This window comes from Pelophylax lessonae, assembly GCF_965119305.1.
Source record: "Pelophylax lessonae genome assembly, chromosome: 4".
NCBI classification, from domain to species: domain Eukaryota; kingdom Metazoa; phylum Chordata; class Amphibia; order Anura; family Ranidae; genus Pelophylax; species Pelophylax lessonae.
Genome location: NC_138771.1, coordinates 656,566,578 through 656,710,756, shown reverse-complemented (window position 1 = coordinate 656,710,756; position 144,179 = coordinate 656,566,578). Strand labels below are relative to the sequence as shown.

The window sequence follows — 144,179 nt, the reverse complement described above, 5'->3', positions numbered from 1 at the left end:
TCCAAAACATCTGGGGTGCCAAGGTTCCCCATCACTGATCTAGGGGTTGTCTTTTTAAAATGTATTGCTTGAAGAAACTTTAGACAGGACAGAGTTTGGGGCATGGTAGCTCCAAAACATCTGGGGTGCCAAGGTTCGCCATCACTGCCCTAGACTGTGTTATTGGAGCCAATTTGAATGGACTTGCAACCTCTGTTTTCACCTGCTCCCCCCACTATTGGGGTAGCGCTACACACAGGCGACAACTCCACTTTTTTTCCCTTGTTTAAGTGAACCAGACCCATACCCCGTATTCAAATTCAGCCTGTGAAAGCTATGTTTGTTATTGCAATTTGGTTAGATGGGGGTCAAACTGTTATAATTGTCCACATTATGTAGATAATCTGCAGATGAGGTTAGGTTAGTGTTTTTTAGGTTAGGTTAGTCTTTTTTCAGTAATTTTGCCATAGAGAAACCAATTAAATAATCATCAGGCCTTTAAATGTTTTATTTATTGGTGGGACACTGGTACACAGATGTTTTTGCGCACTTGTACACTATGACAGATGTTAATTGTCCACCGGCGGACACTGACAGATGTTGATGTCACAATAGAACACTATTGCACTATTGCTGATGTTTTGTGCACTGATACAGATGTTCATAGGACACTGTGACAAATGTGATTTGGCACTGGTACAGATGTGATGGGGTACTGTGACAGATGTTTTGTGCACTGGTACAGATGTGATGGGGACTCTTGGACAGATGTTCATGGGACAGGGACAATGGTGACAGTGGTGCTTGGTGTACTGTGGGGATGCCTGCAGCATCCCCCCCCTCACTGAGCTCTTACTGAGTTCAGCAGGGAGAACTAACACAGGGACACGTGTCTCTGTTTACACTGTGAAGGCTGTGATTGGACACAGCCATTACGTGATCGGGTAGGCCAGTCACAGCGCCCATATACCGAATTGTGCTTGGCTGTGTCCTGTGATCACAGCCATCACAGGATTGCGCCGCTGCACAGGCACTCATTTTGAGTGACGTACCGGTACGCCGGCTCGGAACGACAAAGCTCCCACCCCGCCATTTATGTAAATTCCAGAATAAAGAATGGAATTTACCAGGGTTCCTCCACGGGTTGCTAGGGGTTCCTTGAGCAATAAAGAGTTTCTAATTTCCAGTAACCAATGATATCAATTTCCTTTTAGGGCTCTTTCACACGGGCGATCCGATCAGATCCGCCTGTCAGTTTTTTAGGCGGATCTGATCGGATCCTCCATGCAGCTCTATGGGGCAGCGGGTGTCAGCGGAGACACCTCTGCTGACACCCACTGCCATCCGTATCCGATCCTGTCCGTGAAATCTGGACGGATGGAAACCCTATTTTTCCATCCGTTCAGTAATCGGATCGGATCTGATGAGAGCGGACAGGCGGTCCGCTCTCATCCGATCCCCCATAGAGGGCAGCGGGGGCTGAGAAACCTCCCTCTCCGCTCTGCAAGCGGAGACAGAGCTGTCATCCACCGGCTCAGCGGGGATCGCGGATCGATTCCCGCTGAGCAACACGGATCCGCCTACGGAGGCGGACCGTGTGAAAGAGCCCTTAAGCTGTTTTTAAGGAGGGCAGTTTACCCACTGGTCAACAATGTAAGAGTGTCCTTCTCACACTAACCATTAGTATAAAGGATCCTTTTCCCATTGGTTACCAATGGATGGGACCACCAAACCGACTACCAATGTAAGAAGGTTGCTGGGGAGCCGGAAAAATAATAAAGGCAACCCATGTTAAAAATGATTATATCCACAGCTCATGGTACATTTGCGTGATCAGTACATTGTAGAAAGTTTCAATTTGAGAATAAAGAACATGTTTTACCTAGAGCAGGGTTTCTCAACCAGGGCTCCTCCGAAGGTTGCTAGGGGTTCCTTGAACAATGAAGAGTTTCTAATTCCCAGCAACCACTCATATCAATTACCGTTTTAGCTGTGTGTAAGGAGAGGAGTTTTCCCAGTGCTCAACAATGTAATGCAAGCCATAAATGATTCAACTCAAATTGTGGATTCCACTGGTGGTTGAAGGAAAGCAAATTGCCCAAATGCCTACCTCAGTGCTATTGTATTCTGCCAGCGAGGGAGCATGGGAAGCAGAAGGCAGCCTTCCTGGCTGGCAGAACCCAATGATTACTGCTAGTGGCTATGCCACCAACAGTAATCGCATTTATTAAAATCTGACAGGCTAGCTGTACCCAAGTCGATCGATGGATCAACCTGACTACAACCAGCCTGCCCATAGATGGTTTAAATCTAGGCCCTGCTTTGCCGGATGAGATTCGATCCATCTATGGCCAGCTTTAGAGTGTCATTGTCCCACTGACTATTGATTTAAGGGTTCCTTTTCCCATTGGCCACCAATGAATGGGACCACTACACCGACAAATGTATTCGGTGTAGTAGTCCCATGCATTGGTGGCCAATGGGAGGAGAACCCCTTATAAGAAGTCACTTTTCCACTGAGTACCAATATAAAGGGCACTACAATTTTCACCACTGGTGTTTCTTTGCCAATCATTATTATTATTTGTTCCATTTCTCAATTTTTACTGAAACAATTTTTTGCTTTAGTGACAAAGTGTTAAAAATCTATCCGCTCCGGGTATCAAATATGCTAGATACGGCACATTCTAAATTCTTAGCAAATATTTTGTGCTCAAGAACTTAGCAGGAGTTGCCCGAGACATTATTTTAAGGATTCCTTTGTTTTAAAAAGGTTGAGAAAGGTTGGCTTTGAGTATTTGACACCCAGGGTAGATCATTTTAATACCACCTTCTCAAATACAGCTATATTATTTTCAGCAATAATGAAATAAATAATGGTATGATGAAAAAAAAAAAAACACAGACCAGAGGCGTAACTAGAACCTTCAGGGCCCCGGTGCAAGAAACCATGAAGGGCCCCCCGGACCCCTGGCTGGGGACCTTCCCTTCAAGCCTGGGGCTCTTCCCACTGATCCTAGGGCCCTTTACTCTCGTTGCAGGACCCTTTATTACGGTCCCACAGTGGGACCCTTTCACAAGTTCTGCAGTAGGCCCCCTTCCTGCCATCTTGGGGTCTCCCTAGGTGGTGGAATGCCAAGGCCCGGTTGCAAGTGTGACCTTTGCGATCCTGGAAGTTCACCCACTGGTGTCAGTAGTTTTTATTTTTTGGTATTTTAATTGTATTATTTTTTATTTTATTTTTTTACAATGTCACTGACGATGACTCTGTCCGTCCATTCAGAAAAGGAAGGAGCTGGTAAATTACATATTTACCGACCCCTTCCTGGTTCTCTATTGTGACACATCCCCTGCAGCAGCTGGCAGGAGAGGGGAGGGAGCACAGTGGGGGGCAGCATAGTGGGGGGGGGGGCGACCAGGGGAGCACACAGGGGCCCAGAGACAGCAGAACACAAGTGAACTGGATAGGAGGAGTGGCAGGGGCAGCATACAGAGGAACCAATCTCCTCCATTTTCCTATTGCAGCTACAGGAGGAAAAGGGAGGACAGTGATTTCTCTACATGCTGCCCCCGCCGCCCCTCCTATCTAGGAGTACAGAGGAGCCGCATAGGCCCCCTGGAGCATGGGGCCGGTTGCAATTGCAACCCCTGTAGTTGCACCCCTGACACAGACAGTAAAAAATGTGGTGTCGGTGCAAAAAGCCTCATAGCTAGTCTTGTAGTGTTTCTGGAAGGAGATCAATTCACCATTGGGCTCTTCTCAAGGAATCCCAGCAAACTCAGGAGGAACCTGGTTGACTAAAGACTGGGCCCGATAATAGCTGCATGGACATGTTTACAGAATAGTATTATGCTTCATAGTGGCTAAGTGTAAAAAAAAACAAAGGTAATTACATTCCTCCCACGATTTTTTTATAACTAAAAATTTTATTGACTCAAATGTGCAATTAAGTGTGGCTTTACAACAGTATAACTGGGAAATGTAGCAACTTGCGATCCTTATAGGTACTATAAACCTGAGGTCTGGGAACAGTCACAAAATATAACACATTTAATACCGATGCTAAAAAATGGTCAAGAAAAGGCCACGGGGATAAAATAATTAATAGAGAAATCACAAATAATATATCTTAAAATGTCCTTTCATTGCACTAGATAACAGATAAAATTTGCTGCGCTAATATCTAAAACATGAATCAATGTAATAAAACCATACATGAAAAGCAGCTGACACAAAAGATATGAATACAGTATCTTCAAAGTACAATAGTGGAAAGGTATCACGCTAATCGCAATAAAAAATGGATCAATCTGACAATATAAAATTCCACGTGAGAAATAATGTCCAAAATCAATCCAACAGAAGTGCAGGGAGAGACGGATCCACCACCAAGTAGAATCACTAAACACTCTTACCAGCAGCTTAGACCCAAAAGGGTCATGCAACGCCCAAAGTACAAGTGTGTAGACGGCAGGTGAAGTCCACTCCCCTCTCTCAACCTCCTATTGCTGTGGTCTGGAATCAGCTTTGATAGCCTCGCCGCTCTCAGAAGACATAAATAAGATTGCCCCCTCATAGTGTAGCAATTCTCAATATGTTTATTAAGATAAAAAGAAAGCAGCTTACATTGTAGTATCCAAATGTCAGCGTTCAGTTGTATCACATAGAAGATCGTTGGTTTCCCCACCAACAAGATGGCCGCTGCGTCCCTCGTCTGTGCATGCGTCAGCCGTCAGCCAATCCCGACGTGTTTCGTCATAAAATGACGACGTCATTGTATGACGAAACACGTCGGGATTGGCTGACGCATGCGCAGACGAGGGACACGGCGGCCATCTTGTTGGTGGAGAAACCAACGATCGTCTATGTGATACAACTGAACGCTGACATTTGGATACTACAATGTAAGCTGCTTTCTTTTTATCTTAATAATCATATTGAGAATTGCTACACTATGAGGGGGTAATCTTATTTATGTCTTCTGAGAGCGGCGAGGCTATCAAAGCTGATTCCAGACCACAGCAATAGGAGGTTGAGAGAGGGGAGTGGACTTCACCTGCCGTCTACACACTAGATGCCACATCTGATGAGAGGTACTAAACTACAAAGCATAAGATCTAGTTAACCACTTTCCCTCTGCTCACATTGCTGATACTGCGGCAATGTGGCTCGTTATCGTCCAGCGACGTAGTGCTAGGTCGCTGGACTCCTCCCCTTATGGGCAGCGCGTGCGCGCCGCCGGAGGCTCGCTCCCGCTGTGTTCAGTCGGGGAATCGAGTGTGGAGATCCGCCCGCTTGTGTAAACACAAGCGGGCGGATCTCCTAAGTGACAGGCAGGGTCAGATTGCAGGGTTCAGCATAGCTGAACATCCGATCTGTCCCTGTGTCACTCATTCACCTCCCCCCACACACGTCAGTAAGCACCAGTCATACATTAACCCCTCCCTCTCCAATAAAATTAACCCCTTCCCTGCCAGTGTCATTTTTACAGTAACAGTGCATATGTATAGCACTGATTACTGTAGTAATGTCACTGGTACCCCCAAAAGTGTCAAAAATGTCAGTCAAGGGTCCAATCTGTCTGCCGCAATGTCGCAGTCCCGCAAAAAAAAAATCGCAGATCGCCGCCATTACTCGTTAAAAAAAAAACCAACAAAAATGACAGAAATCTTTCCCTTAGTTAGTAAACGCAATAACTTTTGCGCAAACCAATCAAAATACATTTATTGCGATTTTTTTTACCAAAAATATGTAGCAGAAAACAAATTGGCCAAAAATTTAAAAAAATTTTGATTTTTACATTTTTTTAGGGGGAATTTCATAAAAAAAAATGTGAAAAATATTGTTATTTTTTCAAAATTTACGCTCTTTTTTTGTTAATAGCGTAAAAAGTAAAAATCGCACAGGTGATCAAATACCACCAAAAGAAAGCTCTGTTTGTGGGAAAAAAAGGACGTAAATTTAGTTTGGGTACAGCGTCGCACGACCGCGCAACTGTCAGTTAAATTCGCACAGTGCCGAATCGCAAAAAGTGGCCTGGACATAAGACAGCAAAATCCTCCGGTGGTAAAGTGGTTAAACAAAGATAGTTCATGAAGCAGAACCATATGTTTTTTTTTTTTTTTTTTAATTCCCTGGTATGTCCATTATAAAGAAAAGCCTTATCAACAAAAAAGTGAATCCTGAAATGACAGCACAAGAGTGCTTTGGACTTTCTCAAAAAAGAAAGGGCCTCAATATCGACAGGACAAGGCACTCCACCTAGGAGAAGCCAAGCAGACCCCGATCCTTGGAGTGCAGCTGAAAATAGTCTACTAAGTACCTGGTAAGGGCTCTCCAAATAAGAGCCCAAAGTTATGGAGACTCATTAAGACCACAGATCCTAACCCAGAATATCAGGGTAAGCCCCCAAAAACTTGCACCCTCCTGTCATCTGTGGAGTGAAAAATAAAAAACAGTGCAATGCCAGTATAAAAGTGTCTCCAGGTCAGCCAGAAGGCCTGCCTTGGAAGCATGTGCAAGAAAAGTAGTAAGTGCCATGACCTTGTGCCATAGCCACACAGTGGGGTCCCAAATCCATAGTGTTTTATCGGGATTTCCCCACCAAGGGGCACATGCAATATGAGCACTTTGTATTCCCAACCCCTGAGCCCCATCCCTACCAAGTGGCATTAGCACAGGGGGACAGTCACATACCTGGTTGAGGTTGAGTTGATGAGAGGGCTTCCCTTACACTTGTCCAGTTTCCCCTGGGATGACAGGGTATAACAGGACACAGAGTGGCACGGGTGCCCAGTAGAAGATCAAGGCCAGGAGATCAGATGTGAAGATAAAGATCAGCAGCAGGCAAGCTGGTGGCTAGCAGATGCAGGATCTTGAGTGCGTGGTAAGACAGGCAGGAGACGACAACAATCTGGCGGCAGGGGTATCAAGAAGGCGGAGAAGGTACCGGAACAGCAGGCAGAAGAGAAGGTTGAGGTGACGAGCCAGAGTCAGCAACAGGGGTTCAGAAACAAGCAGATTCAACAAACCGGGTCTGGATATAGAAGTAGATGGGATGAGGTCACAGGCAGAAGGAGCTGAGGACCACTCGGCAATGATCCAGAGTCCTGACTCCTGAATGACTTTAAGGCCTCTGTGCACCAAAGTCCAGCAAACAAGCACACTAATGCTCACATGTATACGCATGTGCTCGTGTAGTCCCAATTCTGTGCACCGTTCTGCGCGAATGTGCATTCCTTATGAGCATGGGCTTAAGCTAGGGTGACCACATTTTCAAACTGCCATTCAGTGATGCCCCCTCCTTTCCAAAAAAAGGTGAGGGGGGGTGTAGTCTCAGGGTTGACGGGAAATTCGGTGGTGGGTAATTTGTCCAGTGAATGGCGGGTGTAAGCACTTAAATCATTCCAACACCATGCTTGATATGGTGTCAGGATGATCAAATCACATTAATTCTATTACTACATTGTAATATATAATGAAATTGTTCAACTCACCATAATGCAGAATAAGTCGGAGCCCTGAGTGTGTCACTTGCCACCAGATGCAGCGTGCCACCGTCGCCTGTCGCCAGATGCAGCTTAACACTTGCCACCATTGCTTGCCGCCAGAAGCAGCTTGTCACTTGCCACCATCACCTGCCACCCAGATGCAGCCTGTCAATTGCCACTGTTGCCTGCCAACCAGATGCAGTGTGCCACTTGCTACCTGTATCCTGTCACTAGATGCAGTGTGCCACTTACCACCCATAGCCTACCACCAGATGCAGTGTCACTTCCCACCCATAGCCTGCAACCAGATAAAGTGTGCCACTTGCAATCCATAGCCTGCCACCAGATGCAGTGCCACTTGCCACCCATAGCCTGCCACCAGATGCAGTGTCACTTGCCATCCATAGCCTGCCACTAGAGGCAGTGTGCCACTTGCCACCCATAGCCTGCCATAAAATACAGTGCCACTTGCCACCCATAGCCTGCCTGAACAGATGCAGTGTCACTTGCCACCCATAGCCTGCCAACAGATGCAGTATGCCACTTGCCAACCGCAGCTGTGTCACTTGCCACCCATAGCCTGCCACCAGATGCAGTGTCACTTGCCAACCAGAGCTTTATCACTTGCCACCCATAGCCTGCCACCAGATGCAGTGTCACTTGCCACCCATAGCCTGCCAACAGATGCAGTATGCCACTTGCCAACCGCAGCTGTGTCACTTGCCACCCATAGCCTGCCAACAGATGCAGTATGCCACTTGCCAACCGCAGCTGTGTCACTTGCCACCCATAGCCTGCCACCAGATGCAGTGCCACTTGCCACCCATAGCCTGCCACCAGATGCAGTGCCACTTGCCAGCGCCACCAGCAGCCTGCCACCAGTCTGACACACCAGAGCCCCAGAGCTCCCATCTTTTTGGTTATCAAACTGGTGGTTTAGATGTGAAACGCCTGCTTTTTACCATTTTATGTAAGTTGCCTACTATCTTTTATTAAACTTCTTTGAAACGTACTACACTATGAGAAGTGTCTTTCTGTATGGTCTGAGGTTAACACCATCTGGCGCATTGTGAAGAACCACGAGGGGACTGTTGGGGAATCCTAGGATTATACCAGCTGTATATTGGAGTTCCTGCTATATTGACCTTTGTAATGAGGGTCAATTCAGTCAGGTAAGAGGCTTTGCAATTGGGTGATGGTGGTGGTTCGTCTATCAGTCGCTGAAGATAGGAGCATCTGGACACCAACTCTGCACTTGTCTTTCCTTGTGGATATGGACTCTATTTGACACATTTTTTAATGCTACACCTATTTTCTATCATAAATAGACTCTGCCTAACCCAAGATGGCCAGATAAGTCACGTGGGGTGCCAGCGCCCAATCAGACAGCTGTTTCCCGATGAATGTGAAAATCATAGAGGAACCAAGTTCCTCAAAGCTCCCTTCCCCTTCTGCATTGCCGCTTCAGTTGAGCGACACCTGCCTAGAAATGTGGTTTAAAATATTAAAATTTATACATTGTGAAATTTATGAACAATATCCTACATTTCCAGACTGATCGTATGGACTCTTACTATTTATGCCTTTTGTACCTCACCCTATGGAAGCTGAGAGATATCAGGATACAGCGAGTTTCGGTTTTACGGTCATTCTGTAGGTTCCTAAGGTCTGTACAGTTAACGAGTACTGGAAAAATACTGCTTGGGTGCATTCATGCAAGCCTAGGCTGGTTTTTTGTAGTGTTTATGCTCACATCTGTTATGTATTGTTGTGCTGAAACTGCCATGGTAAGTGCATAATGAATAAATAAAGAATTATGAATAAAAAATTGCTTGTACACACAACCAAAACTGATGGCCTACTCTACAACAAACCTTTATATATATATATATACACTCACTATATTGTCAAAAGTATTGGGACGCCTGTCTTTACACACACATGAACTTTAATGGCATCCCAGTCTTAGTCTGTAGGGTTCAATATTGAGTTGGCCCACCCTTTGCAGCTATAACAGCTTCAACTCTTCTGGGAAGGCTGTCCACAAGGTTTAGGAGTGTGTCTATGGGGATGCTTGACCATTCTTCCAGAAGGGCATTTGTGAGGTCAGGCACTGATGTAGGACCAGAAAGCCTGGCTCGCAGTCAGGGGCTGACTGACAACTTTCGGCCCAGAGGGCAAGTACAAACCAGAAGCCCATGGTTCAGCGACTCGGCCCCCCTCCCACTCTCCCTCTACCTACCCTCCTCCTGACCCCCATTCCAGGCTGAAGCTCCACTCCAGGTACTCTCTACTCACCAGTCGAATCCGGGTTCTTGACCTGGCCAGCAGGGGGTGGTTGGGGGAGCTGGGGGAGCTCGGTTGGGGCTGGCAGGAGGAGGAGAGTCTCCAGTGGGGCATGGGACTGGCCTCTGCTCAGACACAGTTTACACCATCCATGCTGGGGGGTTGAAGGTCTGCGCTCTGTCCTAGTCTTTATCCCGCACGCAGTAGGTCAGTAGTGGGGACTTTTTACTTCTCTTCACCAGGAAAGGGGAAAGTGGTGCAGCCTTTTTATGGGGCATCAGACCAGCCAGGGGGGCAATTACCCCCCTGCCCCCTGGCCCAGCCCTCCCCTGCTCACAGTCTTTGCTCTAATTCATCCCAAAGGTGTTCTATTGGGTTGAGGTCAGGACTCTGTCTAGACCAGTGAAGTTCCTCCACCCCAAACTTGCTCATCCGCTTCTTTCCGGACCTTGTTTTTTGCACTGGTACAAATCATTTAGTGGAGGGGGGATTATGGAGTTGGGTCGTTTTTCAGGGGTTGGGCTTGGCCCCTTAGTTCCAGTGGAGGGATTATGGAGTTGGGTTGTTTTTCAGGGGTTGGGCTTGGCTCCTTAGTTCCAGTGAAGGGAACTCTTAAGGCGTCAGCAAACCAAGACATTTTGGACAATTTCATGCTCCCAACTTTGTGGGAACAGTTTGGGGATGGCCCCTTCGTGTTTCAACATGAATGCGCACCAGTGCACAATGCAAGGTCTATAAAGACATGGATGAGTGAGTTCTGGGTGGAGGAACTTGACTGGCCTGACTTCAACCTGATAGAACATCTTTGGGATGAATTAGAGAGGAGACTGCGAGCCAGGCCTTCTTGTCCAACATCAGTGCCTGACCTCACAAATGCGCTTCTGGAAGAATGGTCAAACATTCCCATAGACACACTCCTAAACCTTGTGGACAGCCTTCCCAGAAGAGTTGAAGCTGTTATAGCTGCAAAGGGTGGGCCAACTCAATATTGAACCCTACGGACTTAGACTGGGATGCCATTAAAGTGCATGTGTGTGTAAAGGCAAATATCCCAATACTTTTGACAATATTGTATATATTAAAGGATGCCTTGTTTTACAAGCTGGAGAGAACTGATATTACAGAAGCCAGCCATGCTGAAAATCTGCAACACATTTATCGCCTGAGTGCCATGATAAGATCAGCATAGACTCCCCCATTGTCTATGTGTGCAGCCTCCCATTGTACTGAACACAATACCCGAGAGGGATCATTCCTCCTTACAACCCATTCTTCATCTGGAAACTCAAACACCCATCCTGTCCACCTTTTGAGAGGGTCATAGAAAGTGTCATTAACATGGAACAATCCATGTCATACAACTTGGGAATGGAGGACTCTTCCACCAACAACAAACAGAACAGTGAAAGTGCGAAGAATGAGAACCTAAAAGGTTATTGATGGAGCTGTCACATCAAGGACTTTACAGGTGAACCTCCCTGATCAGTCTTTAGATAGAGAAAGACAAAGGTATCCTCAAAGTGACACCTGTTACAAATAGGAAATTCAAGATAATAAAAATATCACTTTTATACCAACCGATCCCAAAACTGACCCCAGGATTTTCAATTGTGGGGCTTTAGTGGAGATAATAGAGTGTAATGATTCAGTGATCTCTGTACAGCACTGCAGTATATGTCAGAGCTATATAAATGTATAATAATAATAGTGTGTGACTGTGGGGGGACATTAGAGTGTAAGCTCCCCTGGTGCAGAGACTGATGTGACTGTGGGGGGACATTAGAGTGTAAGCTCCTCTGGTACAGAGACTGATGTGACTGTGGGGGGACATTAGAGTGTAAGCTCCCCTGGTGCAGAGACTGATGTGACTGTGGGGGGACATTAGAGTGTAAGCTCCTCTGGTACAGAGACTGATGTGACTGTGGGGGGACATTAGAGTGTAAGTCCCCTGGTGCAGAGACTGTTGTGACTGGCTCAGCACCCTGCATGCAGATTAGGGGGCCGGACGTGTGGATAGGGGGGGCGGCGCCCCTGCGCCCCCAATGGACAGGTCGCCACTGATTAGAGTGTAAGCTCCTGTGGTGCAGAGACTGATGTGACTGGCTCAGTGTTCTCTGTACAGCACTGCGGTATATGTCAGAGCTATATAAATGTATAATAATAGTGTGTGACTGTGGGGGGACATTAGAGTGTAAGCTCCCCTGGTGCAGAGACTGATGTGACTGTGGGGGGACATTAGAGTGTAAGCTCCTCTGGTACAGAGACTGATGTGACTGTGGGGGGACATTAGAGTGTAAGCTCCTCTGGTACAGAGACTGATGTGACTGGCTCAGTGTTCTCTGTACAGCGCTGCGGTATATGTCAGAGCTATATAAATGTATAATAATAATAGTGTGTGACTGTGGGGGGGCATTAGAGTGTAAGCTCCTCAACATTAAATATGTGAACCCCCCTGACAGTTCTACTTTAAGAGGCATTATCCCCACTACATCAAATGTATGCACCCCCTACAGTTCTACATTAGGAGGCAAAGTCTCCCCAACATGAAATATGTGAACCCCCCCGACTGTTCTACTTTTGTAGGCATTTCCACACCCAACATGAAATATGTGAACCCCCCCTGACTGTTCTACTTTTATAGGCATTGCCCCCCCCCCCCAACATGAAATATGTGAACCCCCCGACTCTTCTACTTCTGTAGGCATTTCCCCACCCAACATGAAATATGTGAACCCCCCCTGACTGTTCTACTTTTGTAGGCATTTCCCCACCCAACATGAAATATGTTAACTCCCCCTGACTGTCCTACTTTAAAAGACATTGCACCCCCCCAAACATGAAATACGTGAACCCCCCCCCCCCCGGCAGTTCTACTTTTGAAGTCAATGCCTCCTCAATATGAAATATGTGCACCCCAACAGTTCAACTTTAAGAGGCAATGCCTCCTCAATTTGAAATAAGTTCACCCCATCCCCCCTGACAGTTCTGATGTCTCCTCAACATGGAATATGTGCTCCCCCAACAGTTCCACTATAGGAGGCATCCCCCCCCCCCAATTAAATACGTGAACCCCCCCCCAACAGTTCTGCTTTAAACAGGCAATGCCTCCTCCCCAACGTGAAATATGTGCTCCCCCAACAATTCTACCTTAAGAGGCAATGTCTTCCCAACATGAAAAATGTGAATTCCCCGGCAGTTCTACTTTAAAAGGCAATGCCCCCCCTCAACATGAAATATGTGTACTCCCCAATAGTTCTACTTTAAGGGGCAATGTCTACAAAATATGGAATAAGTACCCCCCAACAGTTCAACTTTAGGAGACATTGCCCCCCAAAATTAACTATGTGACCCCCCCCCCAACAGTTCTACTTTAACAGGCAATGCCCCCCTCCCCCTCCCCAATGTGAAATATGTGCTCCCCCAACAATTCTACCTTAAGAGGCAATGTCTTCCCAACATGAAATATGTGAACTCCCCGACAGTTCTACTTTAAGAGGCAATGCCTCCCCAATATGAAACACGTGCATCCCCAGACAGTTCTGCTTTAAGAGGTAATTGCCCCCCAATATGAAATAAGTTCACCCCCTTCCCCTCCCCGCCCCCCCCAACAGTTCTACTTTAACAGGCAAAGTCTCCCCAACATGAAATAAGTGCTCCCCCAACAGTTCTACTTTTGAAGTCAATGCCTCCCCAACATGAAATATGTGCACCCCAACAGTTCAACTTAAAGAGGCAATGCCTCCTCAATTTGAAATAAGTTCACCCCCCATCCCAACTAACAATTCTGATTTAAGAGGCAAAGTCTCCTCAGCATGGAATATGTGCTCCCCTAACAGTTCCACTATAGGAAGCATTGCCCCCCCCCCCCCCAACATGAAATAGGTGCACCTCCCAACAGTTCTGCTTTAAGAGTGTGCACTTTCATCCCATTTCCTGCTCAGGGCAATTTTCAGCTTTCAGTGCTGTCACACTTTGAATGACAATTGCGCGGTCATGCAACATTGTACCCAAACCAACCAAATTTTTAAAAAAAATTTCCACACCAATAGAGTTTTATTTTGGTGATATAAAGTCACTACTGTGTTTTTTTTATTTTTTGCTAAACAAACGAAAAAAGACCAAAAAATGTTCTTAGTTTCTGTTATAAAATGTTTCTCCCTCACTGATGTACAATGATGAGGCTGCACTGATGGGCACTAAGGGGCAGCACTAATAGGCAGCACTGATAGGCACTGATGAGACGGCACTAATGGGTACTGATGAGACGGCACTGGTGGGCACTGATGAAGAGTAACTGGATGGGCACTGATGAGACAGCACTCATGAGGCAGCACTGATGGGCACTGATGAGGCAGCACTGGTGGGCACTGATGAGGCAGTACGAATGGGCACTGATGAGGCAGCACTGATGGACAAGGATGAGGCAGAACTGATAGCCTGCACTGATGAGGCGGCACTGGTGGGCACTGATGGGGCTTCACTGAAATGCGGCACTAATGGGCACTGATAGGTGGCACTGATTTGAAACATTGATGAGCACAGATTGGCAGCACTGATGGGCACGGATCTGCAGCACTCATGGGCACTAATAGGCGGCACTGTTGGTCACTGTTAGGCGGCACTGAGGAGCAGCACTGATAGGCGGCACTGATTGGAAGCATTGATGGGCACTGATCTGCAGCACTGATGGGCACTGATTGGCATAACTGATGGGCAGCACTGGTGGGCACTGCTGGGGCTGCACTGATAATCAGGACACTAATAATCGGTGCCTTGATTATCAGTGCAGATCTCCCCTTGCACACTAGCCGATTACCGGTTCTCCGTGAGGAAAGGAATGCAGATAACCGGAAAGTGTGTTTACATCGTAATCAGCTGTAATCGAATGACACAGCAATCACAGAGCGCGCCGCAGCGGGCGTGATCACGGGAGAACATCATGTGACACCCTCCTAGAACTGGCCGACCATGCTGTAGCCGTCACTTTGCTATAGCGCGGTCGTAAAGTGGTTAAATAAGTGCACCTCCAACATATCCTTCAAATAGAATTTTCTAACATTCCTTTCATGAGTAAGAATGCAATGACCCCCATCTGGTACATGTCACTTCCGGGGCGACGGCATGCCCAGAAGCTGTGGAGGAATGCGGCGCCGCACCGGAAGTGACGAGAGGGGCCGGTGCAGGCGCATTCTGGGAAAAGAGGACGCGGAAGAAGACGCAGAAGAGGACCGCGCTGGCTTCAGCTGCCCACAAGAGAGATGGCAACGCTGTGGAAGAAATTTTATAAGTGAGTATTTCATCTTGCAGGTAAGTGCGAACCGGGACAGATCAGAGGCTAGCCATTGTGGAATGTACTAGCCCTGACTGTCCCGGGGGTATGTTCACTGAAAAATGTTTTCTGTGCCCGGAACTCCGCTTTAAGAACCCATGGGGAATGGCTGTGTAGAGAAACCTGTTTTGCCTCGGCTCGGCATCCCAACGAGCAATGGCGGGTTCATACCAACGCCATGCAGACGCCGAATAGCAGGGCGGAAATGCCCGTACCCGATATCCGGTCATATGGCCGGAACCGGGTCAGGCAGGACCGCACCTCAGCATCAGATTGAAGTCTAATTGGCAGTCCCGGCAGCGCGAAGTATTGGACATCACACGTCAAGAATACCATGGCATGGCGCCGATGATACGTGCGACAAACCCCGCCCACCCTCTGGATGCAAAGCAGAGACAGGCAGAGGGAGGGGATGTCAAGCCGAACATCGCAGGCCCCCGAAGCAGAGAGCCCAAATGAGCTCCCCGCTTCCCCTCTCCAGCTAAGGGCATAGAAAAAAACTTTGCAGAAATCATAAATTGTTAAATATATAAATCATATAGTGGGGAAAAAACTTTGGTTAATTTGTGTCCCCACCAACTTTTCTCCGATTCTATTTGTGGTATTTGATGTTTGCCTCGGCTGGGACAATTCCCTTCTTGAGTTGGGGGTCCATGCCACAGCCCCGGATCAGGCATTTGCTCAGGGCGTTTCCGCTCTTCCTCTTCAATGTGGGGTCTTTTAGATGTTCAATATCAGCAATTAATAATCCGATCATCTTTTTTAAGGTAGTTAATAGAGAGAGGGGAATGTCTGGTGACGTAGACCTACGTCGCCAGACGATAACGAGCCACTGTGCTGCAGTAGCAGCACAGTGAGCAGTGGGGAGGTGGTTAAGGTAGTTAATAATTAACACCTATTCTCAAATAGATATATTTTTTGAGATTCATGCATTTTAATCCAAATTCCTACTTTCAGATATATATAAAAAGTTTTATCCAAGTTCCTGATGAGTGGACGAGGGTCGACGAAACGCGTCGAGCCTACTAGAAAACAAGATGTTTAATATATTGGATTTATTATTGAGAGATTTTAGTTTTTTGCTATGATATTATAGAAATGAAAAATATATTGTCAAATGTTTTTTTATACATTGTTTTACAGGTTCTTGATAAAGTATAAATGATACATTGTGAAGTTTAAGATATCGTGTGTCAGTTTCCGCACATGTATATGTATTACAATTGTATTTTATATTTATTTTTAAATCAAGAAATAAAAATATCATTGGATATAAACAACAATAAATATTTTTTTGTGACAATCCATAACCTCATTCAAAGTCCCAACAACCAATTGCCTTTGTATATAATTATTCAGGGATGGAGGTATTTATAGGAGTTATGTGTCAGATCATATTTTTGTTTGCTTGACCTGTACAAAGTTCATTTGCAACTGAAAATGTGTTAGCAGAGCTCTGACGATCTCAAAACTCTCTGGAGACTTGAAAACGGGGATATGACAACTGTACAGCTGTGCAAGACTGAAGGGAAGGCGGGATGTCAGATTTCAATTGGCCGTTTCTGCATTTCACGTGCCATGTGACCTACAAACACCTTGTCTAGTGTAATGCTGTCATGTCCGGTTCTTTTATCAGCGAAGGTTTTATATATTGTAGAAGAATTTTAACATAACAGTACAAGAGGGTCACGTCTTAGTGTGTCACAGGAAAAAAATGGCTAATAAAAAATATTGGCAGAGCCGGAGAATTGGGGCTGTAACTTCCAGTGGACTTTGTAACTGTGTTTAGATCTTCCCCAGGTTTAGTCCTTCATTACAACCCTGTAAACAATGGCCTAGCTATAAAAGACGGAACCTCCAGAGAAGACCGAAACATTGCACTGGAATGTCTTGTCTTAGGTGCCTGAGGTGAAGATTTAAAGAATAGACTTTACTTTAGGTTTCTCTTCAGGGTCTAACTTGGCACCCCCTTTCTTACTCTTTGCATGGGCTGGCCCCTGTCCACTGACTCTCCCTGGAGTGGTCCCCTTCCTGGCGTAGACCCCTGGCAAGCTCCCTGGTACTCACGAACACTGTTTTTCCTCAGGTTGCTCTGCCACTTGCTCCACAGTCAGTATCCTGGAGTTCCTGGCTCAGCACCACACTTCTGGTCCACTAGGCCGACTGCCTGTGGCCACTTTCCACACTGAAAGGAGGAGAGACAGCCGTCACCCTCCTCCTGGGCAGTGCTGTATTTTGGCCTAGGCCAACAAGGCCCAGGCCTAGGGCGGCACTTTGCAGGGGGGCAGCAAAAAAAGCCCCTCCACCTGAGACTCTATTGGCCACTGGTTGCTAGAGCCGCCTCTCTCACCCCCCTCTCTCTCACTCACCCCTCTCTCTTTCTCTTTTCTCTTTCTCTTTTCTCTTTCTCTTTCTCTTTCTCTTTTCTCTTTTCTCTTTTCTCTTTTCTCTTTTCTCTTTTCTCTTTTCTTTTTTCTCTTTTCTCTTTTCTCTTTTCTCTTTTCTCTTTTCTCTTTTCTCTTTCTCTCTTTTCTATTTCTCTCTTTTCTCTTTCTCTCTCTTTTTCTTTTTCTTTTCCTCTCTTTCTTTTTCTCTCTCTCTCTTACCCCCCCCCTTGTGAGATCTCAGGTGTTCATGCTGGGACTTGTAGTCCTTCAATTTTGGAGGGAGTCACATCCGTTTAAAAAAAGAGTGGGGCAAATTTACATAGGGGGGGGGGGGCGCCCAATTTTAGTCTTGCCTTGGGCAGCACAAAACCAAAATACACCACTGCTCCTGGGACCTGCCTTCCTGCCCAAAGACGCCCTGTCACATGGGCCCCTGGCTTTTATGACCAATCCCAGGATGCACTGCGGTTGTGCCCTCCCACTGGGACAGCCACAAAAGCCTCCTAACTAGGAGGGTGCTACACTATTAATGATTAAATATTATTATAACTTTGAGCCGATTTCAGAAAAAGAAGAGAAAACCCCACTCAAGCCAGTCATTGGTAACCTACAATCCCCTACACAGCAAAACTGAGGAAGGGAGGAGTCATCACCATTAGCCAATCAAAGCTTTACTACTGGACACAAAACACCAATCAATCTTTTTCATTTTTCTTGCTAAAATGCAATATCCAATCTTGTCCCACCCTCTCCCGGTGTTCTGTCAGAATAACATACCCTATCAGAAAACCATACCTCCATCATTTCCGGTGCGGATCAGCTGTGGCTTCGTCATGCATCAGCTGTAGCCGCGTCACAAGTCCTACTGCGCATGCGCGGACTAGGTAGGGAATTTTGATAACATTGCAACAAATCAGGCAAAAGTCCTAGTGCGCATGCGCACCAATGGGTGGGGCCGCGGCATCTCTTATAACAGACATCCATTCGATCTCCATGCCCCACACTGCACCGGCCCGACACTGCACTGACACCGACAATGGGGCAATCCTATTCCCTACTCCCATGCGCATTTCACGCTGTCCATTTGATAGCTATGTGCCATTGTCGGGTCGGTGCAGTGTGGGGAATTGAGATCGTATTGTCGAGTCGGTGCAGTGTCGGGTCGGTGCAGTGTGGGGCATGGAGATCGGATGGATGTCTGTTATAAGAGATGCCGCTGCCCGACCCGTTGGTGCGCATGCGCACTAGGACTTTTGTATGATACATTACGATGTTATCTAAATTCCCTACCTATTACGCGCATGTGCACTAGGATGTGTGACGCGGCTACAGCTGGTGCATGAGGAAGCCACAGCTGATCCGCACCGGAAATGACGGAGGTATGGAATTCTGATGGGGTATGCAGACCTGATAGAACACAGGCAGCCTTTCAAGTGGGTCATAACAGGGCTAGCTCAGGACATTGTGCTGCTTGGGTCCAAGAATTAAATTCTGCCCCACTAAAAGAAAAAGATTACGCACACCAAAGGCCCCCCATCCACTATTTATTATAAAATTTAGAAAATATTATATAAACTGTTATCTTCCTTCATAACTCACCACCTGACCGGTCCACCAAACACCCACTGTCTGTCCTCAGTTCTTCTGTCACTCCAGTGTCTGCCGCAGCCACCGCCCTAGAAGATCCAGCCTGCCCTGTGTGAGATAGAGTGCGCTGATGTCTAAAGTCAATGGGCACACCACGATCACGTGAGGACGTTCTTCGGAGGTGATGCTCTGTCTCCTCATTCTCATCAGTTTGCACTATGAAATAGGGAATTAGTGCCCATAACGCACTGCAAACTGATGGCATACCAAACTACTGGAAAAAGTAGGAGTCAATTTGCTGCCCCTCTCCAAGTGCTGTCTGGGTCCAATGGACCCAGCGGGACCCATAGTAGGCCCGGCCCTGGGTCTTAGGAGTCAATTTGCTGCCCCTCTCCAAGTGCTGCCTGGGTCCAATGGACCCAGCGGGACCCAAGGTAGGGCCGGCCCTGGGTCCTAACACCGGTATGCGGGCAGACCTTCTGATTATGTGATCACTGTGGTCACGTGAAAGAGAGTTTGTCCCCCCCAATCGTAAGTAGAGAGCAGCTGCTGCCTGGAACAGCTCATTCACTGTGCCTGGAACGCGCACTCTCAGCTCAGAAACCTTGGACCTCCATTAAAGCATATTGCACAGTGCATACTGTATTGCAAATGGCCACAAAGTGCATACTGTATTGCAAATGGCCACAAAGGTCCACGCACCCTTCCAATGAACACAGTCGTTACATAGCTAGCAAGACATTGAAACCATCAAAACAATCATAAAATTATGGCAGTTGCAGTTTTTTTGTCACATGATATTTGAGCAGAAGACATAAACATGATATAATCAGCACATTTCCTAGTAAATATAAAAGATGAGATTGTGTTGACTAAATAAAGTCCAAATATGTCAAGCGAGCCTCACCTTTACCGTAGATGTGATCGGGTTTCCACATGTCCATATCACTCCCACTACAAAGTCTAAGGTATGTTAAAGAATGAAAAGACTGAGATCTCCCAGAAATTCACTAATTTCACTCTACCTGATGATCCAGATTTCTTTCTACTACACTACTCCACAATTACCACCTAAACGTACGGGAAATCTATTCTCTGCCAACTCTTGAACAGAGGACCTCACCCTCTCCTTTCAAAATAAATGGAAAGACGCCAATTCCCCCCCTAGAGGTCTCACTCTGGTACTGTATGCGAAGTTGTAGACATTTTGCTATATAAAGGATCTTATCCTCTCCTCCCAAAATAATTGGAAGAACACCAATCCCCCAACGGTCTCACTCTGGTTATGTAAAGTTGTAGACATTTGCTATATGGAGGACCTTAGCCTCTCTTACCAAAATAAATGAAAAGACGCCAATTCTCCCTTAGAGGTCTCACTCTGGTACTGTATGCGAAGTTGTAGACATTTTGCTATATAAAGGATCTTATCCTCTCCTCCCAAAATAATTGGAAGAACACCAATCCCCCAACGGTCTCACTCTGGGTATGTAAAGTTGTAGAAATTTGCTATATGGAGGACCTTAGCCTCTCTTCCCAAAATAAATGGAAAAATTCCAATCCCCCCTACGGTCTCACTCTGTTACTGTACATCAAGCTGTAGACAGTTGCTATATGGAGGACCTCATCCTCTCCTCTGAAAATAATTGGAAGAACACCAATCCCCCAACGGTCTCACTCTGGTTATGTAAAGTTGTAGACATTTGCTATATGGAGGACCTTAGCCTCTCTTACCAAAATAAATGTAAAGATGTCAATCCCCCCTACGGTCTCACTCTGGTACTGTGCGTAAAGCTGTAGACAGTTGCTATATGGAGGACCTTATCTTCTGCTCCCAAAATAAATGGAAGAACACCAATCCCCCAACGGTCTCACTCTGGTTATGTAAAGTTGTAGACATTTGCTATATGGAGGACCTTAGCCTCTCTTGCCAAAATAAATGGAAAAATTCCAATCCCCACTACAGTCTCACTCTGGTACTGTACACAAAGCTGTAGACAGTTGCTATATGGAGGACCTCATCCTCTCCTCCGAAAATAATTGGAAGAACACCAATCCCCCAACAGTCTCACTCTGGTTATGTAAAGTTGTAGACATTTGCTATATGGAGGACCTTAGCCTCTCTTCCCAAAATAAATGGAAATATGTCAATCCCCCCTACGGTCTCACTCTGGTACTGTACATAAAGCTGTAGACAGTTGCTATATGGAGGACCTTATCTTCTCCTCCCAAAATAAATGGAAGAACACCAATCCCCCAACGGTCTCACTCTGGTTATGTAAAGTTGGAGACATTTGCTATATGGAGGACCTTAGCCTCTCTTCCCAAAATAAATGGAAAAATTCCAATCCCCCCTACAGTCTCACTCTGGTACTGTACATAAAGCTGTAGACAGTTGCTAAATGGAGGACCTCATCCTCTCCTCTGAAAATAATTGGAAGAACACCAATCCCCCAACGGTCTCACTCTGGTTATGTAAAGTTGTAGACATTTGCTATATGGAGGACCTTAGCCTCTCTTCCCAAAATAAATGGAAAGATGCCAATCCCCCCTACGGTCTCACTTTGCTACTGTACCTAAAGCTGTTAAAGCTGTAGACAGTTGCTATATGGAGGACCTTATCTTCTCCTCCCAAAATAAATGGAAGAACACCAATCCCCCAACGGTCTCGCTCTGGTTATGTTAAGTTGTAGACATTTGCTATATGGAGGACCTTAGCCTCTCTTACCAAAATAAATGGAAAAATTCCAGTCCCCCCTACGGTCTCACTCTGGTACTGTACATAAAGCTGTAGACAGTTCCTATTTGGAGGACCTTATCTTCTCCTCACAAAATAAATGGAAGAACACCAATCCCCCAATGGTCTCACTCTGGTTATGTAAAGTTGTAGACATTTGCTATATGGAGGACCTTAGCCTCTCTTTCCAAAATAAATGGAAAAATTCCAATCCCCCTACAGTCTCACTCTGTTACTGTACATAAAGCTGTAGACAGTTGCTATATGGAGGACCTCATCCTCTTCTATGGAAATAATTGGAAGAACACCAATCCCCCAACGGTCTCACTCTGGTTATGTAAAGTTGTAGACATTTGCTATATAGAGGACCTTAGCCTCTCTTCCCAAAATAAATGGAAAGATGTCAATCCCCCCTACGGTCTCACTCTGGTACTGTACATAAAGCTGTAGACAGTTGCTATATACTCCTCCCAAAATATCAAACCTCACTCTATCAAAAAGAACTATTCCCACTAGGATTTGGGACTTTATAGGCAGACAGTATGCCAAAAATCATATGTTTATAAAATATAAATGTATTTTAACATATTAAATTTGATTTTAAAAAAAATATGAAATAAAGACAAATACATGATAAAAACGACTCAATATACAAACATCTTGGTGTTTTACAAATGTGTGAGGCATGCTTTCTCCATTCTACATGACACGTTTCAGGTCTACTACCTTTCCTCAGGGCAGGGCCATATTTAACATAAGGCAAAAGGGACAGCTGCCCAGGGCTCAGTCATTGTTGTGGGGCCCAAAGCAGCTTCCGCTTGAAACTGTGAATAGTTAAGTGGATTCGGGAGGGCCCAGGGTCCAATCAATATGAAAGACGGCCCTGCCTCAGGGGTATTGAAGGAAGTGCAGAGCCTGGAAGGATAACAAGCAGAACATACACTTCACTGCAGAGGGAACCTGATTCTACTATAGAGCCATTTATGTCAGGAATCTGATCTTATTGAGAGCAAGTTTGTGATTCAATATCATCTTCCTTTATTGCAAATGAAGAGCTTCACACTCCTCTCTTTTTGATACAGCACCCATTTGCCATCTAGTGTCCGAACACCAGCAGCCCTGTTCTACAGGGGACCTTTGTCGGGAAATTGGGGGCTCTGTAGCGGCGGCACACCTTCTGACCCATCCAATTAAGGCAGAGACAACATCTGACCTCTACATAATAACATACAGCCAGATCCTACCTTAAATGTGAGGTGAAACTACTTAAAATATATGCATCTCCATTTCAATACCCCGAGGAAAGGTAGTTGACTTTAAACGCGTCGGATAGAATGGAGAAAACATACCTCCCATGTTTGTAAAACACTGAAATTGTTTGTATAATGAGTCCTTTTTATTATGTATTTGTCTTTTTTCATATTTTTTTTGTAAATCAATTTTAATATGTTGAAAAAAAATTATATTTTATAAACATATGACTTTTGGCGTACTGTCTGCCTATAAAGTTCCAAATCCTAGTGGGGGATGGTTCTTTTCGATATATAACCTGGATGTTGGCAGACAGACACCTGACTGTGCATTAGTGGAAACACTTGTATACGGTCTCACGCTGGTTACGTAAAGCTGTAGACATTTGCCATATAGAGGACCTCATCCTCTAATCCCAAAATAAATAGAAAGATACCAACAACCACTTCCCCCCTCCCCCCCATCTCCCGATTAAACTCTGATTATATAAAGTGGTAGATTTTTTGCTATTTGGAGGACCTTATCGTCTTCTCCCAAAATAAATGGAAAGATGCCAATTTCCCTACGGTCTCACTCTGGTTTTGTAAAGTTGTACACATTTTCTATATGATGGACCAAAATAAATGGGACGACAACCCCCCACAGTCTCACTCTGGTTACATAAAGTTAAAAACCTTTGCTATACAGTAAAGAAAATAATTATTTGATCCCTTGCAGATTTTGTAAGTTTGCCCACTTACAAAGAAATGAAGGGTCTATCATTTTTATCATAGGTGTATTTTAAATGACAGAGACAAAATATCAACCAAAAATCCAGAAAAAACACAAAAAAATGCTATAAATTAAGCCGCAGTTCAGTGAGTAAAATAAGTATTTCATCTCCAAGCAAAACATGACTTAGAACTTGGTGGAGAAACCCTTAGGGTTGGCAAGCACAGAGGTAAGATGTTTCTTGTAATTGGTGACCAGGTTTGCACACATCTCAGGAGGTATTTTGGTCCACTCTTCTTTTCAGATCTTCTCTAAATCTTTAAGGTTTCTTGGCTGTCTCCTGGCAACTCAAAGTTTCAGCTCCCTCCATAAATTTTCTATAGGATTAAGGTCTGGAGACTGACTAGGCCACTTCATGTCCTTAATGTGCTTCTTTTTGAGCCGCTCCTTTGTTGCCTTGGCGGTATGTTTTGGGTCATTGTCTTGCTGGAAGACCCATTCACAAACTATCTTCAGTTCTGGCTGAGGGAAGAAGGTTCTCATCCAAGATTTTGCAATACATGGCCCTGTCCATTGGCCCCCCATAGCGGCAAAGTCGGCCTGTACCTTTAGCAGAGAAACAGCCTTTTTCTTCCTCCAAACACGATGAGTCGAGTTAATGCCAAAGAGCTCAAATTTGGTCTCATCTGACCAAAACACTTTCTTCCAACCCTTCTCTGAATCATTTAGATGTTCATTAGCATGACTGTACATGTGCCTTCTTGAGGAGGGGGATTTACCGTGTTTGGAGGAAGAAAAATGCTGACTATGACCCTAAGAACACCCTCCCTACAGTCAAGCATGGAGGTGGAAACATTATGCTTCGGGGCTGTTTCTCTGCTAAAGGTACATACCTACTTTGCCGCAATGAGGGACCAATGGACGGGGCCCTGTATTGTAAAATATTGGGTGAGAACCTTCTTCCCTAAGCCAGAACACTGAAGATGAGTCATGAATGGATTTTTCAGCTTGACAATGACCCAAAACATACCGCCAAGGCAGCAAAAGGAGTAGCTCAACTAGAAACACATTAAGGTCATGGAGTGGCCTAGCCAGTCTCAAGACCTTAAACCTACAGAAAATGAATGGAGGGAGCTGAAACTTTGAGTTGTCAAAGGACAGCCAAGAAACCTTAAGGATTTAGAGAAGATCTGTAAAGAAGAGTGAACCAAAATCCCTAGTATAGCCCTCCATTTGGCTATTGGTGACAATTAGACAAGTCACAGGGTGCTGCTGCTCTCTATGGATCCTCTGGGTGGCAGGCATCCTTATGCTGTATCTATCTTCACACAATGTGAGTTTGACCATTGTAGTGTTTTTAACTTTACCATATTAAAGCCAAGTTACACTAGGGCAGCTTTGCACTCTCTTCTTTTGTGTTTTTTCTCCTCCCAAAATAAATGGGAAGATGCCAACCTCCCTACGGTCTTGCTCTGGTTACATATAGTTGTACACATTTGCCATATGGACTGCCTCATCCTCTCCTCCCAAATAAATAAAAAGATGCCAACAGCTGCCCACCCCCTGCCCCCCACAGTCTAACTCTGGTTATGTAACGGTCTAACTCTGGTTATGTAAAGTTGTAGACATCTTTGCTATATGGAGGACCTTATCAAATTATCATCTCCTCCCAAAATAAATGGAAAAATGCCAACCTCTTTATGGTCACACTCTGGTTACTCAGATGTTTCAGTACAGTCCATTATACTGAATGGGATTGGTGGGTCTCCTGGACTCTCAGCAGCTGAACTGTCAGTCTCTGAGTCGGTGTAGGCCGGAGGCTCTAGTACAAGGGAGACAGGAACCAGTCAGTTGAAGCTTCATGCATCGGGAGGAAAATCTGCAGCATCAAACATTTTCCAGTCATCGGTAGGCCTCCTGGAACAGTCACGACCCAGGACACAAGGTCTCAGTATGTTCCAATGCAGTCTCTTTTTCACAGGGTCAAGCCCTTCTAAGACCACATCACAGACAGGCAGTGGGAAAGGCTGCCACACCACCCGGTATGGGGTACGCTCCCACCTGGGCTCAAACTTTCTTCCTCTAATGTGCTTGGTGTTCGTTACCAACACCTAGTCCAGATGATTCACATGTTCATCAAATGTCTTGGAGAAGATGATGGTGTCATCCAGGTAAATCAGCACAGTCTCGAAACTGAAATCTCCAGGAAATCTTTCCATTAGGCACTGGCAGGGGTTGGGGATGTTACTGAGGCCGTTAGGCATGCAATTAAACTAAAGCAGTCCCAGGGGTCTGAAATAGGGACCTGCCAGTAGCCAATGGCCAGGTTCATGGTGGAGAAGAATTTGGCTTGCCCAAGTGCCAATCTGAATCCTTACCCTAGGTGATGCCTTCAATCTGTATAGGTAGATTATTGGCCCCCTGGAGAGACAGCCAACAGGGATATAGCAGTTCCCTGGAACCAAACCTTTGTACATAGAAGTCATATTCCATAACAGTGACCTCTGACCCAGTCTTGATAAAACATGGGACTTCCTGTCCGTTGAATATGGCAAAGACAACTGGGCTTGGACCCACCTTTCCTTTGGCCTTGTTAGGACTTTGCATTGCCTGTCCTGGGGGTTGTCCCTCTGCCCTGGGAGTTAGTAGTTTACTGATGGTCTGGATGGGTTTCTGAGTCCAGCCCACCCACAGTTCTTGGATATGTGTCCATAATGTCCACACCACCAGCATTTTCGGTCCTCTTCGGGGGCCCTGCGCAATGGGTTCTTTTATCTAATGATGTTGGCTTGAGTCCCCTTTTGAGGTCTCTACTTCATGTTTAAGGCAGCCACATCCTGAGCAAGTTTAGTCAGTGCAATTTGCATGGCTGACAAAGGCGAAGGTGCCAGGGCCTCCTCCGGAAGAAATGCAGGGTCAAATTTCTTGGTTACCACTACGGTTGCATCCGCCTCTTCTTGTTCCTGCATAACCGCATACACCACCGCATTGTGGGAATAAATGGTAGGTTGCACCTTGACTGTCAAGCAAAGACTTAAATTACTACACAGCTGACACCACCACAAAGGGGTAGCTTGCAATGTGTAGAAAGATGGTTGCATACTTAATGAATTACATAAGTGACTAACTGATTCCAGTATTAGCATCACATTTGGATCTTGATCATTGCTCATATTAGTCACTGCTAATAACTCTTGTAAGGAGTTTGCCTAAATTCCCTCCCTCACCTACTCAGGTTTCACAGTCTGCTACAAGGGAGCGTGCACAAGCAAAGAAGCTGGGTATGAGTCCCTGACCTGTAATGCTAAGTGCCTGGGCCATGTGACATGTAACCAGAAGGGACAGTGTTATTGTAAAGAAGAGCAAACCATTCCCAAATGTGCTATCTCTGGTGTCTAGTAAAGTAAACGTGATGCCTATGGATCTTCCTAGCACCATTTCACTTGCAAGTGGTTAAAGACAATTGTTTCTGACAGCTTCTTTCCACACTCCGGCTGGAGACACTCTCCCTGGGCGGACATCCGAACACCAGGCAGACCATCACGGCAACACAGGGCTGCCCGACACCGGCCAGGCTCCCTCCTTACAGCTTTCTCTCTTACCATTCTGAACAGAGACAACAGCTCCAGGCTCCAGGCCAGTAGCTCCATTGCATGTTAAGCAAGTTCTGGCCAGTGGTCCATCCTCGTGACCCAATAACCCAGTGGATGCTCAGTTGGAAAGGTCTCCAAATCTGCTTTTGCCACTAGATAATCATATGATGGAGACACTGCCTGTGGTTTCTTACACCCAGCCAGCCGCCTTCTCCACCTCCCCTCCTTTGGCTGAACGATGCCTCAGGAACACATCCAGAGAATGTTAACCTCCCAGTGTCTGGAAAGGTGTTACCAGTGGCGTCACAAGGCGGGTGCGGGGGGGCGGGCCGCACCAGGAAGTTCACCGGGTGGAGGGTGACACCGCTTTGCCTCTCTTCCTTCCTCATCTAACTATGCGGGCCGGCATCGCATCGCCGCTGCGCCGCATACTAGAATTGTGAGTGTGTCAGTGTCAGTCCTGTCTGCTGCCAGCCAGTGCCTAGGCTGGACTTCTCTGCTCCTCCTTTCTCGGGGCCGGGCCGTGCGCCCTGAGCCTCCCCTCCCTCACTCCCTGCCCTCACGTTCAGGCAGGCGGGCGGGGGCAGAGCCAGTCGCGGTGACGTCAGCGCTAGGGAGAGGAGACAGGAGGACGGTGAGTAGTGAGGTGCGGGCGGGCGGCCGGGCCGGGTGAAGATATAGTGCATATTCCGGGTGAAGATATAGTGAATATTCCGGGTGAAGATATAGTGCATATTCCGGGTGAAGATATAGTGCATATTCCGGGTGAAGATATAGTGCATATTCCGGGTGAAGATATAGTGCATATTCCGGGTGAAGATATAGTGCAATTAAATATGCAGCAGATCACAGATAGGATGGATTATGGCCATAAATGATGGCAGCTTGCCTTGAGTTGAACTCCATTATGTCGGTCACTGGTCACTATGTTTTAGCAGCAGCCAGCAGATCATCATAGTGCTTGAACACAGCAGATCACAGATCGGATGGATTATGGCCATAAATTATGGCAGCTTGCCTTACCTTGAACTTCATTATGTTGGTCACTCACCTGTCAGTATGTTTTAGCAGCAGATCATCATCATCATCATAGTGCTTGTTGTCTCACTCTCACTCTCAGCAGACAGTGTCAGTCATGTGAAGTAACTGTATTCCTCCTCCTCTGCTCTGTGTGTGCAAGCCAGGGCCCAGCCCAGGGCCAATCCCCAGACAGATTTGGGCCTGCAAGGACCCCCTGTGTTTTGAGTACAGACAGTACAGATGTCCTTCTAGTGGGTCCCCCCTGTTTCATCTTTCATGCACTGGGGAGAGAAATATAAAAAATGCCATCCAGACCGTCTCTCTGCGTTATTCCCAGGCCGCCGATCAGGGGAGGACTGGGAAGGGGGGCTGGGTGGCAATTGCCCCCTGGGCCACTCTGATACTGGGTAAAAAGGCCGCACTCAGGGCTGGACAAATGTAGGGGCCAGACACTGTATACAGCTGCTGGTCGCTGCTACACAATGTAATATTTGCAGAGCTGCAGCGGCACGGTATGAGTGTGTAGAGTACGCTCCTGTACCCAGCTGGCACAATACTAACATGGTCACTTCCCTGTCAGGCAGAGTGATCTCCATCCGACAGGAGCTTCCTAGGCCCCACCTGGCATGATGTCATGTATTTTTGTTAAACCTTTTTTGCTATTAACATTAAATTATGTTACCACATTGCATTATGTTTGTCTTGATTCATAATATCAATATCTGTTATGAAACCAGGTGGGCATGGATGGTGAGCTGATTCGATGGTTTAATGGGCCACTTGACTGGGCTTGCCCCCCAGGCCTAAGGCTGCCAGCCCTCCCCTGCCGCCGATCCCCTGCTGAGCAGAAGGATGACAGACAGCAGTGCAAAAACAGAGCTGTCAGTTCCCCATGCATCTCTATGGGGGAATCGGATGGGAACAGACTGTCGGTCCGTTCTCATCCGATCCACTGGATGGATGGCAAATAGGGTTTCCATCGGTCCAGATTTGACAGATCGGATATCAGCGGACATGTCTCTGCTGACATCTGATGCCCCATAGAGATGCATGGGGGGACCGTTCAGATCCGCCAAAAAAACGGACAGGCGGATCTGAACGGACCCCCCATGCATCCCTATGGGGCATCGGATGTACATGTCCGCTGACATCCGATCCATCAAATCTGGGCAGATGGAAACCCTATTTCCAGTGGATCGGAACGGATGAGAACTGAGCGACGGTCCGTTCCCATCCGATTTCCCCATAGAGATGTATGGGGACCTGACAGCTGTGTCTCCGCACACAGCATGGAGAACAGCTGTCATCCTCCTGCTCAGCAGGGGATCGGCGGATCAATCCCCTGCTGAGATAAACTGAGTCCGTCCGATGGACGGACAGTGTGAAAGGGCCCTTAGTGTCAGTGTGAATTAGCTGTTCCTCCTCCTCTGTGTGCAAGGGCCACTCCCCAGACATTTATTAAAAGGGGTTGGGGTGACACCATGAGTTACCGCACCGGGTGACACCAACCCTAGTGACGCCACTGGGTGTTACACAAATTTTTCTTCAAGGCGTCCCCAAGATGTTTCATCCTCTGCTCCCTCTATGAAGGCAGGATGAGCTCTGCAACTTTACCCTTGTAAAGTGGATCAAGAAGGGTTGCCATCCAGTAGTAATCGCTCTCCTTGATACTACAAATCCTCTGATCCTTTCGCAGACTTTGCATAATCAGGGAGCCCATGCAGGGTAAATTTGAGGCATGAGATTCTAAGTCCTCTGGGTCACTAAGGATGACATTGTCAGGAGCAACCTCACCCCAACCACGTACAACTCCTGGGGTTTCTGGGAATGACAACCATCCCTTGAAGACTGCTGCATGTTATCCTCTACATCCATGCTGCCACAATCCTCCTCCTCCTATTCTTCCTCTTGCTCCTGTGTGTTTTGTTGCCCCGCAGGAGTGACATGTGCATAAAAGGGGCCTTGTGAGGAAAGAAAGTCCTCCTCTTCCTCCCGCTGTTCTTCCTCAAGTGCCCTGTCCATGATTCCACGAAGCGTGTGCTCCAGCAGGTAGACTAGCGGGATAGTGTCACTGATGCATGCATCGTCCCGGCTCACCATCCTTGTGGCCTCCTCAAATGGTGACAGGACTGTGCATGCACCCTTTATCATTAGCCACTGTAGTGGCGAAAAGAAGCCAAGCTCCCCTGGACCTGTTCTTGTGCCATACTCGCACAGGTACTGATTGATGGCCCTCTCCTGCATGTGCAGCTGCTGTAGCAATGCCAATGTTGAGTTCCACCTAGTGGGCATGTCAAAAATGAGGCGGTTGATGGGCAGGGTGAATTCCCGTTGAATGTCAGATAGCGGAGCACAGGCATTGTACGACCGCCGGAAATGACCACAGACTTTTCTGGCCTGCCCCAGAAGATCTTGTAAGCCCAGGTACTTGTTCAAGAAACGCTGCACCACCAGATTCAGGACATGTGTTAAGCATGGAACATGTGTCAAATGTTCCTGTCGGAGGGCAGAGAGAAGGTTGGTGCCATTGTCGCATACAACCATTCCTGGCTCAAGCTGCTGTGCCCTCAACCATCTGAGCCTGCCCCTGCAGAACTGACAGAATCTCTGACCCGGTGTGGCTCCTGTCCCCCAGACAGCCCAACTGAAGCACAGCGTGGCATCTTTTAGCCTGACTGCTTGCGTAGCCCCTTGAATGCTTCGGGAGCACTGCTGGTTCAGAAGACAATTCAGCAGAAGAGGACATAGAGGAAAAAGAAGAGGAGGAGAGGGAGGAGTAGACAGATGTGGCAGAATCAGCACCAGGAGGCATGGGGGCAGAAAAAGCTCCAGCACTGAACCCTGTCCTGCATCCTTCCCAGCTTCCGTCAGAGTTACCCAGTGCACCGTAAAAGAAATATAACGTCCCTGCCCATGCCTGCTAGACCAAGAGTCAGCAGTAATGTGAACCTTCCTGCTGACTGCTCTGTCCAAGGTAAAGAGATGGTAAAGAGATGGAATGACCTTACGTGAAAAGAAATGTCTTTTTGGAACCTGCCACTGGGGTACAGAACATTCTGCAAATTCAAGAAAGGGGGCAGAGTCTACCAGATGAAAAGGCAGCAGTTGTAATGCTAGCAATTTGGCCAAGCTAGCATTTAGACGCTGAACATGTGGATGGCTGGGACAGTATTTCTTTTTACGGTTCACCACATTGAGAAGTGAAATTTTCCTGCTGGTCAAATCAACAGGTGGTATACAGCTAGCAGATTGGGTGCAAGTATCTGTGGAACTCATTGCTACACTATCATCCCTCTCAGTGCAGGTTTTTGAGAAGACATGAGGTATAGCAGGGGTACAGATCCCAGATGAGGAGCAAGGTGAAGTATGCTTTTTTTTTATGATGTTGGTCTTTCAGGTGCTGTTGCCAACGGACTGCATGTCTTGTCAAGCATGTGGTGCCCAAGCAGCTGGTGTTCTGGCCATGCATGATCCGCTTCAGACAGATTGCAAACAGCAACACTGCAGTCTACTGCACATGTGTTAAAAAAAGCCCACACCAATGAACTTTTGGAAGTCAGCGGGGAGTTAGCAGTGCCCTGTACCTGTGGAGCTATGTGGCGTGATGCAATAGGATGGCTTCCCTTAAGGTGGCCCCTGGAGCATATCCTGCCTCGTAGGAGTTGTGCCATCTCCTCCTCCTCCTCACTTTCCGTTACGTTCGACTCAAACTCTAAGCTCATCCCTAGTGGTCACTGGGAAGAATGTCCCTTACATTGGTGGTCACTGGGAAGAATGTCCCTTACATTGGTGGTCAGTGTGAAGAATGTCCCTTACTTTGGTGGTCACTGGGAAGCATGTCCCTTACATTGGTGGTCATTGGGAAGAATGTTCTTTACATTGGTGGTCAGTGGGAAGAATGTTCTTTACATTGGTGGTCAGTGTAAAGAATGCTCCTGACATTGGTGGTCACTGGGAAGCATGTCCCTTACATTGGTGGTCATTGGGAAGAATGTTCCTTACATTGGTGGTCATTGTGAAGAATGTTCCTTACATTGGTGGTCAGTGTGAAGAATGCTCCTTACAATGGTGATCAGTGGGAAGAATGTCCCTTACATTGGTGGTCAGTGGGAAGAATGCACCTTACATTGGTGGTCAGTGGGAAGAATGTGCCTTACATTGGTGGTCATTGTGAAGAATGTTCCTTACATTGGTGGTCAGTGTGAAGAATGCTCCTTACATTGGTGGTCAGTGTGAAGAATGTTCCTTACATTGGTGGTCACTTGGAAGAATTTCCCTTACATTGGTGGTCAGTGGGAAGAATGCTCCTTACATTGGTGGTCAGTGGGAAGAATGCACCTTACATTGGTGGTCAGTGGGAAGAATGTTCCTTACATTGGTGGACAGTGGGAAGAATGCTCCTTACATTGGTGGTCAGTGTGAAGAATGCTCCTTACATTGGTGGTCAGTGAGAAGAATGTTCCTTACATTGGTGGTCAGTGGTAAGAATGCTCCTTACATTGGTGGTCAGTGTGAAGAATGTTCCTTACATTGGTGGTAAATGGGAAGAATGCTCCTTACATTGGTGGTCAGTGGGAAGAATGCTCCTTACATTGGTGGTCAGTGGGAAGAATGCTCCTTACATTGGTGGTCAGTGGGAAGAATGCTCCTTACATTGGTGGTAAGTGGGAAGAATGTCCCTTACATTGGTGGTCACTCAGTGGGAAGAATGCTCCTTACATTGGTGGTAAGTGGGAAGAATGTCCCTTACATTGGTGGTCAGTATAAACCTGCGTTTCTCAACCTGTTTTCAGTCAAGGCACCCTTTAAAAATTATGGACAATCCCAAGACACCCCATTCTAAAATGTTAAAGCTATTCTAGCTTTACATAATGCAGCAACATCCACGAGACCAAGTAGGACACCCAAAGTTAGAGGTGGGCAAAACTGGTACTACCTCAGTTTTTCTCCATCACTCAGCTAATGTTACCCCAACGGTGATGGAGAGGAGCAGGGAAGGGTCAAACAAGGATGCTATGCAGACGACTGACATCCTCCTTATCAACTGATGACGCCATTGGTCGTCAGGACACTGACAGCTAGAAGGTTGTAATGGTGCACAATGAAAACCCGTGAATTAGTGTAACTAAAAAGTCTTCATCAACACGCCATCTTGTATACAATTTTATGGGCAATTTTTAGGCATTTTGCCAAGGCACCCCTGATGAAGCCTCAAGGCACCTCACGGTGCCTGGGCACCCTGGTTGAAAAAGGCTGGTATAAACAATACTCTTTACATTAGTGGTCAGGAATGCCCCTCCTACTCATTGCTAAATAGATCAATGGTGGCAGTGGGAACTTATCCAAGAGGCTCGATGGTGAAGGAACCTCTAGCAACCTCCGGAGGAACCCTGGTTGGGATAGTCTAACACTGTCCGAGAGAGGAACAGTTAAGCAATGGTGAAGGAACCTCTAGCAACCTCCAGAGGAACCCAGGTTGGCATAGTCTAACACTGTCCGAGAGAGGAACAGTTAAGCAATGGTGAAGGAATCTCTAGCAACCTCCGGAGGAACCCTGGTTGGGATAGTCTAACACTGTCCGAGAGAGGAACAGTTAAGCACAAACACTATGTAGCACTAATAAACGCTTTATATGTCAGAAGCATTTATAGTTGAAACAAGTTTTATGAAATACGATAAGGTTTACAATGAGCCAAATCTGAAAAACGGACTTCCCTGTTAATTACCTGAGAAAACACGCAGCTTTGGCACCTCTGCAGAGTTTGCTAAAATTCTCACTTCCAGTTGAGTTCTTATCTTCTAAGAACTCCCCCCCCCCCCCCCCCCCACATGTACACACAGGGATCACAAACAATCAGTGTTGTGATTGCACACACACTCGGTGTCTCTAATTCCTGGACTCTGCTGGGTAGGGCTGGCAGGTGTGGCTGCAATCTAGATATCTCGGTATATAAGGATGAGCAGAGCCACATTCCAGAGTTCCGTAGGGCCACCATGACTCAAGTCAAGCTGGAGGATCCCAATGGGATGGAGCAGAAGTCGGAGATGGTGGAGTTGCCGGAGAGGAAGGAGAAGAGGGGGGAGAGTAACGCCGAGAGCGAGATAACGGAGAGCGAGGCCTATTCCTACATGCCCAAAGAGAAGGAGAACCAGAGCACGTTTCTCCTGATCTGGTCCCGCTTCCTAACGTGTATGAGGCGTAAGTACAGCCCCACTGTTTTTATTTATATTTCATTTTTATTTAAAATTATTTTAATTTTTTTTTTTTTTTAGATTTTCGTTTTTATTTATATTTATTTTTTTATTTGGATTTATTTTTATGTATTTTTTCATTTATTTAGATTTATTTTCATTTTATTTATCTGTATTTGCTTTATTTAGATTTATTTTTATTCATATATATTTATACTTATTTGCTTTATTTAGATTTATTTCTATTTCTATTGATATGCATTTTTTTTTTTTTTTATTTATATTGATTTACTTACTTACTTACTTATTATTCATTTAGGTTTATTTTAATTTCTATTTGTATGTAATTTTTTTTTTATTTAGATTTATTTTAATTTTTATTAGATGGTAGATTCGGGGGGGGGGGGGGGCATTTACAAGCACATCTGATCAATTCCAGATCAAAATGGTAACAATGTTCTAATACTGGTGTGATGGGCACCCCCGTTATACAGATGTCATGTTTTGTGGAGGGAGCAGAAATAAAAATTCACAAGATTAAAAAAAAAAAAAAAACGCACAAAAGGAGAAAAATATACACAAGCCAGGTGCAAATATATGGGCTCCTTCACACTTGCTTTGGTCTCTGAAGAGCGATCTGCGTCCGGATCGCTCTTCATAGGGTGTTTGTCAGGTGTTGCGCAGGCGTCGTATCGTTTCCTCACCTCCTGCTTTAACCTCTTGAACCCCACACTAGCACGCCACAATGAATGTGGTTGTGGGGAGCTTGCAGTGCAGCCCCATTTCCGTGAATGGTTTGTGCTTGGCAGGTGCTACACAGAAAGCTTTAGGGGGTAAAATTCCTACCGCAGCCCCTAAACAAAGCACTGCGACCCTGGCATGTGTACAACCCCCGCTGCTGCTTCTGCAGGGAAAGGGAGAGCAGTTGGGGGTGGTAAAAATGCTGCTAAAAATAATAATTGCTTTTTTATTACTGTTCTGTACAAAATCCTAATAGAAAGTGATTATAGAAAAAAATAATAATAATAATAATTGCTTTTTTATTACGCTTCTGTATACAATGCTAACAAAAAAGTGATTATAAAAAAAATAAAAAATAAAATAATCATTGCTTTTGTATTACTATTTTGTACAAAATCCTAATAAAAAGTGATTTAAAAAATTGCTTTTGTATTACTGTTCTGCACAAAATCTTAATAGTCACTTAAAAAGTGACTATAGAAAAAAAAATAATGATAATAATAATAATAATTGCTTTTTTATTACGCTTCTGTATACAATCATAATAAAAAGTGATTATAAAATAAATAATCATTGCTTTTGTATTACTGTTCTGCACAAAATCTTAATAAAAAGATATTCTAGAAAAAAATAGTAATAATAATTGCTTTTGTATATCTTCTGCACAAAATCTTAATAAAAAGTGACTATAGAAAAAATAATAATAATAATAATAATTGCTTTTGTATTACTGTTCTGCACAAAATCCTAGTAAAAAGTGATTATAACAAAAAAAAAAGAATAATAATTGCTTTTGTTCTGTACAAAATCCTAATAAAAAGTAATTTTAAAAAATAATAATAATACTAATTGCTTTTGTATCACTGTTCTGTACAAAATCCTAATAAAAAGTGATTTTAAAAAATAATAATAATAATAATTGTTTTTGTATTTCTGTTCAGTCCTAATAAAAAAAGTGATTATAGAAATGATAATAAAAATTGCTTTTGTATTACTCTTTTGTACAAAATCCTAATAAAAAGTGATTATAAAAAAAAATAATAACAATTGTTTTTGTACTACTGTTTTGTACAAAATTCTAATAAAAAGTGATTAATAATAATAATAATTGCTTTTGTATTACTGTTCTGTACAAAGTCCTAATAAAAAAGTGATTATAAAAATAATAATAAAAATTTGCTTTTGTATTACTTTTTTGTACAAAATCCTAATATAAAGTGATTATAAATAATAATAATTACTTTTGTATTGCTGTTCTGTACAAAATCTCAATAAAAATTGATTATAAAAAAAATAATAATAATAATTGCTTTTGTACTACTGTTTTGTACAAAATTATAATAAAAAGTGATTATTATTATTATTTTTATTATTAATAATAATAATAATAATAATAATAATAATTGCTTTAGTATTACTGTTCTATACCAATTCCTAATAAAAAAGTGATTATAAAAAATAATAATAATAATTGCTTTTGTATTACTGTTCTGTACAAAATGCTAATAAAAAAGTGATTTTAAATAATAACAATAATAATTGCTTTTGTATTACTGTTCTGTACTAAATCCTAATTAAAAATTAAAAATTGTTTTTGTATTACCGTTTTGTACAAAATCCTAATAAAAAGTGATTATAAATATTAATAATAATAATTGCTTTTTTATTAGGATTTTGTACAGAACAGTAATACAAAAGCAATTATTATTATTATTTTTATAATAACTTTTTATTAGAATTTTGTACAGAACAGTAATACAAAGTTATTATAAAAATAATAATAAAAATTGCTTTTGTATTACTGTTTGGTACAAAATCCTAATAAAACGTGATTTTAAAAAATCACAAAATCATACTAAAAAGTGATTATGGGAAAAAACAATAACAAATGCATTTGTGTTATGGTTTTGCACAAAGTCCTAATAAAAAGTGATTATAAAAAAAAATATAATAATAATAATAATTGCTTTTGTATTACTGTTCTGAACAAAATCCTAATAAAAAGTGATTATAAAAAAAATAATAATAATTGCAAAGCCAATCTTGTGATCGCTCAATCAATGTTGTGATCACCTGTGGTGGAATTTTAATCAACTGATCAAATATCTGAGCATGCGTAGGGGGAGAACCCATCCTAAATCAGATCCATTAAATGATCACTTTAATTACACCCTTTGAAATTGGTTGTATTACTGATCAATATTTTTAGGTGGAACATAACTGTCTGGAGCAATGTCGTGTGTGTTGCATCAATTTGTTAATTTAATTATTGATAGATGGCTTGTATCTAAATTGAGCACAGGTCGCTTTCTGATTAGTCACCCTTACCCCTGCAGATATCCTACTGTCAGGGGAAGAAGCGTTTGATCAGATTAGATTTTATCAGTGTTTTTTTCTCGCTCGTTGTAATTGTTATCCTACTGCGGTCAGATCTGTGGGTCGTATCTCGCTCAGTGCTGTCACCTAAGGCCGGCCATAGACGGTTCAAATCTCCCCTAAAGGTTTGAACCATGTATGGGCAAGACTGAATGTGCCCAAGTTGATCGATCAATGAATTTGGGTACAACCAGCCTGCCTGATTTTACTTAAATAGGATTATAGCTAGCAGCTGCTATAGCCGTTAGTAATAATAACTATATTTTGCTGTCGGTAACGGCTTTCCATTCTTGATAGCGGCCTTCAGCTCATCTGCATTGTTGGGTCTGGTGTCTCTCATCTTCCTCTTGACAATACCCCACAGATTCTCTATGGGGTTTAGGTCAGGCGAGTTTGCTGGCCAATCAAGCACAGTGATACCATGATCATGTGACCAGGTATTGGTAGTTTTGGCAGTGTGGGCGGTGCCAAGTCCTGCTGGAAAATGGAATCAGCATCTCCATAAAGCTGGTCAGCAGAGGGAAGCATGAAGTGCTCTAGAATTTCCTGGTAAAGGGCTGCTCTGACTTTGGACTTGATAAATCACAGTGGACCAACACGACTCGGTGCAAATCTTGTGGCATGTATGCATTGCTTGATACATCCAGTCAAGGGCGAATATATCTGCACAAAATGTAAGCACGTTGCTTCCTTGGAAGCTCAGGTCCTGAATCTAGGGAAGCAACTGGCAACACTGAGAAGAATCTCCATACTTAAGGAGAGTTGGGAATGTACCCGGCAGGGGCCAGCACAGAGGTGGGTGGAGATACAAGGGTGCAGGCACCAGAGCAGAGTGGTTGGGTGACAGTTAGGAAGGGTGAAGGGGAAAGAGTCAAGGAGTCCGGTCCTGGGTTGGAACATCTCAATAAATACGCCCTGTTTCGTGATGTTGGAGAAACCAGTCAGGGACCAGCATTGATGGAGCAGAGCAACGCCCCTAGATGCCAGGGGAAGAACTTCTCCAGTGATGGCAGAAGCAAGGCTAAGTTTAAGGAAAGACAGATTCTGGCGGTGGGGAACTCAATTATTAGAAGGACAGAGAGGGCATTCTGTCACAAAGACCATAAGTGCCGAACAGTCTGTTGTTTACCAGGCGCTCGGGTTCGGCACATCACGGATCTGGTGGACAGATTATTGGGTGGGGCTGGGGAGGACCCAGCTGTCATGGTACACGTGGGTACCAATGACAAATTTAGAGGCAGGTGTAGATTCCTAAAAAATGATTTCAGGGACATGGGAGCTAAATTGAGGAGTAGGACCTCCAAGGTAGTATTCTCAGAAATACTACCCGTACCTCGAGCCACGCCAGAGAGGCAGTGGAAGATTACGGAAGTTAACAAGTGGCTGAGGAACTGGTGTAGAAAGGAAGGGTTTGGGTTCCTGGCGAACTGGGCCGACTTTTCAGTCGGTTACGGCTCTTTAGAAGGGACAGATTGCACCTAAGACGGGGAGGGTGCAGCCCTACTGGGAGAGAAGAGGATGGTCAAAAAGTTAGAGGGGCTTTAAAACTAGGTGATGGGGGGGGGGTCCAGATGTAGAGCTAGCCAGCAGGGAACAAGGTTCAGCAGGCAGAATTGGGGGCATTAGTGGTACGGTGACCAGAGATCCAAAACCCAAGGTAGGTAAGTTGACAAATCCAAAATACGGATAATATCTAACAAGGGTATTGTGTGTCACCGGAGAAAATTACGAGGTTTGTATACTAATGCTAGAAGTTTGGCTAACAAGATGGGAGCACTGGAGCTGCTAATGTATGAGGAGGATTTTGATTTTGTGGGAATTTCAGAAACTTGGTTTGACGGCTCTCATGGTTGGCTGGCAACCATTCAGGGGCTATCCCTTTATCCCAGTGATAGGGTAAAAAAGGGGAAGGGGTATGCCTGTATATCAAGAACAATGTGCAAGTGAATATGAGGGACGATATCACTAATGGAGCTAGGGAGGAGGTGGAATCCCTATGGGTAGAGCTTCAAAGGGAAGATACTAAGGGGAAAGTAATATTGGGCATATGCTATAGGCCACCCAACCAGAGGGAGGAGGGGGAATCCCTATGGGTAGAGCTTCAAAGGGTAGATACGAAGGGGAAAGTAATATTGGCCACCCAACCAGAGGGAGGAGGGGGAATACCTATGGGTAGAGCTTCAAAGGGAACATACTAAGGGGAAAGTAATATTGGGCATATGCTATAGGCCACCCAACCAGAGGGAGGAGGGGGAATCCCTATGGATAGAGCTTCAAATGGAAGATACTAAGGGGAAAGTAATATTGGGCATATGCTATAGGCCACCCAACCAGAGGGAGGAGGGGGAATCCCTATGGGTAGAGCTTCAAAGGGTAGATACTAAGGGGAAAGTAATATTGGGCATATGCTATAGGCCACCCAACCAGAGGGAGGAGGTGGAATCCCTATGGGTAGAGCTTCAAAGGGAAGATACTAAGGGGAAAGTAATATTGGGCATATGCTATAGACCACCCAACCAGAGGGAGGAGGGGGAATCCCTATGGATAGAGCTTCAAAGGGAAGATACTAAGGGGAAAGTAATATTGGGCATATGCTATAGGCCACCCAACCAGAGGGAGGAGGGAGAGGCGGACCTCCTATCATAGCTTGGAATGGCAGCAAGGATGGGAAATGTCATTATAATGGGGGATCTTAATTATCCAGATATAGACTGGGCAGAAGGAACTGCACATTCGTCTAAGGCTCGCCATTTCCTAAATGTTTTTCAGGACAATTTCATGGGTCAGAGAGTGAACGCACCAACAAGAACAATGCGTTACTAGACCTACTATTTATTATTATTATACAGGATTTATATAGCGCCAACAGTTTGCGCAACACTTTACAATGTGGGGGAAGACAATACAGTTACAATACAATTCAGTACAGGAGGAATCAGAGGGCCCTGCTTGTTAGAGCTTACTACTAGCCCTAAGCTTTCCTTACTCTTCTATAAACTTTCCCTGCTGCTAATACTGTCCCTGACAGACGGGTTACCTTTTCCTACACTACCCACTCATGAATGCATGCCAAACCCAGAAGCTCAGAGTCTTAAATATACTGCCACACGCAAGACGGTCGCCAGAGTCACATGGGCAGCCACTATCCAATCCGATCACTGCCCCAATGACTCAGGAAACCATAGAGGATCCATGTTCCTCCTGACTCCCTCTGCCGCTGCATTCGAGCGCCTCCTGCAAGTGGAGAAAACAGACCGCACCTACCTACTACATATGGCTGGCTTTAGTAAATGTAGCCTCATATGTTTTCCACTACTGTGGATAAAAGCAAACCATGAACTAAGGAGTGTGAAAGCTTGGCTGCCCGCCAGGGATCCACCAGGTTATCTAGAATGGGGGAGCAAAGCCTGGTGGTTAGAGATGCCTACAAAATATCCAGAATTTACAAATTGTACTGGAACAGTAGAGGGTAAATCTTCCAGTGGGCACACTCTAATCTAAGAAGGTATTTCCCGTTCTATTGAAAATATATATTCACTTCCCATTGTGTCCTGTGAAAAGAGGCTGTGCTGGTTTCTCAATAAATTGATTGTCCAGGCCCAAACTCATGCTCAGATTGGTAGATTTCATTACATTGGCAATCATTTATACGCCTACTGGATTTTGTCATCTCATGACTAGTAATAGAGCCCTTGACCACCATAGGCTAAGCTAAGATGACCAGAGTTTTCAAATTAAATCATATTGACATATAGACATATTGATTTATATTTGGCTAATGGTAAATTATTTTATAAGCATATTTTCCTCAAATGATGTATGCAGTGTATGTGGACATAGTTTATGGAATGATTGTATGTTATACAGTATACGTTATTTCTCACATCCATGAGATTAAAAAAAAGATACTTCTTAGAATTTTTTGAGATATGAGACTACCAAATGCTTTGAAGATAAGATAGAGAAAAGACAGAGTGCAGAGTTTAGGAGTGCGTTACATAAAGAATGCAGGACTAAGGAGCACGCTAATTAAAGAATGCAGGGCTAAGGAGCGCGCTACATAAAGAATGCAGGGCTAAGGAGCACGCTACATAAAGAAAGGAGTGCTAAGTAGCACTCAGGAGTGCGCTACTACATAAAGAATGCAGGGCTAAGGAGTGCATTACATAAAGAATGCAAGACTTAGCTGTGCCCATCTATGCAGCCTGACCAGTGCCCATCTATGCAGCCTGACCAGTGGCCAGCAATGCAGCCTGACCAGTGCCCATGCAATGCAGCCTGACCAGTGCCCATCTAATGCAGCCTGACCAGTGCCCATCCAATGCAGCCTGACCAGTGCCCATCTATGCAGCCTCACCAGTGCTCAGCAATGTAGCCTGACCAGTCCCCATCTATGCAGCGTGACCAGTGCCCATCTAATGCAGCCTGACCAGTGCCCATCCATGCAGCGTGACCAGTGCCCATCAATGCAGCCTGACCAGTGCCCATCCAATGCAGCCTGACCAGTGCCCATCTAATGCAGCCTGACCAGTGCCCATCCAATGCAGCCTGACCAGTGCCCATCTATGCAGCCTCACCAGTGCTCAGCAATGTAGCCTGACTAGTCCCCATCTATGCAGCCTGACCAGTGACCATCCATGCAGCGTGACCAGTGCCCATCCATGCAGCCTGACCAGTGCCTATCCAATGCAGCCTGACCAGTGCCCAGTAATGCAGCTTGACCAGTGCCCAGCAATGCAGCCTGACTAGTGCCCAACAATGCAGCCTGACCAGTGCCGATCCATGCAGCCTCCCCAGTGCAGAGGATCAGAGAGAAGAGGAGAGCCGGCCGGATCATAACACAGGTCGGCGCCGCCCGCTGAGTCAGCTTTAATTTGAATCACTGGGCACCCGCCATCACACAAGTCCTGCCTCCTGGATTGGCGTCTACCTATGATAGAGAGCACATATCCCGGCTTTGGACAAATGTGCTGTCTATCAAAGGATGTAAACCAGGAGGCAAGACTTTGGGTGACGACAGGCGCCCAGTGATTCAAATTAAAGTTGACATAGCGGGCGGCACCGGCGTGACACCCCCCCCCCCATGTGTGACATCTGGGGCCCTGCACCTAGCGCTGTTCCCTGCAATCTGGGGACAGACTGCCTCTGGGGACAGTGTCCTCAGTCTGGGGACTGTCCCCAGAAACCCGGGACATCTGGTCACCTTTCCATAGACTCATTGTATAATATGACCAACAGAAGTGGTTATCTCACTGTCTTAAAGATCTTTATGAACATATCTAGAACAATTGGTTTATGAGGTCACCTTTCCTAGCCCTGACCTACTGAGGTTGTCTATTTCCTTTAGAACATCAAAAAGACACCAAGGAATGAGGAACTAACAAGGAGCCTACACCACTATTGTTCCAGTGACCATTCATAATGTTGGGTTTTCCCTCACTGTCTTTCTGGCCATCAGGACAAATAAGGAGGGCAAATTTTCCCAATGAAAACATAGACAGCATTAAAGACCTGACAGGGGCTCTAACCCTTTTCTTGTGCCATGTCTGCAGTCTCTGACCTTCTCTTGTTTCATGCCTGCAGTCTCTGACCATCTCTTGTATCACATCTGCAGTCTCTGACCGTCTCTTGTATCATGTCTGCAGTCTCTGACCATCTCTTGTATCCCATCTGCAGTCTCTGACCATCTCCTGTATCATGTTTGCAGTTTCTGACCCTCTCCTGTATCATGTCTGCAGTCTCTGACCATCTCCTTTATCATGTCCACAGTCTTTGACCATCTCCTGTATCATGTCCACAGTCTTTGACCATCTCCTTTATCATGTCCACAGTCTTTGACTATATCCTGTTGTGTGTCTGTTGTCTCTCACACTGAATATTTTTGAATTTTATATGTAGCCATTTGGTGATGTTGGGGGACATACTTGAGCCCCCCCATATCAAGAAATGTGACCATCACTGGTATACTCAGTGTTATTATTTAGTGCAGTGGAATGGACTGAATCTAAAAATGTGTTTTTTCTTGAGCACTATGACAAATAATTACTATGTGTGAAGACTGCACTGTCGGTTATGGGTGAGTGAGGACTAGAAAGCCTTGGACTTCTGGGAGCACAGAAAAGTCTAACTTTTTCTTCAGTTTTGATAGGTAACACTTTGTAGGAAGGCTATAAATGTACAATATTATACTATCTTACCATTATTAGAATGTATTAATTGTGATTGTGTGTTCATATATTGGAATGTCTGCAGTCTCTGACCATCTCTTTTATCATCTTTGCAGTCTCTGACCAGCTCTTGTATCATATCTGCACTCTTTGACCTTCTCTTGTATCATGTCTACAGTCTTTGACCTTGTCTTATATCATGTCTGCACTCTTTGACCTTGTCTTGTATCATGTCTACAGTCTTTGACCTTCTCTTGTATCATGACTGCAGTCTCTCACTTTCTCTTGTATCATGACTGCAGTCTCTGACCATCTCTTTTATCATCTCTGCAGTCTCTGACCGTCTCTTGTATCATATCTGCAGTCTCTGACCATCACTTGTATCATGTCTGCAGTTTATGACCATCTCTTGTATCATGTCTGCAGTCTTTGACCTTCTCTTGTATCATGTCTGCAGTCTTTGACCTTCTCTTGTATCAGGTCTGCACTCTTTGACCTTCTCTTGTATCATGTCTGCAGTCTCTCACCTTCTCTTGTATCATGTCTGCAGTCTCTGACCATCTCTAGTATCATGTCTGCAGTCTCTGACCTTCTTTTTTATCATGACTGCAGTCTCTGTCCTTCTCTTGTATCATGACTGCAGTCTCTGACTTCTTGTATCATGTCCACGGTTTTTGACTATATCCCATTGTGTGTCTGTTATCCCTTGACATTGAATAATTATGAATTTTATGTGGGCCTTTTGGTAATGTTGGGGACCCGGGCCATACTTGAGCCCCCCCGCCATATATAGAAATGTTACCACTACTGGTATACTTAGTGTGTTAATATGTGGTGCAGTGGAATGGACTGGATCTAAAAATGTGGTTTTTATTGGACATTATGACCAATGATTACTATATGTGAAGACTGCACTGTCGGGTATGGGTGAGCGAGGACTAGGAGGCCCTGGACTTCTGGGAGCACAGAAAAGTCAAACATTTTCTTAAGATTTGAAGGGTAGGACTTTGTAGGAAGGCTATAAATTTACAATATAAGACCATCTTAACCATATTGGAATGTATTGATTGTGATTGTGTATTCATTTATTTGAATATATTGATTGTGTATTCATGTATTAGAATGTATTGGTTGTGATTGCGTATTCATGTATTAGAATGTATTGATTGTGTATTCATGTATTAGAATGTATTGGTTGTGATTGTGTATTCATGTATTAGAATGTATTGATTGTGATTGTGTATTCATGTATTAGAATGTATTGATTGTGATTGTGTATTCATGCATTAGAATGTATTGATTGTGATTGTGTATTCATGTATTAGAATGTATTGATTGTGATTGTGTATTCATGCATTAGAATGTATTGGTTGTGATTGCGTATTCATGTATTAGAATGTATTGATTGTGTATTCATGTACTAGAATGTATCAATTGTGATTGTGTATTTATTAGAACGTATTGATAGTGATTGTGTATTTGTCTATTATTCACAGCTGTAGGCCGGGCCATACGTTACGCTTTGAAACGATTCGGTGAGGACTGGATCTTCCTCCTCTTGTTGGGGGTTTCTATGGCTACAATCAGCTTTGGTCTGGATGTCACCATTGCCAAGCTACAACGACGTGAGTATCCGTGTAGAAGAGGTCACTGTCGCAAAATCACCCAGCCTCTGACCATTGTCATAGGAGCACTTTTTATACGCCATCATATGAATAAAATTACGACATTTTCAATGAGTAATCATTTTTAACCACTTGTCACACAGGCCAATTCTGATATTTCTCTCATACATGTAAAAAAAAAATTATTTTTTGATAGAAAGTTACATAGAACCCCCAATGTCACAGTCAGGGGTCTGGTTCAGAGACAAGTAGCTATAGCAGTAGAGGGACTTCCTCAGACCAGCAGGATAGGTATACAAGCAGGTCACCCTGGTAAATAACACAGGGTCACACAAGGTGCAGGGGTCTAAGTACTAACTGGTGTTAACCACAGCTCCTGATGGTGAAGATGGATTTACCTGCATGTTAAAATTAGGTTGCGGTCCTCAGGATCGCCCCACCAGGAGGTGAGCCAGCCGGGGTCCAATAGCAGATATAGTAGAAGCGTAGTCAGTAAACAAGCCGAAGGTCTGTAACAAATAGTAGCCAGTTGGGATCCAGCAGAAGCATATTCGAGGAGCAAGCCAAGGGTCAGTAATGGGTGATAGTAATAATACGAACGGCAGCAGGAAAGACAAAAGTGAGATACTGGCTGAAGAGAGCACGATAATCCGTCAAACAGGAGGTGCAGAAATATGGCTTAAATCATGAAGTTCATGGAAGGAGCAAAGCGTTCAAGGTTCAGCAGAAGTCAAGGTAGCGTTGTCTAATGTATCAGACAGAGTGCTGTCCAGCATCTCAGGTAGCTAAGCGAGAAGAGTCCTTGCCAGACACAACAAAAGCCCTAGGTTCAAGTCCAGGCCCTGACACCTAAGCATCATATATTTTTTTAAGCAGAGGCCCTAGAGAATAAAATGGTGGATGTTGCAATTTTTTTTTTTTTAATGTCACACAGTATTTGTACAGCCATGCTCTGACATTGCTGCAAAGGACCAATGAAGAGGCATGATTCTGATAGATGGCCCTGGACTTACCTGCTCACATTTCCAGCCCAAGTGGCAAAGTGAAATTTAACGGCTTGCAGACCCACGCACGGTAAATGTACTGCAAGTGGGCAGAAGCTGCAGGTACCGCGATGTACTGGTTTGTTCTGGGGAGCATGCGCACTGGCACGCCCCTTGGGGCACGCATCGGTGGGATTCCATGACTGCTGTGTCCGTTGGACGCAGCAGATCACGGTAATCGGTACCTGGCAAGGTATGACGTGATCGCTATGATTGGTTATAGCACAGCTCCCAACTGTCTCTGATTTTGAGGGACTGTCCCTTATTCGGAAACAAGGTCCCTCTGTCCCTCTTTCCTCCTCATTTTGGTCTGATCCATATAGTTGTATATAAAATGCACGATTTATCAAAAAGTGCTAAACCTTTCATCCAATTTCTGAATTGCTGCATTTGTAAATTCCAAAAGCCAGTATAATGGAATAGTAGTGGTAAAAAAAAAGAACTTGTGGGTTTAACTAATTATTTTACAATTCTCCTTTAAATGGGGGGGGGGGTGGCAGGGGGTGTGTCCTATACCTACATGCTTTTGCTAATAGGTGTCCCTGATTTCCATCTCAGAAACATGGGAGGTATGGGGTATAGCGATCACATGATTAGCATTAGTGATTGATCGATATCGTTTTTCATTGCCGATACCGATATTTTGATCATCGCATATCGGTATATGGGCCGATATATTCGTACATTTTTATTTTTTACTTATCAGGTACTCTTGTGGAGGGATCTGGAGGTCTAAAAGACCCCAAACCCCTCCTGTGCACTTAAAACCATTCAAAACGCCAAGTTTGGCTGTTTTGAATGTTGTCATTTTTTTTAATCTGGCGCAGAGTACCCGGAAGTGATGTCATGACCTCACTTCCGGGTTTTTGCATGGAGACCCGATCAGAGCCGAATGCGGCTTTGATCGGGTCTTCGGCGGCCGTGCAGGATGGTTGCCCGGGTCTCCCGGTGGGACGAGAGACCCGGGCGAGCCGCGGAAGGCGGCGGGAGGGGCGGACGTCCCCTCCCGCTCCTTGTAATGACAGCCGAGTGGCTTCTAAGCCACATCGGTTGTCATTACAAGACAGCCGACTGTCGGCTATGGACACCGGTACCAGGGAGATGCCTCTAGCTGCAGGCATCATTCGGGTACAAGCGCTTAATGAAATATCGGCAATATCGGTAACCTCCGGGGCCCGATTCCAATATATTGGGGAAAGTGCATATCGGCCCTCGATATATCGGCTTTGCCGATAATTGGTCGATCCCTAATTAGCATGTCAACAAAACAGTCATGAATGGCTTCCATTCATGACTGTTTTGCTTAGTATTGTGATGCTGTGATTGGCCAACAGCTATCGCCTGGTACCTCGGCCAATCACAGCACCCTGTACCCTGTGATTAGCTGTAGCCAATCACTAGATAGAGTAGCCAATCACAACAGTACTCAAGCTGTCATGAATGAAAGACATTCATGACTGCTAAACTTTGCTTATAACAATGATCATCACTGTTATAAGCAATAATAGTATAAAAAAAAAATGTCCCTGATCTCCCTCTCAGATTAGTACAATGTCACTATGGTGAAACTGAACTACTCTGATGGCAGGATGTAAAAAAACAAAAAAGGTAAAAAAATAGAATTTTTTGTTTTTTACATACTGTTACCAGTCAGTTTCCCTAAACCGCCACACTAGTCATATGATGACGTTGTACTGCACTAGTGACAGTATGTTCCAAAAAAAATGAGTGAAAGAAAATGTAAAAAAAAATTTTTATTCATTTTTCAAAAAAATGGCAACTTTAAAAAGACTTTCAATGTCTCTTACTAAACACCTTGGGCGGTGTACTTTCCAAAATAGGGGTCATTTCGGGGAATTTGTACTGTCCTGGCATTTTAGGGCCATCAGAAATGAGATAGCGATCGGTACATCAAAATTCAGCAATTTTCAGATATACTGTAAATTCTACAGTTTGTGGACTCTAAAACTCTCCTACAGACTAAATCATATACACTGATTTGGGTTATTTTCACCAAAGAAATGCAGAATATATTTTGGCCCAAATTTATGAAGAAAACGGAAAATTTATATCAATACTTACCGTAATTTTCCTTTCCTGATGGACTCCATGGCAGCACACGTATGGGTAGGCTCCGCCTCCTCTCCTACCCTATAGGACCCCACTCCCATAAATCTTTGCTCCATACCAGGAGCCGTGTTCCATAACTAGAACTACTCCAGCAGATGGGAGGGGACTCCTGCTGCCATGGAGTCCATCAGGAAAGGAAAATTACGGTAAGTATTGATATAAATTTTCCGTTTTCCTGACAGACTCCATGGCAGCACACGTATGGGAAATAACTAGCCATACACACCCGGGCGGGTAACTGCTGGTTTAACAGAAAAAGGTTTAATTTGCACCGTCAACAGACAAGACTTTTAAACCAAAGTTGACCGAAGATAAAGAAGCCGGTTCAACACAGTAATGCGACATAAAGGTATGAATTGATGACCAAGAAGCCGCTCTGCAAATCACGTCAGGAGCTACATGAAGAGAAGCTGCCCACGACGTAGAGATCCCTCTAGTGGAATGAGCTGTCACCACCTCTGGAGGAGCCAGTCCCTTGGCTTTATATGCCCACTGGATGGTCTGAACTATCCAACTTGCTATAGATCTTGAGGAAGCTTGTTTGCCCTTGTTTTTTCCACAGATGAGGACAAAAAGATGGTCTGACTGGCGGAAAGGAGCTGTAGTCTCCAGATATAGCCGAAGAGTTTCCCCCACGTCCAAAGGATGGACAGAATTTTCATCTTGAGATTTGAACGTGGGTAGGACAATTTCCTGGTTGACATGGAATACCGACATTACTTTCGGATTGGAGCCAAGCATCGGAACCAATACTACCCGATCAGGGAAAAACGTAAGGAATGGTTCCTTGTAACCCAAGGCACCGAGTTCAGAAACCCGTTTGGCCGAAGTAATAGCCACCAGAAAGGCTGTTTTCATGGAGATGTTTTTAAGGAAGAATGGATCCTTCTGATTCAAGGTGAGTGAGGAAAGAAACTCCAAGACCGTAGGAAGATCCCACTTAGGGAACCTGGGCTTTCTAGGAGGTCTTAACCTAGTAGCGCCTCTGAAGAACTGGCGAACCAGGGAGTGTTTCGCCCATGCAGTCCCAGTGAAGGCCGAAATGGCTGAAATTTGGACCCGAAGGGAGCTTACTGCCAATGACAGGTCCAGACCGGACTGGAGGAAGCCCAAAATATCCTGGATTCCTGGGTCAGAGACAGAGCTAGATCTGCTATCCACATAATCCTTAAACTTGGACCAGATTTTTTCATAGACCTTGTTCGTGCCGGGTCTTCTGGCACTCATCATTGTAGCGATTGCCTCGTTTGGACAACCGAGCGCTTTCAATCTTTCCCTCTCAACAGCCATGCCATGAGATGAAGCTGTGCTGGGCAGGGGTGAAGAATAGGCCCTTGGGACAGAAGGTCCGGCCTGACTGGCAGAGGTATCGGGTCCCGACAGCTCAGCTGGAGCAACAGAGGAAACCACGGTCTCTTTGGCCAGAAGGGAAGAATCGCTATGATCTGCACTCTCTCTGTCCTGAGTCTGTGAAGAAACTTGAAGATGACTGGCACTGGAGGAAACGCATAGGCCGTTTGAAAATTCCAATGATCCGTCAGGGCGTCTACCCCGTAGGCCTGGGGATAACGCCACCTCGTGTAGAATCTCTCCAGTTTGGCATTGCTTGGAGATGCGAACAGATCTACCTCTGGATGGTAACCTAGAGACATGACCCATATGAAGGTCTCTGGATGGAGTGACCACTCGTTGTTGTCCAGAGCAGACCTCGAGAGGAAGTCTGCCTGGACGTTCTGGGCACCCGGAAGATAGGCGGCTGACAAGTTGGACAGATGTCTTTGAGCCCAATCCATAATAGGTTTCACTTCTTTCAGAAGAGAAGGACTGCGGGTGCCCCCTTGTCTCTTGATGTAGGCGACGGCTGTCGTATTGTCCAGTCTTAGGAGGACCGAGGCATCGGTCGCCAGATGCTGAAAGGCCTGGAGAGCACAGAACGCTGCCCGAAGCTCCAGCACATTCGAGACCACCCCGTATGTAGGGAAGTCCCATCTGCCCTGGGCCACCTCCGACAGGCAATGCGCTCCCCATCCCGTCCTGCTGGCGTCCGAGGTCATGACCAACCAGGACGCTGGAACGATTGAATGGCAGTTTAAAAGATTCTTTCGCTGAAGCCACCAGGTTAGGCTGTCCTTCATGGACGTAGTTATCCGAATGAGGACTTCTGGATTCTCGAAATTCCATTGTTGGAGGAATCCCATCTGAAAGGGCCTCATCTTCCACTGTGCCCACTTCACCATGGGAGCCGTGGAAACCATGGTCCCAATTATCTTCATGCACTGGGATGCCCGGAGATGAGAGGCTGATAATGCCGGACGAATCCTGTTGCGAATTGTCGGAATCTTCTCTAATGGAAGGGAGATAGTGCCTCTGGAAGTGTTGAAGAGGGCCCCTAGGAAGACCAACGACTTCGTGGGTTCCAGATGACTTTTTTCCAAATTCAGGAGCCACCCGAACTCTTGAAGGGTGGAAATTACTTGAGATCTGTGAAGCAGAATTTGATCCTGATGTTCTGACAGAAGGAGCAAGTCGTCCAAGTAATGGTAAAGACGAATCCCTTTTGCTCTGATCAGGGCTACTACAGCCAGTAAGATTTTGGAAAAGATTCGAGGTGATGTGGTAAGCCCGAAAGGGAGACAGGTAAATTGAAGATGCACCTGACCCACTGCGAATCGGAGAAATTTTTGCATTTCTGCTGCGACTGGGACGTGAAAGTAGGCATCTTTCAAGTCTATGGATATCATCCAATCCTCTGGCTGTACCACTTGCCGAATTGTAAAAAGTGTTTCCATCCTGAACCTCTCTTTCTTGATGAAGGTGTTTAGGTGTGTTAGGTCTATAACCGGCCTCCAAGAGCCGCTTTTCTTCAAGACCATGAAGAGCGGAGAGTAGATGCCTTGGAACCGTTCCTCGGTTGGGACAGGCACTGCTGCACCCTGGGCAACCAGGGATTCTACATATGTAAGAAGAGTTGACTTCTTCTCTTCTGAACGGGGTAAGGCCGTAGGAATGAAGCGAAGAATGGGGCTTCTGTCGAAAATCCACACATGTCCGTGTGATACGGTTCTGACGGCCCATTGATCTTCGATCGAGGCTGCCCAGACGTGCGCAAACTGAAGCAAGCGTGCGCCTACCCGCACCGTCTGGACAGGTTCGATGTCAAAAAGACTTCGTCGCCTCTCGGCTTGCTGAAGATTTTCCTTTGGAGAACTTCTGCCCTGTAGACTGAGGGCGCTTCCAGTTCTTCCTGAACTCACGACCGGGCCTGTAAAAACGGGCCTCTCTGGCACGATCAGGATTTTGTCTGCTTTGAGGTCTTCTCTGATCTATCAACCGGCGATCCTGGGGAAGGAAACCAGATTTACCACCAGTGGCACGGGTAATAGCACTGTCCAGTTTATTACCAAAGAGGGAGGAACCCTCAAAGGGAATTTTGCACCAGGCCTGCTTAGAGGCAGGGTCGGCCAACCAGGGGCGCAACCACAAGGCGCGTTTGGCCGTGACAGAGGACAGCATGACCCGCGCCGCCAAGCGGATTATATCAATGGATGCCTCACCCAAGAAAGCCGTTGCCAGTCTCAACTCCTGAATGGCTGAACTCCTGGCCACCTCTTCGGAGACAGTCTGAAGAGTAGCCTCCACGCTGTCTACCCAGACTTCCATTGCCTTGGATGTGGCTGCCAAAGCCAGAGCCGGCTTACACGCCATACCTGCGGAGAGATAAATCTTCTTAAGATCTGTGTCAATCCGCCTGTCAAGAGCGTCTTTGAATGAGACTGAGTCTTCCAATGGTAAGGTTACGTGTTTCACCAACCTCATCAAGGCCGCATCCACCGTGGGAGCGGAGTCTAGATGTTTCACCTTATCATCCTTAAAGGGATACATTCTGGAGACCTTAGATGACAAAGAGTTTCTCTTTTCAACTCCCTGCCACTCGTCTGTAATAATTTCTCCCAATTCCCCTAGGAGGGGAAAATGGGAACGCTCTTTTTTGAGGTGTTTGAAGTATTTCTTCTGTTTAGCTGGGGACTCAGCTGGATCTTCCCATTTTAATGCCTCCTTAACCGCCTTAACTAGCGGTGGGACCATAGCAAGTTCAAAACCTACATTCTGGTCTGCCAAATCATCTTCACTGTCTGTAGAATCTTCTGACAGACGACTTGGTTGTGAGGTACCTGGCTCCACTTCATCCCTTAGGAGGAAACCAGGAGCCTCTGAAGAGTGACCCGAAAGCCTGCTCGAATCCCAATCTCTAAGGGATTCTTTTACAATCCGCCTGACCATAGCCTCCACTGGTTGTGCAGTGTCTTGCTTTTCCCTCAAAACCCTGGAATAACAGGTATCACATAGGGATCTATCCTCAGGGATATGGGCTCGACAGCCCCAGCATGATTTCCCTGAACTTCGGTCAGAATGGCGGGATTGCCGCGGAGCGACTGAACTGGAAGTGTGCTCATGTCGTTTAGACCTGGAGCTAGACCTATGACCAGACTTTGATGAAGAATGCCGATGGGCTGAAGGAGAACGATCCTTTGATCCAGAAATAGGGCGTTGGTCAGACCTAAAAGGGCTAAATAGGGAAAGAAAAACACACTTAGGCTCCATTCCACCAGCCAACGCAAGCAGGTAAGGGTTAAGAAAAACTAGCTCACCTGTTGCGCAGGGACTGGCCACCGGGGGGTGGTGAAGCATCCATTTGCAGATAGAAGCAAAAGCCTGCACAGGAAGAAAGTAAGCATACATGTACTGACTTTCGTCTCCACACCAACCCTTTTACCCCAAATGGCACCTGGATCAAAGCATGACTCACCGCTGAAGAGCAGAGAAACAGCACGGGGAAGCCACCGCAACGCCCGCAGACATCCCATTGTAAACAGGAATGACAGCTGCTTAAATCTCCCGGGCGCCGCAAAGCCACGCCCCAAACGACGCAATATCGTCATAGGAGATCGGGAGCGATGCGCGCGCATGCGCAGACGATACCAGGGCCAAGCCTCATCCTGGACAACCAATTGAAGGTCCAGCGAGGCAGGGGGAGGAGCCTAAGCGACGATCTGGAACGCAGGAGCGCTCCACCGCACAAACAGGAAATACAATGAAACCAAAAGAAAGTTTTATACTTTACCACCATGACGATAAACGAACAGTCTCAGGCCTGGATGAATTCATGCGTGTGTGACAGGGCACCAGGGCCTATCCGCTCAATAGCAAGGACGTATTGGCCATCAATGCAGCCCACCTCTCATTCAGGATTTACGGCCTCTTCAGCATTTTAAAATAATATTGCCCGGGTCCACCCGATAAATATCGAGATTGCTGGACATAAAACAGGAGGCATCTGACATCAACAATGTCCACACGCCACCAGCTCGCCTGAAACCGATAGACGTCCTATAAGGTAAGACTTCCTTCTCGCAGGAGGAGGACGAAAAAGGAACACGGCTCCTGGTATGGAGCAAAGATTTATGGGAGTGGGGTCCTATAGGGTAGGAGAGGAGGCGGAGCCTACCCATACGTGTGCTGCCATGGAGTCTGTCAGGAAACATTATTTGTTTTCAAAATTTTTATAAGAAACTAAGAAAAACTTTGTTTTTTTTCAAAATTTTCAGTATTTTTTTTTTTTCTTTCTTTTTATGCATCCAGAAAGTTTTCACATCGCTGTACTTTTTCCAAAATTTGTTATGTTACAGCTTTATTTTAAAATGTATTCAATTAATTATTTTCCTCAAAATTCTACAAACAATACCCCATTATGACAACAAGAAAGAAGTTTGTTTGAAATATTTTCATATTTATAAAAGATAAAAACGGGAAAAAATCCCATGTACATATTCACAGCCTTTGTTCAATACTTTGGTGAAGCTCCTTTGGCACCAATTACAGCCTCCAGTCTTTTTGAGTATGATGCTACAAGCTCGGCACACCTATTTTTGGGCAGTTTCTCCCATTCTTCCTTGCAGGACCTCTCCAGCTCCATCAGGTTGGATGGGGAGGGTCGGTGCACAGCCATTTTCAGATCTCTCCAGAGATATTCATTGGGTTCAAGTCTGGGCTCTGGCTGGGACACTCAAGGACATTCACAGAGTTGTCCTATAGCCACTCCTTTGTTATCTTGGTTGTGTGCTTAGGGTTGTTGCCCTGTTGGAAGATGAACCAGGTCCAGAGCGTTCTGGAGTAGGTATTCATCAAGGATGTCTCTGTACATTGCTGCATTCATCTTTCCCTTAATCCTGACTAGGTCTCCCAGTTCCTGCCACTGAAAAACATCCCCACAGCAAGATGCTGCCATCACCATGCTTCACTGTAGGGATGGTATTGGCCAGGTGATAAGCAATGCCTGGTTTCATCCAGACATGATGCTTGCCATTTAGCCCAAAGAGTTCAATCTTTATTTCATCAGAATAGAGAATTTTGTTTCTCATGGTCTGAGAGTCCTTCAGGTGCCTTTTGGCAAACTCCAGGCAGGCTGTCATGTGCCTTTTACTGAGGAGTGGCTTCCGTCTGGCCACTCTACCATATAGCCCTGATTGGTGGAGTGCTGCAGAGATGGTTGTTTTTCTATAAGGTTCTCCTCTCTCCACAGAGAAACGCTGGAGCTCTGTCACCATTGGGTTCTTATTCACCTCCCTGACTAAGACCCTTCTCCCTCGATCGCTCAGATTGGCCGGGTGGCCCCGCTTTAGGAAGAGTCCTGGTGGATCCAAACATTTCCCATTCATAGATGATGGAGGCTTCTGTGCTCATTGGAACCTTCAACGCTGCAGACATTTTTCTGCACCCTTCCCCATATCTGTTCCTTGATAAAATCCCTTCTCTGAGGTCTACAGACAATTCCGTGGACTTCATGGCTTGGTTTGTGCTCTGACATGCACTGCTAACTGTGGGACCATCTATAGACAGGTGTGTGCCTTTCCAAATCACGTCCAATCAACTGAATTTACCACAGATGGACTCCAATCAAGTAGTAGAAACATCTCAAGGACGATCAATGGAAACAGGACATTTCTGAGCTCAATTATGAGCATCACGGCAAAAGCTGTGATACTTACGTACAAATGTTTTTTGTTTTTTTTTTTTATAAATTTGCTTTGCAAAGATTTCAAACAAACTTCTTTCACATTGTCGTTATGGACTATTCTTTGTAGAATTTTGAGGAAAATAATGAATTTAATCCATTTTGAAATAAGGCTGTAACGTAACAAAGAAAGATGTTGGATGATGCTGGTCATCATCCAACCAGGAAATAGGGCAACAAGAGCAGAGGGAATGGGCAAGTGTACACCAGTGCAGTGGGGTGTACTAAGTAAGTACTCCACATGGGCACAAACTTCACCTATAAAAAAAAAAAATCAAAACCTGGAGGCTGGGGTTATGCCCTCAGCCCTCCTGGTTGGAGGAGCTGTGGGTCTTGTAGCCCCTCCAACCCTAAACATCATTTGAAACAAGCCTTTACAGTGCAAAAAACATCTGTTAGCACACAATAACCTTACCCAGTGGGAGGCTCTCAGATCAGGACTGTGCAAAATATCATTCCTTGTAGAGAGGGGCTAGCCGTTGAGCACCCCACAATACACTGCGCCCTGGACAGTGCATTCTAGGGCCCTGAATGGCTGAAGCAATGCATCTGACCACTGGTCAGATGCACGGCTTTGCCCAATCAGAGCACAGAGCACTGTCAGAGCCCTGATTGGACAAAGGCATGATGAATTTGCCCAATTATGTCTCAGTGCTCATAGTCCCACCTCACACTATTAACGGCTTCTTCCCATTGGAACATTTTGCAGAGTGTTGTTGAAGATAGATAAACCAGGGCTCAGTGATAGCTAGTTAGTGTTATTGTGACTGAGTGTAGAGTGGCAGTGTAGTGTCAGTATAGTGTTAGTGTAGTGTGAGTATAGTGCAGCGTTAGTGTAATGTAAGTGTAGTGTGAGTGTAGAGTGTCAGTATAGTGTGAGTATAGTGTAGTGTCAGTGTAGTGTGGGTGTAGAGTGTCAGAGTAGTTTTAGTGTAGTGTTAGTGTAGTGTGTCAGTTTAGTGTTAGTGTAGTGTCAGGGTAGTGTGAGTATAGTGTAGTGTATATGTAGTGTCAGTGTAGTGTAGTGTAGTGTGAGTGTAGTGTGTCAGTGTAGTGTTAGTGTAGTGTCAGGGTAGTGTGAGTATAGTGTAGTGTGAGTGTAGAGTGTCAGAGTAGTTTTATTGTAGTGGTAGTGTTAGTGTAGTGTCAGTGTATTGAGAGTGTAGTGTGAGTATAGTGTAGTGTGGGTGTAGAGTGTGAGTGTAGTGTGTCAGAGTAGTGTGAGTATAGGGACGTGTTAGTGTAGTGTGGGTGTACAGTGTCAGAGTAGTTTTAGTGTAGTGTCAGAGTAGTGTGGGTGTAGAGTGTCAGAGTAGATTTAGTGTTGTGTGAGTATAGTGTAGTGTCAGAGTAGTGAGTGTGAGTGTAGTGTAGGTGTAGTGTGTCAGCGTAGTGTTAGTGTAGTGTGAGTATAGTGTAGTGTTAGTGTAGTGTGGGTGCAGAGTGTCAGAGTAGTAGTTTTGTGGTAGTGGTAGTGTAGAGTAGTGTTAGTGTAGTGTCAGTGTAGTGTGTCATTGTGTCAATGTAGTGTTAGTGTAGTGTCAGGGTAGTGTGTCATTGTGTCAATGTAGTGTTAGTGTAGTGTCAGGGTAGTGTGTCATTGTGTCAATGTAGTGTTAGTGTAGTGTCAGGGTAGTGTGAGTATAGTGTAGTGTGCGTGTAGAGTGTCAGAGTAGTAGTTTTGTGGTAGTGGTAGTGTTAGTGTAGTGAGTGTAGTGTAGGTGTAGAGTAGTGTTAGTGTAGTGTCAATGTAGTGTATCAGTGTGTCAATGTAGTGTTAGTGTAGTGTGGGTGTAGAGTGTCAGAGTAGTTTTAGTGTAGTGCGTCAGTGTAGTGTCAGGGTAGTGAAGTGTTAGTGTAGTGTCAGTGTAGCGTGGGTGTAGAATGTCAGAGTAGTTGTATTGTAGTGAGTATAGTGTGTTAGTGTAGTTTCAGTGTAGTGTGAGTATAGTGTAGTGTCAGTGTAGAGTTTCAGAGTCGTTTTATTGTAGTGCAGTGTTTAACAACATTACAATTAGTGCTGTTTACAGTGCTATACACACACTTTTTTTCCCTGCCTTCTGACTAATTGTCAGCCACAGTTTGTCTTGCTGCGATGCTGGTGTTCCATTTTTTTTATGATTTATTTATTTAATTTTTGTTTCTCAATTTATGTTAGTGCTCAGTCCTCGATTTATAGTGCACCAAACACCAATTTACATTCAATAAAGTGCATCCAATCACCTACTTCCTATTATCTAATAAATGTATGCAATAAGCCCCCCCCCCCCCCCATCATGTCTGAGAGGCCAACAAGGAGAGGCAGACATTGCCATGGCACTGTGAAGGGCCAGCAGTGTCTGTGTCCACAGGCAAAGGTGGACCTGCTCAGTCCTCGGGCAGGGCACATTTGTCTCTTTTTAGTGATGTTGCCCATGCTATCCAGCATGCAGAGGAGGTGGTAGATTGCTTACTAAACCATCCTCCTCCTCCTCATCCTCTCAAACCCAAGCTGACACTAGTTTGCAGTCCACCACAGCTGCCAGAGCGGCTTATTCTGCCTCCTTGTCCACAGCTACCCCTGCCATAGCCCCAGCATTAGGCATGGAGGAGTCAGCTGAATTATTTGAACACAGCGTCAGCCACTTGCTCCTTGATGATTCACAGCCATTACTTGATTCTGATGTTGGCTCTGAGGTAGAGGAAGGTAGGAACATATGCCTAGAGAGAGGGGAGAACACCGATAAACAACAAATTGGCAGTCATGTTTCCCCATGAACTTTGGCCTGAGTGTACTATAATTTGGCATTTTCACATTAAGCGTGCTCACTGTGGTGCAAAACTTCATTATTAACCACTTCCCGACTGCGGCAGACAACCCCTCCTGAGCGAACCAACGTAGCGCCTGCTGCTCGTGGGCGAGCGTGCGCCGCCAGCAGCGTGCTCCCACCACCGCTCCGCAGGGGGGACTCTGATACATGGGGCCAACGGCTCCGATTGCTACCTGACACCCGCGATCGCTCCCCGCTGAGAGAGAAGGACGGTCAGCTATTGTGAACACAGCTGACCGTTCTCTCTGGAATGATCACAGAGCACCTGTGATCCTTCTATATAGGATCACAGATCTCTATGATCATTTCAAAAGCCCCTCTTCCATACAGTTAGAATCACTCCCCTAGGCTCACATTTAACCCTTTGATCACCCACAGTGTTAACCCCTTCCCTGCCAGTGTCATTATTACAGTGACAATGCATATTTTTAGCACTGATTACTATAGAAATGTCACTGGTCCCCCCAAAAGTGTCACAAATGTCAGTCAGGGGACCGATCTGTCCGCCGCAATGTCGCAGTCCCACTAAAAATCGCAGATTGCCGACATTACTAGTAAAAAAATCTAATAGATAAAAAACAATTACATAAAAATGACATAAATCTTTCCCGTAGTTAGTAGACGCGATAATTTTTGCGCAAACCAATCAGAATACACTTATTGAGATTTTTTTTACCAAAAATATGTAGCAGAAAACAAATTGGCCTAAAATGATGAAAAAAATAGATGTTTACATTCTTTTTTTTTTTGGGAATGTTATGTAGCAGAAAGTGAAAAATATATATATTTTTTTTTCCAGAGATGTTGCTCTTTTTTTTGTCTATAGCGCAAAAAAATAAAAATTGCACAGGTGATCAAACACCACCAAAGGAAAGCTCTATTTGTGGGGGGAAAAAAGGACATCAATTTTATTTGGGTAAAGCGTCGCACGACCGCGCAATTGTCCGTTAAAGTAACGCAGTGCCGAATCGCAAAAAAAATGGCCTGGTCATTGCGGCAAATCCTTCCGGTCCAGAACTGGTTGAATAGTTGTCAGGTGGTTGACAGGTTGCTTTAAACTGACTTTATCTGTAGAACGAAGCTCATCCCTTTGATCTGTAGATGAATAAACAGAAAGATACAAAAATAAACCATGTTTCTTTTTATCTTTATGTTTCACGACTGAGCGATGTTGTTGGTAAACATTGCCCAGCTGCTTTTTTTTTTCAAAGCTCCAATTACCGAGACTTCTTTTACACTTCAGCTGTTAACAGAGGAACCCCAGTGACCACAGAATGAGTCATTAGTTGTTAAGGATGCGGCGGCCCCGCTCCTTGACAACTGCTGATTGCCGGCTTTTTTTTTTTTTACATTTCAGCTGTCAGTGGGGGGAATCCCGCTGTCAGCTGAAAGAACCGAGCCTGAAAGTATCAGTTTCAGGTATCGGACCATTTGCACGGAGGAAATGCTTAGTATCGGCACCGACACCGGTATTGGGATTGGTGCAATCCTAATTCAGACCTTCATTAATTTAAGTATTTGCATTCTTATTGTGGATTATAACATCCACACTGATATCTACAAATTAAAAATCAAGATATAGATTAAATTAAATACATTTAAATGTCTTATTCTACCTTTTTCCTGCACAGTCAACCTGTGGGTGTACGATGCCCTCGACCAATACCGATATCTGCAGTACTTCTCCTGGATCCTTTATCATGTTGTACTCATGAGTATATCGGCTGGAGTGGCCAAATATATCTCTCCTCAAGCTGCAGGTAAGGTGTCCAGTCTGTAGAAATTCTCCTCCTGCAGGGTGACACATATAGAAGGGGATAGGAGTCTGTATTCCTCCTGCAGGGTGACACATATAGAAGAGGATAGGAGTCTGTACTCCTCCTGCAGGGTGACACATATAGAAGAGGATAGGAGTCTGTACTCCTCCTGCAGGGTGACACATATAGAAGAGGATAGGAGTCTGTCCTCCTCCTGCATGGTGACACATATAGAAGAGGATAGGAGTCTGTACTCCTCCTGCAGGGTGACACATATAGAAGGGGATAGGAGTCTGTACTCCTCCTGCAGGGTGACACATATAGAAGGGGATAGGAGTCTGTTCTCCTCCTGCAGGGTGACATATATAGAAGAGGATAGGAGTCTGTACTCCTCCTGCAGGGTGACACATATAGAAGGGGATAGGAGTCTGTATTCCTCCTGCAGGGTGACACATATAGAAGGAGATAGGAGTCTGTATTCCTCCTGCAGGGTGACACATATAGAAGAGGATAGGAGTCTGTACTCCTCCTGCAGGGTGACACATATAGAAGAGGATAGGAGTCTGTTCTCCTCCTGCAGGGTGACACATATAGAAGAGGATAGGAGTCTGTCCTCCTCCTGCAGGGTGACACATATAGAAGAGGATAGGAGTCTGTCCTCCTCCTGCAGGGTGACACATATAGAAGAGGATAGGAGTCTGTTCTCCTCCTGCAGGGTGACACATATAGAAGAGGATAGGAGTCTGTCCTCCTCCTGCATGGTGACACATATAGAAGAGGATAGGAGTCTGTCCTCCTCCTGCAGGGTGACACATATAGAAGGGGATAGGAGTCTGTACTCCTCCTGCAGGGTGACACATATAGAAGGGGATAGGAGTCTGTACTCCTTCTGCAGGGTGACACATATAGAAGGGGATAGGAGTCTGTCCTCCTCCCTCAGGGTGACACATATAGAAGGGGATAGGAGTCTGTTCTCCTCCTGCGGGGTTTTTCAAACAAAAGGGATTTATTTTTCTCTCCTTTTCCAGAGGTTTTATTAAAAAAGCTAATAGTCTATATTTAACTTTTGCAGGTTCTGGTATTCCAGAGATCAAGGTTACGTTGAGAGGGGTAGTCCTTGCTGAATTTTTCACTTTCCGCACATTTATTGCCAAATTAATCGGTGTCACCTGCACCCTTGCTGCTGGAAGTACGATATTCCTTGGGAAAGTGGTGAGTATCACTGCATATGTCATTACAGAAGAAACAGGACAGGGTGGAGGTATAGTGACAGAGATGGATGAAGTGTCAGTTGTTGCAGAACCAGTAGGATCCCTGCCAAGTTTTTCAGGATTCCTTGCAGGATCCCAGCTCTAATTTCCAGGATTCCTCACAGGATCCCTGCCAGAATTTCCTGGATTAGTAGGGTCACCACTACTTCCATATATTCTTTAGTTATTGGGCATGTCCTCTGACCAGAAGGGTATTTAAGCTTCAGCCTTGAAGTGGCTAGTGCTGTTTTTTGTTGCCATCTATCGGAGAGCCAAGGAGCTATAATACTTACTGGCCAGTTGTCAACCCATATTGACCTGACTACACTGTTTTTATGCTGCCTACCACAACCCCTGCCTGGACCTGAATCTTTTCTTGCCGGTTGCCTGCTAAGACCTTTAACTGGACCAGACTACTCTCTTGTGTGCCGCCTGCCATGACCCCTACCTGGACCAGACTACTCTCTTGTATGCTGCCTGCTATGGCCCCTACCTGGACCAAACTACTCTCTTGTGTGCTACCTGCCATGACCCCTACCTGTACCAGACTACTCTCTTGTGTGCCGCCTGCCATGACCCCTACCTGGACCAGACTACTCTCTTGTGTGCTACCTGCCATGACCCCTACCTGGACCAGACTACTCTCTTGTGTGCCGCCTGCCATTACCCCTACCTGGACCAGACTACTCTCTTATGTGCCGCCTGCCAAGACCCCAACCTGGACCAGACTACTCTCTTGTGTGCCGCCTGCCAAGACCCCAACCTGCACCAAGCTACTCTCTTGTGTGCCACCTGCCATGACCCCTACCTGGACCAAACTACTCTCGTGTGCTACCTGCCATGACCCCTACCTGGACCAGACTACTTTCTTGTGTGCCGCCTGCCATGACCCCTACCTGGACCAGGCTACTCTCTTGTGTGCCGCCTGCCATGACCCCTACCTGGACCAGACTACTCTCTTTTGTGCTACCTGCCATGACCCCTACCTGGACCAGACTACTCTCTTTTGTGCTACCTGCCATGACCCCTACCAGGACCAGACTACTCTCTTGTGTGCCGCCTACCATGACCCCTACCTGGACCAGACTACTCTCTTGTGTGCTGCCTACCATGACACCTATCTGGACCACATTTATGTAGAAGAGGTGCAAAGTTGGTATTTTACAGCTACAGAGCCATTTTAATCCCTGTTCACTTCTGTGTCATCCTTTGCCAGTTCTCTGCTGGTCCCACAGTCACTCACGCCTCATCTTCGCCTATCACACCTGAACCCAAAGTATCCCTTCTGGACTGTTTCTCTGGAGTTTAGGGTCTTTCACAGTGCTTGTCTCCTATACTGCTCTCTGCATCCCAACACCATCGCTGATGAATGCACCAGAGTGGGCACTATAGTCTCTCTATTTCAGAAAAGCATGAAGTTTGGACTTTTTGTCTCTTGGAACTTGGAAGCAAGTTATTGACCAGTGTCTTATTCCTATTTGAGGCACTGGCTGAAGTATATGATGACCATCGCTGAGCTGCTAATGCAGAATCCTCTTTTGTTGGTGGAGTGCGGACATTTAAAGGAATGATGCCGCTCTCGGGCATAAATTCCACCTCGACCTTTCCTGAAGAACGCCTGTGTTATCCTGAGACGAACCTCTGTCTCTATGGTGGGACCTCGGGTCACTTCCTTCATAATTTTCATGTGAAGCCTTCTAGTAAGGAAGCCATCCTCTCCTCTCCCTCCGTCACTTTTCCCCTTTGGTTTTCATCCTCCTGCTCTGCCTATTTGCTTCTCAGAATACCTAATAGTAGATATATAGGACAGGATGGAGGTGTCGTGTCATAGCAGTATGAGGGGTCAGTACAAGAATAGCAAAGATACACTATATTACCAAAAGTATTGAGAAGCCTGCCCTTACACGCACCTTAGTCCGTAGGGTTCAATATTGAGTTGGCCCACCCTTTGCAGCTATAACAGCTTCAACTCCTCTGGGAAGGCTGTCCACAAGGTTTAGGAGTGTGTCCACTTCCAGGAGTGTATTTGAAAGGTCAGGCACTTGTGTTGGAGAGAAGGTCTGGCTCGCAGTCTCCGCTCAAATTCATCCCAAAGGTGTTCTATCGGGTTGAGGTCAGGACTCTGTGCAGGCCAGTCAAGTTCCTCCAACCCCAAACTCACTCATCCATGTCTTTATGGACCTTGCTTTGTGTACTCGTCCAAATCATGTGGTGGAGGGGGGATTATGGTGTGGGGTTGAGCTTGGCCCCTTAGTTCCAGTGAAGGGAACTCTTAAGGCATCAGCATACCAAGACATTTTGGACAATTTTATGCTCCCAATTTTGTGGGGACAGTTTGCAGTTTGCCCTTCCTGTTCCAACATGACTGTGCACCAGTGCACAAAGCGAGGTCCATAAAGACATGGATGAGTGAGTTTGGGGTGGAGGAACTTGACTGACCTACACAGAGTCCTGACCTCAATCCGATAGGAGACCTTTGGGATGAATTGGAGCGCAGACTGCGAGCCAGACCTTCTCATCCAACATTAGTGTCTGAGCTCACAAATGCACTTCTGGAAGAATGGTGAAACATTCCCATAGACACACTCCTAAACCTTGTGGACAGCCTTCCCAGAAGAGTTGAATCTGTTACAACTGCAAAGGGTGGGCCAACTCAGTATTGAATGCTACGGACTAAGACTGGGATGCCATCAACCCTTTCGCTGCCAGGCTCTGTGCTCCATTTCTAAACTTGGCTGGCCAGGCTATTTTTGCAATTTATCCATTGCTTTTTTTATTTTGTCCCTTGCAGCGTTCAGTTTTTTAAAGACCTCCCCCCCCCCCAAACCATATATTTTCTGAAAGAACATGACCAGTAGAATACAAATAAGACGCTACTAATTTTTAGGGAACAATGATATTTGCACAAATGTTTATCAAAACAATATTTTCTCAAAAAATACACTAAAACCATTATTAGCAGGAAAAAAAAGCCCATTTTACAAAATTCCTACTAAATATAAAAGCTAACCTGTCCTGAGTTAACCACTTGCCAACCGCCGCATGACTATTTACGTCAGCGGTCAGCCCCTCACAGGCAGAGTGACGTAGGGATACGTCGCTAGCCTGTGAGGGTCTAGGGAGCGAGCGCATGCCGCCGGAGGCGCGCTCCTGCGTGGTCACGGACCCCCCCCCCCCGCGCGTGTGACCGGCGGACCCGATGTCCACCGGTCACTCGGCGATCGTCGGGGGAGAGGGAGAAAGGCAGGCGGCTGATGTAAACAAGCCGCCTGTCATTCTCCCCTGTGTAGAAACAGTGATCATACGGTTCTACTATGTAGGACCGTTGATCATTGTTCCTACACCTCAAGCCACAGCCAATCACAGTAAGAAGCACGCCCCTAGGGACACACATAACCCCTCCCTCTCAAAAAAGTTAACCCCTTCACTGCCAGTGTAATTTTACAGTAACAGTGCATATGTATAGCACTGATTACTGTAGAAATGTCCCTGGTAACCCCAAAAGTGTCAAAAATGTCAGTCAAGGGTCCAATCTGTCCGCAGCAATGTCGCAGTCCTGCAAAACAAATCGCAGATCGCCGCCATAACGCGTTGAAAAAAAAACAACAAAAATGACAAAAATCTTTCCCTTTGTTAGTAAACGTAATAACTTTTGCGCAAACCAATCAAAATACACTTTTTGTGATTTTTTTACCAAACATATGGTAAAAAAAAAAAAATTGGCCCAAAATGTTAAAAAAAATTTGATTTTTACTTTTTTTTGGGGGGGAATTTCATATAAAAAAATGTGAAAAATATTATTTTTGCAAAATTGACGCTGTTTTTTTGTTTATAGCGCAAAAAGTAAAAATCGCACAGGTGATCAAATACCGCCAAAAGAAAGCTCTGTTTGTGGGGAAAAAAGGACGTCAAATTTGTTTAGGTACAGCGTCGCACGACCGCGCAATTGTCCGTTAAAGTCACACAGTGCCGTATCACAAAATAGGCCCTGGTCAGGAAGGGTGTAAAATCTTCCGGGGCTTAAGTGGTTAATAAATAACCACTATTTGTAAATTTCAGTTTTCGCCTTTTTTTTTGCCAAATGGTGAAAATCAAACATACGCAAAAATGGAAATTTTCAAATTTCTCTAAAAATCTAGGAGGTTTTCATTGTTCCCTTACAGCTTTCAGAGTTTTAAGACCCCCAAACCATATATTTTATGAATGCACATGACCTGTAGAATAAAAAGAAGGTGCTACTGATTTTAACGCCGTGCGATATTTGCGCAAATGTTTATCAAAACGATATATTCGCGAAAAAATCTCTAAAACCATTTTTTAGCAGATATAAACAAAGCAAATTTTTACAAAATTCCTGGTAAATTGCTACTAAATATAAAAGCTTAACCTGTATTGATTTAATAAATAACAAATATTTGTCATTTTTAAATTACGCCTTTTTGCAAAATGGTGAAAATTGAACGTAGAAAAATGGAGAGGCTGCTGTAAATGGACATGAGTCCGTTTACACCCGCCTGCACCCGATCAGATTCGGTCCACTAAAAACAGACGAACGGGGGTCCCATTCCCCATCCATGTAGCAGGTCGGATCAGATAGTATTGGATGGAAATGGACCTCCTGTCCATTTCCATCCACCGGCCCCATAGAGAACAGCGGGCTGTGTCCGTGTCTGCTCTGAATTAGCAGAGCGAACATGGACGTGTCATCCGCCTGCGGATCTGCTTGACAGAGTCTGCTCCATGTTTTTTTTTTACTTTTTCAATTTTTTTTACAATTATTTTTTTTATATATTCTTTTTTGGGTCGGGGGGGGGGGGGATCTTTGAGATCTTTGTCATCTGCCTGCTCAGCGAGTCCGCTCCAATTTTTTTTTAACAGATTTTTTTACTTTTTACATTTTTGTTATATAATTTTTTTGTATACCAAGCCCCCCCCCCCAAGCCCCAGCTCCACCTGCACCCCCGCCCCCCCCTTCCCGCTCTCAGGCTGACCATTTGCCGGAGCTCAGTGGAGGGAGGGGAAGGAGGAATGCCGACGGAGCAGGGATGGCCAGTACGGGGATGATTGGACGGGCAGGGGGGACATCTCTGGATCCCCTCTAAGCCCCTGCAGCACCTGAAGCCGGCAGGAGTGGCAGAGGAGGGATGCCGGCTTCTAAAAGTAGCTGCAGGGATCAGGTTTGCTGGGGGGGGGGGGGGGAATCAGTGCTGGGGGGGCAGGAAGGGGGGTGAAGGGGATAGGAAAGGAGGGTGGGGGGAGCAGTTTTAGGTTACAGGCAGTGGGCGGGAGGTGTAGAGGTTGGGGACAGGGAAGCTGCAGCATTGGGGTGGGGGGGGGGGGCATTATATTTTAGGTTAATAACTCTGATCAGCAGATTGTAATCCGCTGATTGATTAGAGTTATAGAATTGTTCAGCAGAGTCCACTGAACGGTTCTGTTATAAGTTTATGGTCATTGAAGTGACCATGAGCTTATAGCAGGAGGAGAAATGAGGTCCGTATGGCGTATGGACCTAGGCAGCTGCAAGCAGTGCTGTAGGTCCGTACCCTGTACGGACCTGGCAGTAAAAGGATTAGTTGCGTGCGTGTAAAGGCAGGTGTCCCAATACTTTTGGTAATATAGTGTATACAGGATGGGATGGAAGTGTAGTGACAGCGCTGTGTGACGGGTCAGTACAGGAATTCTGGGGAGGTACAGGCCTGGGATGAAGGTACAATATGTCTAAGTGTAATTTTTATGTTTTTATAGGGACCTTTTGTCCATATGGCCGCCATACTCGCAACTCTGCTGGGAAAGGTCATGCTTAAACTTGTCGGCACCAAAGAGGTAAGACTGTGCTTCACGGATTCCCTTCTAGACTGAAGCCTTGCAGCATGTGATCTAATTTCTCCAGTGCGTTTGGAGCTGTAACTGTCGAATGATTGGTTTACCCGATTCTTCTCTTGTTGGTGCCATCTAGAATCCAAGCCGCAAGTATGAACTGTTGATTGCCGGCGCTGCGGTGGGTGTGGCTTGTTGCTTTGTTGCCCCTGTAGGAGGTAGGTGGTCTACATTATCATGTTTTTATTATACCATGCTTTCATTTGGAGGGAATTTTGTAACCACATATTACGCATGGTCAGCCATGAAGCAAGTGTTTAGAGTAGAACTCCGGTTAGTAAATGTAAATCTCACCAGTTATCAGGAAAATTTCCTTCCTGATTCAGCAGTGCCTACGGTGAACTTTGTCTTCTTTGCAGCTCGGTACAACATGATAATACAAAGATGCTGGTAGAGATTCAGAACTGGAGCAAGCCGCTTTAAAATTCATTCACCAAATAAAGTTAATCAGTTCCCAGCAAAAACATTTTTTTGCATGGGATTTCTTTTTTAACAAGACTTTACTTGCTTAGCAGAGGTCATTATAAAATGTCAAGGGTTGTATGCCAAAGTCCTCGTTCACACGTATACTACAGCGAACACCCGTGCAAGGGCTGTGTTTACCCTTAAGCCCCGTACCCACGCGTCGATAATTGGCCGTGAATTTTCGCCCCACGTCCGATCGGCCGATTTTCGGCTTGTTAGTATGATGCTTCCGACAACCGACTCCGACTTTTCGGCCGAAAAACATCTGGTGTGGAGGCTATAAAATTTTTGTTGGCCGTCACCACAACGGCCGATTTTCCGTCAGTCAGTACAGATTTCGACAGACAAAAATCTGATGAGCAAGACTGGGCATGCTCAGAGAAGAAAAAACACACGGAAAGTAAACCAGCACATGACATCACTTCAGAAGTAGATTTTTGTTGGCTGAGAAAATTCGTGTGCAGTCTAGGCACATTCCAACCAACAAAACACCACTCTGGACAAAAGTCGGGCGATCGGTCGGCCGATAATCGTTGCGTGTGTACAAGGTATAAGGGGAATGCACAGGTGTTCCCTGCATCCCTGTACAGGCAGTTCTATTCATGTCAGTTGGGCATTGACACAGCTGCTGCTCCCAATTTGTCAGCCGTAGGTGCGCGGCTCTAAAAGCACACTCTCTGCGTTCGGGGCCATGTAGATGTACAAATTCTACCAATGAATTAAAGAGGACCTATACTCTGGAAGCTGTGTCTGAATAAAGGCAGGCAGAGGGCAAAGGTCTAGTTGAGGCCTTTTTCAACCAGGGTGTCCAGGCACCATGGGATGCCTAGAGGTTTCCTCAGGGGTGCCTTGGCAAAATGCCAAAAAATTAGCCCAAAAATAGTTTACAAGCCGGCACGTGGATGAAGGCTGCTTTTTAGTTACACACGGGTCACAGGTTTTCAGGCTCGGTTCACACTTATGCGATGCGGGAAGGCTGCGAATTCGCAGCCTGTTCCCGCATCGCACACGCACCCCCGGCAGTTCACACTGCCATATGCGATCCGCTGGGGGTGTCAATGTAATCTTAACGACACCCCCAGTTTGATCGCATATCGCAGTGCGATCGTGCAGTTCGCACAGGATGGGATCGCACAAGTGTGAACTGCTGTGCGATCCGATCCTGATGCGGCTGCAAAAATGCCTCCTGTGCGTGTTTGCTGCGGGTGCGATGCGAATTTAGCCATACAGTTTGTATGGCTAAACTCGCACCGCACAGCCGATTGCATGTAATGTCGGAGCAGTGCGCTCCGACATTACATGCGAACCCCGCACACGCACAAGTGTGAACCGGGGCTCAGTGTACACCTTTGCAACCTTCTAGCTGCCGGTGACGATCAATAGCGTCATCAGTTGATATGGAGGATGTCAGTCGTCTGCATAGCATCCTTGTTTGACCCTTCCCTGGCCCTCTCCATCAGTAGTGGGGTCACATTAGCTGAGTGATGGAGAAACATTGGAATACTAGTCAGTAGCAGTTTACAAAAGTGTATTTGCTTTGTAAGAATAAATCACTTCTAACGTTGGGTGTCCTACTTGGACTTGTGGATGTTGCCGCGTTACATAAAAATGTTAGAACAGTTTTTACATTTTAGAATGGGGTGCCTGGAAACTGTCCATATTTTTAAGGGTGCCTCAAGATTGTCCATAATTCTTAAAGGGTGCCTTGTCTGAAAAAAGGTTGAGAAACACTGCTTAGACTTTTGGGGGGGGTGGGGGGAAATGCAGCGGTGTCAATGGGGGAAAACAATGCCCCATCCTTTGTATTAGTTAGAGGAACAGTGCCTCTTTGCTGGTAGCAGGGGAAGGAATAGTGCCCCATCGTTGGAGTCAGTGGAAGGAATTGTGCCCCATTTGTGGTGTCAGCAGAAGGAATTGTGCCCCATTTTTAGTGTCAGTAGAAGGAAATGTGCCCCATTTGTGGTGTTAGTAGAAGGAATTTTGCCCCAGTTTTGGTGTCAGTGGGAGGAATAGTGCCCCATTGTGGGTATCAAAGGAAGGAATAATGCCCCATCACTGGAATTAGGGGAAGGAATGATGGCCCATCGCAGTCACTGGGAGGAATAATGCCCCATTGTTGGTGTCAGTGGGAGGAATAGTGCCCTATCGTTGGTGTCAGTGGGAGGAATAGTGTCCCATCATTGGTATCAGTGGGAGGAATAGTGTCCCATCATTGGTGTCAGTGGGAGGAATAGTGCCCTATCATTGGTGTCAGTAGGAGGAATAGTGCCCCATCATTGGTATCAGTGGGGAGAATAGTGCCCCATCATTGGTGTCAGTGGGAGGAATAGTGCCCTATCATTGGTGTCAGTGGGAGGAATAGTGCCCCATCATTGGTGTCAGTGGGAGGAATAGTGCCCCATCATTGGTGTCAGTGGGAGGAATAGTGCCCCATCATTGGTGTCAGTGGGAGGAATAGTGCCCTATCGTTGGTGTCAGTAGGAGGAATAGTGCCCCATCATTGGTATCAGTGGGGAGAATAGTGCCCCATCATTGGTGTCAGTGGGAGGAATAGTGCCCTATCATTGGTGTCAGTGGGAGGAATAGTGCCCCATCATTGGTGTCAGTGGGAGGAATAGTGCCCCATCATTGGTGTCAGTGGGAGGAATAGTGTCCCATCTTTGGTGTCAATGGGAGGAATAGTGCCCCATCTTTGGTGTCAATGGGAGGAATAGTGCCCCATCTTTGTTGTCAATGGGAGGAATAGTGCCCCATCTTGCTTGATTCTTTTCAATAAAAGATCAATAGTGCCCCATCTTTGGTGTCAATGGGAGGAATAGTGCCCTATTGTTTGTGTCAGTGGGAGGAATAATGCCCTATCGGTGTCAGTGGGAGAAATTGTGCCCTATTGTTGGTGTCTGTAGGAGGAATTGTGTCCCATTGTTGGTGTCAGTGGGAGGGATTGTGTCCCATTGTTGTCAAATACAGGCCCCAAGGGTCAAATAACAATAAGGTGTAGCCACCCTTCTCCTGCGCTTGGTATCCAGACCCCTTGACCACACACTTCACGGGACTGACAACTGGCTTCTCAGATGGCTAAGGTCTTGCTGCCCTTACGGACTGGGGTAGTCCACCGATACTAAAGACAAAAAAGAACAAAAAAAGGGGCGCACCGACCTAGCGCATTATCCTCAATAAAAGGCTTTATTTAAATAACATAAAAAATGGCTACTCACAGACGTAGATAAAGGTATAGCATATCAAGCTGAATTGCTCAAAAGTCCGTGTTTAGTCCATATAAGCGTCCATGATGAGATGACTGACGCGTTTCGAGGACCAGCCTCTTCCTCAGAGTCACTGTGTCATGACTGTCTCTTTGGTTTAAATAATGATGTAGTGAGGTGGCGACCCAGTCACTGCCCCCAGTGACTTGGTTTTCTGAACACTATTGCCTACCGGAAATAGTGTTCAGAAAACCAAAGGATCTGAGAAGCCAAATTGCTCCCAGCAGGGTCCGCAAATCCAAAGTCTCTCGAGGGTTACTAACATCCATCCCTTGGTTCTCAGCTTTTGACCAAAAGGGTAACTTTAGGTGTGGGGTCAAAAATTGTGGAGCCTGCTCCTTCATGTGGCATCGGAAGAAGGAAGTAGCTGGTACAGATGGGCGATGCCACGAGATCAAACAGTTTATTAATTGTGGCACCAGCTACCTTGTATATGCCCTAATTTGTCCATGTGGTCTATTATATATCGGACGCACTACACGACCCCTGAGGGTAAGATTCGGGGAGCATAAGTGCAGTATAATTAATAAAAAGACCAAGGAAGGACCGAGAGACCGTAACAACTACTCGGTACCTCGCCATTTCTGCCAGTTCCATGATGGAGACCCTACAGGGTTAAGGGTTTTTGGAGTCGAAGCCATCGGTAAAGATCAAGACGACGGGATGAGATTCCAGAAACTCTGCAAAAGAGAATCCTACTGGATATTTACCCTGGGATCTTTAGCACCAGGGGGCATAAATGAGGATCTAGAGATCCATGGGGTCCTATAAGACCAATGGGGCTCACCAACTGGTCAGCTCCCTAGATCCTCATGTACCCTTCACATTTCAGGCCGGATGCGGGTGTCGTATGGTTCATATGCGCCATGATCACCGCACACTCGGTCTGTCCTATCTCTGCTTTTTCCTTTTTAATTTTGATAATAATTTTAAATTGCATATATTTACATATATATATGTGTATATATATATATATATGTGTATATATGTATATATGTAGTTTCATTGCATATTTCTCAATGGTTCAAAATTCCGAAACAGCGTCTAGGGACGTGGTTCCTGGGTTTTAGAACCACATCCTAAATTATGGTCCCATTCGGTTTGTAATGAGCCGTACAGTCATGGGGTTGCTATGAACCTGTGACTGTCAGTGAACGATGACATCAGTTCACCCAGTTTGGAGGACATGTCTTCTCTAAATAATCCACTTTTGGGCCAATCCCCCAAAAAAAGAAGGTGCATCTGTACACCTATATATGCTTTGGGTTATTAACCACTATTAACATCAATTTTAATTGGTTTCTCTATATTGTGACCACATAAAATATCTATTTAGATACATAGTGTAGCATGTTGACATACGCATGAGAGAGATATATATATATATGTATAATTCTTGGTTCGGACTTACAGGTTAAATTAGACGAGGGTCCCATTTAATCCATGTGGATATTGTACAGTTGCGATGTTGCGTGCATGCGTGTGTGCGTTTGTGCATTAGCCTGCAGGCTCCTTGTGGGCTATGTATGTGGTTGTGCATGGGCGCTCACACGCGTATGCAACAAGGCTGCACCAACATTAACAATAAAAGCAAACAGAATATGCACATGGATAAATACAAACACTGGTTCTTGATTCCATCAAACATATAGTGGCCCAAAATGGTCCATGATTGCACATTTAGAAGGGTAGAGGCTTCCCAATTAGAGACAATAACAATATCGTGACCTGAACACTGGAATTAATAGAAGCGCTGATGTATAATACAGTAGGATGGGATGCTGTGTATTGTGGGCGGTGTTGACGTCTGTCAGGCCAATGCTGTGATAGAGAGAGTTGCCCTGGAGACGGACCGCCCCGCTGTACACTGCCTCCCCCGGTACAGGAAGTGACGTCGGCGGAAGTGACGCCGGCGGAAGTGACGATGGGTGGAACGCATGACGCAATAACCCGGAAGTAGGGTAGCGGCGTGCGTTCCACGGAGCCGGTGATCGGTGTAACATGACCGATCGGCTCCACGATCCAGTACTGCCTGTGCCCCACTTGTCTAATGAAGCAGGTTAGGGGCACAGTGTACATTATTAGCCTTCTACCCTCTTTCCAGTGTGGAGCCCCCCCCCCCCCCCTAATAGGATGGAGCCATCAAAGGGAAAATATGGAGAGGGCAGACCATCATGGGGAAAATATGGAGAGGGCAGAATACCACCACTATGAATAGATGAGACTACAGCCTGGACCAGGTACAATAGATGGTAAAGGTAATATATAAAAATTGTGGGGTAACTACCTAATAATAACACTTGTATAGGCTGCTCTCTACTGTCAGTCCAGGGAATGTCCGCAATGATTTTAAGTGCACCGAGAAAGCATTTTTATTTGTTTTTAACATTAGCTCATGGTGTTTCTTCATTTAGACTTTGTTGCACTGTTCTTATGCATATGTTTTTATTTCACGTATATAATATTACCATTTTAGCACTTGCATTTTATTTTTATTTTTATGATTGATGTTTGCCACTGCAAATTACCAATAATGTCACAAGAGAAGGTGGGTGGTGCTCTAGCCACACCCCCCGGGGGAGGAGGCACTCCCACCTGGGGGCAGTGACTGGGTCGCCACCTCACTACATCATTATTTAAACCAAAGAGACAGTCATGACACAGTGACTCTGAGGAAGAGGCTGGTCCTCGAAACGCGTCAGTCATCTCATCATGGACGCTTATATGGACTAAACACGGACTTTTGAGCAATTCAGCTTGATATGCTATACCTTTATCTACGTCTGTGAGTAGCCATTTTTTATGTTATTTAAATAAAGCCTTTTATTGAGGATAATGCGCTAGGTCGGTGCGCCCTTTTTTTGTTCTTTTTTGTCTTTACCAAGGGTCAAATACAGGCAAGTAGAGGGCCACAACTGGCCCCATGGCCGAAGTTTGGAGACCACTGCCTTAGATGATCAGCTAAGAGGCTACAGTACGTGACATAGGTACCACCTTTTTCAACCAGAGTGCCATGGCACCTTGAGGTGCCTTCTGGGTTCTTCAGGGGTGCCTTGGAAAAATGCCTAAAAATTGCCACAAATTGTCACCAAGCCAGTGAGTGAATCAAGCCTGCCTTTTCGTTACACAAAGTCACAGTTTTTCTTGTGCAGCGTTACAACCTTGGGCACTGTGCGGTCCAGACTCTGGTATCCTAACACCCGATGATGTCATCAATTAATAAGGAGGTCTTGAGAAGCCTGCACAGCATCCTTGTTTGCCCCTCTCTGTCTGCACTGGGGCAATGTTAGCCGATAAAAGGATAGAAACCGAGGGAGACAAGAAATGCTGGAATATTAGCTATTACCAGTCTGCAAACATGGAGGAATAAATCGCTTCTAATGTTGGGTGTTCCATGTGTGTGGATGCTGCTGTGATACATAAAACCGGGGCTTTTTTTCAATGAAAACTTGGGGGGATAAAGTTCCGTCACCTCCATCACTGAATGTCTGTAATGGCAAGGGGTGCTGGGGTATGCTGGTGGGATTAATTGTTGCTGCAGGGGTCTATTGTTGCTGGCGGAGGATCTATTGCTGTGGGGAGGGGGTCTTATGTTGCTGGGGGGGGAGGTCAGTTGTTGCTTGGAGGACATACAATTGAGAGAGGAGTCTATTGTTTCTAGCTGCTGGAGGGTCTATTGATGCTGGTTGCTGGAAGATTTTCTGTCGTGGGTCTACTGTTGCTAGGTTGGATGAAACCAAGGGACATTTCTGGGTAAGGTGGGTAAGGGGCAGAGACAAGGGTTGACTTTGAAGGGGGGAGTACCTGCAACTATTCTCTGAGAAAAAAGCCCTGTGTTAAACTATTAGTTTTCTTTTTTTACATTTTAGAATGGGGTGCCTTGAAAATTTTAAAGGGTACCTTGACTGGAAAAAGGTTGAGAAACGTTCTCTTAGACCAGTGGTCCCCAAACTGCGGCCCAGGGGCTAGATGAGGCCTGTTGCTTCACATTTATCCGACCCTTGGGACACTATTTAATTTACTGATAATAATACTAGGGCATAATTACCAGTACTGACACCAATAAGGAGACACTATTTCTCCCAATGACACCAACAGTGGGGCACAATTTCTCCCAATGACACCAACAATTGGGCAAAATTACACCAGTGATGAGGCACTATTCCTTCCACGGACACAACGATGGGGCACAGTTCCTCCCACTGACACCATTAATGAGGCACAATTCCTCCCACTGACACCATTAATGAGGCACAATTCCTCCCACTGAAACAAATAATAGGGCATTATTTTTTCCCACTGAGGTCGGGACTTTTTTTACTCCCAACAGCCACAGTCCATTCCCCCTAAAGTCTGAAGGACAGTAAATTGGCCCTTTGTTTAGGAAGTTTGGAGACCCCTGTCTTAGACTGTAAGCTGTAAAATAAAGAATGATGGCCACTGAAATCCAAGGTTTTGGAATTTTAAGGGTATCTACGTCCTAGTCTATATATGGAAGAAAACTGGAGGCATAATGGACGAATGGACACGGCCGAACAAAAGGGAATTCCAACTGTAGCACATGGTTTCCCATTGTTCACCCATGTCAATCCATAAACATGTACTCATACTTGTTAGTTGGTCCAATCATACACAGTTTATATATAAACCAAATATGACAGTGACCATTCTAACTGTTCCAGTTGATGAGGCTTTATCTGGATAAGATAATAGCAGCAGTGTTTCAGTCACACGGATCGAATGGGACTAAAAGGTGCCATCTATTAATCTTGGTAAAATGATAAGAATTTCCATATCACAAACATAACTTAGCAGTACGGGGCCCCGAACTGCGGATATAGATCTGTGCGATGGACTCTCTTTGCTACTAGTATTGTGCCATCTCATCCAATGTAAGGTTTTCACTAACAAGTAACAATAGCGATTATCGGTAAAACCGACACTGGGAGACATTATGACTATTTAACTAAAGAAATGTCCACAATCAAATTTTCCACAACAGATGGTACCATAAACACTGGAAATATCAATATAAAATACAAATTTATTACATCACCATAAAATTATCAATGAAAAAATACAAAAAAACAGATCGCTTTAAAAATCACATCACATTTGAAAAAAGCCCTATAATGATACCATGGATTAACTAGTAAAGAGCAGTATAATAACCGCAGGAAAACTCATCCTAGTGGATTGTGCCCGACATGTTTCGCGGGATCTAACCGCTTCTTCAGGGGCTTTAAGGGCTTTTTGTGTATTTTTATATAAAGAGCTTGATTCCGCATCTCATTTTTGAAACAGAGAAAAAATGTAAATAAATACATACAAAAATTGTATACCGTATTTTTCGGACTGTAAGGCGCACTGAAAATCCTAAAATTTGATCAAAAATTGTCAGTGCGCCTTATAATCCGGTGCGCCTTATATATGAAAATAGTTTGAAAATTTACCGTTAACTGGATGGTTTGACCAAAGGGGTGCAACCACTGGACATAAGTGTCAATCGTTCCTTCAAGGCGAAACTGCGAATCATGTGGGAAAACTGGATGATGGAAGGAGAGCACTCCTTCACGAAGACCGGGAGGCAACGCCAAGCCAGTTATGCCACTGTGTGCCAGTGGATAGTGGATGCCTGGCATAAAGTATCCGCCAGAACTGTCATCCGAGGGTTCGTGATGAGCACCTGCCAGTAAACCTCGCGCGGATCAACGTTCCAAAAAAAAAAAAAGTGCGCCTTATATATGAAAATAGTTTGAAAATTTACCGTTCACTGATACTGCGCCTTATAATCCGGTGCGCCTTATAGTCGTGAAAATACGGTACAAATAATAACATATGGTATGACATATGGCATAGCAAAAGTGCAATTCCTAGACACACATAGTCCCCCATTACAGCCTTACCCAGGGCAGGGCGGGATGCAAGGCAGGTGCAGACCGGCAGACTTAAAAAACGCCTCCCCCAGCAGAAATGGGAGCCCTATCCCATAAAAACATATGGAGAAAATAGGACAAAGATACCTAATAGTGCATTAGAAAGATGATCCACTAGATGGGCAAATGTTATAGAAGCAGGCCCGACTGGGACAAAAAATAGGCCCGGGCATTTTGGACTGATTTGGAATGATTTGGGGATTTTGGACGGAGTGATACTGTCTGTCTGACTGTGACTGACTGAGAGCGGATGCCTCGGCCCACCGGGCATATGCCCGGTCTGCCCTATGGCCAGTCCGGGCCTGTATAGAAGCATACCGTGTAAAAATGCTGGAAGATTTCAAAGCTGCCTGGGTTGGAGCCAGGATGTTACCAAAATCAACAACAGAGAATAATGCATATTCGAGGAAAGTATCACCATAGATGTAAAAGGGAAGAAGGACTGAACTCCAAAATCTAATCTAAAAAGGTAAGTATATTAAGATATAAAAAAAATGTTTTAAAATTCTATTATTAGAAAGAGAATGGATCAGATAACCCTAAAGCAAGAATGACTCACCACAAAAAAGGTTGTGGCACTTTAATTGTTGGGTAAGCCCCGAGTAGCAGCTGATCCTGCGGTCTAAGGGATAGATAACCCCACTGGCCTCTTAATATACTGAGGTAAAGTTTACCCCTAGCTTTCATCCAGTGATGGAAGGATTGGAACACTATGAGAGACAATAAACACAAGCAAAAGGAATGAAGGGAAGTTGGTCTATTAACCGGGTCGGAGAAAAGTATAGGGGTCCGTGAAGACTCTTACCTAAATAAGACTAAATCTGTCAGACCAGAAAGCCAATGATGACCACTGGCCAATGTAACTGACTGCATTATAAATACTGTGAACGTTACTGAGGCCTGGCTACTCCACCGGAAAAACCAGTGGCTGGAAAAAGAACGAGGGATGTTGGGAATCCAGATGATGGAGTTTTGTAACCAAAGCCAATAATATCTGTTGTTGAAGAACCTGCATATGACCCACATTCCATCATTCTTTATTAATAGGCCGCTTAGTTTGTGTTCTGTGGCTTACCTCCTGGTTGTTCTCTTTCCCAGGTGTCCTGTTCAGCGTGGAGGCCACCGCCACACACTTTGCCGTACGCAACTACTGGCGTGGATTCTTCGCAGCCACGTGTGCAGCTTTAATGTTCCGTCTATTGGCCGTGATTAACAATGAAAGAGGTGAGTCCTTCGGAGATCAGGAAAACCCAGCAGATAGCGAAAAAATGTGAGGTCCCATAGATATTACAAAAGTGATAAAAAAAGGAGGCCAACAATCAAGAACACCTTCGGAAAACACTAAGGCTATGTTCACATGTTAGCGTGATTCTGCCCGCGATCCGCTACGTTAACATGTGAATGTAGCCTAATAAAATGCGCTAACCTGGTATAAGTATCAGCAGCACAGTAGTGACATTACCAAATCCCACCCCAAATCTCATAAAACTAGCAGTCGGAGGTAGCAGAGCCTTTGATGATCTCACGCTGCAGATATACAGTTATGAGGCTACAGAACAGGAGATCCTAGGCACACTCACAGACCAGAAAGTGCTCTGCTTATATCAGGAGGAATTAACAGCTCTACAGTGCCTTAAAAAAGTATTTATACTTCTTGAAATTTTCCATCAACCAAAAATGTAAATGTATTTTATTGGAATTTTTTGTGATAGACCAACACAAAATGGCACATGATTGTGAAGTGGAAGGAAATTGATAAATGGTTTTCAAAATATTTTACAAATTATTATGTGAAAAGTGTGGCGTGCATTTGTATTCACACCCCTTTATTCTGATACCCCTAACTAAAATCTAGTGGAAGCAATTGCCTTCAGAAGTCACCTAATTAGTAAATAGAGTCCACCTGTGTGTAAATTATTTATTTCTGTATAAATACAGCTGTTCTGTGAAGCCCTCAGGTTTTTTTCTGTTCACTGCTTAGCGAACAAACAGCATCATGAAGGCCCAGGAACACACCAGACAGGTCAGGGATAAAGTTGTGGAGAAGGTTAAAGCAGGGTTAGGTTATAAAAAACTATCCCAAGCTTTGAACATCTCACGGAGCGCTGTTCAATCTATCATCGGAAAATGGAAAGAGTATGGCCCAACTGCAACCCTACCAAGACATGGCCGTCCACCTAAACTGACCGGCCGGGCAAGGAGAGCATTCATCAGAGAAGCAGCCAAGGGGTCCATGGGAACTCTGGAGGAGCTGCAGAGATCCACAGCTCAGGTGGGAGAATCTGTCCACAGGACATTTATTAGCCGTGCGCTCCACAAATCTGTCCTTTATAGAAGAGTGAGAAGAAGAAAGCCATTGTTGAAAGAAAGCCATAAGAAGTCATGTTTGCAGTTTGTGAGAAGCCATGTGGAGGACACAGCAAACATGCGGAAGAAGGTTCTCTGGTCAGATGAGACCACAATTGTTTTTTTTGGCCTTGGCCTAAAAGCAAAACGCTATGTGTGGCGGAAAACTAACACTGCCCATCACCCTGAGCACACCATCCCCACCGTGAAACATGGTGGTGTCAGCATCATGTTGTGGGGATGCTTTTCTTCAGCAGGGACAGGGAAGTTGGTCAGGGTTGATGGGAAGATGGAAGGAGCCAAATACTAGGCAATCTTAGAAGAAAAGCTACAAAAGACTTGAGACTGGGGTGGAGGTTCACCTTCCAGCAGGACAACGACCCCAAACATACAGCCAGAGCTACAATGGAATGGTTTACATCAAAGCATATTCATGTGTTAGAGTCAAAGTCCAGAGCTAAATCCAGATGAGAATCTGTGGCAAGACTTGAAAATTGCTGTTCACAGACGCTCTCCATCCAATCTGACAGAGCTTGAGATATTTTTCAAAGAATGGGCAAAAATGTTCCTCTCTAGATGTGCAAAGCTGGTAGAGACATCCCCAAAAAGACTTGCAGCTGTAATTGCAGGGAAAGGATTCTACAAAGTATTGACTCTGGGGGGTGAATACAAATGCAGCCACACTTTTCACAGATTTATTTGTAAAAAATGTTGAAAACCATTTATCATTTTCCTTCCACTTCACAATTATGTGCCACTTAGTGTCGGTCTATCACATAAAATCCCAATAAAATACATTTACGTTTTTTCAAGGCATATGAATACTTTTTCAAGGCACTGTATATGTTCCCAATCTTTGAATTCATTTTTAAAGAAGATCTTTCATTATAATTCCTATTTTTACACATCTGTCCCAGATGGGACAAAGTAAATGTCGTGCTTTCTAACCCGACCTCTACCCCCCTTCCTTCCTGCCATGGCCAATCTGATAACAGCTTTGACTTTGGCTCTGAACACCTTCCTGAGACCGGCAATGGCAAGAGGAATGCAGACGTTGAGACGTCCCCCTTACCTCTGCATTCCTCCTGTACGGCCAGCTTGAAGTGGTTCTAAAGCCTAAACGTTTTTTACCTTAACCACCGAACGACTGCCCACCATCATTGTACTGCAGGCGAGCGGCCGCTGTAGGCGAGGCGACATACTGGTGCGTCGCTATCTACTTCTGGGTTTAGGGCGCGGGCATGCGCCCCCTGGCCAGCTCCCGCTGTGATTGTAGTAAATCCCATTTTATCTACAGTTAAGCCTATGATAAAGCCTACCAGTGGTTACAATGAATATCTCCTAAACATGCGCCATTTAGGAGATATTCACAAGTTCTGCAGCCGGTGACTTCATTGGTGCATTCGCGCCTAGCCAGGGCCGTAGATAATAATTAGCATGTCTGCCACGCTGTGACAGATTGTGGTGTGTATATACTGTATACACAGCGCCCCCAGCAGGCAAATCTGTTAGTGAAGCAAATAGTAAACATGGCTTCAATGTCAGCCGGTCCTGCCTGTCAGCCTCATGGATAAGACAGGTGGTCTTCCCAGTAGCAGTGCGGCTCCCGCAGCTGATAGGCTACACTAGCCTAGCTGCTGTGAAACTGAACGATGCTCTGGGGGGGGGGGGGTTAGGATTCCCCTGACCCTCCCTTATCTACACTTCTGTACCTAGCTCTAAATTGAGGGCCATCCGTCCAGAGCACTGTGCCGCCATTATGACTCCCGTGCTGGGGTAACATCATGGCGAGTTGGCCATTTAAATGGTCGGAGCCCACGTACCCGGAAGGAAGACCGGGTAACGGTGAAAGCCCAGGCAGCAGTGACAACACCCCGCTGCAGGAACCCATTTTACAAGTAAGTCTGTCATAATGTGCTAGTATGCAGTGCAGGTCTGTCCTATCAAAGGGCTGAAGGTTTAGGGGCTGGGCTGCTGGCATTGTTTGTAAATGAGGACAGACTTGGGACAGGCTTACTCTAACATTGTTTAATAAAAATCTTGCAGTCAGCCACAAGGCCTTCTCCTGAGAAATCTCTAAAAAGTAGGAAATAATTTTAAAAAATTAAAAAAAAAACATTTTGAGACATGCTGTGTAAATGGGAACACATAACAAACATATATTGTGGTGTTTCTTTTCAAATTTGACTGTAAAAATGGAAATACACTTTAAGAGAAAAAAATAGACAAGAAGTTGGAGGATGCACACGGAGGGTGCAAAGCTAGATGGGTGCACAGAGGATTCAGGGCTTCTGGCATGAGCTTCAAATGGTCTTCTTCTTTAAATGTGAAGGATTTCTGCTGAACCCCAACAGGTCTTGTAGTCAGTGCTCAGACAAGATCATCTAGTGCCCAGGGCAAAGATTTCGAATTGCACCCCCCCTGTGCAGGGGAGGACTGGGCCAGGGGGCAGGGGGACAATTGCCCCCCCCCCCTGCCCCCGAGCCACTCTGATGCCCTAAAAAAAGGCTACACCTCTTCTGCCACAGACATGCCTAAAGGATTCCTGGTGAAGAAAAGTAAGAAGTCCCCACTGCTGACCTACTACGTGCGGGATGAAAACACGGACAGAGCAGGCATCTCCACCATCATGGATGGTGTAAACTGTGTCTGAGCAGAGGCCGGTCCCATGCCCCACTGGAGACTCTCCCCCAGGCAGCCCCTACTGCCCCAAGCTGTCCCAGCTACCCCTAATATGCCCCCTGCTGGCCAGGTCGGGAACCTGGATTCAGTCAGTGAGTAGAGATTACCGGGAGCTGAGCTTCAGCCTGGAATGGGGGTCAGGAGGAGACAGGGAGTGGGAGAGGTGCTAAGTTGCTGCATCATGGGCCTCTTGTTTGTACTTGCCCCCTGGACCAAAAGTTGCCAGTCAACCCCTGGTTATGTGCAAGCTTATGAGGAGGAGGAGGGGCAGAGAGCACAGCCTGCACCTCTTCACAGCTCTCTCCTCCTCTCCTTGCTGCTTCCAGGGCTGGGCTGACAAAAGTTGTGATGCAGCTGTCACTGCACCTGTCAGTCTTATAGTAGAAGGAACTTGCGGCATCCCCTATCCGCACAATATTGGCAGCTTCTCCTATTGCCCACCCTTTGCCCAGGCCTGGCTTGCAGTCTCTCAAAACATATGTATGATACTTATATTGTTCAGTCAGCAACACACCATTGGGCTTCTAGTACTTAGTTTACACTTGCTGGTTTTGGGGGGGTGGCAAAAACATTGGTTGAGCCACATTTTTACCGCTTCCCAGCTGCTACCCCTTAAATTGGAAAGACAGTGGACAGGGGCTGTATAAATGCAGCGGCAAAAATGAACCCCTCCCCCTCCCCCCCCGTAGTGTTCAGTTGGCACTGCCGATCCATTCAGCCACACTGCAACCACCCAACAACTGTGTGCGGGGCACGCGGTTGCAGTGCGATGGTGCGGGTTTTTAGGGGTTAAAACAGGCAGTGACATAATGCCTCCTCACTGCCTGTCACATGCCTTCTAAAAACCAATGCACTGCAGATCACCCTTCAGAAAGCAAAGCATGTGTGAACGAGCCCTTACTCTTTATTGTTCTATGCTAGCTACACCCTTCAGATCCCATTCACACTTCGCGTTCCCGCTCACAATTTTTGCGGTATGGTGATTTTTCACGCTATTCCTAGGACAGCCTTTTCATTTCAATTGGCTGCCCAAGGCACATCTGTCACCCCAAAAGCAGCTCCTGCTCTTTTTTTGGAGCGACAAGCTGAGCACGGTTTTCAAATGTGCGATTTGCCACAATTGCAGCGCGATTCTGTCGCGGCAAGGTCGCACCACGTTTGGTGTTCCATTTAGAATGAATGGCATCCATACGCACATCACACTCTTTGCAGCGATTGCCACGTGATTTGGAATCGCTGTGATTATTCCCCGCCACTTTAGATAGCCAAGTGTGAATGGGGCCCCGAAGACCAGAAAACAGATACAAATCAACATAAAAGAATGAACAAAAACTGTCTAGAGTTGATTGTCGGCAGTCTGGCTCCTCTAATGATCTTCTCTCCTTTTCTCCATATTCTTTCAGAGACCGTCGCCGTCCTTTTTAATACTGGTTGGAAAGTGGAGTTCCCTTTTGATCTTCCAGAATTTTTGTCCTACGCCATTCTGGGGTGAGTGATCCTGCGGCTCAACGCTTCTGGTTTAGAATAGTCAAATATTGTATATTTAATGATGGTGGGGAGAAGACTTCATCGTTTTATAATCAGCATTATTAGTAGGGTTGCAGCGATACGTTTTTTTACTGGCAACTACGAGTAGCGATACGTTCAGTCACGTTCGGCCGAGTACCGATACCTTTGCGGTGTGACTTGAGCCCATAAAAAATGTATAAGCTCAAATCGCACTACAAAGAAACTACATGTGATTTGAACAGGAATGCAGTGCAATTCCTGGTCATAGAGGTTACCAGAGACCAGATTGTCTCTGAACACCTCTGTGGTCTTGGAGGACCGGAGCGGCGTCAGGACGTCACTTCCAGTCTAGGGCGGAAGCAAACAATGTTTTTTAACCGCCTCCCATCCGGCCATTGTACATAGACGGCCAGGTGGGAGCTTCCCCATTCTGAGTGGACGTACCCATATGTCCCTCAGAACGGGAGGCCACATGGCAGCCAGACCCTGCCATGGCTGTGTACTTCAGACAGAACCCATCACAGATCAGGACATGGGCGCTGTGATTGGCCCTCCTGATCATGTGAAATCTGTGTCCAATCACAGACATTAAACAATGCAAACAGAGATACATATCTTATCTGTGTCGGCTCTCCCCACTGATCTCAGTGAGAGCTCAGTGCGGGGTGGGGGGGATGCTGTAGCCTCTGTGACAGTTTTCTGTGTAACTGATGATTTTAGTGTTCAGTTACACAGAGATCACACAGAATGCAGCCATCACCACACAGTACACCAAGCACCATCTGTCCCGGACCAAGTGTCCCATGAACATCTGTACCAGTGTCCCAGGTCACAAAACATCTGTCATAGTGTACCAGTGTACCATCAACATCTGTACCAGTGTCCTAATACCATCAGTACCTGTGCACAAAACATCTGTCACAGTGTACCAGTGTCCCATCAACATCTGTACCAGTGTCCTAATACCATCTGTACCAGTGTTCCATGAACATCTGTACCAGTGTCCCAGGTCACAAAACATCTGTCATAGTGTACCAGTGTACCATCAACATCTGTACCAGTGTCCTAATACCATCAGTACCTGTGCACAAAACATCTGTCACAGTGTACCAGTGTCCCATCAACATCTGTACCAGTGTCCTAATACCATCTGTACCAGTGTACAAGCGCACAAAAACATCTGCAATAGTGTTCCATTACAATATCAAAATCTGGCAGTGTCTGCCGGTGGACGATCAATATCGGCCACAGTGTACAAGTGCACAAAAACATCTGTCACAGTGTACCAGTGCACAAAACACCTTTTGCAGTGTACCAGTGTCCCATCAACATCTGTACCAGTGCCCCAGTGCACAAAACATCTGTCACAGTGTACCAGTGTCCCATCAACATCTGTACCAGTGTTCCAGTGCACAAAACATCTGTCACAGTGTACCAGTGTCCCATCAACATCTGTACCAGTGCCCCAGTGCACAAAACATCTGTCACAGTGTTCCAGTGCACAAAACATCTGTCACAGTGTACCAGTGTCCCATCAACATCTGTACCAGTGCCCCAGTGCACAAAACATCTGTCACAGTGTTCCAGTGCACAAAACATCTGTCACAGTGTACCAGTGTCCCATCAACATCTGTACCAGTGCCCCAGTGCACAAAACATCTGTCACAGTGTACCAGTGTCCTATCAACATTTGTACCAGTGTTCCAGTGCACAAAACATCTGTTACAGTGTACCAGTGTCCTATCAACATTTGTACCAGTGCACAAATACATCTACACTGGTGTTTGAATGCAATATCAATTTCTGTCAGCGTCCAGCAGACGATCAACATATGTCACAGTGTACAAGTGCACAAAAACATCTGTCACAGTGTACCAGTGTCCCACCAATAAATAAAAAAAAAAAAAATGTAAGCGCTCCTGCCCCCCCCCCCCCCTCCATGCAAAGAGGAACATACAAGTTGGTCCTGTACGCAGGACCTGTGCGACGATTGCACCAAACATGCAAGGTATTGCCGCGATCATCAGAGCGAGAGCAATAATTCTAGCCCCAGACTTCCTGTGTAACTCTAAAGCGGTAACCAATAAAGAATTTTAAAGCGTTGCCAATAGAGATTGTTAAATACTGAAGTTTGGGGGCGTGGCCGGGATGTGAGACTGCATGGACGCACTGGGCTCTAGCTCCGCTCCTGACTTCATCCTATCTATTCCATCGGCATCCGTCCCTTGCATTTGAAGCCCTAAAAACTCACCCTGGGGACCAGGAGGAAGGGCGGCATGTCGCGGATTCCTCCGTTTTTGCCGGGGAAGCTGCGGTCCGCCAAATCATCCCGGAGCTCCTCTCGGCCTTCGGGTCCCGCGGCGGCCATCTTGGACACAAGGTCTCCTCCGGCGAAGATGTCTGCTGGCGCTCAGCCTGCTCGGGACCCTGGTGGCCCCTCGGATCCTTCCCCGGCTGACATCCTGGAGGCCATAAAGGCATGCAAGGACACTCTTACCGCAAAAATGGACTACCTTGCTACGGACATTAGCCTAATACGCCACGACCTAGATAAGTTCCGCTCCCGCGTGACGGAGGCGGAGGAGAGGATATCTCAGCTGGAGGACTCCACTCGGGCCGACTCTACAGAACTCCGCACCCTTCAGATCCAGGTTAAGGCGCTGCAAGACAAAGCTGTGGACACGGAGAACTGCCTCCGTCGCAACAACGTCCGCATCTTGGGACTGCCGGAGCGAGCGGAGGGTTCTAAACCGGCGGAGTTTGCTAAAACGTTCCTGCCTTCACTGCTGGGTCTTCCTGCCATGCCGCCAACGTTCATGGTGGAGCGGGCGCACAGGGTCCCCCCGACCCCCCGGTGCCGGGCGCCCCTCCTAGGCCTTTCCTCCCCTGCCTTCTCAATTACAGACACCGGGACCAGATCCTTGCTGCGGCCAGGGCCAAACAGGAGGTCTGCTACGAGAACGCCAAGCTGATGTTCTTCCCTGACTACTCGCCAGAGGTTCAGGGCAAATGGCGCCAGTTCACCGACATCAGGAAAAGGCTGCGAGACAAGGGCCTGAAGTATAGCCTCCTCTATCCCAGTCGCCTGCGAGTCATAGATGGAGACCGCGCTCGTTTTTTTGATACCCCTGAGGCGGCGGCTGCCTGGCTGGATGTTCGTTGACCTGGATGATCACTCGGCTGCCTGTGAACCTCCTGAACTGTCGCAAGTATTGAAACTACCTATCCCCCTACAGCCGAGTGCCTCTCCTGTGCTCCCCCCCTCCCTCTGTCTTTTCCTTTTTGCCTGGACCACTCCATTGCTGACTTTGCCTCTCCAGGACAGCCTGTCTGTCTTCCCCCCTTTTTGGTCCCCATCTTCCCACCCTGCTGCTCTTCCCCCCCTGCTACCTCCACACCTGGATGGATGTCCCTATTCACTGGAGCTATCCCCCTCCTAGTGCTGCTGATACCATTTTGCCCGCTGATTTTTTCTCTGTACTGTTTGGACTGAGATTTCCCGGCCCAGAAGTGAGACTGGGACTCTTCCCTTTTTTTTTTCTCCCCCCCTTGATGGGACTGCTCGGCAGGCTGCACCGTTAGCGGCCTGTGAAAATTTTTTCTGTTTTGTTTTTGGGTCAAGATCGTCCCCCCGCCTCCCCTGTGTTTTATGGGGTGTCCGGGGCACGATAGGGTGAGCCACTTCGGCTCTGGGAATAATGCTGTATGCTTTACTGTATATCTCTGTTCCTCCTTTTTTTGTTTTTTGGTTGTGCGTTTTGATGTTTGGTGCATTGCTCTCTGTTGCGCTGTTACTCACCAGATGTGTCTGCTAGCTTGCGGGCTGATTGACTCTCTTATGCCTATTGTATCTAGATATGGCGTCACTTAAACCCTCTAGCTTCTCAATCCTTTCGTGGAACATCCGCGGTCTGAATAGCAAATTTAAGCGGGCGCAGCTATTTCAGTATGTTAAGTCCCACAATCCCTCTATTCTTGTGCTGCAGGAGACACATCTGGTGGGTGGCAAGCTGCAGGCCCTCAAGAAACCCTGGGTCCAGCGGCCCTTTCATGCGTCCTATTCCTCCTATGCCAGGGGGGTATCGGTACTGGTACGTAAGTCCCTGCCCCATGAGATAGAGGCTGTCCATACAGACCTCATGGGCAGGTTTGTTGTGCTGGTGCTCACCTTGTGGAGGCAGCGTTACATTGTGGTGGGGGTTTATGTGCCCCCGCCTTTTAAGGCCGAAGTTCTTTACACTGTATTGGAAAAGGTTTCCCTCTATGCCCCAGCCAAATTGTTAATTGTTGGAGATTTCAATGCCATCCTCTCCCCCGACCTGGACAGGCCGGTTCAGCCCAAGGTGTTCTCCCGCGACCTACTTGATTGGGCGGAGGCGGCTGGGGTCCAAGAGGCCTGGCGCTGGAAACATCCTGAGCGGAGGGAGTACTCCTGTTTCTCCGCTACGCACAAGACCTCCTCCAGGATCGACCTTGCCTTTGCCAGCCCGTCTGTCCTGTCGGAGGTGGAGGGGGTGGCATATCTCCCGAGTGGTCTGTCTGATCATAGTCCCTTGCTGGTCACGTTGCGATCTGGGTTGACTCGCGATGGATCCATGTGGCGCTTAGGCGCACACTGGATAGACCAGCCGGATGTCTCGCGACAGGCCCCTCCGGTGTTGCGGGAATATTGGGACATTAATGCTGGCACGTCCTCCCCTGCTGTGGTGTGGGATGCGTTCAAGGCATTCACTAGGGGTCATTACATTTCTTCCATCAAGGCAGTGCGCAGCCAGTTGGCCGCTGACACGGTGGGGCTGGAGACAGCTGTGGAGGAGGCTTCTGTCTGTTATGGGCAGGACCCCTCGGCAGTGAACTTTGAGGGGCTCCAGGCGTCCCGTCGGGACCTCCTGCTTCACCTCTCGGAGCTCACCAGGCTGTCCCTGTATCGCTCACGGCAATGTTGTTTTGAGCAGGGGGACCGGAATGGTCGCCTGTTAGCTCAACTCTCTCAGCAGGATACTGCCTTGACACTAGTGCCCGAGCTCATCTCCTCGGCAGGGGAGGTCCTCACCTCTCCTGAGGCGATTCTCTCAGAATTTAGAGATTTTTATTCCCATTTTTACACTACTACCCTCCCACCGGGCCTCCTGCCGGGGGACCTATACCCTCTTCTGGATCCGATTGCTCTGGGATGGTTGTCTGATCATGAACGGTCCGGTCTGGTCCAGCCGATCACGGAGGAGGAAGTGAAAGTGGTGATCCGCTCTATTCCTAGGGGGAAGGCTCCGGGCCCAGATGGGCTTCCGATTGAATTTTATCGGGCCCATCTGGATCTGCTGGCCCCACTGCTGGCCGCTCTGTTTAACGATTGTCTGGCGGAGGGGGCTCTCCCCCCCTCCATGGCGCAGGCCCATATAATCCTGATATACAAGTCTCCTAAAGACCGAAAATTGTGCGCCTCCTATCGGCCGATTGCTTTACTTAACAACGACCTAAAAATCCTCACGAAGATACAGGCGGCTAGACTTCAACCCCTGCTCCCCTCCGTCGTCGACCAGGACCAGACCGGTTTCATGGCTCACAGATCCACAGAAATTAGCCTCCGCAGGCTCTTTACAAATTTACAGGCCAATCACACTTTCGGCTTTCCCCGATTGTCACAAATATTTCTTGGCCTCTCAGCTGGTCACAGCTGTCTGGTGGTTAGCTCCGGAGGCTTCTAACTCCGCAGTGGTGGTGGAGGCCGCGGTGCTGGGTTCAACTGAGGCGTTGTCCCTTCTCTTGTTTCGTGGGCCTCGGGCCCCCTACGAATTGACTACAAGGATCTCCTCTCCTGACCACAGCCTAGGAGGAAAGGATATCCTCTCCTGACCACAGCCTAGGATCTCCTCTCCAGAAAAAAGCCTAGGAGGCAAGGATCTCCTCTGCAGACCACAGACTAGGAGGAAAGGATCTCCTCTCCTGACCACAGCCTAGAAGGCAAGGATCTCCTCTCCTGATCAGAGCCTAGGAAACCAGGATCTTCTCTCCTGACCACAGCCTAAGAGGCAAGGATCTCCTCTCCTGACCACAGCCTAGGAGGAAAGGATCTCCTCTCCTGACCACAGCCTAGGATCTCCTCTCCAGAAAAAAGCCTAGGAGGCAAGGATCTCCTCTGCAGACCACAGACTATGAGGCAAGGATCTCCTCTGCTGACCACAGCCTAGGAGGCAAGGTTCTACTCTCCCGGCAATGGCCAAACATTTAAAATCTTCCCCAGCATGCATCACTGGCAATAAACCTTGTAGTGATGGGCCATGGAGACACAAATACTCAAAACTCAGCAATATTGTTTCTTTTTACACTACTCCCCTGCCACAGGCAGAAGTAAACAATACTTCAAGCTTAGGGGAAACCTAATGAAAGCAGAGCTACGACCATCCAAGCTCAGGCTTACTACAGCCCAGCTTCAACCCTAAATTTAGGCTGGAGGGAAAATCCTGATCAGGGCAGGTCCCTAAATATATAAAAGAGTTTGTATGTACATAAAATGCTCAAAGGATACCCAGCAATTATCTTGTGAGATGCATTTCACCTCATTCCTTATCAACAAAATAACATATGCATGACTTTGAGCACAAAGGTCCTCAGGATGATGGTAATAAATATAGTGACTTTCCATGAAGCAGCCATAGTTTCTGGAAGATAAAATATGACCTCTCTCTTATTTTTCTTTCTCTCTTCTTTTTCCTCAATCCTTATTCTCCCTTCCCTCTCTCTCTCTCCTTTCTAATTTCTTTCTCCCTCGTCTTTTTCTTTCTATCTCTCTTCTTATTCCCTCTTCCATTTTTCTCTTTTCTCTCTCTCTTCTTTCTCCCGTTTTTCTCTTTTCTTTCTCTATATCGTATTTTTCTTTCTCTGTTTTTTTCTTTTCTCTCTTCTTATTCTCTCTTCCCTTTTTCTCTTTTCTTTCTCTCTCTCTCTCTCTCTATCTCTCTCTCTCCCTCGTTTCTATTCTCTTTTTCTATTTCTCTTCTTTTTCTTTCTCTCCCTTTTCTCTCTCATTTCCCTCTCTTCTCTTCCTTCTCTCTCCCTCTCTCTCTCTTCTTTGTCTCTATCTTTCTTTTTTCTAAGCAAAACTATTTTATTAAATCCTCTTTGGGATTTTGAGGGCAACCCAAGTCAAAAATCAAAAGAATTTTTGCTATCTCTGAAAAGTTGCATCTTTAATATCTGAATAATTTAGAAATCTCACATAGATAAAATTGGTGTACAAAAACAGCCATTACATAACACAAAAAGAGTTGGCAACAGATTGTGTATACATGGTAGATGGCATTCCCAAAACCATTCACATTACACAGCTATGATTCTTAGTTGTAGCTTGCTTAAGGGAATGGGGGATCCAACGTGTTTCAAACCTCCTGAATCAATTTCTTTAGCCCACCTGATCAAATACTTATCTTTCTCCCCATTCCTGTGATCTTCACTGTGTGACTCCGTAGTGCCGCACAGCCATTACTGTAAGAACGCCCCCTTCTTATTGTGCATATGCACCATGACCCCATTCATTCTTATGGGTGAGCCAAACTCCACTAGGAAGCTGGAGGCTGCAGTGAGAAAAGCCCACCTAGAGGTATGAATGAGGCCACAGCGAGAAAGGCCCACCTAGAGGTATAAATGAGGCCACAGCGAGAAAGGCCCACCTATAGGAATGAATTAGGCCACAGTAAGAAAGACCCACCTAGAGGTATGAATGAGGCCACAGCGAGAAAGGCCCACCTATAGGAATGAATGAGGCCACAGTAAGAAAGGCCCACCTAGAGGTATGAATGAGGCCCAAGCGGGAAAGATCCACCTAGAGATATGAATGAGGCCACAGTGAGAAAGATCCACCTAAAGGTATGAATGAGGCCACAGTAAGAAAGTCCCACCTAGAGGTATGAATAAGGCCACAGTGACAAAAGGCCCACCTAGAGGTTTGATTGAGGCCATAGCAAGAAAGACCCACCTAGAGTTATGAATGAAGCCACAGCGAGAAAGGCCCACCTAGAGGTATGAATGGGGCCAAAGCGAGAAAGGCCCACCTAGAGGTAAGAATGAGGCCACAACGAGAAAGGCCCACCTAGAGGTATGAATAGGGCCACAGCGAGAAAGGCCCACCTAGAGGTATGATTGGGGCCACAGCGAGAAACGCCCACCTAGAGGTATGAATGAGGCCACAGTGAGACCCACCTAGAGGTATGAATGAGGACACAGCGAGAAAGGCCCACCTAGAGGTATGAGTGGGGCCACAGTGAGAAAGGCCCACCTAGAGGTATGATTGAGGCCATAGCGAGAAAGGCCCACCTAGAGGTATGAATGAAGCCACAGCGAGAAAGGCCCACCTAGAGGTATGAATGGGGCCAAAGTGAGAAACGCCCACCTAGAGGTATGAATGAGGCCACAGCGAGAAAGTCCCACCTGGAGGTATGAATGAGGCCACAGTGAGAAAGGCCCACCTAGAGGTATGATTGAGGCCATAGCGAGAAAGGACCACCTAGAAGTATGAATGAGGCCACAGCGATAAAGGCCCACCTAGAGGTATGATTAAGGCCACAGCGAGAAAGGCCCACCTAGAGGTATGAATGAGGCCACAGCAAGAAAGTCCCACCTGGAGGTATGAATGAGGCCACAGTGAGAAAGGCCCACCTAGAGGTATGAATGAGGCCACAGCGAGAAAGTCCCACCTGGAGGTATGAATGAGGCCACAGTGAGAAAGGCCCACCTAGAGGTATGATTGAGGCCATAGCGAGAAAGGACCACCTAGAAGTATGAATGAGGCCACAGCGATAAAGGCCCACCTAGAGGTATGATTGAGGCCACAGCGAGAAAGGCCCACCTAGAGGTATGAATGAGGCCACAGTGAGAAAGGCCCACCTAGAGGTATGAATGAAGCCCAAGCGGGAAAGACCCACCTAGAGATATGAATGAGGCCACAGTGAGAAAAATCCACCTATAGGTATGAATGAGGCCACAGCGAGCATGCACAATAAGATGCCTGCTGGAAAGGTTGTATGGCTCAGGGCATTTTAACCCAGTATGTTAAAAAAATGGTGGACTTGATGGACCATCACCATCTGCCATTGCTCTTCTAGGTTTCTAACTATGGCAGGAACATTTATACCACTGAAGGCCCACCTAATGTAGTGGAATGAGCTCCCTTTATTTTAGAATGGCAGACCCCTTTTACTTTATGTGCTTTTTTGTCGTTCCAGTGTTGTGTGCGGCTGTGTGTGCTGCGTCTACCTGTTTCTACACCGCGTCACCTTACTCTTCATCAATCACAACGAGCGTGTTGGCAAATTCCTCCGCAGCAAGTAAGTGTTATTCTCAGCATTGGTTAATCAGCCTGAATTAATAGATTGTCATCTCTAAGTGGCTTATCCTGCCATCTCAAGAGTCCCCAAGAAAGCCCTCTTTCACAGGGGACTACCTGCTGGCTTTTGATCTGGGGTGGATGGCTTATTTTATTTTTTTATTTTTCACATTTTTTTTTAAATACTGTTATTGTATCTGACAATCACAGTGTTAAACAAATGAGTGCTGCCATCGTTGTGCTTCAACGGCATCTGCACTGCCATCTGCAGGCTGATACTTAATTTGGCAATGAATCCTTCAGCCTGCATGTGATCATAGCGGACAATAGAGATTTCATGATTGGGAACTGCCCTGATTGGTTCCCAATAGCTAGCGGGGACCTGAGTGAAAACTCAGGACAGCTAGCATACAGATTTATTTGTATCGTTCTTTTAGTAGTCAAGAGAGCTAGCAGACACACTGACGCCTATGTAATGCTTTTATTTTACAGTCGCATCGTCTACGCCGCATTTGTTGCCCTTGTATTGGCCAGCATCACCTTTCCTCACGGGCTTGGACAGTACATGGGGGGTACTCGGGTAAGTACACTGTGACTGAGGCTGCTTAATTGGGAGAAAAGGGTAAAAATCTCAGTAGCAAGAACTGATGCAATAAACAAAATATTAAAGAAAAAATATGAAAAGGTGAACTAACTTCTACTGGACTTCCCTTCTCCTCCTCCTCCATACCATTGCTGGGAAATGTTCTGTAATCCATCAGAGGAGAACTCAGGCAGGGATGACAACGCTGCTTAGACTTTCAGTGCAGCAGAGGCACTGAGGTGTCAGCCCTGCCTAGTTCTCTTCTACTAGACTTCCCTTCTCCTCCTCCGTACCATTGTTGGGAGATGTTCTGTAGTCCATCAGAGGAGGACTTGGGCAGGGAGGACAACGCTGCTTAGACATTCAGTGCAGCAGAGGCATTGTGGTGTCAGCCCTGCCTAGTTCTCTTCTACTGGACTACTTAATATCCTCATCTGTATAACACTGCTGGGAGATGTTCTGTAGTCCATCAGAAGAGGTATTGTGTTGTAATTCATGTCCAGTTCTCTTCCCCTGGACTCAACTTCTCCTTATCTGCATACCATAGGGGGAGAAGTTCTGTAGTCCAGCAGAGGGGAACTCGGGCAGAGCTGACAACACTGCTTAACAATTCAGTACAGCAGAAACAGTGTTGTCACCTCAAACAGGAAGTAGGGGGCGTACTGTATTTCTAGCAGATCAGCAGTTATATTTCTATACTGGTTGCATTCTCAGGCACCTAACACAGGGAAAGGTGAATGCGATGGATTACACTTTATAGCTTCTTTTCTTTTTTAAACTTATTATGGTTTTATTATAATATATCAAATTAGTTATATTATTATTATTAAATTATATTATGTATTATATTATTATTATATTATTATATTAATAATAATTATTATTATTATATTATTATATATTAAATATTATTATATATTATATTATTATTATATTATTAAATTAATTATATTTTATTAATTATATTTTATTATGTTATGTTTTATTATATTATGTAATGGTATATTATATTAATTACATTTTATTATATTATGTTATCTTATATTATATATTATATTATATTCTAGTATATTATATAATATTATATTGTATTATATGTTATGTTATATTATATTATATTGTTATATATGTTATGTTATATTATATAATATTATATTATATTGTATTATATTGTATTATATTATATTGTATTATATTATGTAGCTGACGATGAAAGAACATATAGAGACTTTCATCAACAACATCACATGGGGAGAGGAAGAATTATCCATGAATTTGAATGCCTCGCGACAGCCGCCAAATCCCACGTATGACAACCCTTGGCTGCAATGGACACACCCACAGTTGTCGGCTGTAGAGAAGCTCGCCATCTTCATAGTTATGAAGGTAGGTAGCATTCCCGTCAGTTGTCACCAGTCCATTCCTCTACTGCAACCCCTGCCTGGAGACGCAAGGTGATGATGGAAACTTCAGGGTGGAATAGATGATGAAAAATGTCTCTAATGACAGATATAATATATTCTGTATCCCTGCACCAGAGGAGCTTACACTCTAATGTCCCCCCACAGTCACATTAGTCTCTGTACCAGAGGAGCTTACACTCTAATGTCCCCCCACAGTCACATCAGTCTCTGTACCAGAGGAGCTTACACTGTAATGTCCCCCCTCAGTCACATCAGTCTCTGTACCAGAGGAGCTTACACTGTAATGTCCCCCCTCAGTCACATCAGTCTCTGTACCAGAGGAGCTTACACTCTAATGTCCCCCCACAGTCACATTAGTCTCTGTACCAGAGGAGCTTACACTCTAATGCCCCCTCCCCCCACAGTCACATCAGTCTCTGTACCAGAGGAGCTTACACTCTAATGTCCCCCACAGGCATACACTATTATTATTATACATTTATATAGCTCTGACATATACCGCAGTGCTGTACAGAGATCACTGAGCCAGTCACATCAGTCTCTGTACCAGAGGAGCTTACACTCTAATGCCCCTCTAATGTAATATGTAATGTGTTTTAATATGAAATATGTTTTTATTATGTTTGTATGATTTTTAAGAAACAAAAATGTACACTCTAATGTCCACCCACAGTCACACAAAGTAGTAAATGCGTTCTAATTTCTGTTGGGTGTGCTGGGTGAGCCCCTCATCGCCCCCCCCCCCTTGTCATTTTAACCAGTTATAGACGGGAAGGATTTGCCCCCCCCCCCCCTTAATGACCAGGCCATTTTTTGCAATTCGTGAACTGCGTTATTTTAACGGAAAATTGCGCGGTCGTGCGACGCTGTACCCAAATAAAATTGATGTCCTATTTTCCCCACAAATAGAGCTTTCTTTTGGTGGTATTTAATCACCTGTGCGATTTTTATTTTTTGCGCCATAAACAAAAAAAAAAAGCGACAATTCTGAAAAAGAAAACAATATTTTTCACATTCTGATATATAACATTCCCAAAAAAAAAATTAAAAATCAATAACATTTTAGGCCAATTTGTTTTCTGCTACATATTTTTGGTAAAAAAAAAAAAAAAAATCCCAATAAGTGTATTTTGATTGGTTTGCGCAAAAGTTATCGCTTCTACAAACTAGGGGAAAGATTTATCTCATTTTTATTGGTTTTTTTCCCCATAAACAGAGCTTTCTTTTGGTGGTATTTGATCACCTGTGCGATTTTTTATTTTTTGCGCTATAAACAAAAAAAGAGCTTTCTGCTATATAACATTCCCAAAAAAATAAAAAATAAATTAAAAATCTATTTTTTTTTAACATTTTAGGCCAATTTGTTTTCTGCTACATGTTTTTGATAAAATAACAAAATCCCAATAAGCGTATATTGATTGGTTTGCGCAAAAGTTATCGTGTCTACAAACTAGGGGAAAGATTTGTCATTTTCATGAATTTTTTTCATGTAATTTTTATTTATTTTACTGTTTTTAACTAGTAATGGCGGCGATTTGCGATTTTTAGAGGGACTGCAACATTACAGCGGACAGATCGTACCCCTAACTGACATTTTTACACTTTTGGGGGTACCAGGGACATTACTACAGTAATCAGTGCTAAAAATATGCACTGTTGCTGTGTAATAATGACACTGGCAGGGAAGGGGTTAACCCGGGAGCGATCAAGGGGTTAATTGTAAACCTAGGGGAGTGTTTTCTAACTGTATGGGGAGGGACTTGTGAAATGACCATACCTGTGATCCAATATAGAGGGATCACAGGAGCTCTATGATCATTCCAGGGAGAAGAACGGTCGGCTGTGTTTACAACAGCCGACCGTCCTTCTCTCTCAGCGGGGAGCGATCGCGGGTGCCCAGCGGCAATTGTGGATCGGCATCCCCCCTGCTTAGTAGTCACCCCCAGCACCACTCCTGTGAACCGACGTGCCAGTATGTCGATTTGCACAGCCGAGCCAGCCTGCCGCAGTATACAGTATACGGGTTGGCAAGTGATTAAACAAGCAGTGCTGACGTGATAAGCAGACCTTGTTTTTTGATACAAGGTTCTCTTTATAAAGATTAGTTATATTGTTTATTTGATAGATTGTGAAGTATGGAATCCAATGACTGCGAGTATTGTTTTATCTTCTGAGACACTGACCGCACTCTTCTCCTCTCCATAGTTCTTCATGCTGCTGTTTGCAAACACCATGATCATCCCCGCCGGATACTTCCTGCCTGTGTTTGTATACGGTGAGTTATTTCTAGATTACAGGACTCCTCAACATAACCACTTCTGGATCGGAAGGATTTACCCCCTTAATGACCAGGCCATATTTTGCGATTCGGCACTGCATTACTTTAACGGAAAATTGCGCGGTCGTGCGACGTTGTGATTGCCAGACCATTATTCTTGATCTTTAAGGATAGTTTACAGACGGGTATGGTGCCAGCTGATTGGAAAAAAGCCAACGTGGTACCAATATTTAAAAAGGGGCCGAGATATATCCCGGGTAACTATAGGCCGGTCAGCCTAACATCAGTAGTCTGCAAGATTTTGGAGGGGATGTTAAGGGACCACATACAAGACTTTAGTAATGAAAACTGTATTATTAGTAGTAATCAGCATGGATTCATGAAAAATCGTTTGTGCCAAACCAATCTATTAACCTTCTACGATGAAGTGAGCTGCCACCTAGATAAAGGTAAGCCTGTGGATGTGGTGTATCTGGACTTTGCAAAGGCCTTTGACACCGTTCCCCACAAACGCTTACTGTACAAACTAAGGAAGGTAGGTATGGACCATAAGGTGAGTACCTGGATAGAGAACTGGCTCCAGGGGAGAGTCCAGAGGGTGGTGATTAATGGGGAGTACTCGGATTGGGCGGGTGTGGAAAGTGGGGTCCCCCAGGGTTCTGTCCTGGGACCAATCCTGTTTAATTTATTCATAAATGATCTAGAGGAGGGGATATCTAGTACAATCTCAGTATTTGAGGATGATACTAAACTAAGCATGCCATTATCTTCTATGCAGGATGTGGAAATCTTGCAAGCAGACCTGAACAAAATAACGGGGTGGGCAACTACATGGCAGATGAGGTTTAATGTAGAAAAATGTAAAGTAATGCACTTGGGGGCCAGAAACCAGAAAGCAAGCTACTCACTAGGGGGGGAACCTCTGGGTGAGTCTAAGATGGAAAAGGATCTGGGGGTACTGGTAGACAACAGGCTTGGAAGTGGCATGCAATGCCAAGCCGCCGCAAGCAAAGCCAACAGAATACTGGGTTGTATAAAAAAGGGGATTCACTCCAGAAATAAAGAAATTATTCTTCCACTCTACAAGACTCTGGTCCGGCCACATCTGGAGTATGCTGTCCAGTTCTGGGCACCGGTCCTCAGGAAGGATGTGCTGGAACTGGAGAAAGTCCAGAGAAGGGCAACAAAAATAATTAGGGGAATGGAGGACATCAGCTATGAGGAAAGACTACAAGCACTGAACCTATTCTCTCTGGAGGGGGGATATGATATCAATGTACAAATACTGTACTGGCGACCCGAGCATAAGGAACAAACTATTCAGAGAGAGGAGATACAATAAGACGCGTGGCCACTCACTAAAACTAGAGGAAAGGCGGTTTAACCTTAAAGTGCGTAAGGGGTTCTTCACTGTAAGAGCGGTAAGGATGTGGAATTCTCTTCCACAAGCAGTCGTATCAGCGGGGAGCATTGATAGTTTCAAAAAACTATTGGATGGACACCTTAGAGACCACAACATACAGGGGTATACAATGTACAACATACAGGGGTATACAATGTACAACATATAGGGGTATACAATGTACAACATACAGGGGTATACAATGTACAACATATAGGGGTATACAATGTACAACATACAGGGGTATACAATGTACAACATACAGGGGTATACAATGTACAACATACAGGGGTATACAATGTACGGTTAAAAGCAAACACACACACACATCATAGGTTGAACTGGATGGACTGATGTCTTTTTTCAACCTCACTAACTATGTAACTGTGTAACTATGTAACTATGTACCGAAATAAAATTGATGTCATTTTTTCCCACAAATAGAGCTTTCTTTTGGTGGCATTTGATTACCTGTGCGATTTTTTATTTTTTTTTTTTTTTTTTGCGCTATAAACAAAAAAAGAGCGACAATTCTGAAAAAAAACAATATTTTTCCACATTCTGCTATATAACATTCCCAATAAAAAAAATGTAAATTTTTTTAACATTTTAGGCCAATTTGTTTTCTGCTACATATTTTTGGTAAAAAAAAAATTTGCGATAAGCGTATTTTGATTGGTTTGCGTAAAAGTTATCGCATCTACAAACTACGGGAAAGATTTTTGTCATTTTTATTGTTTTTTATCTCCACAAATAGAGCTTTCTTTTGGTGGTTTTCACCCCTGCAATTTTTTTTGCGCACTTTAACAGACAATTGCGTGGTCGTGCGACGCTGTACCCAAATAAAATTATTGTTGTAATTTGTAGATTACAGGACTCCTCAACTTAACCACTTCTGGAGCGGAAGGATTTGCCCCCTTAATGACCAGGCCATATTTTGCGATTCGGCACTGCGTTACTTTAACGGACAATTGCACGGTCGTGCGACACCAAACAAAAAATTGATGTCCCCCCCCCCCCACAAATAGAGCTTTCTTTTGGTGGTATTTGATCACCTCTGCAATTTTTATTTTTTTCACTATAAACAAAAAAAAAGCGACAATTCTAAAAAAAAAATATATATATATTTTTCACACTCTGCTATATAACATTCCCAAAAAAAAAAGAAAATCAAAATTTTTTTCATCATTTTAGGCCAATTTGTATTCTGCTACATATTTTTGGTAAAAAACAAAAAATTTGCAATAAGCGTATTTTGATTGGTTTGCACAAAGGTTATCACGTCTACAAACTAGGGGGAAAGATTTATGTAATTTTTTTCATGTTATTTTTATTTATTTTATTGTTTTTTACTAGTAATGGCGGCGATCTGTGATTTTTAGCGAGACTGCTACATTGCGGCGGACAGATCGGACCCCTAACTGACATTTTTGGGGGTACCAGTGACATTACTACAGTAATCAGTGCTAAAAATATGCACTGTTACTGTAATAATGACACTGGCAGGGAAGGGGTTAACACTGGGTGATCAAGGGGTTAAATGTATGCCTCATGCTTACTTACGTGTGTGGGGGGAGGGGACTGTGTGACACGGACACAGATTGCAGGTTCAGCTATGCTGAATCCTGTGATCTGTCCCTGTCTGTTACAGAGGAGATCGGCCCACTTTGTTTACACAAGCGGGGGGATTTCCTCACTCGATCCCCAACGATCGGGGAAGAACGGCGGTGATTTACACATTTAGGGGGACCAGTGACATTACTATAGTAATCAGTGCTAAAAATATGCACTGTCACTGTACTAATGACACTGGCAGGGAAGTGTTGCCTGTAGAGGAGAGATCTTTACCCCTCAGGGGAACTGCTCACTTAGATCTGGTGGTAAAACACGGGTCTAAGTTTAAGGCGAGGGCTCATCTTTAGGTGGTGGTGGCGGAAGCATTAGCACTTTCAGTGAGTACTTCCCCTGAGGGGTAAAGATCTCTCCTCTGCAGGCAACACTCCTTGGGGTCGTTGATGGACTGGGCTTAATATTCACCTCGGATCACTCCCAGCATTATCCGATGGACTCATAAAAGAAGGTGGAAATCTAGTGCTCACTTAGACCTGGTGGTAAAACACGGGTCTAAGTTTAAGGTGAGAGGCCATCTTTAGGTGGTGGTGGCATTAGCACTTTCAAGCACCTTCTTCAGCAATATTTTGCACATGGCGGAGGAATCTATACAAGGGACTGATACACTTTATATATACATTTATTTGCACTTTATGAGAAGAACTATTTACAGTGCCTTGCGAAAGTATTCGGCCCCCTTGAAATTTTCGACCTTTTGCCACATTTCAGGCTTCAAACATAAAGATATAAAACTGTAATTTTTTGTGAAGAATCAACAACAAGTGGGACACAATCATGAAGTGGAATGGAATTTATTGGATATTTCAAACTTTGTTAACAAATAAAAAAATGAAAAATTGAGCGTGCAAAATTATTCAGCCCCTTTACTTTCAGTGAAGCAAACTCTCTCCAGAAGTTCAGTGAGGATCTCTGAATGATCCAATGTTGACCTAAATGACTAATGATGATAAATAGAATCCACCTGTGTGTAATCAAGTCTCCGTATAAATGCACCTGCACTGTGATAGTCTCAGAGGTCCGTTTAAAGAGCAGAGAGCATCATGAAGAACAAGGAACACACCAGGCAGGTCCGAGATACTGTTGTGGAGAAGTTTAAAGCCGGATTTGGATACAAAAATATTTCCCAAGCTTTAAACATCCCAAGGAGCACTGTGCAAGCGATAATATTATAATGGAAGGAGTATCAGACCACTGCAAATCTACGAAGACCTGGCCGTCCCTCTAAACTTTCAGCTCATACAAGGAGAAGACTGATCAGAGATGCAGCCAAGAGGCCCATGATCACTCTGGATGAACTGCAGAGATCTACAGCTAAGGTGGGAGACTCTGTCCATAGGACAACAATCAGTCGTATACTGCACAAATCTGGCCTTTATGGAAGAGTGGCAAGAAGAAAGCCATTTCTTAAAGATATCCATAAAAAGTGTCGTTTAAAGTTTGCCACAAGCCACCTGGGAGACACCAAACATGTGGAAGAAGGTGCTCTGGTCAGATGAAACCAAAATCAAACTTTTTGGCAACAATGCAAAACGTTATGTTTGGCGTAAAAGCAACACAGCTCATCACCCTGAACACACCATCCCCACTGTCAAACATGGTGGTGGCAGCATCATGGTTTGGGCCTGCTTTTCTTCAGCAGGACAGGGAAGATGGTTAAAATTGATGGGAAGATGGATGGAGCCAAATACAGGACCATTCTAGAAGAAAACCTGATGGAGTCTGCAAAAGACCTGAGACTGGGACGGAGATTGGTCTTCCAACAAGACAATGATCCAAAACATAAAGCAAAATCTACATTGGAATGGTTCACAAATAAACATATCCAGGTGTTAGAATGGCCAAGTCAAAGTCCAGACCTGAATCCAATCGAGAATCTGTGGAAAGAACTGAAAACTGCTGTTCACAAACGCTCTCCATCAAACCTCACTGAGCTCGAGCTGTTTTGCAAGGAGGAATGGGCAAAAATTTCAGTCTCTCGATGTGCAAAACTGATAGAGACATACCCCAAGCGACTTACATCTGTAATTGATGCAAAAGGTGGCGCTACAAAGTATTAACTTAAGGGGGCTGAATAATTTTGCACGCCCAATTTTTCAGTTTTTTATTTGTTAAAAAAGTTTGAAATATCCAATAAATTTTGTTCCACTTCATGATTGTGTCCCACTTGTTGTTGATTCTTCACAAAAAATTACAGTTTTATATCTTTATGTTTGAAGCCTAAAATGTGGCAAAAGTTTGAAAAGTTCAAGGGGGCCGAATACTTTCGCAAAGCACTGTATGTTTTGCACTTTGTAATTATTCTGCACATTGGCACTTTGATTATTTGCATGCACTTTATATTTTGCCTATTCGCACAGTGATATTGATGCTTGGGCACTAAGTAGCGCTATACCTTTTGATATACTTTGATCATTCACATCCTCATATTTCCTGTCTCTGACAGGTGCCGGCCTCGGACGACTGTACGGAGAAATTATGGCAAAGATCTTCCCAAATGGTTTCATCTCAGAAGGCGTCCCCATCAAGATCACTCCGGCAGGATACGCACTCGCAGGTTACAAAATATCGTGTTTTTAAATAATCCCTCCGGCCTTTCCTTCAGTCTTGCACAGTTGTGAAACCAGGGCCTTCTTTATTATTGATTGGACCCTGGGCAAATATTTTCTTGGGCCCTCCCGAATCCACTTATCATTTGTGGGCTCAAGGGGCAGCTGCCCCAGGCCCAGTCAATGTTGTGGGGCCCAAAGCAGCTGCCCCTTTTGCCCTGCGTTAAAGACGGCCTTGCTTGTAACGGTTCCTCTCCTGGACTGAAACGGCTTCCTCTGATTTCACTGCACACTGTGAGCTTCTCACTATGTGCATTAGAAGCTGCGGTAAGTCATACAGAGCCCTCCTTATTTCCTGGTTGGTGGACATCCAGCATCAAATCCAGCTTGACTGTCCTTGCCCGTTCATTCATTTGGATTTCAGTTTCTTCGATTCTTTTATACTCTGATGTTCTGCCATCTTGCCCCTCTCCTCATGCAGTCTTTTTCTCTTCCTGCAGGTGCGGCGGCGTATTCTGGAGCGGTCACCCACACCCTCTCTACCGCTCTGCTGGTGTTTGAATTGACGGGACAAATGTCCCACATTCTGCCGGTCCTCATCGCTGTTCTCATAGCCAATGCCATCAGCCAGAGCTGCCAGAACTCCTTCTTCGACCTCATTATCATCATCAAGAAACTGCCGTACCTCCCCAAGCTGGCCATGGGCAAGAACTGGTAATGCACAAATCAGTCAGTTATGGGATGGGTTCTGCTGGGTGAAAGTAGCAGTCATTTTTTTTATTGACGGGAGCCTTTTTTATTTTATTTTGCACACAAACACTCCAGCACTCTCCTTCTCCCTAATGCTCCAGACTACGTGTGTTCAGTCCCTTCGCATCCTCATGTGCAAAGCGCTGTACATGAAGGAGGCTGGGGGGCGACTGCGGTCAGAGCAACTTAGAGAGGAGGAAGCCATGGACCACTCATGGACTGAAATAAGGTATAAATGACCGCGGTATAAAAGACTAAATGGGAAGCTACTTTAAAAAGCAGTTTTTTTTAATTTTATACCCCCCTCCCCCCCAAAATAGGGTTTAGAACAGGGATGTCAAACTCAATTTTATCATGGACCGCATCAGCAGTATGATTGCTCTTAACGGGACGGTTGTATCTGAAAGACTATGCAGAGTTTAGAAGTGTGTTACATACAGAGTTCAGGGGTGCGCTATGTACAGAGTGCAGGGATTAGGGGTGAGCTTTGTACAAAGTGCAGAGTTCAGAGCTGAGCTGTGTACAGAGTGGCAGGGTTCATGGGTGCACTGTGTACAGAGCGCGGGATTCATGGGTGCACTGTGTACAGAGCGCAGGATTCATGGGTGCACTGTGTACAGAGTGCAGGGTTCATGGGTGCACTGTGTACAGAGTGCAGGGTCCATGAATGCACTGTGTACAGAGTGCAGGCTTCATGGGTGCACTGTGTACAGAGTGCAGGGTTCATGGGTGCACTGTGTACAGAGTGCAGGGTTCATGGGTGCGCTGTGTACAGAGTGCAGGGTTCAGAGTGAGCTGTGTACAGAGTGCAGGGTTCAGGGGTGAGCTGTGTACAGAGTGCAGGGTTCAGGGGTGCACTGTGTGCAGAGTTCAGGGTTCAGGGGTGCACTGTGTGCAGAGTACAGGGTTCAGGGGTGCGCTGTGTACAGAGTGCAGGGTTCAGGGGTGCGCTGTGTACAGAGTGCAGGGCTCAGGGGTGCGCTGTGTATACAGAGTGCAGGGTTAAGGGGTGTGCTGTGTACAGTATGCAGGGTTCAGGGGTGAGCTGTGTACAGTATGCAGGGTTCAGGGGTGTGCTGTGTACAAAGTGCAGGGATCAGGGGTGCGCTGTGTACAGAGTGCAGGGTTCAGGGGTGCGCTGTGTACAGAGTGCAGGGCTCAGGGGTGTGCTGTGTATACAAAGTGCAGGGTTAAGGGGTGTGCTGTGTACAGTATGCAGGGTTCAGGGGTGAGCTGTGTACAGTATGCAGGGTTCAGGGGTGTTCTGTGTACAAAGTGCAGGGATCAGGGGTGCGCTGTGTACACTGTGCAGGGTTCAGAGGTGAGCTGTGTACAGTATTCAAGGTTCAGGGGTGTGCTGTGTTCAATATGCAGGGTTCAGAGGTGTGCTGTGTAAAGAGTGCAGGGTTTAGGGGTGTGCTGTGCACAATAGCGGGGTTCAGAGGTGTGCTGTGTAAAGAGTGCAGGGTTTAGGGGTGTGCTGTGCACAATAGCAGGGTTCAGAGGTGTGCTGTGTAAAGAGTGCAGGGTTTAGGGGTGTGCTGTGCACAATAGCAGGGTTCAGAGGTGTGCTGTGTAAAGAGTGCAGAGTTTAGGGGTGTGCTTTGTGCAGCGTGCAACACCAACCCAACCCACCCCACCCCACCAAAGTTTCATTGCATCTATAGTCACTCCTACCTCTCCCAAGTAGGTGCCTCTAGCCAGGGCTGCTGTTAGAAATCGCGGGGCCCCGTACAGACTACCTGGCAGGGCCCCCCCTAAGAAAATATTAAAGATATATTTAGCTAAAATTGCAACAAAATCACTATTGTCAGACACAAATAAAACATAACATAATCATAAAAAGATGAGATGAGAAAAATATACAGGCTGGGCAAGTTGGAGCTCAGTGATCAGAGAGACAAAGAGAGAGAAACAAAGTTACAATTTACAAATAAACTCCTGAGCAGAGATAAGTGCTGGGAGGGGGGCCCACACAAGGGAGGGGGATTAGTGAGGGACAACTGTCTCTTTCTCAACAGATAAAAGCTGATGGCAGAGAGAGGGACAGATCAGATTCAGGTGCTGGAGGAAGATTTCTGAATTTGTTGTCCATCACTAATCTCTCTCTCTGTGTGGGCCCCCCTGTGTGCTCGGGCCCCCTACAAGAGGGCTGGTGGTCCCCCCCCCTATCAGCGGCCCTGCCTCTAGCACTGGGGACAAAAAAGGTTAGGAGATGGAGGGACAAGAATTTCCCTCCGTGAATGGTTGCAATGAGGGGCTCACAGGGATATAGGTGCAGACAAAAAAGCTTTATTGGTGAAGATATACACACATGAAAAAAATATAATATATATAAACAAGTAATGCTTATCAGTAAAAGAGGTGTGGAAGCTCATCAGGTGAACTAATTGACTCCGTGGACCCCTAGGGGGTCAGGATGATACAGACAGCAATAAAACACATTGAGGTCCCCACCCACCCAGTCCCAGTATGCACTGTTGTTGACGGCTTAGAGTGATTAGTCGAGAATACACGACCTGGAAATCACTCTGAAAGCCCGAGCGTCAGTGCTGTGGCCAGGAGGGAACTATAGAGAGCCCGTGGAGGGAAAGTACATAGGGATGCCAATAGAGTGTGGAGTAGCAACTGAAAAAAATATACTGAATCTATTAATATGGCGTTTGGTCATAAAGTTTCGTCAGTGCATCACAGAGATGGAACAAGATAAAGCATCATAGTCTGATGTATTGACAGACAGCACGGGCCTGCTCCCTAAGAAGTAAGTCTCATTTCCTGGCTATGAGCCTCCAAGGAAACCTAGCCCCGCGGGGCTGTGCACGGAATAGTAGTGCTTGGAGGGATTGTGGCTTAACCAGCCGTTTTGCTTAATCAGCAAATTTCAATAAGGTGGGATGTGTTGAGGGGATCTGGGCTTAAACAGCCAATTTGCTAAAACAGCAGTATGGGTGAATGTTTGTCCCCTAAAAGAGATCTCCCGTGTTGGTGGCTGATCGCCAGAGATGCTTGTGCACTGGCTGGCTGATCCAAAACTTAGCAGTACTGGGACGGCTCAAAAGTCTAAAGTCTGCATGTGAGAAGTCCCGGTCAGACCATTGGCTGGAGCTGCTAAAGGTATCGGGGATGAGGTGTAGCGACCATGCTTAACTGGTGATCCAGAGTTGGATGTGTATTATAAGAAGTGTTGGTCTTACCAGAAATCACCCGTACTCATCCGAAATTGTAAGGATGGAGGTAGCGTGCTCCGCACTTAGGTCACAGTCAGGGCTGGCAAAAGCAGATGAAGGATACTTCGGCTGTCCAATGGGTTTGTTACTGCCGGTGGCGTTGTAGCCTCTACCATCAAGGAAGCTGCAGGAGCAGACTCAGTTCCGTGTCCGGGTGCAGTCCTGGTGTTGTTTTACGGGTCGCGGTGGATGTGTTCAGCCAGTCGGGTGCGATCTCCTACGGGGACGAAGGGTGGGCGGGGCGTCAACGTGTGATGTCGACGCGTTTCGCGTGCTTACGCACGCTTCCTCAGGACGTCATCACGTTCTCCGGGGGTTCGTTTATATAGGCTGTAGCCATGGTGACAGCAATCAACAATTAGATGTTCCTGGGAATGTTTAAACTGAGGCCATCTGGTGGTATAAATGTGGTACTTCCACCACGTTACCACAGCGGTACAATCTGGTATTTGTTCCCGATGTCGGTCAGATTTGACCATGTAAAAGACCTGGCGGTGAAGGGTAATAAAAGTCAAGTGCAAGGGAAGGGGCGGGGGGGACAAGTCCATCTCATAAAACACAGTGCCGGGGTATATGTAGCTTATACTTTTGCTTAGCAATGACCAAGTTAATAAATAACCATATAGTGTATGAAATAAGTAGAGGCATAAATAGACACTAAGGTAGATACATATTCCCACTTGGAATTGGCATAGGCTGGGGTACAACTCTAATGCAGAGCATGGCCATCATGGCAGAAAGTAGTATACTGAATACAGCCTGATGGCCTAAACCGTGCTAATAGTTGAGTAAAGGGTGTACTGTCCTACAGTGAGAATACTCAAGGTGGCGGAAGAAATATACAGATGATGAGAATAATAATAATACGATTTTGAACACGGCCCCTGACTAATGGGGGACAGGGGGTAAAAAATTCCTGAAGAGGAGGAGATTTAACCATAGCTATTACAGGTCCTGAAACCTAATAATGAGGATAAAGAGGGTAGAGGCTATGTTTAGGGGTCCAAGAAGACCTTAAGGCTTAGTTCCTTGTTGAGCCCATATGGTGTAAGTGTGGAAAGCCGGAAAATCCAGGCTTTTTCGGCCCGAAGGAGTGCTTTATCAAAGTCACCCCTGCGGGGTGAAATGTTGAGGGCCCAGAACCCCTTGACTTTTAGGCCCCTGGGGTTACCTCCGTGATATTCATTGAAATGCTCGGCAAGTGGGGTGTCCTCCTTCAGCCTTATGCTTTTTAAATGTTCCCCTATTCTGATTCTCAGAGTCCTTTTTGTCTTGCCTATGTAGTGTTTGCCACATGGGCAAGTAATCTGGTATAGGAGTTTGGACGTACTGCAGTTAATAAAGGAGGTTATCCTGAATTCTTTCTTGCCAGTTGAGTCAAAGAAGACTGAGCTTTTTTCGACATATTTGCATATGTGGCAGTGTCCACATGGGTACATGCCCTTAAATTTGGGTAGGTCTGACAGCCAGTTACCACGAGATTGAGTTTTAGTGAATTCTGAGTGCACCAGGTGATCACTTAGGTTCTTGGCTCTCCTGGCCACCAGAAGTGGTCTTGGGCCCACGATTTTCTTCAATCTTTCAGTGTTTTGTAACACGTGCCAGTGTCGTTCTAGGATACTACGTACTTCACCCCATTGGGTACCAAATTTGGTGATAAGTCTCGGTGGTGTCATTGTTTGGTCATTACTCTTGGGATTAGGTGTAAGGAGTTGGTCACGTGTTCTTTGTCCGGCTTGTCTTTTGGCTCTGCGAAGAATGCGGTGGGAATATCCTCGTTCTCTAAATCGTTGGTAAAGTTTTTTGGCCTCCTTAATGTATCCACTGTATTTTGTACAATTGCGTTTAAGTCTTATGAACTGACCAACTGGGATACCCCTCTTCAGAGCAGTGGGGTGTAGGCTATCGGCTCTAAGGAGGGTATTGGCAGCCGTTTGTTTCCTAAATGTGGAGGTGACTAATCTCCCATTCTCCAGATTTATTTTTAGGTCAAGAAATGAGATACATTCCTTATTCCAGGAGTAGGTGAGGTGGATATTCCGGGGATTATTATTGAGTTCGGTCAAAAACTCTTGGAGCTGATTTATTGTGCCGTTCCAGACCAGCAACACATCGTCTATGTACCTAAGCCATGTGAGTGCATGGCTCTGGTACATAGACGAGGCGTATACTGTCTCTTCCTCCCACAGTCCCAGATGCAGGCAGGCATAGGAGGGGGCCCAAGGTGCCCCCATAGCTGTGCCTCTGATTTGCTGATAGTATTTGCCCGCAAACTGAAAGAAATTGTGGGACAGGGCAAAGTCCAAGACGTCTACAAGAAATTCATTTTGTGCTGCACACATGGGGAACTTTTTCTCAAGGAAGTGATAGGTGGCTAGTATGCCCCAAGCGTTGGGTATGGAGGTGTATAGAGATTCCACGTCTATTCCTACCAAAATCACTTCCCCTTCAAAGTGTAAGTCCCGGATTTTATTCAAGACGTCACCCGTGTCCCTGACATAGGAGGGTAAGTCACAGACTAGCTCTTTGATGAGGGAGTCAAGAAATTTCCCCACTTTCTCCAGGGGACCCCCTACTGCTGAGACTATGGGTCTCCCAGGGGGGTCCCGTAGGTTCTTATGTATCTTCGGGATTATATAGAAAGTGGGGATATTGTAGTCAGTCACCTTCAGGAATTTTAGCTCCTTATTCGTGATAAGGCAAGCTTCTCTGGCAAATTTAAGTTTTTCATTCAGTTTAGCCTGGACTTTAGGGAAGGGGGTCTCTTTAAGTTTATTATAGGTGGATTGGTCTGAGAGGAGTCTATTTGCTTCCATTTCATAAGAAGCCTCAGAAAGCAGAACTACATTGCCGCCCTTGTCACTCTTTTTGATCACTAGCCCCTTGGCCTCTTTAAGTTCTTTTAGGGCTGTTCTCTCGTCACAAGTTAAATTGTCAGGTGGCGACCACTCCCAACAGATCTTTTTAAGATCTTCTTCAACAAGGGTGGCAAAGACATTTAGCCACTTGTTGTTTCTAAACTTGGGCATTGTAGTAGACCGTATACGGATGTTCGCCTTTCTAAGGTCGGGGGAAATGTCCAGGGGTTCGTCATCACTGGATTCATTTTCATCAAGTAATGATGTAAGAATTTCTATGGCCTCCTGGTCATTCGATTGTAACCCCTGTTGGTCACCGTCAGTGTTCATATCAGTAACGTGAAGTAGTCTGTAGTAAATTTTTCTTAGGAAGAGACAGAGATCTTTGTATACCTCAAAGTGATCCATATTGTTCACTGGTGAGAAGGAGAGTCCCTTCTCCAATAGATCAATGTGTCTCTGATCCACAGGGAAGTCAGACAGGTTGATCACTTTTTGGTCCTTTGGGTCCGAGGGGGGAGCTAGAGCGAGGGCAGGGGTTGGATTTAAACTCAAATTTGAATTTAAAGAAATTACAACGGGAGCCAGCATGTTATTTTGTTGACTTATCTCCGCTTCCCGGATCGTGTTCTCCGTTCTCCCATCTCCACTCTTTCTCCTCCGCTTGCCTCTCCTCTTCCTCTTCCTCTTCCCCCTGCCTTTTTGGATGTCTTCTTTAGGATACCTTTTATGGTCGCGGGGTGATTGTCGAGATCTCCCTGATTGTCTTGTCCTAAAAAAGTCACTGACCTCTCATCATCATCACTTCCCGAGAAGGTCGAATCGTTCCAGGATCTGTTCCTTTGTGTGCTACCTCTTCTACGTGACCTACCTCTCCTAGAGGTGAGATCAAAAATTTCCCCAGTTTCCCAGTCTCCTAAGTCCCTCTGAAATTTAGTTTGCTTGGTGCTGCGTAGATTTTTTTGTACCTTCTCGATTTCTTTCTTAAGATATTCGTTCTGCTGTTCGAATTCCTCGAGATCTTTCAGTGGTTCAAGTTTTTCCGTTGTTAATTTAATCTCTTGTTCTAAATCTGCCAGCTGGATTTTCTCTTCCTCAATAATGAGCTTCATTACATCAAGCCCATGCTGTATGCATACAGTTTTCCATTTTTGTAAAAACCTATCCGTGTGCAAATGTGTTGCTGGTATCACTCTTTCCCTTAAACCTCTTGGGATAATACCCTGTTCTACATATGATTCAAGGGAAAGAATATCCCATTTTCGGTTAAGTGACTTGACTAGTAATTTCTTATGTTCCTTAAATTGTGATTTAAGGTTTTCTCCAATAGTTTCTTCAGGTGTCAAGTTTTTCCCAAATGTTGCCCTAATCTCTGCATCAAAGTTGTCCCCAAGAACAAATGCCATGATAAACTAAAAAGTACAGTAAAACCTGTGAACCGCCAGGTAATAAAACACACTGAGAACACGTCTGAACCCAAAGGGAGGGTCCGCAGAGTCAAAATATCTTCACCAGGGTCTGCTAGTAACCACCAGCTAATCTCAGTTAAAGCACTGCCCTGGGTGGGAAGCAGAGAGTGAGAGCCAGAGGTGGGGGAATAGAGAGTTCCGCCACAACCCAGCTGCGAAACTGGGTGAGAGGGCCACGTGATTGATTGGGCCTACGGGCCTTGTGTTTGACTCCTGTGTGATAGAAGGTCTGTTATTTTCCTGCAATAGAAATACAATGTTGTTTGTTCTTTCGAGAAACTGTACGGCAGCGTTGTCACCCAGTAGACAGAGTAGTGTCAGATATTTTTATTAGGTATATAAAATGCCATCACGTACAGACCAGTGCAGTGCTAATAAATGCAGGTAACAATGTTGGGTAAGGAGCGGAACTCTCTTGGAGGAAAGATAACTGAAATAGAGCAAAGGTCGGCTGAGTGACTGCCAACTGAATATCAAACACTTGGTATAAAAGAAAAACAAAGAAGAGAAAATAAGTAGGTAGGCAGCCCGCAAATTGATTGGCCCACCTCAGCCAAAGCTTGAGGATTTGGTTGAGAGCCGACAAGCACCGGATAGGCAAGCTGAGGATTCCAAAAAGAAGGAAAGGGGAGAAGGAAAGGAAGGGGAGGGTGGTTCCAGGCAGGAGGGTGGTTCCAGGAATCGTCTTGGCAGGCGCCTTGAGAATGCTAGCAGGTAGCTTAGCTATCAATGAGGTTACAGTTCAAAGAGAGTACTGTGGAAGTTGGGAGGCAGGTATTTATCAATCCAGGGTTGGCACACTTTAGTGTAACGCTGGACCCCGTCCTGCAAGGGGGCCTCGTTTTTAGCTTGCATTGTCACATGCGTGACCTGCCGGCGGTTTCCAAGATCTGGCGATAGTCTGTTTTGTGGCAGTTGTGACATAAAAGAGGAGAGGCGAGACTAAGATAGACATACAGTAATCCCCCGCTACATCGCGGTTCAGTTTTTGCGGTCCCGGTAATTCGCGGTTTTTTTTGTAATGTTATTTTACTATATAAATCATTAAAAATGAAAGATTTTTGTGTTTTTCATAGCTCTTGCTCTGTCTCTAAGTATCTTTTATGTGTTTAAATGAGTTTCTATTGTTTTAAAAGTGTGTTTAAAGACCTTAAAATGCTTTTACACGTACAGTGACAGTAAAAAAATCATGCCTACAATGCATTTTAATAGGGTTTTTCTATTTCGCGGAATTTCACTTTTCGCGGCTGGGTCCGGAACGTAACCCCCGCAATGGAGGGGGGTTTACTGTATACACTATATTACCAAAAGTATTGGGACACCTGCCTTTACACGCACATGAACTTTAATGGCATCCCAGCCTTAGTCCGTAGGGTTCAATATTGAGTTGGCCCACCCTTTATAGCTATAACAGCTTCAACTCTTCTGGGAAGGCTGTCCACAAGGTTTAGGAGTGTGTCTATGGGAATTAGCAGTCTCCACTCTAATTCATCCCAAAGGTGTTCTATCGGGTTGAGGTCAGGACTCTCAAGTTTCTCCACTCTAAACTCACTCATCCATGTCTTTATGGACCTTGCTTTGTCTCCCCCAGGAGCGCTCCCACGAACCGCCAGTGTATCTGCGACAGGCGGTTGGCAAGTAGTTAAAGGAGAAGTAGGGCCAAAGCTCTTTTGGTCTTACTTCTACTATCAATCACAGACGTGCAGTTTGTTCTGCACTCCTGTGACCTGTTTTCGGCTACTAAAGCCCACTGTCAGTTGATGTCACTCAGTCGGTCTGGGTTCTGAAGAGATCCCGACTGTACAGTCCGGATCCACCCAGATGCCTGGAATAGCAGCTGGCTCAGGCTCTCACCGAGCCTCCGAGAGCCTGAGCAAGCCCCTCCCCTTGGTCTGTGGACTTGTTAATGTGGATAAAAATATTCTCTACATTAACAATATAATAATATAATAAAAAAATATAATATAAAGGCTGGAAAAAAAAAAAAAAAAAAAAGAATAGGGCCTCGTTCATACTGGCCGTGGCCATACCAAAGTGTACGCCCATGCAGGGACCTTTTTACCTGGATTGGGGAAGCACTGGTGTTCCATGCAGGCAGACCTATTGATGTTAACTGGGGTGTAGCAGCTGCATGAACACAGCCACTGCTCCCAATATGACATCCGGGTGGGTGCATGGCCCTGAACTCACACTGCTTGCATTTGGGGACATGCACACACACACAGGTCATACAAGGAGCAGTGGCTGTGTCTATGCAGCCACTGCATTCCAATTGACACCAATAGGACAGCCAGGAAAACCTGTGCAACCCCGTGGGGGTAAACATGGCCCTGCACAGTGGTACGCTATGGTACGGCCCATTAGAACGAGGCCAGGTATTCTCAATACAATGATTACAGGTATTAAATATGTACAGTAACCAGAATATAATATTTTTCCCTATAGTGGACCTAATTATATACTCTTCCCCTCCCAGTGCCCATGACGTGTGTGCCGAGGACTTCATGGTGACAGAAATGAAATATCTGGTGAAAGGGTTTAAGTACAAGGACATCCGAAACCTGCTGAAAACCTCAGATCTAAAGCAGTACCCCATCGTGGACTCTGAAGGTTGGTACCTTCCCCTTTTCTGTCTGTAGCCTTAAGGCTAAGGTCTCCCTTGTAATAACAAAGGGCTTGACAAATTTGCTTGAAATCTAGGAGTCGGCTAAAAAAGTTATACACACGAGCCCAATAGCGGCCAGTTTTTAATGAACCAGCTGATGTTGCCTGGCCTTCGACCCGTGTGTACTTGGTTTACTTCTTCTGAGAGATATTAAAGGAAAACTCCAACCACCATGACCACTTCAGTGATTTGAAGTGGTCATGGTGGTAGCAGTCAGACACACTGCACATGCTGGGAATGGGATATTTACAATTATGTGCTGGGGGCTAGTTGCACCCCTAGCACATGTGACTTACTGCTGGCGGGTACTGCTAGTGGGTACTGCTGGCTGGTATTGCTAGCTGGTACTGCTGGTGGGTACTTTTGGCTGGTACTGCTGTGTGTACTGCTGGCTGGTACTGCTGTGGGTACTGCTGGCGGGTACTGCTGGCTGGTACTGCTGTGGGTAGTGCTGGCTGGTACTGCTGGATGGTACTGCTGGATGGTACTGCTGGCTTGTACTGCTGTGGGTACTGCTGGCGGGTACTGCTGTGGGTAGTGCTGGCTGGTACTGCTGGCGGGTACTGCTGGCGGGTACTGCTGACGGGCACTGCTGGTGGGTACTTCTGGCTGGTACTGCTGTGTGTACTGCTGGCTGGTACTGCTGTGGATACTGCTGGCGGGTACTGCTGGCTGGTACTGCTGTGGGTAGTGCTGGCTGGTACTGCTGTGGGTACTGCTGGATGGTACTGCTGGTGGTTACTGCTGGCTTGTACTGCTGTGGGTACTGCTGGCAGGTACTGCTGGGTGGTACTGCTGGTGGGAAATGCTGGCGGAGAGTGTGAGGAGGGGCGCTGGAGGAGGATAGAGGCCATGCTTCCTGTATCTCTCGGTCTCCTCACAGGCGGAGTGCATTTGATATCACTCCGCCTGTGACAGGACGGAGTCGGAACTATACAGGAAGCATCAGCTCTGTTCTGTCACACTTGACACAGACAGCCGGAACATTACATGGCACTTGCGGGTGTCCTGGAGACACCGTCACCTCGCGGGAGACTTGGGATGTTTGGCAACAAGACACCTGCTGCAGTGTAGCCCAGGCGCCAGGCCGCTAATTCTAGTCGCCTATGCGAACTGGCACCTGGAGTTTGTCAAGCCCTGTAGTAACCCCCATACTTTGTAAAACAATGTGAAGCTTTTCCAGCCTGGCTGGAAAGGACTAAATTCGACACCATCCTGCCTGTGACCGGGATTCCCCCAACATGGGGCGACTCCGGAATGAGCGATCTCCTGCTTTCAAGATCCGCGCATGTGCAGTGTCCCCTCCTTCCCTATTCAAAAGGAGAAATCCTCACTACATAAAATATTTTGATTTTATTAAAAATTCACTCACAAAAGCAATGCACGGCTTTGTATTCGTCATATGTCACATATACTCATCCAAGGATGCTGCAACACGGGGCACTTACTACTTCTGTGCGGCTGCTGCTCTTTATATGATGATGTCACAATGCTTAGCCCCGCCCAATGCAATGCCTCAGAAGGCTTTCTCAGGAGCGGTCAAGGCTGCTGATGAAGCCTTCTAAGAAAAAACGTGTTGGTATAGGCATTGACCCATTGACCAGTAAGTGCAAACTTAATTTGTGCTACTAAGCACCATAAGCAGGCAGAGTAGCTAGCGAGAACCCTTAAAACATGTGAAAATTAGTCAGGTGCTCCCCCTGCTGGCTGAATAGAAGACTACATGCAAAAATATATATAGAATATATGTACAAAAATACTCTACAGTCTCTTTATTTTTTAAGGATCATAGCCGAATGCAGCTGGACAAAATGAAGTCATTGTTGTACTATAAGCTGCTGTGTTTCTCTCTCCCAGTGTGCCATTGAACCCTCTTCTCTTACCTCATCCAGATTCTAAGATCCTCCTCGGTTCAGTCAGCAAAAAAACACTCAGCAAACTTTTGGCGGATCAGCTCGGCACAGAACGCAGGATCCAATACATGATAAACCAAACCGGCACCAACCTGGACAGCAACCTGACTGTTACCGTAAGACAACTGTTGGGGGCTTGACTGAGGGGTGAAGGGTACAAAATCCTATACTTATCATAGAAAAACCCAGTTAGTTATCCCTCTCACTTCCTGGCCACCCAACCCTTTGCTACTGCACTGACTCCTACCACCCCACCCTCTGCCGATGCACCGACTCCCACCTCCCAACCATCTGCCACTGCGCCGACTCCCGCCACCCCACCCTCTGCCACTGCACTGACTCCCACCACCCCACCTTTTGCTACTGCACTGACTCTCACCACCCCACCCTTTGCTACTTTACTGACACCCACCACCCCACCCTTTGCTACTGCACTAACTCCCACCACCCCACTCTGTGCCACTTCACCGACTCCCACCACCCCACCCTTTGCTACTGCACTGACTCCCACCACCCAACCCTTTGCTACTGCACCGACTTCTACCACCCCACCCTCTGCCAGTGCAACGACTCCCACCACCCCACCCTCTGTCAATGCACCGACTCCCACCACCCAACCCTCTGCCACTGCACTGACTCCCGCCACCCCACCCTCTGCCACTGCACTGACATACCCACTGCACCTACACTTACTTCTGCATTCACTGTCACTGCACCAAAGCACCATTCTGCACTCTTCACCACTGCACTGACACCCACCACCCAACCCTTTGCTACTGCACTGACTCCCACCACCCCACCCTATGCTACTACACTGACTCCCTCCTCCCAACCATCTGCCACTGCGCCCACTCCCGCCACCCCACCCTCTGCCATTGCACTGACTCCCACCACCCCACCCTTTGCTACTGCACTGACTCCCACCACCCCACCATCTGCCACTGCACTGACTCCCACCACCCAACCCTTTGCTACTGCACCGACTTCTACCACCCCACCCTCTGCCAATGCACTGACTCCCACCACCCAACCCTCTGCCACTGTACTGACTCCCGCCACCCCACCCTCTGCCACTGCACTGACATACCCACTGCACCTACACTTACTTCTGCATTCACTGTCACTGCACCAAAGCACCATTCTGCACTCTTCACCACTGCACTGACTCCCACCACCCACCCTTTGCTACTGCACTAACTCCCACCACCCCACCCTTTGCTACTGCACTGACTCCCACCACCCCACCCTTTGCTACTGCACTGACTCCCACCACGCTACCCTCTGCCACTGCAACGACTCCCACCACCCCACCCTCTGCCACTGCAACTACTCCCACCACTCCACCCTCTGCCACTGCACCGACTCCAACCACCCCAACCTCTGCCACTGCACTGACTCCCGCCACCCCACCCTCTGCCACTGCATCAACTCCCACCACCCCACCCTCTGCCACTGCACTGACATACCCACTGCACCTACACTTACTTCTGCATTCACTGTCACTGCACCAAAGCACCATTCTGCACTCTTCACCGCTGCACTGACTCCCACCACCCACCCTTTGCTACTGCACTAACTCCCACCACCCCACCCTTTGCTACTGCACTGACTCCCACCACCCCACCCTTTGCTACTGCACTCACTCCCATCACCCCACCCTCTGCCAATGTACTGACTTCCACCACCCAACCCTCTTCCACTGCACCTTTGCCCACTACCCCAAACTGCACCACTGCACTGACTCCCACTACCCCACCCTTTGCTACTGCACTCACTCCCATCACCCCACCCTCTGCCACTGCACTGATTTCCACCACCCCACCCTCTGCCACTGCACTGACTCCCACCACCCCACCCTCTGCCACTGCACCGACTTCTACCACCCCACCCTCTGCCGATGCACTGACTCCCACCACCCAACCCTCTGCCACTGCACCGACTCCCACCACCCCACCCTCTGCAACTGCACTGACATACCCACTGCACCTACACTTACTTCTGCATTCACTCACTGCACCAAAGCACCATTCTGCACTCTTCACCACTGCACTGACTCCCACCACCCCACCCTTTGCTACTGCACTCATTCCCATCGCCCCACCCTTTGCTACTACACTGACTCCCACCACCCTACCCTCTGCCACTGCACTGACTCCCACCACCCCACCCTCTGCTACTGCACTGACTCCCACCACCCCCCCCCCCTTTGCCACTGCAATGACTCCCACCACCCCACCCTCTCTTACTGCACTGACTCCTACCACCCCACCCTCTGCCACTGCAATGACTCCCACCACCCAACCCTCTGCCAATGCACTGCCTTCCACCACCCAACCCTCTTCCACTGCACCTTTGCCCACTACCCTCAAAAGGCACCACTGCAATGACATGCACTTGAGGTCTATAGTGTTTCTATAGCTACACAGGCATACTGTGCACATTAATATGTCAGAGGAGACACCCCTTAGAATGAATATATGTGTAACAGTTATAGAACATAAGGTTCATGAAGGGTAATTATTTTTATTTCTTATTTCAGTCTATGGGAGAGATGTACACATCCAGACCCCGGCTCTCCAGAACAGGTAAGATTTTACCTAAAATTATATACAATTAGAACGATCTAAAAATAAAAACCCTGCTGTGCTATATGGTGGCATGAAGGCAGCAATACCTGCAGGTCTTCATTCTGCGCACCAAAATACAAATGGTTACCACCACCTCCACCCTATGCACCCCCCTGCTTGAAGGTCACCATGGTACCTCCCACTTCCATCCATAAGCCACACCGACTGCAAGGCTGATTTCAGTATTAGTTTTTAGTAGCCACTTCCAGATATTTAAGAAAATACGTAGGTTAAATAAAGGGTATCATACGTATATGCCTGGAGTTATACCCTAAACGATTGTATTCTTTTTTTCACTTTAACAGAGTCAGAAGCTACAGAAACCACATACAGCAACCAGGACACCATTACATTTGAAAGTGAAGAGGTAAGTTATAGAATTCCCCTCCAGGAATGCTTCCTCAGGCACGGTTCAAGCTGCTGCACGGTGCAAGTTTTAAAAAGTGCTGCTTGCTATAAGGTGGTGCAAATTCCAGCCATTGCACCTCCCACAGGTAGACCAAAAAAATGCACCACACAAAACAAAAATTACAGGAGCGCCAGTTGCTGATTTCTTTCACGTGCCAAACACGACCCATCAAGTGAATGGGGCCAAGCTGCAACCAGGTATAATGCACGCGAGTGGGTAGGTGCAGCATTGTGTGGCGGGCATTGAACACACAGAGTCTATGTTTTGTAGTAACAATATATTGTAGAAAAGTCCAGTAAATACAGCAAGCTCAGCAGGGGAGCACACCCTATCTCCAACAGAGACATCGGTGAACCAGTGAGATTCAGAATGGAAAATGCCAATGTCTACCATGTGGGCTGGCCCACACCCAAAAGTGAAGGCTTCCTGAAAGGTAGACGTAAACCCTACTCTGTCCCCACTCCTCCGGAACCTTTCCCTATCTACTACTGTCCCTGACAGACTGAGATCCTTTCCCTACACTAGTCACCTACATCAAGTGCCCAAAGCCCAGGAGCCGGAGTCTTAAATAGACTCTGCCTGACCCAAGATGGCTGCCAGAGTCACATGGGGTGCCCACATCCAATCAGACAGCAGACCCCTTGTGACCTAGGAAACCACAGACGAACCATGTTCCCCCCGACTTCCACCCTCAATTGCATTGCTGTTGCGGTCGAGCGCCACCTGCAGTGGAGAATATAGACTCCACCTGTCTACACATTGTTGTGGCAAAATAGTGCAGCATTTAGAAGATTAAAACAGGCCGTTAGGAGGCTGCATGGCATTTCTGCTGATGGTGCCAAAAGTGGACCATGCCTGATTGTTGAAATTGTAGTTTCTATTGGAAGCCCATTAGGTGAGGTGACAACACAGGACCACAACTGGGAGACGGGGAGACTGTTATCACCCCATAATAGGAATTGTCTGTCACCCAAGATTATTTTCATTAAAGTAGAATTCCAGGCAACTCTTAAAACTGTTGTCCGCCCCTCGCCCCAACACCTATACCTACTAATCTGTGTTAGAGAGATCTGTATACTTATCTATTTTCGGGCTGCTCTGATCTGGTCACGTGATCTGTGTCAGCCAGTGGTGCTGCAGGGGAGAAGAGAGAACCCTCCAAAAATGGTTTATTATTATTATAGAGGATTTATTTAATACTGTTTTAATAAGAGCACGAAATAGCAAGCATTGGTCTTGATGATGTCAGAGATTCTTAGACCGCAAGAGCATAGGTGAGAAGAAGCTGTGGGGATTGATCTAGCAGCATGGAGGAGCCTGAGGGAGCGGAGCATCTAGTAAGTGAAGCTGCTGTACCCAGTCATCCTAACTGCAAGGGAGGACTCTTAGTTTTCCCCAAAGTTGGGTTTATAGTCTTGGTTGTTATAGTAATGTGCAAAAATGCGGACTGCTGTAGGCCCGATTTTCTTTGGGGAGGGGGGGGGGGTAAATAATATCCGGGCCTTGGCTTAATTTAGTAAACCAAATAATCTCCTATGTTATCTTTTTGTTACAGGTGTCTAAGCCGAGGAGTGAAAGCCGCAGGAGACGCTCTGGCAAATTCCGCAGCCAGTACCTGAAGATGGTAAGAGCTTATAAAACAATACCATTAAACCATTCACACAGGTGCTGTGTACAGATCACTCATATTTACTTGGAGGATCTGTAATACTAAAGCCACTCATATTTACTTGGAGGATCTATAATATAAATCTAAAGTCAATCTCAGGCAGTAATTGTACGGAAGGAGGGTCTGTGTGCTGGAAGGAGGTCAAATCCAACTCTCTGAATTGGCTTGTCTTTATACCATGGGTGATAGGTCTTTATGCCATGGTTGATGGGTCTTGGTTGATGGGTCTTTATACCATGCGTGATGGGTCCATATACCATGGGTGACAGGTCCATATAACATGGGTGACAGGTCTTTATACCATAGGTGATGGGGTCCATATACCATGGTTGATGGGTCTTTATACCATGGGTGATGGGTAGAGTTGAGCGGACACCTGGATGTCCGTGTTCGGCGGGTTCGGCCGAACTTTAAAAAAAAGTCCGGGTCCGTGTCCTGGACTTTTGCCGAACTTTTCCCGGACACCGAACCCCATTGAAGTCAATGGGGACCCGAACTTTAACCGCTTCCATACAGAGCAGTTAGACACCCTTCCTGCCCAGACCAATTTTCAGCTTTCAGCACTCTCACACTTTGAATGACAATTGCTCAGTCATGCTACACTATAACCAAACAAAATTTTTATCATTTTTTTCACACAAATAGAGCTTTCTTTTGGTGGTATTTGATCACAACTGGGTTTTTTTTTTTTCGTGATATATGCAAAAAAAGAGCAAAAATTTTGAAAAAAAAACACTTTTTTTTAGTTTCAATTATGAAATTTTGCAAAAAATAAATTTTTCTTCATACATTTGGGCCAAAATGTATACTGCTACATGTCTCTGGTAAAATTAACCCAAATTAGTGTATATTATTTAGTCTGTGTGAAAGTTATTGAGTCTAGAAGCTATGGTACCAATTACTGAAAATTGATCACACCAGATGTACTGACTGCCTATCTCCTTTCTTGAGGCCCTGAAATGTCAGGACAGTACAAATACCGACCAAATGACCCCTTTTTGTAAAGTAGACAGTCCAAGGTATTTAGTAAGAGGCATGGTGAGTTTTTTGAAGTTGTAATTTTTTCCCACAATTCTTGGGAAAATGAAGAAAAATTTTTTTTTTTCTTTTTTTTCCCACAAAGTTGTCAATTTATAAGCTATTTCTAACACATAGCATGTACACAGCAAAAATTACACCCAAAAATACATTCTGCTACTCCTTCCGAGTATGGCGATACCACATGTGTGAGACTTTTACACAGCCTGGCCACAAAAAGAGACTCCACGTCCAAGAAGCACATTCAGGCGTTCTAGGAGCATAAATACACATAAAACTTTCTTACTACCTATCACACTTTTCAAGGCCCTAGAGCACCAATACAATGGAAAAGTCCACAAAATGACCCCATTTTGGAAAGCAAACACTCCAACGTATATTCTATGAGGCATTATGGGTCGTTTGAACATATCATTTTTTTCCACAGGTTTTTGGAAAATGTGGGAAAAAAATGAAAACTTTTTTTTTTTACACAAAGTTGTCAATTTATAGGATATTCCTAACACATAGCATGTACACAGCAAAAATGACACCCCAAAATACATTCTGCCACTCCTCCTGAGTATGGCAATACCACATGTGTGAGACTTTTTCACAGCCTAGCCATATAGAGGGGCCTAACATCCAAGGAGCATCATCATGCATCCTAGCCACTTGCCTAGGCCTATTTTTGACATTTGGTGTTTACAAGCTAAAATCAGTTGTTTTGCTAGAAAACTGCTTAGAACCCCCAAACATTATATATTTTTTTTTAGCAGAGACCCTAGAGAATAAAATGGAGATTATTGCACTATTTTTTATCACACCGTATTTGCGTAGCGGTCTTCCAAACGCAATTTTTTTGGAAAAAATTCACTTTTTTTAATTAAAAAATAAGAAACCAGTAAAGTTAGCCCAATTTTTTTCCATAATGTGAAAGATAATGTTACGCCGAGTAAATAGATACCCAACATGTCATGTTTCAAAATTGCGCACGCTCACGGAATGGTGACAAACTTTGGTACTTAAAAATCCCCATAGGCGACAATTTAAAAATTTCTACAGGTTGCCATCTTTGAGTTACAGAGGAGGTCTAGGGCTCAAATTATTCCCCTTGCTCTAACGATCGCGGCGATACCTCACATGTGTGGTTTGAACACCGTTTACATATGTGGGCGGGGTTTCTGTATGCATTCGCTTCTGCGCGCGAGCTAACAGGGACAGGGCGCTTTAATTTTTTTTTTTTTTTTTACTATTTATTTTATTTATTATTTTTTATTTTTACACCGTTTAAAAAAAAAAAAAATTGATCATTTTTATTTCTATTAAAAGAAATGTAAATATTCCTTGTAATAGAAATAGGCACGACAGGACCTCTTTTTTGTGAGATCTGGGGTCAAAAAGTCCTCAGATCTCACAAGTACACTAAAAGATAGAAAAAAAAAAAAATAATTATAATATAAAATGAAAAAAAAAAAAAAAAAGGACCTTTAAACCGGTTGCTAGGCAACAACATTTTCCGTAGCTCCGGTCCTCCAAGACCATAGAGTCAAGTGAGGGCAAGCTTGCCCTCACTCGACATCCTGTCTGTGAGGATTCGGGACCGGATCGTTTTCCCCGCTGCCGGCAGGTCCGGTAAGCGGGGAAAAGGACCGGAACGCGTCGGGAGGGGGGGGGGGCGCCTCTTCCGCCATCCCGGAAGGGTGATCCCACGGCGAATCCGCCGCTGGGACCACCCTTATCGGAAAGCCAACCGTCCACCGTTTAAAAAAATACCAGGGTTATGGCAGCTATCTGCTACCATAACACCGGTATTTAGGTTTAAACGGACGACGTATATAAACCTTTTTGGACTTGGACATGGTGGCTGTATGAAGGGTGACAGGTACTCGGGTACTTTGTTGGGCAGGTGACAGGTACTCTGGTACTGATGAGCAGGTGGCAGGTACTCGGGTACTCCGATAGGCAGGTGACAGGTACTCGGGTACTCTGATGGGCAGGTGACAGGCAGGTGATAGGTACTGATGAGTAGTACTCACTGACTGATAGGTGATAGGTGATACTGTACTGATGGGTACTGATGATCAGTACTGATACGTGATAGGTACTGATGAGTACTGATGAGTAGTGATGGGTACTGATGAGCAGGCGGCAAGTACTTGGGTACTTCAGGCGTCAGGTACTCTGATGAGCAGGTGGAAGGTACTCGGGTACTCTGATGGGTAGGTGACAGGTACTCAGGTACTCTGATGACGGGTACTCCGTTGACAGGTACTCAAAGTACCCGAGTACCTGTCATCAGAGTACCCGAGTACCTGTCATCAGAGTACCCGAGTACCCGTCATCAGAGTACCCGAGTACCCGTCATCAGAGTACCCGAGTACCCGTCATCAGAGTACCCGAGTACCTGTCATCAGAGTACCCGAGTACCTGTCAGAGTACCCGAGTACCCGTCATCAGAGTACCCGAGTACCCGTCATCAGAGTACTCGAGTACCTGTCATCAGAGTACCCGAGTACCTGTCATCAGAGTACCCGAGTACCCGTCATCAGAGTACCCGAGTACCTGTCATCAGAGTACCCGAGTACCCGTCATCAGAGTACCCGAGTACCCGTCAGAGTACCCGAGTACCTGTCATCAGAGTATCCGTCATCAGAGTACCCGAGTACCTGTCATCAGAGTACCCGAATACCTGTCACCAGCCCATCAGAGTACCCGAGTACCTGTCATCTGAGTACCTGATGACAGGTACTCGGGTACTTTGATGGGCTAGTGACAGGTGCTCTTTATTGGGGGGGGGGGCAATCAGTGTGGTTGGGGTACACTGTAGTTGGTAACTAGTTGTTACCACAATCTCCTCCTCACACAGGATCAGTGTGTGAGGAGGAGAACACGGTGACAGCTAGTTACCGTGTTCTCTGTTGACATTTGTGACCGGCTGTGATTGGACACAGCCGGTCACGTGGTAAAGAGCCAATTTCATTGGCTCTTTACCTAGATCGGGGATCGACTCTGTCCGAGGGACGAGCCTCGTCCCCGATCGCTGCTCTGCGCGCCCCCGGGGGCGCGCATTGCAGAGAGAACGAGCGGCTCGTGCTGGAGCCGCTCATGTGATCGGCTGTGATTGACACAGCCGATCACGTGGTAAACAGCCAATTTCTATTGGCTGTTTACCTTGATCAGTGATGGGCTATGTCCGAGGGACGAGCCTCATCCCTGATCGCGCCGCTGCGCGCCGCCGGGGGCGCGCAGTAGCAGCTAGAACGGGCCGACGTCATATGACGGCGGCCCGGATCTAGACAACCACTTTGCCGACGTCATTTTACATGACTCGGTAAGGAAGTGGTTAAGGCACTAAAATGGCTCTAAAACACCAATGGAAAGGGCTAGAGTGCTGCAAATGGCAGCAAAACGTAGTTAAGAGCATGGCAAGTGCTCTGCAAACAAATGTGGATAGGGAAATAACTTTAAACAACAAAAAAAAAACAGAAAAATAAAACAATGTTCTTCATCTCTGAAGGACGAGGCCCATATGGAGTAGGAGGGAGGTTGAGGTGGTGGTGGATGTGGCGGTGTCATAGGCGTGCGCACAGGGTGTGCCGGGTGTACCTGGGCACACCCTAATCACCTAGGGCACTTAGCATTATCGCTCTGTTTGCCAGTGAGGAGATGGGAAAGATCTCCCTCGGACCTGCTCTGTTCTATTTCTCTTTGCCAGCAGGGAAAGTAATGTATCGGGGCCATGTACATGTAGGCAAACACATGCATGTGTATTTAAACTTTGGAGTGCACACCCTAAAGCAATAGGCTGCGCACACCTATGGGCGGTGTAGGTGGAAGCGGCGGTGGAGAAGGACCAGGGCCGGATTAAGAGCATCATGGGCTTGGTGCTGAGGATTTTGAAGGGCCTTAAGGGCCGTGCCTTGGCATGCACCCAGAGGAGGAAGGGTGCAGCCATGCATGCCTAATTCCACATGGGATGCTGTCTCTGAAGCCCATAAACACATCCATGCATCGGCAACTGTCCCTCCTTGTCCGGCCTTCGTGCTGTGTGGGGAGGTTCTGAGGGAGCTGCCTGGGGAAGCGAGCATAGAAGCCAGACTTCTGTGTTTACAAGTGACAGAAGAGCGGTAACAGTGAATATGGCCAACCCGGGGCCTATATAAAGGTAGGGGCCTGGAGCTGCAGCTCCAATAGCCCCTACGTTAATCTGGCCCTGAGGAGGACGAGGTAGCCAACACTGCTTCTTTTCACAAATTTTAAATGAGGGTACACCCCAAAAGAGTGAGAAAGAGCAAAAATGGAACAATGGCTGGGTAAGGTCGGTATCCATCGCTATTCTGCACAAGGTACGGAAAAGTCCCATGGGAACCATGCCTGGTTCATTTTAATGAACGTGAGCTTGTCCACATTGTCTCTGGACAGGCGGCTGCGCTTGTCTGTGATAACGCCCCCAGCCGTGCTAAATACCCGTTCAGATAATACACTGGCTGCAGGGCACGCCAGCACCTCCAAGGTGTAAAGGGCAAGCTCAGGCCATGTGCCCAACTTGGAGACCCAGAAGTTGAAGGGGGCAGACCCCTCATTCAGTATGTCTAGGCGTGTGCACACATACTGCTCCACCATGTTGGTGAAATGCTGCCTCCTGCTAAGACGTTCCATATGAGCTGCTGGTGCTGCTGTTTGTTGTGGCGTGCTGACAAAGCTTTTCCACATTTCGGCCATGCTAACCCTGCCTTCTGAGGTGCTGGTGGTGCCCTGGTTGCGTTGGCGACCTCTTTCTCCTCCTCCTCCTCTGCCTTGTGCTTCCACTGTGGCTTCACTGTCAGGTGGGAATGCCAGCAGCATTGCGTCTACCAGCGTGCGCTTGTACTCGCGCATCTTGCGATCGCGCTCCAGTGAGTGAATTAAGGACGGTACGTTGTCCTTGTAACGGGGATCCAGCAGCGTGGCCACCCAGTAATCAGCACAAGTTAGAATGTGGGCAACTCGGCGGTCATTGTGGAGACACTGCAGCATGTAATCGCTCATGTGTGCCAGGCTGCCCAGAGGCAACGAAAGGCTGTCCTCTGTGGGAGGTGTATCGTCCGTGTCCTCTGTATCCCCCCAGCCACGCACCAGTGATGGCCATGAGCTGGCCTGGGTGCCACCCTGCTGTGAACATGCTTCCATCTCCTCCTCCAGCTCCTCCTCCTCATCCTCCTCATTCTCCAAAACTGTGCCCCTGCTGGACAATTGTGTCCCTGGCGTTTGTGTGTGCAGGAACCCACCCTCGGAGCCCCTTGCGAATGACTGCCCTGAAAGCCTTGGAAATGTTACCTCTTCATCCTCCTCCTCCTCCTCATCCTGTGCCACATCCTCTTCCATCATCGCCCGAATTGTTTTTTCAAGGAGGCATAGAAGTGGGATAGTTAAGCTGAGAACGGCGTCATCGGCACTGGCTATGTTGGTGGAGTACTCAAAACAGCGCAACAAGGCACACAGGTCTCGCATGGAGGCCCAGTTATTGGTGGTGAAGTGGTGCTGTTCCACAGAGTGACTCATGCGTGCGTGCTGCAGCTGAAACTCCACTATGGCCTGCTGCTGCTCGCACAGTCTTTGCAGCATGTGCAAGGTGGAGTTCCACCTTGTGGGCACGTCACATATGAGGCGGTGAGCAGGAAGGCCGAAGTTACGCTGCAGCGCTGACAGGCGAGCAGCAGCAGGGTGAGAACGCCGAAAGTGCGCACAGACGGCCCGCACTTTCTGCAACAGCTCTGACATATCGGGGTAGTTTTTAAGGAACCTCTGCACCACCAAATTCAGCACATGCGCCAGGCAAGGGATGTGCGTCAAACCGGCTAGGCCCAGAGCTGCTATGAGATTTCGCCCGTTATCGCACACCACCAGGCCGGGCTTGAGGCTCGCTGGCAGCAACCACTCATTTGTCTGCTGTTCCATGTTCCTCCACAACTCCTGCGCGGTGTGTGGTTTGTCCCCCAAACAGGCAAGTTTTAAAACTGCCTGCTGTCGTTTACCCCTGGCCGTGCTGAAGTTGGTGGTGAAGGTGTTACGCTGTCCAGATGAGGAGGCGGTAGAGGATGAGGAAGCGGAGTAGGAGGAGTTAGGAACAGGAGGCAAACTGAAGCGCCCTGCAATCCTCGGTGGTGGAAGGACATGCGCCAAATTGCTATCCGCCTCAGGCCCATCCGCCACTGCATTTACCCAGTGTGCCGTTAGGGAGATATAACGCCCCTGACCGTGCTTACTGGTCCACGTATCGGTAGTTAGGTGTACCTTGCCAGAGATGGCGTTGCGCAGTGCACACCTGATTTTTTCCCCCACTTGGTTGTGCAGGGAAGGGATGGCTTGCCTGGAAAAGTAGTGGCGGCTGGGCACGACGTACTGTGGGACAGCCACCAACATAAGGTTTTTAAAACTGTGCGCATCCACCAGACGGAATGACAGCATTTCAAAGGCAAGAATTTTGAAATGCTGGCATTCAGGGCCAGGGATCGCGGGTGGGTAGGGGGGTACTTCCTCTTCCTCTCAAGTGTTTGGGAGATGGAAAGCTGAACGCTTCCACGGGACATTGTGGAGATGGTTGGTGACCCAGGTGGTGGTGTTGCTGACAGATCGTCTGTTTGCGGGGTGGCAGGTGCCGGTATCACTACAGATGTGGCTGGAGCGGCCGAGACTGCAGCAGAAGAGGAAGCAGGATGAGCCAGAGACGTTTCTTGGTTTTGAAGGTGTCTACTCCACTGCAGCTTGTGCTTTGCACTTAGATGCCTGATCATGCAGGTTGTGCTCAGGTTGAGAAGGTTTATGCCTCACTTCAGGCTCTGATTGCACAGGGTGCAAACCACTTGTGTCCTGTCATCAGCACATTTTCTAAAGAACTTCCACGCTAGAGAACTCCTTTGAGCTGACTTTGGTGCGCTCGTTCCCTTGCTGCGTTGGGCAGTAGCGGGTGTAGTGTCTAGGGCACGGCCACTCCGCTTCTGCACCCTGCTCCCTCTTCTGCTGTGCTGGTGGCTCTGTGCGACCACCGCCTCTTCCTCCAAACTACTCAGGTCACCTACATGACGTTCATTCCATGTGGGGTCGAGGACCTCATCGTCCTCCACATCATCTTCCACCCAGTCTTCACCCCTGCCCTCCTTGTCGGTCTCCACAATGCTGAACACCACAGCAGTTGGCACCTGCGTTTCGTCATCATCGGAGACGTGCTGCGATGGTCCTTGCATGTACTCATCTTGAGAAATAAGTGGTTGGGCATCGCTGCACTCAATCTCTTCAACTTCTGGGGCAGGGATAGGTGGATGGCCCTGGGAAACCCTGCTGACAGAGTCCTCAAAAAGAAGAAGAGACTGCTGTATGGATTGGGGCTCAGACTGCTTGCCTGATTTCCAAGGGGGTGAGGTGAAAGACGGTTGGACATTGGCTGCAGGTGCCAACTCTGACCTTTCTGCAGTAGACTGGGTGGGAGACAATGTGAAGGAACTGGAGGCACTGTCAGCAACCCAATCTACTATCGCCTGTACTTCTTCAGGCCTCATCACGTCTAAAGGCGCATTATGCCCTACCAAATACTGCTGCAGGTTCTGTCGCCTACTCACACTTGTGGAAGGTGTTTCACTTGTGCGTGTAGCTGGCACAGATCGACCACGTCCTCTCCTTGCAACAGGAGCTCTACCAGCAGCACCACGACCCAGGCCACGGCCCCTATTTGACGGTCTCCTCATATTTCTGTAATTTATGATCTTGCCCTAGAAAGGTGTTTATTAAATAGCGGAACAAAACAACAACAGTATCGCACGGGTGTATCTGACAGTCAAATATGCAAACTATGCCGCAATTTAATGTTTTTTACCCCAAAAGGGTGTATATTGAATAGCGGAATAGGAAAAAGGATAAAAAAACGGTGTATCTCACACATACAAACACAGACTAGGCCCCGATTAAAATTTTTTGTACCCTAAAGGGAGGATGAGGAAGAGGAGTAGGAGGAGTTGGGAACAGGAGGCAAACTGAAGCGCCCTGCAATCCTTGGCGGTGGAAGGAGATGCGCCAAACAAATTTAAAAAGGTGTATCTCACATGTACCGACACAGACTATCCCGCAGTTTAATTGATCCCCAAAGGTTTTGATTGAATAGCGGAATAGGAAATATGATCAAAAAATGTGTATGTATCTCAGACGTACAAAACCACACTAGGCCCCAATTACTATTGTTTGTACCCCTAAAAGGCTGAATGAGGAGTAGGAGGAGTATGGAACAGGCAGCACCCTCAAATCTTCAGAAGTATGAGATGAACCCCAAAAACTTGGAAAGGTGGATCTCACACCTACCAACACAGACTATCCCGCAATTTAATTGATCCCCAAAGGTTTTGATTGAATAGCGGAATAAGAAATATGATCAAAAAAAGTGTATGTATCTCACACGTACAGAAGCACACTAGGCCCCAATTACTATTGTTTGTACCCCTAAAAGGCTTAATGAGGAGTAGGAGGAGTATGGAACAGGCAGCACCCTCAAATCTTCAGAAGTATGAGATGAACCCCAAAAACTTGGAAAGGTGGATCTCACACCTACCAACACAGACTATCCCGCAATTTAATTGATCCCCAAAGGTTTTGATTGAATAGCGGAATAGGAAATATGATCAAAAAATGTGTATGTATCTCAGACGTACAAAACCACACTAGGCCCCAATTACTATTGTTTGTACCCCTAAAAGGCTGAATGAGGAGTAGGAGGAGTATGGAACAGGCAGCACCCTCAAATCTTCAGAAGTATGAGATGAACCCCAAAAACTTGGAAAGGTGGATCTCACACCTACCAACACAGACTATCCCGCAATTTAATTGATCCCCAAAGGTTTTGATTGAATAGCGGAATAGGAAATATGATCAAAAAATGTGTATGTATCTCAGACGTACAGAACCACACTAGGCCCCAATTACTATTGTTTGTACCCCTAAAAGGCTGAATGAGGAGTAGGAGGAGTATGGAACAGGCAGCACCCTCAAATCTTCAGAAGTATGAGATGAACCCCAAAAACTTGGAAAGGTGGATCTCACACCTACCAACACAGACTATCCCGCAATTTAATTGATCCCCAAAGGTTTTGATTGAATAGCGGAATAGGAAATATGATCAAAAATGTGTATGTATCTCAGACGTACAGAAGCACACTAGGCCCCAATTACTATTGTTTGTACCCCTAAAAGGCTGAATGAGGAGTAGGAGGAGTATGGAACAGGCAGCACCCTCAAATCTTCAGAAGTATGAGATGAACCCCAAAAACTTGGAAAGGTGGATCTCACACCTACCAACACAGACTATCCCGCAATTTAATTGATCCCCAAAGGTTTTGATTGAATAGCGGAATAGGAAATATGATCAAAAAATGTGTATGTATCTCAGACGTACAAAACCACACTAGGCCCCAATTACTATTGTTTGTACCCCTAAAAGGCTGAATGAGGAGTAGGAGGAGTATGGAACAGGCAGCACCCTCAAATCTTCAGAAGTATGAGATGAACCCCAAAAACTTGGAAAGGTGGATCTCACACCTACCAACACAGACTATCCCGCAATTTAATTGATCCCCAAAGGTTTTGATTGAATAGCGGAATAGGAAATATGATCAAAAAATGTGTATGTATCTCAGACGTACAGAACCACACTAGGCCCCAATTACTATTGTTTGTACCCCTAAAAGGCTGAATGAGGAGTAGGAGGAGTATGGAACAGGCAGCACCCTCAAATCTTCAGAAGTATGAGATGAACCCCAAAAACTTGGAAAGGTGGATCTCACACCTACCAACACAGACTATCCCGCAATTTAATTGATCCCCAAAGGTTTTGATTGAATAGCGGAATAGGAAATATGATCAAAAATGTGTATGTATCTCAGACGTACAGAAGCACACTAGGCCCCAATTACTATTGTTTGTACCCCTAAAAGGCTGAATGAGGAGTAGGAGGAGTATGGAACAGGCAGCACCCTCAAATCTTCAGAAGTATGAGATGAACCCCAAAAACTTGGAAAGGTGGATCTCACACCTACCAACACAGACTATCCCGCAATTTAATTGATCCCCAAAGGTTTTGATTGAATAGCGGAATAGGAAATATGATCAAAAAATGTGTATGTATCTCAGACGTACAAAACCACACTAGGCCCCAATTACTATTGTTTGTACCCCTAAAAGGCTGAATGAGGAGTAGGAGGAGTATGGAACAGGCAGCACCCTCAAATCTTCAGAAGTATGAGATGAACCCCAAAAACTTGGAAAGGTGGATCTCACACCTACCAACACAGACTATCCCGCAATTTAATTGATCCCCAAAGGTTTTGATTGAATAGCGGAATAGGAAATATGATCAAAAAATGTGTATGTATCTCAGACGTACAAAACCACACTAGGCCCCAATTACTATTGTTTGTACCCCTAAAAGGCTGAATGAGGAGTAGGAGGAGTATGGAACAGGCAGCACCCTCAAATCTTCAGAAGTATGAGATGAACCCCAAAAACTTGGAAAGGTGGATCTCACACCTACCAACACAGACTATCCCGCAATTTAATTGATCCCCAAAGGTTTTGATTGAATAGCGGAATAGGAAATATGATCAAAAAAAGTGTATGTATCTCACACGTACAGAAGCACACTAGGCCCCAATTACTATTGTTTGTACCCCTAAAAGGCTGAATGAGGAGTAGGAGGAGTATGGAACAGGCAGCACCCTTAAATCTTCAGAAGTATGAGATGAACCCCAAAAACTTGGAAAGGTGGATCTCACACCTACCAACACAGACTATCCCACAATTTAATTGATCCCCAAAGGTTTTGATTGAATAGCGGAATAGGAAATATGATCAAAAAATGTGTATGTATCACAGACGTACAAAACCACACTAGGCCCCAATTACTATTGTTTGTACCCCTAAAAGGCTGAATGAGGAGTAGGAGGAGTATGGAACAGGCAGCACCCTCAAATCTTCAGAAGTATGAGATGAACCCCAAAAACTTGGAAAGGTGGATCTCACACCTACCAACACAGACTATCCCGCAATTTAATTGATCCCCAAAGGTTTTGATTGAATAGCGGAATAGGAAATATGATCAAAAAAAGTGTATGTATCTCACACGTACAGAAGCACACTAGGCCCCAATTACTATTGTTTGTACCCCTTAAAGGCTGAATGAGGAGTAGGAGGAGTATGGAACAGGCAGCACCCTCAAATCTTCAGAAGTATGAGATGAACCCCAAAAACTTGGAAAGGTGGATCTCACACCTACCAACACAGACTATCCCGCAATTTAATTGATCCCCAAAGGTTTTGATTGAATAGCGGAATAGGAAATATGATCAAAAAATGTGTATGTATCTCAAACGTACAAAACCACACTAGGCCCCAATTACTATTGTTTGTACCCCTAAAAGGCTGAATGAGGAGTAGGAGGAGTATGGAACAGGCAGCACCCTCAAATCTTCAGAAGTATGAGATGAACCCCAAAAACTTGAAAAGGTGGATCTCACACCTACCAACACAGACTATCCCGCAATTTAATTGATCCCCAAAGGTTTTGATTGAATAGCGGAATAGGAAATATGATCAAAAAATGTGTATGTATCTCAGACGTACAGAACCACACTAGGCCCCAATTACTATTGTTTGTACCCCTAAAAGGCTGAATGAGGAGTAGGAGGAGTATGGAACAGGCAGCACCCTCAAATCTTCAGAAGTATGAGATGAACCCCAAAAACTTGGAAAGGTGGATCTCACACCTACCAACACAGACTATCCCGCAATTTAATTGATCCCCAAAGGTTTTGATTGAATAGCGGAATAGGAAATATGATCAAAAAATGTGTATGTATCTCAGACGTACAGAAGCACACTAGGCCCCAATTACTATTGTTTGTACCCCTAAAAGGCTGAATGAGGAGTAGGAGGAGTATGGAAAAGGCAGCACCCTCAAATCTTCAGAAGTATGAGATGAACCCCAAAAACTTGGAAAGGTGGATCTCACACCTACCAACACAGACTATCCCACAATTTAATTGATCCCCAAAGGTTTTGATTGAATAGCGGAATAGGAAATATGATCAAAAAATGTGTATGTATCTCAGATGTACAAAACCACACTAGGCCCCAATTACTATTGTTTGTACCCCTAAAAGGCTGAATGAGGAGTAGGAGGAGTATGGAACAGGCAGCACCCTCAAATCTTCAGAAGTATGAGATGAACCCCAAAAACTTGAAAAGGTGGATCTCACACCTACCAACACAGACTATCCCGCAATTTAATTGATCCCCAAAGGTTTTGATTGAATAGCGGAATAGGAAATATGATCAAAAAATGTGTATGTATCTCAGACGTACAGAAGCACACTAGGCCCCAATTACTATTGTTTGTACCCCTAAAAGGCTGAATGAGGAGTAGGAGGAGTATGGAACAGGCAGCACCCTCAAATCTTCAGAAGTATGAGATGAACCCCAAAAACTTGGAAAGGTGGATCTCACACCTACCAACACAGACTATCCCGCAATTTAATTGATCCCCAAAGGTTTTGATTGAATAGCGGAATAGGAAATATGATCAAAAAATGTGTATGTATCACAGACGTACAAAACCACACTAGGCCCCAATTACTATTGTTTGTACCCCTAAAAGGCTGAATGAGGAGTAGGAGGAGTATGGAACAGGCAGCACCCTCAAATCTTCAGAAGTATGAGATGAACCCCAAAAACTTAGAAAGGTGGATCTCACACGTACCAACACAAACTATCCCGCAATTTAATTGATCCCCAAAGGTTTTTATTGAATAGCGGAATAGGAAATATGATCAAAAAAAGTGTATGTATCTCACACGTACAGAAGCACACTAGGCCCCAATTACTATTGTTTGTACCCCTAAAAGGCTGAATGAGGAGTAGGAGGAGTATGGAACAGGCAGCACCCTCAAATCTTCAGAAGTATGAGATGAACCCCAAAAACTTGGAAAGGTGGATCTCACACCTACCAACACAGACTATCCTGCAATTTAATTGATCCCCAAAGGTTTTGATTGAATAGCGGAATAGGAAATATGATCAAAAAATGTGTATGTATCTCAGACGTACAGAAGCACACTAGGCCCCAATTACTATTGTTTGTACCCCTAAAAGGCTGAATGAGGAGTAGGAGGAGTATGGAACAGGCAGCACCCTCAAATCTTCAGAAGTATGAGATGAACCCCAAAAACTTGGAAAGGTGGATCTCACACCTACCAACACAGACTATCCCACAATTTAATTGATCCCCAAAGGTTTTGATTGAATAGCGGAATAGGAAATATGATCAAAAAATGTGTATGTATCTCAGACGTACAAAACCACACTAGGCCCCAATTACTATTGTTTGTACCCCTAAAAGGCTGAATGAGGAGTAGGAGGAGTATGGAACAGGCAGCACCCTCAAATCTTCAGAAGTATGAGATGAACCCCAAAAACTTGAAAAGGTGGATCTCACACCTACCAACACAGACTATCCCGCAATTTAATTGATCCCCAAAGGTTTTGATTGAATAGCGGAATAGGAAATATGATCAAAAAATGTGTATGTATCTCAGACGTACAGAAGCACACTAGGCCCCAATTACTATTGTTTGTACCCCTAAAAGGCTGAATGAGGAGTAGGAGGAGTATGGAACAGGCAGCACCCTCAAATCTTCAGAAGTATGAGATGAACCCCAAAAACTTGGAAAGGTGGATCTCACACCTACCAACACAGACTATCCCGCAATTTAATTGATCCCCAAAGGTTTTGATTGAATAGCGGAATAGGAAATATGATCAAAAAATGTGTATGTATCTCAGACGTACAGAAGCACACTAGGCCCCAATTACTATTGTTTGTACCCCTAAAAGGCTGAATGAGGAGTAGGAGGAGTATGGAACAGGCAGCACCCTCAAATCTTCAGAAGTATGAGATGAACCCCAAAAACTTAGAAAGGTGGATCTCACACGTACCAACACAAACTATCCCGCAATTTAATTGATCCCCAAAGGTTTTTATTGAATAGCGGAATAGGAAATATGATCAAAAAAAGTGTATGTATCTCACACGTACAGAAGCACACTAGGCCCCAATTACCATTGTTTGTACCCCTAAAAGGCTGAATGAGGAGTAGGAGGAGTATGGAACAGGCAGCACCCTCAAATCTTCAGAAGTATGAGATGAACCCCAAAAACTTGGAAAGGTGGATCTCACACCTACCAACACAGACTATCCTGCAATTTAATTGATCCCCAAAGGTTTTGATTGAATAGCGGAATAGGAAATATGATCAAAAAATGTGTATGTATCTCAGACGTACAGAAGCACACTAGGCCCCAATTACTATTGTTTGTACCCCTAAAAGGCTGAATGAGGAGTAGGAGGAGTATGGAACAGGCAGCACCCTCAAATCTTCAGAAGTATGAGATGAACCCCAAAAACCCCAAATATCAATCAGCTCTGCTGCAGGCCACAATTTAATTTTTTTTAACCCAAGGCTGTATATTGAATAGTGGAATAGAAAAAAAGTGTATGATTTCTGAAACCACTCAATATTAGCACATGTGAACTGAACACAGCAGTGTATGATCAGTCACTCAGCACAGCACAGCTGAAGGAAAAATGCTGCACACAGTGCCTGATAGAAAAATACTTTTCTCCCTCCTCCTCAGTGGGCAAAAAAGATTGTGTTCACTGCACCCCAAAAAGATTGTGTTCACTGTACCCCAAAAAGATTGCGTTCACTGCACCCCAAAAAGATTGTGTTCACTGCACCCCAAAAAGATTGTGTTCACTGCACCCCAAAAAGATTGTGTTCACAGCAGCCCACACACAGCAAAATGGATGTGGACCACTGACACCTGCCTATCTCCTATCCCACACCACACAGCAATATCGATTGTAGTTTGTAGAACACACTGTCTGACCCTAAAAATCAGCAGACTCTGTCCCTAAAAGGATTGATAAGATCGTAGATCGGGTGACTGAACCCCCCCCCCCCCCCCACACAGCAATATCGATTGTAGTTTGTAGAACACACTGTCTGACCCTAAAAATCAGCAGACTCTGTCCCTAAAAGGATTGAGAAGATCGTAGATCGGGTGACTGCAAACCCCCCCCCCCCCCCACACAGCAATATCGATTGTAGTTTGTAGAACACACTGTCTGACCCTAAAAATCAGCAGACTCTGTCCCTAAAAGGATTGATAAGATCGTAGATCGGGTGACTGTAAACCCCCCCCCCCCACACAGCAATATCGATTGTAGTTTGTAGAACACACTGTCTGACCCTAAAAATCAGCAGACTCTGTCCCTAAAAGGATTGATAAGATCGTAGATCGGGTGACTGCAAACCCCCCCCCCCCCCCCACACACACACACAGCAATATCGATTGTAGTTTGTAGAACACACTGACCCTAAAAATCAGCAGACTCTCTCCCTAAAATGCCTACAACTCGCCCTGCCTAATTCACTCCGACCTGTCCCTCAATTCTATCCGGACACAAATGTTTTTTTTTTCCTGTCTGTCCCTAATCAGCAGCCAGCACGTATGTGTGCTCTGTCCCTGAACTAGTACACAGCAGAATGACGCAGCGGCGCTCGGTCTCTCACTTATAAAGACATGGTCACATGCTTCAGACATCACAGCTACTGATACGTTTGTAGGCATGGCTGGGATGGCTTAGCCACACCAGTTAAACGCTTGTTGATTGGCTGTTGAAAGCCCACCATGAAAAGTGCGCCAAAGCATGCAAAACCCGGAAATAAAACGACCGAACACGGATTTTTACCCGAACATACAATAAAGTTTTCGGGTCCGTGTTCAGGTAACAAAAATCCAATTATTCGGTACGAACTCGAATAATACAGTCCGTGTTCGCTCAACCCTAGTGATGGGTCTTTATACCATGGGTGATGGGTCCATATACCATGGGTGACAGGTCTTTATACCATGGGTGACAGGTCTTTATACCATGGGTGATGGGTCTTTATACCATGGGTGATGGGTCCATATACCATGGGTGACAGGTCTTTATACCATTGGTGATAGGTCTTTGTACCATTGGTGATGGGTCTTTATATTATGGGTAACGGGTCTTTATACCATGGGTGACAGGTCCATATACCATGGATGACAGGCCTTTATAACATGGTTGATAGGTCTATATATCATGGGTGACTGGTCTATATACCATGGATGACGGGTCCATATACCATGGGTGACGCGTCCATATATCTTGGATGACAGGCCTTTATAGCCTGGGTGACAGGTCTATACACAATGGGTGACAGGCATTTATACCATGGATGACCGATCTCTATACCAGGGGTAACGGGCATTTATTAGACATGTGCATGACGAAAAAAATTTGTTTCGTTTCATTTAGATTCATTAATCAAGTTATCTAGTTTTGTTAAATTCGGTTTATTCGTTAACTCATAGTCGGGATACGTATTCGTATTCAGAACTTTGAATTTTCTTCAAATCTACCGATTTTCCAATCGATCGAATCAAAATCTTTAGATTTTTTTTTTATTAGAATGTGGCAAAGTGAACAAACAAAAAAAAAAACTTCATCAAATGATTACAATGCTCTTTAACGTCCTCTTCATCAAATGATTACAATGCTCTTTAACAAAAACAGCATTATTTTGCAATGGTACTCTAATAACACACAGTCTTGGATTTCAGAAATACTGTATGTTTACAAATTCGACTGGTATTCAATGTAAAATTTGATTTGAATTTCAATTCAATTTCCAAAATTCGGACAAATTTAATTTAGTTATTCAGAGCATTCAGTAGTCTTCATTTATACTGCAATTCAGGTCTTCGGATATATCCAAATCTCCGAATAACAAAAAATGTGTCCGAATATTTATTCGGAGCGAAATGAACCACACATGTCTAGCATTTATACCATAGGTGACAGGTCTTTATACCATGGGTGACAGGCCTTTATACCAAGGGTGATGAGTCTTTATACCTATACTCTGTATGACTGCTGGAGGCCACCAAGAGTACAGGTTCCTTTCATACTGCTGGAGGCCACCAAGAGTACAGGTTCCTTTCATAGGAATAAAGAGGACTGCGGTGTGCATACATAAGCTAAAGAGGACCTAGAGAGGACATATTGTTAAGTAAGTGGCAAACAAGGCCACAGAGGGAAGATGGCTGGATGGAGGTGGAAAGTGAGTATAAGGCCAGGTAGGCTCTACTCAGCAGGACGTCTATATTCATTAAATAACAACTTGTACAAAGGGTACAAAAGTCTTTTAAACAATCCAGTCAAGCATGCCAGCAAACACATTTTATTGCTGACCTAACAGGTTTAATATCATCTTATCCTAACAGAACTTTATTTTATAGGTGGAGGAATGGGAGTGCCGTCAGCTCAATGAAGTGGTGCCTATAGAGGACCTGACTATTGATCCAGCTCCATACAGGCTTCTGGAGAAGCAGACTCTTTACCAGGTAAGGAAGAATTGGAGATTGATCAGATGATCGGTGTTGGATCTTATGGGTCTGGATCTATGGGTCAGTTCAATCATCTTTAGTTTTAGGACCTTTCTTTTACCTAATACTTCTATCTCCTTCAGCTGGGGAACGGGTCTCCAAATTTTCTAAACAAAGAGCCAATTACCTGTCCTTTTAGACTTTAGGGGGGCCAGGCTGTGGCCATTGGAAGTAGAAAATGTGTTGGCATCAGTAGGCATAAACAATGCCCCATCTTTATTGTCAGTGAGAGGAATTGTGCCCCATCCTTGGTGTCACTGGGTGGGAAGAATAATGCCCCATCATTTCGTTTGTGTCACTAGGAGGAACTGTGCCCCATCATTGGTGTCATTGGGAGGAATAGTGCCCCTTTGTTGGTGTCAGTGGGGGGAAATTATGACCCATTATTGGTGTCAGAAGATGAAATATTGCCCCAAGCACCGGATACAAGCAAGCAAAGGGCCAAATTCGCGCCCCCCCCCCCCCCGGCCACAGTTTGGAGACCACGGAGCTAGAGTATGGATGTCAGACCTTGGAGGAGTGGACAATCTAAACAGCAAATGCTTTCAGCCAGGCGAGGACTGAGTTGGGTGGGGCTCAGTCAGTAACAAATGGTGGTCATTATATAGCTACCTTATTCAGATCTGTGGTCACAGCACCAACTTCCTGTACTGCTCTGAGATGTCATGTACGCCGAGAGGATGCAAAGGAAGCTGACGCTGGATGGTGTGACAAGGTTTGTCATCATAAGCCACATCCTTTAGGAACATCCACCTTTCACCATGCCCACTAATCACAGCGGCATCAGGGCACATTTGGCATAGTACACTTTATTCTGTCCCTACCATAAAAGAGAAAATTGTGGTCACCCCCTTAGGCCAAAAAGGTCCAGAATAATGACACAGCGACACACTTTCATGTTCAGTAACAAGTTCTTATGTGGAAATGTTCTCCTCTTTCTTTAGGTTTACGACTTGTTCAACCTCCTTGGCCTGCGCAGAGCTTATGTCACCAACACAGGACGGCTGGTCGGAGTTGTCTCCTTGACTGAGGTATGACGTCAAAGATCAATTTGTACAGCTTGTAGCACTTACTCACTCCATACTAGTAGGGTGTAGGTCCTTGGACTTTCAGTGAAAGTCTCGGAGGGGAGGGCACGGGGACATATGGTCACGGTCTCCCATTAGGGGATCCCCTTCTAATACTAGGGTGGACCATGCCTCGGCAGGTCACCTGAAGAGAGGGCTCCACCTGGTTTCAGCCAGGTGAACATATGCCAGTCCCCATCATAGGTCTTGTGGCTGGGGGATCTTTTTTTTTTCTTTGGAGGTGAAGTGTGACAGACCCTTGGCACCCCATCAAACAGTGCCTCTTGCTCTCCAAACCCCCTCCAGCAGAACGAGAGCTAATACCAGCCCTTATACCCTAGGCATCATACACAGACAAGATGTTGAGGTAAAATCCAAAGAAATTACTATTTATTGAACAGAAATACAGGTTTTTATACACTTCAAAAGTAGGTCAGTCAATACATGACACCAGGCTAATCCCATCATGTAGGAACCTCCAAAAATTAGCCAACAGACAGGAACAATAGGTGACTCAATTAACAATGGGAATGCATACCTATGAGGCACACAATGGGAGAGACATACAAAAGCCAGGGCCCATAGTTAGTAGGCAAGAGTGCTCCAAAAGCCCCCAGAAGTTCCCTCCAAAAGTCCCTGTTCTGGTTGGGTCTGTCACAAGAACCATGTGTACATACTGTGCACTTTTTTGTTTATTCTTGCAAATGGTGTTAGGTTTGAGTATGCGCACTAAACCACAGGGCTAGGTAATAGATCTGCTAGCCACGGATGAAATGCAATGCCACCTATCTAAATGGATGGGTCTGAACAGCCTAAAAGAATCACTGCTCAAGATTCAGAAATTGGAGGTTCAAGCAAACTCACAAGAATTCCCCTTAATAGCACAGTAGATGGGGTAGCAAACATTGCCTCTCATTATTCAAAGATTTTAGGTTGAGTTCTACCACCTTCCAAATTTTACGATAAGCAACTCAAAAGTCAACCAACGCTGAGATCACTACTGATAAACTATAAATAGCGACCAGGTCCTGCCACCTACGAGGCCATTTAAGGCAATCACACTTATCAAAAAAATAGTAGGGGGCAGCACTGAAGCCGGACTGAATCTTCAGCCCCTGGGCCCCTGGGGCACACAGCATCAGTGGTTGTTATGGTGCTGTGTGCCCTAGCAACCAGTAATGAGGGAGGGGGGATCCAGCAAAAATTGCTGCCTCATCCATCCCTGGAAAGGCCCTGACAATGGCCCTATATTTACCCTTATTTGTAAATGTGTGTGAGCAACAGTTTTGTTGGGTGACTTAAAGTGGAACTCAAGTCTTAAACTGCAAGCAGATGGGGAGGGTTAAGTAAAGACCTGGTAACCTACCTCGTAAAAAACTTGCCAATAAAATTTAATGAAAAAGACTCTCAAGCATATCGGAGAGCTTGCCCATGGAAAGAGCTGCATATGGCTGAACAGATATCACACATATACAGTATATTACTTTAAAAATGCATGTGTGTAAGGGTTGTTTATAAAGCTTATGACATCAAACATTCATCCACTTAATCTCTGAATTTTCACAGCTACAAGACGCTGTTCATGGAACGGTAAAAGGAACATTCACCTCGCGTGCAAAACCCAAGACTGAAGAAAAGAACCAGGAGAACTATACTCTGGAACCCCTGATCCATCTACCTTCAGAATACCATGAAGAAGAAACCACCACTGTTCCAAAAGTATCAACCACGTGACACCACGCTTCCTAGTGGAGGCCCGAAGACACAACAACTGCGCACATATCTCCAAATGTGACCACATAAATGATCTCATACTGAAAGTGTTATTGTATATTCATTTTATTTTATAATACCCAGCCAGAACCTGGTTGTGCTGAGAGACTTGAACATTTTAACTAATGTCCAACCAAAATCTGGCAATGTTAAGAGACTTGAACAATTTAACCAACCAGAACCTGGTCATGTTAGGGACTTGAACATTTTTAATTAATGCCCAGCCAGAATTTGGTTATGTTCGGAGACTTGAACTAACATCCAGCCAGGACCTGGTCGTGTTAGGAGACCTGAACATTTTTACCCAATGTAAAACCAGAACCTGGTCATGTTGGAGACCTGAACATTTTAACGTAACGTCCAGCCAGAACTCGGTCGTGTTAGGAGACCTGAACATTTATAAATAACGTACAGCCAGAACCTGGTCATTTTTGGAGAGCTGAACATTTTTACCTAACTTCCAACCAGAACCTGGTTATGTTAGGAGACCTGAGCATTTAGAACTAATGTCCAACCAGAATGTGGTGAGGTTAGGAGACCTAAAAATTCACCTAATGTGCAACCAGAACAAGCAGAATGTCCAAGCAGAATCTGGTCATGTTAGGGGACTTAAGCAATTTTACCTAACGTCCAACCAGAACCTTGTCATATTAGGGGACTTGAACATTTTGAACTAATTCCCAGCCAGAATCTGGTCATGTTGGGAGACCTAAACATGTATAACCAATGTCAAGCCAGAGCCTGGTCGTGTTATGAGACATAAAAAGTGAACTAGAACCTGGTCATGTTAGACGACTTGAACATTTTTACCCAATGTCCAACCAGAACCTGGTAATGTTAGGAGAATTGAACATTTTTATCTAACATCCAACCAGAACCTGGTCATGTTAGAAGATTTAAACATTTGTACCAAACGTCCAACCAGAACCTGATAATGTTAGGAGACTTGAACATTTTTACCTAACATCGAACCAGAACCTGGTAATGTTAGGAGACTTGAACATTCTTATCTAACATCCAATAAGAACCTGGTAATGTTAGAAGACTTGAACATTTTTAGCCAACATCCAACCAGAACCTGGTCATGTTAGGAGACTTGAACATTTTTTATCTAACATCCAACCAGAACCTGGTCATGTTAGAAGGCTTGAACATTTTTACCCAATGTCCAACCAGAACCTGGAAATGTTAGGAGACTTGAACATTTTTATCCAACATCCAACCAGAACCTGGTCATGTTAGAAGACTTGAACATTTGTACCCAATGTCCAACCGGAACCTGGTAATGTTAGGAGACTTGAACATTTTTATCTAACATCCAACAAGAAGCTAGTCATGTTAGACTTGAACATTTTTACCTAACATCCAACCAGAACCTGGTCATGTTAGGAGACTTGAAAATTTTTACCCAATGTCCAACCAGAACCTGGTAATGTTAGGAGACTTGAACATTTTTATCTAACATCCAATAACAACCTGGTCATGTTAGAAAACTTGAACATTTTTAGCCAACATCCAACCAGAACCTGATAATGTTAGGAGACTTGAACATTTTTACCTAACATCCAACCAGAACCTAGTCATGTTAGACTTGAACATTTTTACCTAACATCCAACCAGAACCTAGTCATGTTAGAAGACTTGAACATTTTTACCCAATGTCCAACCAGAACCTGGTAATTTTAGGAGACTTGAACATTTTTATCTAACATCCAACCAAAACCCAGTCATGTTAGAAGACTTGAACATTTTTATCTAACATCCAACCCGAACCTGGTCATGTTAGAAGATTTAAACATTTGTACCAAACGTCCAACCAGAACCTGATAATGTTAGGAGACTTGAACATTTTTACCTAACATCCAACCAGAACCTGGTCATGTTAGACTTGAACATTTTTACCTAACATCCAACCAGAACCTAGTCATGTTAGAATACTTGAACATTTTTACCCAATGTCCAACCAGAACCTGGTAATGTTAGGAGACTTGAACATTTTTATCTAACATCTAAACAGAACCTAGTCATGTTAGACGACTTGAACATTTTTACCCAATGTCCAACCAGAACCTCGTAATGTTAGGAGAATTGAACATTTTTATCTAACATCCAACCAGAACCTGGTCATGTTAGAAGATTTAAACATTTGTAGCAAACGTCCAACCAGAACCTGTAATGTTAGGAGACTTGAACATTTTTACCTAACATCCAACCAGAAACTAGTCATGTTAAAAGACTTGAACATTTTTAGCCAGCATCCAACCAGAACCTGGTCATGTTAGACTTGAAGATTTTTACCTAACATCCAATCAGAACCTAGTCATGTTAGAAGACTTGAACATTTTTACCCAATGTCCAACCAGAACCTGGTAATGTTAGGAGA

At 45.6% G+C, this 144,179-nt stretch overlaps 1 protein-coding gene across 1 annotated transcript; it reads left to right on the top strand.

Moving 5' to 3' along the window:
- Positions 1 to 34,339: 34,339 nt before the first annotated feature.
- Positions 34,340 to 142,335, top strand: LOC309552156 (chloride channel protein ClC-Kb-like). Its single transcript, XM_082252969.1, has 22 exons — positions 34,340 to 34,567; positions 45,341 to 45,469; positions 60,156 to 60,284; positions 61,354 to 61,493; positions 67,280 to 67,357; positions 67,491 to 67,569; positions 78,174 to 78,299; positions 83,507 to 83,591; positions 92,831 to 92,932; positions 93,424 to 93,511; positions 94,718 to 94,900; positions 97,144 to 97,213; positions 102,694 to 102,804; positions 103,297 to 103,510; positions 113,577 to 113,710; positions 115,658 to 115,794; positions 118,218 to 118,263; positions 118,611 to 118,672; positions 120,270 to 120,338; positions 138,810 to 138,914; positions 139,901 to 139,987; positions 141,590 to 142,335. Exons 1-22 carry the CDS (start codon positions 34,363 to 34,365, stop codon positions 141,755 to 141,757), a joined length of 2,547 nt encoding a protein of 848 aa, XP_082109095.1. The 5' UTR covers positions 34,340 to 34,362; the 3' UTR covers positions 141,758 to 142,335.
- The last annotated feature ends 1,844 nt before the right edge of the window (positions 142,336 to 144,179 follow it).

Excerpts from the sequence above, each read along its gene's own strand:
- LOC309552156 (XM_082252969.1), top strand. The coding sequence starts at position 34,363 with ATGACTCAAGTCAAGCTGGAGGATCCCAATGGGATGGAGCAGAAGTCG. Across the intron at positions 92,933-93,423 it reads GGCAAATTCCTCCGCAGCAA|TCGCATCGTCTACGCCGCAT; the intron begins GTAAGTGTTATT and ends TTTATTTTACAG. Across the intron at positions 118,264-118,610 it reads ACCCCGGCTCTCCAGAACAG|AGTCAGAAGCTACAGAAACC; the intron begins GTAAGATTTTAC and ends TCACTTTAACAG.